The 144,179-nt window shown below is 41.2% G+C and overlaps 5 protein-coding genes across 14 annotated transcripts in view; 1 reads left to right on the forward strand and 4 right to left on the reverse strand.

Annotated features, from left to right (window-relative positions):
- Nucleotides 1–9,155: 9,155 nt before the first annotated feature.
- fsip1.L (fibrous sheath interacting protein 1 L homeolog) lies at nt 9,156–53,853 on the reverse strand. The gene is made up of 11 exons (XM_018231287.2): nt 53,250–53,853; nt 51,831–52,010; nt 42,910–43,099; nt 39,672–39,770; nt 37,926–38,080; nt 35,499–35,592; nt 28,744–28,845; nt 28,521–28,621; nt 23,912–24,019; nt 19,105–19,269; nt 9,156–9,548 (listed from the first exon to the last, which is right to left on the reverse strand). Exons 2-11 carry the CDS (start codon nt 51,993–51,995, stop codon nt 9,348–9,350), a joined length of 1,380 nt encoding a protein of 459 aa, XP_018086776.1. The 5' UTR covers nt 51,996–52,010; nt 53,250–53,853; the 3' UTR covers nt 9,156–9,347.
- Nucleotides 53,854–60,516: 6,663 nt separating this feature from the next.
- On the reverse strand, nt 60,517–86,141 carry LOC108699292 (eukaryotic translation initiation factor 2 subunit 1). Of its 4 annotated transcripts, none has more exons than XM_041573418.1 (9): nt 85,922–86,136; nt 85,230–85,343; nt 81,800–82,041; nt 79,050–79,129; nt 68,533–68,684; nt 67,438–67,544; nt 65,233–65,330; nt 62,846–62,989; nt 60,517–61,085 (listed from the first exon to the last, which is right to left on the reverse strand). In XM_041573418.1, exons 1-9 carry the CDS (start codon nt 85,987–85,989, stop codon nt 61,026–61,028), a joined length of 1,065 nt encoding a protein of 354 aa, XP_041429352.1. In that variant the 5' UTR covers nt 85,990–86,136; the 3' UTR covers nt 60,517–61,025. The 4 variants fall into 4 exon arrangements, with proteins under 4 accessions (XP_041429352.1, XP_041429354.1, XP_018086778.1 ...); XM_041573420.1 differs by having other exon boundaries at nt 85,230–85,383; XM_041573419.1 differs by lacking the exon at nt 60,517–61,085 and adding an exon at nt 61,346–61,479 and having other exon boundaries at nt 85,922–86,141.
- A 1,202-nt stretch (nt 86,142–87,343) lies between these two features.
- On the reverse strand, nt 87,344–100,188 carry eif2s1.L (eukaryotic translation initiation factor 2 subunit alpha L homeolog). Of its 4 annotated transcripts, none has more exons than XM_018231293.2 (8): nt 100,048–100,188; nt 96,945–97,186; nt 94,190–94,269; nt 93,087–93,238; nt 92,819–92,925; nt 90,660–90,757; nt 88,440–88,583; nt 87,344–88,303 (listed from the first exon to the last, which is right to left on the reverse strand). In XM_018231293.2, the coding sequence occupies exons 2-8, from the start codon at nt 97,183–97,185 to the stop codon at nt 88,178–88,180; spliced, it is 948 nt and encodes a 315-aa protein (XP_018086782.1). In that variant the 5' UTR covers nt 97,186; nt 100,048–100,188; the 3' UTR covers nt 87,344–88,177. The 4 variants fall into 4 exon arrangements, with proteins under 4 accessions (XP_018086782.1, XP_018086780.1, XP_018086781.1 ...); XM_018231291.2 differs by lacking the exon at nt 100,048–100,188 and adding an exon at nt 99,759–99,916; XM_018231292.2 differs by lacking the exon at nt 100,048–100,188 and adding an exon at nt 99,738–99,892.
- On the forward strand, nt 100,116–117,491 carry atp6v1d.L (ATPase, H+ transporting, lysosomal 34kDa, V1 subunit D L homeolog). 4 transcript variants are annotated; one of them, XR_005963157.1, is made up of 10 exons: nt 100,116–100,282; nt 104,036–104,153; nt 105,213–105,292; nt 110,974–111,041; nt 112,810–112,854; nt 113,438–113,541; nt 115,940–116,006; nt 116,357–116,435; nt 117,004–117,209; nt 117,273–117,491. XR_005963157.1 is itself a non-coding variant. In XM_041572052.1 (10 exons), the coding sequence occupies exons 1-9, from the start codon at nt 100,116–100,118 to the stop codon at nt 117,146–117,148; spliced, it is 873 nt and encodes a 290-aa protein (XP_041427986.1). In that variant the 3' UTR covers nt 117,149–117,181; nt 117,256–117,491.
- A 5,612-nt stretch (nt 117,492–123,103) lies between these two features.
- The window catches only part of pals1.L (protein associated with LIN7 1, MAGUK family member L homeolog), a gene marked incomplete at its 5' end in the record, with an annotated part of 32,872 nt that continues 11,796 nt past the window's right edge, over nt 123,104–144,179 (reverse strand). Inside the window, 12 exon segments of the mRNA NM_001091798.1 lie at nt 123,104–123,872; nt 125,188–125,298; nt 126,650–126,852; nt 127,611–127,778; nt 128,639–128,710; nt 128,867–128,938; nt 130,600–130,783; nt 132,814–132,891; nt 133,447–133,608; nt 133,712–133,858; nt 134,946–135,023; nt 142,585–142,793. Of these exon segments, the coding sequence (NP_001085267.1) occupies nt 123,696–123,872; nt 125,188–125,298; nt 126,650–126,852; nt 127,611–127,778; nt 128,639–128,710; nt 128,867–128,938; nt 130,600–130,783; nt 132,814–132,891; nt 133,447–133,608; nt 133,712–133,858; nt 134,946–135,023; nt 142,585–142,793 (1,661 nt within the window). The 3' untranslated portion in view covers nt 123,104–123,695.

A 144,179-nucleotide genomic window follows, 5' to 3' on the forward strand; every position in this document is an offset into this window, starting at 1 on the left:
TTGTTGTCATATAAAATATCCTGGATGAACTGAAATCCACATAAAACACTAAAGTAAATGTTGGAAACATGTAGCCTCACCAAATATTTGCATGAATGATACTGTACATATTAAATTTTAATTACAGTAGGCAAATATTTTGGTCTATTGTAGGTGATATGAAAGAGTTAACTTCACCTACTGTGTAAAACTCTTATCTATGCCCTATAGGAAGGATGGGTTCCCATTGGCCCAAGGAAGTTGTGAGTAATCCTTGGTATAAATATGGAAGCCCAGCCATGTTCTTCCTCTTTGGACACCATATTTTGGCATGGGTAGATGCTACTGCTGCAGATCATGAGGCAGGAAGTCTCAGTAAAGGAGAAGTCAGGACATGAAGGTAGGCTGGACACCTTAGTGGGGAGTGAGGGATAGGGATGCAAGGTAGCTCTTGTTATAGGCCACACTAGAAGGGTAAGATAGACATGGTGAGCTATAAAGAGCACTTGTGCTCCACCAAGGAGATTGTAGTATAGGGTAGTTATCCAGTTGACGGACCATAGGACAGTGACCCCCAACCAGTGGCTTGTGAACAACATGTTGCTCGCCAACCCATTGGATGTTGCTCCCAGAAGCCTCAAAGCAAGTGGTTATCTTTGAGTTCCTGGTTTAGAGGCAAGTTTTGGTTGCATAAAAACCAGATGCACTGCCAAACAGAGCCTCCTGTAGTCTGACAGTCTGCATAGGGACTACCAAATGGCCAATCACAGCCCTTATTTTGCATTTAACATGGCTGTGTTGCTCCCCAGTTCTTTCTACATCTGAATGTTGTACATGGGTAAAAAAAAAAAAAAAAAAGGTTGGGGACCCCTGCCATAGAACTTGGTGGTTAGTGTGTAAAATCCTGACCTAAGTCACCTAGGTCAGGCACCTGATGGTGTGAGAAATACCCATGGGAAACTTCTGTGGTGTGATGCCAATAATACTGAAGTACCCTATTTCATTGTCTTTGTTCTATAATAAATCCACAATTAAACCACTTGAGCCCACATGTTCATGTAAAAGTGTGTGTGACAGTAATCGTTTATCTCCACTATTCTGCAGGTTCTGGCTGAGAGAGAGTCCCATGTATCAGTGTTAGTGTCCCTAGTGCTACACTAACATGTCTCATTTAGTCTGCAAAGGGTCCATGAACTCTAGAGGTCCCACTAGTGGGACCAGGTTGATGGGTAAAACAATATACCTGTAGCCTTGTTAAAAGCAGTAGGCCCTTACTAAATGATTTATCATTTTGATAAAAGGACTAGGTACACCCTGACCCCCAGCTGTGGCTCCTAACATCAACAAAACGAAAATGAAACACCATAACTAAACCAGGGAGCAGGGATCATGGGGCAAAGCGCCCTCTGTGACCAACCAGTAGCCCATCCTACTGCTCCCAACCGTTTGCATAACTGGCGCTAACCCCAGCCTCTTGCATTAGTGTCTACTACACACACTAGTGATTCTACAAAGGGTAGACCTGCACTGTAATCATCTTTTCTCCTGGAGCCACACTCACACTAACACCTTGGAGCAGCAGCTGACTCAGGGAAGTACCGCTGACTGACACAGATAACGGTACCTAGGGATGCCACCTGGCCAGTAAAAATAATGCTTGAGCCCAATGTTATTAATAGGGAAAAAAGATAAATATATAGGAAGGCCGGTATTTTTTTCCAGAAAAGGTGTCAACCCTAATGGTACCCCAGAGGAAGGCAAATCCCTTCAGTGCTTGCAGCCAATTAGCACCCTCAGGGGAAAATTCCTTCCTGACCCCTTCTAGGCGATTGGTCATGAGAACCCTGGAGAACCTTCTTTCGAATCCATTTACCTATGGGTGTGAGGGTGGGAAACAAAAATTAATTTACCTGCCTTGGCTTTTTCGCCTCCTTAAGAACCTGCTTTCTCTTTCTTCAGCCCCTCGTCACCTCCCCCAGCCCGTCCCCTTTTTTCCCACCGCCAGGTATCTCCTCTTTTGTCCCTTTGTTATGGTCTGGGGGAGGGAAGGGGGCTGGGGGGCAGCTCCAACAAACTAAACACATGTCATGGGGGAAGGGGTGCCCTGCCTAACATAATCTCAGCCCTATACATGCCACATTCCCCCTAAGGCAGGGGTGTCCAAACTTTTTGCAACGAGGGCCAGATTTAGTGAGGTGAAAATTCAGCCTGACATCCATTCCGATGTAGCTAACTTGTGATCAGGATCATTCACTCCTGGAGATGGACGCGTACACGGCGTTTAGAAGGTGGAGAAGCGGAGTCTGTTTGGACTTATTCTCCGTGCCTCAATTAAACAAGAAATCAAGTAGCCGAAACAGTAATATTTGGGCACAGAATTAGTGAAATGATCTGCCACTTGGTCTATACTGCTGCCTGTGTGCTGAAGGTGTTAGTAATAGACATGTACTGGCACGTAGTGTCGATCCGCTTTCGTATACGTCTTTAGTTCACTGTACTGGCACATCACTACATCTATTGCACTTTCAGCCTTAAAAAAGTCTGCAACAGCGGCGTGTCACTATGTGCCAGTACATGTATATTACTAACACCTTCAGCACACAGGCAGCAGTATAGATCAAGTGACAGATCATTTCACTAATCATGTGCCCAAATATTACTGCTACGCAATTCCTGATTGCACTGTGCTGGGGGGCGACATTATTATTAATTTCATGATGGAGGCTGAGGGCCGGTGTAAATTTGAAAATGGGCCCCAATTTGCCTGCGGGCCTGACTTTGGACATGCCTGCCCTAAGGCATACATTGATAGCACATTGAGAACCAGCCATTATGGATCCATACTTGAGATTCTGTGGGAATTACTTTCTGTTGTTCCACACACACTAATCTGAGCACACAAACAGTGAAGTTGCAGCTTCATTGCGGGCCATCAGAATCATGAGACTTGGCAGTCATTTTGTTTTACATTCCAAAAAATGCAAACATATTCTGCACTAAGCCTAACAGGGGGGATTCCGGAAGCATAAACGAACACGGTTCAGCTAAGGCTAGCCTAATCCCAAAACCCAAAGAAGTGAAACAATTAACCTTTATTGCGGATTAGTTTTGTTACTATTACATGCCATGATGTCTGCAGAAACATTCCATGCCAGCTAGGAACCCTGCCAAATCACTCTGCATTTGGGAAGATGAATGTGTAGAAACCTACCAGCTGCCAACTCTGTATGCCAGACAGTTGGATGGATGTGGTTCCGTTCTCATTGAGAGGGTCCATGACACCAGTTTTTCAGGATTGTACCTATTATTCTGTATTTTTTTTTTCATTTTCACCGTATATAGCTTGTCTTACAGAACAAATAGAGCATTTGTATTGAGGCAGCTAGTCAGATCTATAAGGTGCTCAGTAGCGAATGTGTAGTGGCCAGTAACAACCAATCAAGATCTTTGCCTTCATTTTATTGCAAGTTGCAGTTCAAAACAAAATGCTGCTTTCTGTTGGTAACTGCAATTGGGCAATGTGGCGCCTATGTTTGTAAATGAACCATTGTGTGTATAGAGGTGGTTGGAGTCTAGGTCATACAAATTTTTAAAAATATTTTTGTCTGCAGTCTCTCTTTGTGTTATTCATGGTGGCAGCTTTATCTTGTGCACATCCTTTAGGACCTCGATCCCAAACCAGTGGCTCATAAGCAACATGTTGCTCACTAATCCATTGGATGTTGCTCCCATTGGCCTCAAAGCAGATGTTGATTTTTAATTTCCTGGCTTGGAGGCAAGTTTTAGTTGCATAAAGTCCACGTGGGACTACCCCATAGTCAATCACAGCCTTGTATGGCATCCCCACCATGCTTGTGTTGCTCCCCAACTCTTTTTACATTTGATTGTGGCTCATGGGTAACAAAAGGTTGGTTGCTCAGACAGAAGGCATTTTTTTGTTTAACAAGGTCCCTTTGTTAAGGCTGAGCATCACCTATAGGCAGCACACTAGTGTAAGCCTTCCAGCTACTCAACCATACACTATGAAGACAAAGGCAGGCAAAAGCTTTGGATCTGTTAGCTCTAAACCATTGGCTAATTTTAAATCAAGAACCTTGCTCTTGAGTAAGTTTACAAGTTCTCAGATTTTCCACTTACTGTATATACATTCCTTTATAGGGTGAGTTTTGGTAAACCTTTTGGTAAACCTGGCATATTTGATGGTCTCCATAAGCAGCTACTTATGGAGACCATCAAAATTGTCACCCCAGATCATTACCCATTTAGCTGAACATGAGGCACTTAAGGTCTATTTCAGGATGGTGATATCCTAGATCGGTATCCTAGATCAGTTCTGTCCAACTTGTCAGGGAGAGGGAGCCAGATATTGTCACACTTAGGGGCCGATTCACTCAGCTCGAGTGAAGGATTCGAATGAAAAATACTTCGAATTTCGAAGTATTTTTTGGGTACTTCGACCATCGAATGGGCTTCTTCGACCTTCGACTACGACCTTCGACTTCGATTCGAACGATTCGAACGATTCGAACGAAAAATCGTTCGACTATTCGACCATTCGATAGTCGAAGTACTTTCCCTTTAAAAAAAACTTCGACCCCCTACTTCGGCAGATAAAACCTACCGAAGTCAATGTTAGCCTATGGGGAAGGTCCCCATAGGCTTGCTAACCTTTTTTTAATCGAAGGATTTTCCTTCGATCGTTGGATTAAAATCCTTCGAATCGTTCGATTCGAAGGATTTAATCGTTCGATCGAACGAAAAATCCTTCGATCGATCGATCGCAGGATTAGCGCTAAATCCTTCGACTTCGATATTCGAAGTCGAAGGATTTCAATTCGAGGGTCGAATTTCGAAGTATTTTTAACTTCGAAATTCGACCCTTAGTAAATCGGCCCCCAAGTAGCTTAAATGCCAGAAAAGTGTACATTTAGGGACCTCAACAGGTTTTAGCTGGAGTTTTTTTGGATTCAGGCTTCTAGCAGCTTCAACCTGCTAAAAGCCCAAGCCCGAAAAACGTAACCTTTAATAAATAACCCCCTTAATAAATCTCAACTTTTTAGAGCTTTTAAAAAAAATAGGAAAACCACAATTTTTGTGGTTCATGGAAAGAATTTAAATTTGATTAGCCCAACTATACTTCTAGCAAGAACTTCCATTGTTTACTGAGGTCCTCCTACAAATATGTGGAAAAGGGCACATACTTATTGGTAGGTTCAGTCAACTCCCACATTTAAGTATGTGGAGTGCAAGTCACAAGCCTATCTTATTTACACATTTTCTACTGCTCTTTCTACTTTTCTACCCTTACCATTGCTTCTTTTTTTGTCTCCATCCACCATTTTCTCCTCTTATATGATTCCATAACCAATGTTTTTCCAGTTTGTTTTACTATTTTTCTCTGCTATCTTTACACCTTTATGTGGAATGTAAAACATTCTTCCTCACCCCTTTTTTTCTCTTTTCTCACATTCCCCATTTTCTACCACTTTCCGGTTTCACATACTTTTGCTGCTGTCCCTTCTCTTTTATGCTTTCTTTCTCCCTATTTTTCTTACCCTCTACTTTCTTTTTTTCCACGAACCTTTGTTTCCAAGATCCTTTTGTGATTACTCTTTCTGTTCCCATTTTCATAAGCTTTCCTAGTTTTCCTCTTTATTGCTCTCGTTTTCTTGTCCTATATATCTTCTGCACCTATTTCAAAGCTCTCAACTTCCCAGCAGCCTAAACATCTTCTTGTTTTATTGTTCCATTCTCCCATCTTTTCGACCACCATTCCTCTGCATGTTGTTTTTGCTACTCACAGAGATATTCAGCAAATTCTTCTAAAGCAATTGGCTATTTGACAAGTAGAGGATTGCTATCAACAGAAGTTGACATCAGTTTGTATGTCCCACACAAGCAATTGACAAGCAGCAAACTGCTGTCAACTCCAGTTAATTCTAAGGAAAATTGAGACTTCAAAACAAGCATTCACAAGAAAAAAAATAATATCCATTTATTCCAGCTGGAAAAATAGTCCTTGCTGAAAGGCCTCCATGTCCAAACGTGTGCCAGCTAGGACTGTGAAATAAGAAGTTAACAAACTACAGTAAAATTAACTTAAAAAGGAGACTTTTACTATTCTTCCAATTGATTATTTAAATATGGATTGTGACTGACAAAATATAATTAATTTTTTAAATCTTTGCTTACACATAAAGGTCAGCTTGCTTGTGGACCAAATAATGTTTAACTGATCATTTGGCCCCAGGGTAAACAATTAGTTCAGTTCAGTTTTGTAAGATGCTCAATTGAAGGTCTTGTGTGGCTTATATGGACTTCCAACTTGGTCTGGTGAGGACAAATCATCAGTTAATATCGGCCCATATATGGCTAGTTTTAATATAAAAATGTTTGTTAATAAAATAACCACAAGTGATATTCCTCCTTTTAACTTACTTTTTGGGGCAGATTTATCAGAAATTGTCTCCTTTGGACTGATCAATAAACAAATCCTAAACTATATTCTCACTGTACTTAAGAAGGATCTTAAATGGGTTACTCTTGATTTAAATAAATTATACTCAAATGTATTTAGTAATTTTCTCAAAAACAGCACTCAATGCAGTCTCCAGCCATTTGAGGAGTTAGGCAACATCTTGAACTCTAAAACTCTACAACTTTAAACATAAAAAGACTATTCATGTACCCAAACTTAGACTATCAATTTCCTATTGATTTCAGTGGTATCTCAGTAGATTTGAGCAATAGAGATTACATTTAATATTAATTTTGAGTCCATATTATAAATCTCGAAAATCAGGATTTCGGGAAAACTCAAAAGGCACAACAGCAATCAGCAGGTCATTCTTAGATCAAGAGGAAATTAGATTTTCTCATATTTGCCTTTGTAAGCACAAACCTTTATTCCATGTACCCTTTAGTAAAGCTCAGACAAAAACCTAAAGTTAATATTCTATTTTTTTCATCTGGTTGCTAAACACAGGGAGATTTGTTTTAATTGCAGAATTAAAAATTTAAAAAGCATAAGAAATTAAGAAATAATAATAACATGTTTGCCTGTCTTGCTACCAGGGTCGCTAGCACTACCACCACACAAAATGAACACTTTAACTTTTACATTAGAAGCAAATTGATTAAAAAATGACCATTTAAAAAATATTCAATCACCAAGTTTCCAATATAAATTACATCAACCTTTTAAAATTAATTTATATAAGAACTTGCTTTTTTTTAAAAACAACTTTGTGAAATCATAGTAATCCAAATTACTATGCAAATTGTTATTGCCAAAGCAGAACTACTCCCTAAAATTTGTTTAGTATATCATAGATTACAAGGTCTTTAAAATTCCCGTAAACTGCTCCAATTCCCGTAAACTGCTCCGAATTCCCGCTCCTGTAAATCCCCAGCATAACTTTGTCCAAAGTGACAAATGATTTAAAGTGCCTGTTTAGGAGCATGTAGGGGAAAAGAAGCATTATGTTCGGGAGGCCAATAGTGAAAGCAAAATCTTCTGGTTCTACAATTAATTCTATTTATAACTTGTACTTATAACTTTGTACTTTTTAATGAAAACATATTTCGAATTTTGAAACGTTGATACTATTATAGTGTTTGTTTGAGTGGAGAAGTCTAATAATAATATAATAATTAATATAATTAATCATGAAATGTTCAGTTGCAAAATGAAATACAGAAGGCACAGGACCACTCACACAGCCAACTATTTTCTGTTCACACAGGTTCTAACGCAAGCATTTTTCAGACTAAATATAATATTATCCCTATTGAATGTGCTGCAACAAATCACAATGAATAAATATTTCCCTATTTTGTACCTTTCCAAAAAGGACAGTACCCTTGTGGGAATCTTTTCTAAATACCTTATGACCAGACAAGATTTATAAATGTTATTCAAGTATTATAATAATACTTGCATAACATCAACTGAAGGGCGTATTTCCTGATATTTCCTTGTATGTAGATTAGCCAACACTGACTTTCAACACCATTGAATGGGGCCAAAACTGCAATGTCCCTAAAAGAATATCTTGTTGGGTGTCACCCAGAGACCTTTCAGTTATGTTTGAAAAGTCCAAGAACAAAATTTGGACATGGATGGCCATCAGTGGCTATTGAATCTTCAGAAACCGGAGGGCCCCAAACAATCTGCTCATTGGAAACCCTGCATGAATGGCTAGCTTTAAAGAGCATTTCCATTACAGTCAGTGGCGTAACTATATACTACTGGGCCCACAGAATATTATTTTTCAGGCCCACAAAATGTCTAGAGGTTAATCAGTTTTACTAACATTTATTGAAACTCTATATGAATTAGGGCTCCATTGGCCCCCTATACCTCCAGGGTCTGCTTCCTCTGTAGTTACACCCCTACACTCCCCTGATTACCGTTCTGACGACATTTTGATTATTATTTATTATCAACACATTTATGCAGCGCAGCTTACAATCTAACGTTCACTCACACTAGGGTTAGTTTATCAGGAGCCAATGAACCTGCCTGAATGTGGAATGTGGGAGGACACCTATGCAGAACTGAATGTACTGAATATATCTGGGGGTATTAAAAAAATATTATGGACGAATCACGACTGCTCCCACCCCAGTTAATTGTTAATCTGTAAGGCTGTCTGAAGGCAAGGCAAATACTGGAGATCACAAACGCCATGAAAGTTATTAAAAGACCCAAATTTGAAAAGTCTGAACGGAAAACAACACTGAACGATCTGTTTTGTATTGGGGTAGGACTACATGGATGTTTTCGGTGTGATCCGATGCACTGCAACAAAAAGCTGGCGTCAAATCGCATGCAACGGAAGTAAGGTAAGTAATTGAAATGTCGGATGAAGTTGCAAAGCTACACGACTGTCGGATGCAGACGCAGCATGCAACATCTGCATCCGACAGTCATGTCACGTTGGATCAATGCTGCATCACAGCATTTATCCAACGATGCATTCAATTACCTTATTTCCATCAGATCGCGCTGAAAACGTTCATGTAGTCCTACCCTTATAGTTTTTTGTGGTTTTTACATTTAATAATTTTCAAATTTTTTTGAATTTTAGAGAATTTTTTTTGTAAAAAACTATTCTTTTTGAGAAAAAATACAATTTGTGAAAAAAATTAAATCAAATTGTAGTAAATGGGCACCCTAGTATAATAATGCTACCTCGTAACTTTCAGGATTTTCTTCCATTCCTAGAATAATAACCAAAACTTTATTCTACTTACAAGAGTGGTGGCTTACCCAACAGCATCAGCAACACATTTAATAATCATTGGTCATCAAAGCTAAGTAGTCACTGCACAAAATTAGTCCAATCCTGTATTTAATTTAAAGCCTATGCATATACAGGTGAGTCAGCTGAAAAGCTGTAGCGTGATACAAGGCTCATTGGAGTTATGCTGTTTCTCTCCATATCTTGTAGCTGCTGGTCGATCTCTCGGAGACGCATTTTCTGATCTCTGAGCTCCTTTGTGTTACGCAAAACCTGCTCACCGGGTGCGGAGTCGGAATTTCCATTTTTCTCAAGTAAGACTTCCTGAAACACATACAGGCAAAACCAAAGGTTATAGCCAAGTACTCGGTATAGATTTCTTGCATGGATGAGTTGCACAAGTACATCTCTTCCTCCTGTTTCCCATAAATCTGTACAGTTATTCTAAATATATATCACACAACAGCTGTGTGCCAGGAGAAAAAGAGCACAGTCCTGCTTACATATCAATTCTTGTTTACAAACAGCTACGCCTACAATATTATCATTGAACGTGAGAAGAAACTGCCAGTTCAACCCACCCTGTAGCCTTTCCCACTTTTTGCTTATAATAAAAAAAAAAATCAGAAGTCACATGTAATGTCATGGTTGATACCACAGAATGTTCATATCAGTATTAAAAGGACAACTAAAATAAAAAATAAATAAATTCATCACTTAGAGACACATTTATTAAAAGTCAAAAATATTCTCACATAAACACAGTTTATCTCTGTTGGCTGATACATAAACTGATCTTGAATTTAATTGAATCTGACTGTATTTAACAAATACTTGGATGGGTTAAACATGATGGAGCTCAACTGAAGAACACTTGCAGCTATTTCCTTAAATTTTCGGGAGTCTCCAGCCATTTAATAGCTCAGGTGACATCTCAAATATTTTTCAAATAATATATCTATATAATATACTACTTTCCATTGATTTCTGTGGTATCTTGGTAGATCTAAGATGCAGAGAGACTTATGGTCAATTCATGTTTTCACTCAAAATAGAAAGATTGTAAAAGGGAATCGCATGATGTTTAATGGCAAATCAATCCTAAATCAAGGAGAAAGTCTATCAGCTTACATTATCTTAATAAACTTGTTTTTTTCAACCTCAACTTTTGATAAAATTGCCCCTTGCCCTGTACCCAAAATGGGGATCCTTTCCATGCTTTTTCAACTGCTGCTCTTTTAATGATATTACCTTGCTCTTAATTGCCCACCATCCTATATCTAATACATTACCAAAATATTATTTATAAAAAAAAAACCCTTGGCTCCCCCAAGTGACCTTCACCTTCCACCACAACCCTTTTTTCCCATAAAAAGGATCAAAGAACCAGAGGCCACCTCTATTGACTTGAGGAACTGAACTTTCATTTAAAGCAATGTAGGTGGTTCTTCATGGTGAGGACAATGTCAGATGAAGTTGTGACGGCAGATTCTATTAATGCCTTTAAAGGGGAAGGAAACCTAGTCGGCGCAAACCCCCCACCCCCCCTCCCGTTTGTTACCCACCCTCCCTCCTCCCCCCTGGCCTACCCGTCCCGCTGGGCAAATGCCCCTAACTTGTTACTTACCCTTCTGCGCAGGTCCAGTCCAGGGAGTTCACCGACGACATCTTCTTCCACGCGATTTTCTTCCTGCTGTGAATGGCGTTTCACCAGAACGGATCTACTGCGCATGCGCCAAAAGTCCCGCGCATGCGCAGTAGATCGTACGCAAAATGATCCTACTGCGCATGCGCCGTTCAAAGCAGGAAGAAGATCTCGTGGAAGAAGATGTCATGTCGTCGGTGAACTCCCTGGACTGGACCTGCGCAGAAGGGTAAGTAACAAGTTAGGGGCATTTGCCCAGCGGGACGGGTAGGCCAGGGGGGAGGAGGGAGGGTGGGCAACAAACGGGAGGGGTGGTGGGGGGTTTGCGCCGACTAGGTTTCCTTCCCCTTTAAGAGTGGCTTGGACATCTTCTTAGACAAGCATAATATCCAAGGCTACAGTCATCTCATGAGGTACAGATAGTTTTGTATATGTATATATGTATACCATATATGACCATATGGAGAGGTTGAACTTGATGGACTATAGTGAGGTTTTTTTTAACCTCAGATTTGGGAGCTGACAAGGATGAGGGTCCAGACTTAGATTAGCACCAGGTTCATGGAACCCTAGTCACCCTACATGACTGGATGAAAACTGAAAGACACACAAGGTGTGGATTTTGCAGTGGACAGGCTGGGTAGTATGAGGTGTTGCATAACAAAGATACAGTTGAGGCAGAAGGATTTCATTCTCATTATAGGAAGAAGAAAAAGGCAGAAAGAGCAGCGAGCCTCCCTGGTGAGGTACGCATTACGAGGATTCCATTTCATTGTCAAAGAAGAGGGGGAATTATCAAAATCATCTGCCAGTTTAGACGGAGAGCGAGAACTGGCACGTGGATCAAAGTGATCGATGAATGAAAGGCCTTTTTCCTCCTCTCAGAATTTTCATAATAAACATTAAAAATGCCTGGTATTTTTGGCGGAATGTTTATAGCGCCTTCAGATCTTTAATATGCAAGTCATAAAATGAAAAGGCCACAATAATCTGTTTTCAGTTACTTTGCATGTAACAAGTAGCAGGTTTAACACAACGTGTCATGTAAAATTAGATCCATACTAGGTGCCATGTGCTAAAATTAACTTCCTTAACACTGTCTTTCAGCCGGCTTTGGTTTGGTGCGCAACAAAATGGCCTCTGCCGTGGTTTGAAAGGAAAACCTCATTTAGAATTGTTTATATCTGTATATGTTTATCTGTCTATAAACACAAAATCAATCTCACACAAACATCCGCAAAGCCCCAGCAGCACTTGCTGAAAATTGTGGTTGCAGTTCAGAACATTCTCCTAAACTATTTAAGACATCAGGGCTCATTTAGCAGCAGCAGGGATGCAAAAGATATGTGGCCCTAGATTAAGAATGATTAAGAATTTGTTGGTGTCAAAATTCACACATTCAAATTTTAATCCCCTAATTCAAATGTAAATTCCATGTGAGATTTATTTTTTAAGGAAACAGTTCTAATTCAAATATTTGCCAACTAAAACCTCATTTAAAAGTCAATGGCAGATTCGATTCAAATTTGATTCGATTAAAATTTTCGGGTCAGGATTATTCGATCGAATATTAGACGTTACAATTTTTTCTTAAATAACCCCGCATTCGAGTTGTGAGTATATTGGAATTTATGAAAGTAAAAAATAATTCACATAAATTCTACATTTGATAAATCTGCCCATAAAAGTCTGGCAAGAGGCACAGAGGACAGTTTGTATGGGCACAAGGGAGTGCTGTACATTTTGTGCAAAGTTTTCTTGCTCCTAGCTGAGGTGCTTAATACAGGACATGCCAGGGGAAGTCTATATTAAACCCACCGAGCATCTGCCCATAGATCACCATTATAGAAACATTGAAGGAGTCATTTACAAAGACTCCAGACAGAAGAGCAAACTGTACTTCTGTTCCGGGACTGGCTGTTCTCTCTCTCTGCCATAAGATAGATGATAGGTACAATGCAGCCTGCACACCCAAGCTTGCACATATAAATACTAGGGTAAGTTAGACAATGAGTAGGGAAAGAAAAGGGGACACCTACGTGGCGAACAATGGCGGACTGTATTCCTGCGTGGGGGAGCCACAAGTCCCTGTGCTCCAAACCCTGCTGGAGTCATGGTGCAGGGTGCTTGTTTTTTTTGCATTTTTGTAAATGATTAATCTAATAAAAAATTAAATTGGCTATTCAAAAGCATATTTTAAGAGAAACTTGCTACAAAATGCCATAGTTTATATAGGGCATACTCAGGTCCGGACTGAGAATTAAAATAGGCCCTGGCATTTCAGGTACACAGAGGCCCAATCAGCCCACATAGAGGCCCAAACAGCCCCCACCAGCCCACTAAATACTGACTTTCTATGGCACCTTATAGCAGCCCCTCTGGCATTTGCCAGAACCCACAGATTGCCAATCCGGCCCTGGGCATACAGAAATTACTGATTTACAACTGACTAGTGATGTGCGGATCAGGAAAAACTCAACCAGATCACGACCCTATTCCCCAAAAGCATAACCCTCCCCTGACCCTAACCCCCCACACAGAGCTGGGCCAGGCCCCCTAGGCATTAACCCTCACCCGACCCATTTCTGTGTCTTCTTGCTTATGTTTGTACCTCCGGTTCCAAGACAAGGAATCAATGGTTGCACAAATTTCAATCCAAACCTGTCCAACCTAGGGTCACCCTGGGTTCTGGGTCAGCCCACACATCACTGCTACTGACATTAGAAGTCACCAACAAGTTTGTGACCATGACAAAGCCCAAAAGGCCAATGCTTTTATGCAGTTTACAAATCTCTGAAGTGACTACTAATATTCTTATATTTTCCAGTATTTTTTCTAATGCACATGTTTCAATGAGTGACATCACTAAGAAACTGTTATAACTGATGACATCACTAAGCATCACTTAAAAATATATTTTACAGGTTATTTGGTAGTATTATGCTTTCTTGAAAGCTACCTCAAAGTGAACCCTGAAGAAAATTTTAAAAATTCCTAAAAATAATAGTCAAAATGCTATAACACTATCTCATCCTGAACTCGACCTCTCATAAGTAGAATACATATTTGCACTTGCAAAGAAACTAAATTTTTATATGTGAAAATCGCCATGAACGTATCTAACTGTTGCAATGCATAACCTTGATAAATGATCCAAATTGTCTTTTTTGAGACTGTTTTAAATTCCAAGGCTATTTATGTAACAGGCATACCAATCAGTAAAGGTTTTCTGTTATTTTTAGGGAACAATAATGATTGCATATTGCCAGAGGGTGTTTTTCCCCCTTTAGAGCAGCTGTCACATATTTTGTATTTTGCTAGTGTTGGCAAGCACTAAAACTTCCCCAGCACATTCACAAAAAAGTGTAAAGTATTTGTATATGAGCTTGAGATCCAGACAGCATAGGTTGTAGGTTTCAAGCACTTTTACAATGATTTAATTGTTTCATATTTACATTAAGCAGCAGATATTGTACGTATTGCCCCTTCAAAACATGTATTTGCTGGTGCTCTGCTAGAACTTGGGAAATCAGAGGTGTCTCATGCTCCATGCAGGACTGGTTGGCTGTGATTGGATGTGGGGTGGGTAGTTGAGCAGCTCTGTAAGGGAATGGACTGTGAGTTAAAGGGGTTGTTCGCCTTTAAATTAACTTTTAGTATGACATAGACATTGATATTCTAAGACCATTTGTTGTTGGTCTTGATTTTTACAATTTTTATTATCCTGTCCGTTATTTAGCTTTTTGTTCAGCAACTCTCCAGTTTGGTATTTCAGCAGCTATCTGGTTACTATGGTCTTATTGACCCTAGCAACCAGGCAGTTGTTTGAAGGAGGGATGAGAATATAAATAGGAGAAACAAAAAGGATTGAGTGAAGGCTGCGCTGTTGCACAAGTAATTATATCAGGGAGAGCAGCACCAGAAAATAGTGGATCCACACCTCCACTGTCGGTAATGTCAATCAGCAAGAAAGGTGCGCTATTAACCTTATAAATCCTTAAACACAAGCACCTTAAAAGAAAAGAAACTACACATAGAGTAGTACGTTCAACCCTTCATAGAATTAGCTCTGATGTTAGAACTACTCACAATCACGATCATCAAACAAGGGCGTGCAGGATATTCTTTTTATCAGGGTATATGCAGTGTTGAAGCGTGCGATGTTTCTACAAGAAAGAGACGCTACAGATGGTGAAGAATCGTTAGGAGTCCGGCTTAGACCCTGCGGGTCCTAAGGACTTACCAGACAGCAGTCAAAAGAGAGCGTTGGAAGGCTCGCAGAGGGACCTCTCAATGCCGGCGTGTTTCCCAGGCGTTGTTTAGACTCCGCTCCCTGAGTTCAGACAGCCTCGCTCACACCATGCGTGTCCTCAAACACTGCTGTATCTTCTCGCACAATCAGTCGGCTCGCCTCCGGTGCCGTGCAAAGGTTAAATAAGTAATTCGGAGGGGGATTAATCTATAATAAACTTTTATTTCATTAACACAAAAGGCCCAACGCGTTTCATATCCTACGATACTTCCTCAGGGGCATCCTGAGGTTTATTATAGATTAATCCCCCTCCGAATTACTTATTTAACCTTTGCACGGCACCGGAGGCGAGCCGACTGATTGTGCGAGAAGATACAGCAGTGTTTGAGGACGCGCATGGTGTGAGCGAGGCTGTCTGAACTCAGGGAGCGGAGTCTAAACAACGCCTGGGAAACACGCCGGCATTGAGCGGTCCCTCTGCGAGCCTTCCAACGCTCTCTTTTGACTGCTGTCTGGTAAGTCCTTAGGACCCACAGGGTCTAAGCCGGACTCCTAACGATTCTTCACCATCTGTAGCGTCTCTTTCTTGTAGAAACATTGCACGCTTCAACACTGCATATACCCTGATAAAAAGAATATCCTGCACGCCCTTGTTTGATGATCGTGATTGTGAGTAGTTCTAACATCAGAGCTAATTCTATGAAGGGTTGAACGTACTACTCTATGTGTAGTTTCTTTTCTTTTTAGGTGCTTGTGTTTAAGGATTTATAAGGTTAATAGCGCACCTTTCTTGCTGATTGATAAATAGGAGAAAGTCTGTGTAGAAAGATAAGTAATAAAAAGTAACAATAGCATCGTTTTTTGCTGCAACTCTCAACTCGTAAAATAAAATTGAAAAGGAGAAAAAAATTGGGGACCACACCCACTTTGTATCCACATCCCCATATACAATGCCCATTTTAGAAAAATACCCCCTTTTTTGTACTTGGAATGACAGCACAAAGTGCACCAGAATACAGACAAAGAGGGGTTAATGAAGTGCTCATTGGCTATTTCTGCAGTGATCTTACTGGCAAGTCCATGAACCCCAGACTTGCCAGTAAGATCACTGCAGAAATAGCCAATGAGCACTTCATTAACCCCAGACTTGTCAGTAAGATCACTGCAGAAATGGCCAATGAGCACTTCATTAACCCCAGACTTGCCAGTAAGATCACTGCAGAAATAGCCAATGAGCACTTCATTAACCCCAGACTTGTCAGTAAGATCACTGCAGAAATGGCCAATGAGCACTTCATTAACCCCAGAATGGCCAGTAAGATCACTGCAGAAATAGCCAATGAGCACTTCATTAACCCCAGACTTGTCAGTAAGATCACTGCAGAAATGGCCAACGAGCACTTCATTAACCCCAGACTTGCCAGTAAGATCACTGCAGAAATACCAATGAGCACGCCATGAACCCCAGACTTACCAGTAAGATCACTGCAGAAATGGCCATTGAGCACTTCATTAACCCCAGACTTGCCCGTAAGATCACTGCAAAAATGGCCAATAAGAACTCCATTAACCCCTAATTTGCCAGTAGGGACAGTCACAGTGGCCTACCTGAGCACCAGAGGATCTCTTGGTGGGTACCAGGCCAAGTCCCTTATAAAACCCTAAATCATTTGGAGCTATCTAGATAATTGTTATGATAGTGAGCCCATGGGGTCATGTTCTATGGTGGGCCCTAGGAAACCCAATCTGACCCTGTGTAAACACAAGGGAACATTTGTTTGAAAGTTCAGGTTTGATGCACAGGATAACTAAATTATACATAATTTGCGCAGTGATTTATTTAAGGCCCGACTTCACAAACCACATGCACATCAATCTCGACTGCTAAAACTGGAAGCCTCATGTTATGGCTATGTGGTAAGGACTAATTGCATGTTTGTGTCATTTTTCCAAACACTTGCGTTCTTCACAAAATGACACCCGTGAGCCTGAGATTATTGCTTTAAATATAACTTGGCCTGCATGAATTTGGCATGTTAACATCCTATGAGAAAAAATCCCTATAATTTGTATGCAAGTCCTACATCCGTCATGTCTGCCAATGAAACATCTGCACGGATTAATTTTACATATAGAACTAAATCTAATCCCTTGTGTTTTGCACTTTTTTTTTTTTTACTGCCCGAGCTCCACGTAGTAATTTCAACTGATGTAAAATAAAGTACATTTTCTCAGCTAACGCCTGCTTTTAAATATGTTAACCCATTAAACAGCCTTGCAGTCCAGGGCACAAATTAGCTATGGCTGGCTAAGAGAAAGACCTACTGTATATTCATCAGTAAAACAATAAAGGGATCATCAGGTTGTGATTGTGTGCAAATATTTTAATGCCTAATTAAATTAATTAAAAAAAAAAAAAGTCTTCTTTAGATCTCTGTGTATTTATTGTATGTATGTCTATTGCATATGGCTGGGGGCACCCAAACATTTTCACATCCAGGCAAGCTGTATGAGTCAGCTCTCAACCATAGTGGTCTGCCTTCAGCATAACAACACATTCAGTGCCAGTAACCCTACAGCAGATATTAAAAAGGGGATTATACAGTATACAGGGGATTTTGGTAACCCTCAAACTGGGGTTTTATGCAGGGAGGACATACGTTAATTTCCTATATTTTTGAATTAAGGGCAGGACTACACGGCCACGATCCGTCGCACTGTGCAAAATCGCTGGCGTCACTTCAGATGCAACGGAAATAAGGTAAGTAATTCAATTGTTGCATTGATGCGACATGACTGTCGGATGCAGACGCTGCTCGCTGCGTCTGCATCCGACAGTCGTGTCACGTCGCATCAACAATGCGACACAATCCGGCACTGCCATTACTTACCTTGTTTTCGTCGCATCCGTTGTGACGCCTGAGATTTTGCACAGCGCGTCGGATCGCGTCGGAATCGGCCGTGTAGTCCTGCCCTTACACTTAGGGGCATATTAATCAAAATCCAAATTTTTATTTTAATAAAAAAAAGTTAGACTAGTAGAATCCATGATTGGACCACGAATCGTGGGGAAAATCCCAATTTGTTTTTTCCGGTATCGCTTGATTTGTTCTAGCTTTTTTTCCCGAAAAGCCAGGATTTTTTGTATTTTTACCCTAAAAGTCCAAAATAGTCGGATTTATGGGCTAATTCCAGCTCAGACTACAGAAACTTCCATATAGAATGGGGGACCCCTCCTGTTGACTTATATACAACTAAAGTAGGTCTGAGATGCTGGATTTTCGGATTCGGACATTTCCATCCTCGGGGTATAATACAGAAAATCTCGAAAAATTCTATTTTCCACTAAAAATTTGGATTTTTAGTAAAAAAAAATGACTTTAATAAATAACCCCCTTATTGTTTAGAGCAGACTCTCACACCATTCATTCTAGTAGCTATAGGAAAAAATTCTTGTTAAGGTTCATGTGGTAATTAATGAGGTTGTTAAAGAAACATTTTATAGCCTCATTTTATAGCTTGTTCAAGTAACCAAAAAAATATCTTTAAATAAGATGTCGCTCACAGTTAAAATGTTGAACTTTTAAATATCATAGTAAGAATCGTGGAGATTAGAAACATTGCCTGTTTATAGATTCCACTAAAAAACAGTTGTAGTATATTTGCACTAGATATATGTGGAAACTGCCATATTCCCTGACCAAGTTTGCATTTATTTGTACCGGTATAGACTCAGCACATTATTTGTGTAGTCTAGTAAAATGCGAGGATATTTGCCATGGCTACAGTATTTGTCGTGGGGTGGGAGTGCATTAAAATGTACTTTTCTGTTATTTGAGGGAAAGAACAGAAAGATGGAGAAAGCACAATATGGATACAATACGTCTATATGAAGCACTTATTATTACATAACATGACTAATGTATTATTCTAATCATTCAGAATTAAAAGTTATCAGCAATTAAACCATTAAGATACTGTACCTGAAAAACCTCTTTGAGAATTCTTGAATCACTGAGACTGGTTTCAAGGGACTCCTCACTGCATCTGACCATCTGCAACCGAGAATCAATTTCTGCCAGTTGGTCATATTCATCAGGTTCTGGAGTATAGCCTTCTCCTGGAACTATCCAGCCAGACACATCTCCCTAGAAAAGTAGGATAAAGAAAGCTGGTCAACCATAGTATAGACATATAAGCTAAATGCAAAATGGGATCAATAGACCTACATGAAAAATGGTGTCTAGTCACTCCCTCTATCATTTGACCGAATATTACATACACCACTGTCCACATACTGGAGCTTTTATTAAGCTTAGAAGCAAATAAACAGGAGGTTTCACACAACTAACAGATAAACTCAGGAAAATTTAATTGGTTACAAACACAGCTTCCACCATTATACTTTCCGCACAAGTTCCCCACCATGTACTGTAACCAGAACTTGGTATTGAAAGACCGCTGAGCCCCAGCAATATGTAGATAAACAAATGTTGGGGCAAGGCACTTTAGTGGGTCACGCATAGATCAGACTGGTAGATAGGTAAAAGTAGAAATGTTTATTTATATAAACATCTCACGCCTAAAGCGTTTCGTGTCACTAGGACACTTAGTCAAGCCTATGACTAAGTGTCCTAGCGACACGAACCGCGTTAGGTGTGAGATGTTTACATAAAAATTCTACTTTTACCTATATACCAGTCTGATCTATGCATGACCTACTAGAGTGCCTTGCCCCAACATTTGTTTATCTACATACGGATTGTCCGCTCCCTTGAGCTGAGGGCCTGGAGCGGGAGCACCTGGGCCATCCATTTTATTGGTGAAGTTTTATGCTTAAACATGTTTGGTTTGTAGAGCCGCAGCCATATGACTACATTCCCTGCCTCCTCCTTGAGTCATGGACACTGTACCTTAACAGGCTCTATCCTAGTCCTTCTTCCTCTTGGTCCCTGTCTGGACAAAGTACCGCTGGGACACTGGTCCCTTTCCCCCTCCTCGTTGGAGATCAGTTCTCACCATCTACAGCAAACTGCAAAAAATCTACCCTGTGACTACTTAATGTCTCTAATGCCTCTCCCTAGTACCTCTCTGTCATGGCAGGCCTTAGGCTCTCGAGCCTCATACTATTATTTTTCATATTAGCCAAAGAGGAAGTAATGCCATGTTCTCTCCCTTATACATCTCCCTTATATAACTTTCCCCCCAGGGGTCTTCCCACTATCCAACAGTGCTACATGTTGACTAACTAGAATTAACAGTACTTACATTATTTATCCTACTCCTTTCATACATGGCTGTGTCTAGGATTATTCATATAATGATCTTAAGCAAATATATTGGGTAATAGTATATACTGTTTCAATTTTTCTGAAGCTATTTTTTTCATTTCTTGTGCTTCTTGGGCCTTTAATATTGTCTGTTTAATTTCCAAAGTGAAGAACACAAAATGAGGAGGCCCTTTTCTCTTACAAGAAATTGGTGAAATGTACGGAACAATAAACAGAAATATCCAACAACCATTTAGTTTACAAAAGCTGCAAACCTAACAGCATGGGGGGATAAATTCATCCCCAATTTTCTATTTAACTGGCCAAGAATCTCTCCAGTACTGAGGCACAGGGTGACTGTTTTCAACATTAAAATCGAATGCAATTACAGTGGACCTGATTGTACAAACTTGAAACAAAAACAAAATTTAGCCTATAAGCTGACCAGAAAGTGGATGGGATGGGACCACACTTGCCAACTGATCCAGGTAATTAAAGTTGACAAGACATGTAAGTGACCTAATTGCCATCTTATTGCATGCCACCCAATTGTGTGGTTCTTTTGTGCTGCCCAAATCCAGTCCAAGGCTCCTGCACTAAGCATTCCCTTTCCCCTTGATTCAGTGTTGTAATGTTATTTGTTCCCTCCTGTTTATAGGCAACAAAAAAAAATCTGAATAATTAAGCACAAGCAAAAGGCAAGAGTGGTATCCAGAGGATTATTTAAAGGGCATGTAAAGGCAAAAAAATAAAATTCAATTTTTACTTTCTTCAATGAAAAAGAAACCTATCTCCAATATACTTTAATTAAAAATGTGTACCATTTTTATAAGAAACCGGACTGTATGCAGTGAAATTTTCCCTTTGTTTACTGCTGTGGATAGGAATTGTCAGATGGTCCATAACTGCTGTGCAAGGAAACAATCATACTTATGAACAGCAGGGGGAGCCACCACCTTACTTCCCAGCCATGCAGAACTCAAACAGCTTTGTTTGTTTTCCTGTAGAGCAGTCGGCGACTGTGTAGAGATTTGTATTGCCTTTTATTTTTGCCTTTACATCCCCTTTACTGTTTCCAACTCAGCTGCAGGGACAAAGATCATGGAGCCAGATTTAAACAGATAAACTGGGATTCTATTTGGAGGATTATTTTGCTGCAGCCACTGGTTCTGCAGAGTTGGAGAAAGTTTGTATCAAACAATAAAAAAAAACTATAAAATCCACATTAGATTACATGACAACACAGGACCCAGTGCAGTCTGTATATTCTGATTATTAATCAGTCTTGCTGTATCAGCTTCTGGCAGATATTATTTGACTTGTGCTGTTTTGATAATTTATGATGATCCCTAAGCAGCCCAGACCTCACTGAGCATGTGCACAGTCTTGGTCTTGCAAAGATGTTTAACAAAGTTACAAGATGGTGACCCCCTGTAGCCAACTTTGAAAGCATAAATCATTTGTTTGATTAGGCTTGTGGCACAGTAAGCTCATGTTTATGTTTAGTATACAAAATACAGCATTTCTAGCCTTATTCTATCTTAGAATTGACTTCCCCCTTTAAAGGAAGCAGAAGCTGTGATTGCTGGGGGCCAAGTAGGTGTAGTGGGTCCAATAGGAAACTTACTGACAAGCAGTTTTAGTACATATTTATGAAAAACTTCCTGTTCACAAAGTTTTGGAAGGTCCTAAAATAATGTTCCCTTGGAGTCCAGTAACCTCTAGTTATACCACTGCTGGTATCATAATCATCAGACAACCAATATGGCTGGGACAGCTGCCCGCAGCACTAAGGACATTTCAATATGTAGTTCTCACAAACAACAAAATGTCTCTCCTGCATCCAATTACACATAAAGCACGGCACACAGGAAAAATAATGGGATTATATGCATGTTCAAACGAGATTTATGTTTCAAAGAGATCAAAATTTTGCCCATTCATTTCCACTCCGCACATGACTCAGCGCATATTTCCCTGCAGAATAAAAGAAAATGTCACACTTTATCCAATGATTATATAACACTACTTCTCAAAGGAATAAACACAATCATTTATATGCATTTGTGCATTTCAAGGGTTACGTGCCACGTTTGGAAAAAGGTGCCATTTTTATTTTACAGGGAACATAGTTGTCTGCTGTGGTAAGATTAAAAGTCTGGCTATGGATGGACAAAATGTTATGAAGATACAAACCAATTACTCAGTAGTGTTTGCAATTAACAAGAATGGCAAGCTTCGTTATTGTGGGAAGGGATATAGCAGATAATTTACTGTCCATGTTCGTTCATAAGGTATAGACAGGTGAAGAGAATCCATGAGAAAGAGGCAGAGATAGATAGAAGGTGCCTGTGCAAAGAAGATGAAGAAAGTTGAAGGGCACCATGAAAAAGAGATGAAGATAGGAGAAAAACCCATGAGCGGAAAAAAGACAAATAATAGACAGCTGAAGAAAGGAGGTGGAAATAACACAGCTAGTTTAATCTAGCTTCTTTTAATGGGACAGTTCTGTAAAGGAAAAATATTTCCACAAAATGAATATTTAAGCAAAAGATATTCTATAACATATTAAGTGGCATATTAAAAAATCTTATCAAACTGGAATATATATATTTAAGTAAATATTGCCTTTTATATCTTTTTACATTTATCGCATTTATCATTTAGTTTTCTTTTTTCTTATCTTTTTACCTTTTCGTGGCGGCCAGTGTACTGCCTCAGAGATCACCTGACCAGAAATAATACAGCCCTAACTACAACAGGAAGAAGTGTGGGAGTTAAATACAGAGCTTTGTCCGTTAATTGGCTCATGTGACCTAACATGTACAGTATGGTTTGTTTGTATGCACCGTGAATCCTAGGATATCATAGGATTGTTATGTTTAACTTTGTGGTGCTTGTATTGTATACCAAGAATCCAAAAAGCAGACGGCACTTCTGAAGGTGGGTTTTATTGGAGGTCCTGCTGGAAATACCTTACGCGTTTCGGGAGTTATCCCTTAGTCATAGGTCTTGTATTGTATACATATTTTTAGCACCTAAACCTTTTGTGTAAATATAAATGTGTATATTTGTAAATATATAAACTAGCTTGAAATTGGATGTATTTAGTTTTGTATCCTACTTAATGGAGAAAGTAGGACATTTTTCCTCTAAAAGTTTTTGTTTTTCCAATGTGGAATCTTACGTTTTATCACTTAACAGCATTACTTTAAGCAAAAAAAATGCAAAGACATAACTGATATGTGTTAGTCCCTTTTCATTCCATTCCTCTCCCCACTGGAAAATCTGGTGGGGAACAGGCTACACAGAATGTTGGCCATCATTCTCTTTATGATATCACACAGTCTGGATGCCCAAGCACCGACTCTTGCAGGAAATCTCAGCCATACAATAACTACATCTCACACCCAAGTTATGTGGTATTCTACACAAGGCTTCTGTGATCCAAGAATTTAATTACATTAATTAAGTTGCTTAGAATCTGCAGAAATGTGTTTAAATTCCAATATTTCCTTACGGTAATATCTTCATCGCTGCAGCCTTCCTGAATATCTTCCAGTAGCTGCTCCAATCGTAACTTCTCATCATCCATCAGAAGGATATAGGCCCCGGCATCCTTTGCCAACTGTAAAATGAACATGGACTTAAATATCCTGTTGAATCAAACCATGCCAACTCTGTATGAGCGACGCTCGCTCTCTTTATTTATCACAACTGCCAAATGTAACAAGCTTTTCCATCACATTGAACAGGAAAATATTAACCAGATTAGGTGTCTGCCAACTTAGATTTGGAAGGGGTATGATATAATAGCTTAAAAAAATATTCATAACATAAAAAAAACCCAAAGCACAGTATTTTCCGACTGCCTTTCTATTCACTCTAAAATCCATCTCATCAGTTTTTGGTATGCCTGATGTGAAGAAGGGATCTCTTTAATCTATCTTGGCTGGGTTTATCAAGGCAACGTTTAAGATGTTCGGAAAGAGTGATTTATACAGAGTTCTGTTGGGAAAGTGTTTAGTGAAATTCAGTTTCCCAGTTAAGGAGAAAATCTTCTTCTCAAGAGTCCCAATAAGTCTGATACGTGTAACCCTACAAAGATAAGGCCAAAAGATAAGGCCAGGTAAGCAACTGGTCAAACAAAGAGCCGTATGCCTCTGTTGAGATCATTTTAGCCTTACCATCACTACATATGGGTTGTTGATACCTCCCACTGATCTGTAACCCATACATCAGGCAACCAGGATGCTAAATAACCTACACTTTCTTTCTGCCTCCACTGGGGCAAAGAAGTGGATCAGTGCAATTTAGTCACCCATGTGGGATAAACCAAAGATCAAAGTTTGAGGCTTAAAGGGGTGGTTAATAGTGATGGGCCAATAAATTCGCATGTCACAAATTCGCAGCAAATTTACGCATTTCGCTGGCAGTGAATACATTTGCAAATCTCCCATGAAAATTCGCCTGCATCAAAAAATTTTGGACGCGCGTCTGAAAACTCGCTCACGTCTTGACTTTAGCGCTAGCGGCAAAATTAACAGAAAACTTTTTTTTGGACGCGGTCATCAATTTCGATTTTCACTATTTTTTTCGCTAATTTTTCGTGAAGAAATTGGGAGAAAATGGGAGACATTCACCCATCACTGATGGTTAACCTTCAGTATGTTATATAATGGACAATTATAAGTCTTCCTTATATATTTTTTATAGTTTTTAAATTATTTGCCTTTTTCTTCTGACTCTTTCCAGCTTTTTTGGGGGTCACTGAACCCATCTGAAAAACAAATGCTCTGTAAAGGCTACAAATGTATTGTTATTGCTACTTTTATTACTCATCTTTCTAGTCAGGCCCTCTACTATTCATATTCCAGTCACTTATCCAAATCAATGCATGATTTCTAGGGTACTTTGGACCCTAGCAACCAGATTGCTGAAATCGCAAATTAGAGAGCTGTTATAAAGAATAAAAAATAAAGAGCTAAATAACTCAAAGACCACAAATCATAAGAAATTAAATCTAATTGCAAATGCCTCAGAATATCACTCTCTACGTCATGCTAAAAGTTAACTCAAAGGTGAACAACCCCATTAAATCTAGACATAATATAGATGCAGGCAGTGTCATTCAGAGGCTACTAAAGCTAATAAAGTGCATTAAGAAGGGCATTAACTTAACTTAAGGGATGAAAACACAATTTTGCCTCTTTATAGGTCCCTGGTAAGGCCTTATCTGGAGTATGCAATGCAGCTTTGGACTCCAGTCCTTAAGAAGGATATAAATGGAGAGAGTGCAGAGATGTGCAACTAAACTGATTAGAGGGATGGAAGATTTCAATTATGAGGCTAGATTGTCACGGTTGGGGTTGCTCTCTCAGGAGAAAAGACGCTTATAAGGGGACATGATTACTCTTTACAAGTAAATTAGAGGGCATTATAGACAGATAGCAGGAGATCTATTTTTCCATAAAAAGGAGCACCACAGCAGTGGCCACCCCTTTAGGCTAGAGGAGAAAAACTTTCATTTCATATAGTGATACTGCAAACTACAATTAGTATAGATATTTGTATATATAGTTTATGCAAATGTATGGAGGGGTTGATGTGAGTGTGTGTGTACAGTATATACTGTATGAGCACTGGGTTTAATTTGATAGGGGTTGAACTTGATGGACTTTGGTCTTATTTTAACTCAATTTAACTACTGTACGTAACTATGTAACTCATACAAACTAGCCATGCTTATCTTAAGCATACACAGATAGCCAATTTAGGGACACGTCCAAGACCAGCACTTGCTCATGGATATTGCCATAATGATAACCTACTTGTGGCCTACTCAATTGATACCTAATAGGGGTTTCTCCACTCCCATTACCTCAGGGCTGTATTTTGACAATGGTTTCCTGACCATATGACCATCTGCACAGTTCCAAATGTAATCTGAATATTGGCCCACACCCTTAATGATCATATTAGATCAGCCTGATTTGCTTTTAATGTTCCGATTTTATAGTAAGATCAAACAGAGAACTCAAAGAGAACTCAAAGCACCTGGAATTGCCAAGGTAATTTTTATTGGATTAATTATTATTGGAAATCATTAAGCTAACACACTTCAGAGAGAAAGAAATTCTTTAGAAATTAGAACTTAAAACCAACTTCAAAGCTATCTCGCCAACCTCCGCTATTTTATAACACTTAAGTAAACTGTATCAGCAAAGGTCAGTGATTTATAACACTGTTGTTATTATTGGTGTGGCCCTATGCAATAGGTATTTATGTGATAAGCTTCAAGACATCAGTAATTGGGCAAATAAAAGGGTCTTGAATTAAAGGGGAAATGCACCCGATGTGATGTTTATTACTTTTAACAATGGTCTAAATAGGTTAGTGTCTATCATAGGCAAATCATTTTCTATTCAGAAAGGGATGGTGGTTTTCAGAGTTTAAGAGTGTTCCACAGGCATGGGCTGAGCTAGAACCACATGGTTTGTTTAAGTGCTGACATCATCTGCACCAGCAGAATAGTGATGGGACGAACCTCCTGAAACAGGACAGGACAAAAGGGATTAACCATGGGTGAATAAGGTTTGGCACTAAAATGTGTATCCACTTTGGGTTGGGTTCATTGTCCTGAACAGTGTAGTTTGTGTGTTGCAGTTGGGCACCCAATTTGTGGGATAGTGTTCCCCAGAACCTGTTGTACACTAATGACATTTCTGAAGGGGGAAGGTTGGGCTCAGGCCTTCAAGTCCATTCTCAACCTTGAGCTGGATCAAGGCTGGGTTTAGAATCCCCTTTCTTCTGATCTAAGTGATTCTGTATCAGAAAATTACAGACTTCCTCAACACTATAGCAGAGGCTATACAGGCTTAAATAGCCCCCTGGTCACTGAGTATACCATTGGGTGGTGGGCCCACACAAGATGCAAGGACCTTGATCAAAGGGAAGAAAGATCATAAATAATACTTGGGACTGCTGTTAACTGTTTTTGTGAACTTTAGTTACCCTTTAAATAAGTAATACTTCTTTATTGATGCTGCCCATAATTTCCTTTGACATACCCCTTGTCTATTGATTAAAGTATACAGAAATTCAATTCAGATAAAAGAGATCAATATTTGCCTAAGTCTGTTACAACAGACTGACGTTTATTATAAAAAAAACAAGGGAATTTCCACTAAACACATCAAAATGAATGATGAGAAAAAGAAATGTTAAATATAAAGGGCTATTTGAGATAGTTGGGACAATTAAGCAGCAATTCCTTTCAATATACAGGTATGGGACTTGTTATCCAGAATGCTTGGGGCCTGACTTTTTCTGGATAAAGTATCCTTCTGTAATTTGGATCTTCATACCTTAAAGGAGAACTAAACTCTAAAAATGAATATGGCTAAAAATTGCATATTTTATATAGTGAACTTATTGCACCAGCTTAAAGTTTCAGCTTGTCAATAGCAGCAATGATCCAGGACTTCAAATTAGTCACAGGGGGTCACCATCTTGGAAAGTGTCAGTGACACTCACATGCTCAGTGGGCTCTGACCAGCTGTTGAGAAGTTTAGGGGTCGTCCCAAATTATCAAGCAGAAAATGAGGTTTATCTGTAATATAAGTTGATGCTGCTTTATTATTACAGAGGAAAAGGAAATCATTTTTAAAAATGTGGATTATTTGGCTAAAAAGGAGTCTATGGGAGTTGGTCTTGCCATAATTCGGAGCATTCTGGATAACGAGTTTCCTGTTAATGGATCCCATACATGTACCATGAAAATACTGTAAGTCCTAATGCAAAGTGATGAGTTTGCTCATGGCACAAAAAAGAAATGCATTTGGAAAGGCAGCTCAACTCAAATTTTTAGAGGAAAAAAAATCTAAAATTTTATGAGATATATAATATCCGGAAGCTGCTAAAACCTGACTTTTTCGAGTTATTTTATAGATAAATAAGATAAAATTGTGGATGGGAGTTTGCTCCAACTTGATTTAATAAAATGATGAGATAAATTTGAGTTTTAGTAAATAACCCCCTGAGTGTGCTTTTTAAACCATGCCATGCAAGATAGTACTCCTCAATCCCCCCCCCCCCCATAGTTTAGATGTATATAGATGTATACAAACCTCAATATTCCTTTGAATAAAATCCACTTCTTTCTTTTGCCCTTTACTGTGCCTTGTTTTGCAATCTGATCTGTCACTTGAATCTGCACCAGTCATGTTACCTTTCAAAAAACATGGCATATTGACGGTAAAAATAATCACTATATAAATAAATACATACAGATATATATATATTATTTACAACCTTTATATACACTTTGTTGATACATAGAATTGCTGTTACCTTGCAGAGTCTTGTGATCATCATCCTCTACAGGGTCTTCATTGGGCAACTGAGTAGGAAATACAGGGGAAAATATATTGCACATCTGCACACTGGCTGCGTCTGCAAAACAGTAACATGGGTTATAAAAGATTGCATTTTTTCAACCTTCCACCATAACACTTAGTCATAAAGCTGCCAGGACAAGTCACACTCCAGTGGCAATTCACACATACACTATATGGCTAAAAGTATCTGGACACCTGCCTGTCCAATATCTCATTCTCAAACCAAGTGTTTATATTAACCTCTAGTCTTCTGGGAAGGCTTTCCACTAGATGTTATGAAATGATTGGTGGGCTTTGCTTCCATTTTAGTCAGGTTGAGTAGTTATGTTGGGTGACCAGACCTGCCTCACAGTTTTCATTCCAATTAATCCTGCATGTGTGGGCCAGTCAAGTTCTCCAACTCCTATCTCAGAAAACCCTAATCTTTATAAACCACACTTTCTGGGCAGTGGAATTATCATGCTGAAAAAAGGCCTCCCCAAAACTGATGCCATACAGTAAGAAGCATGAAGTTGTCAAGAATGTCACTGTACACTGTAGCTTTTAGGTTTGCATTAATTAGTCCAGACCATGCAAACAACCCCAAACCACTTTTTCCCCTTTACAAAACTTCCTATCAGCCCCCAACACCAGAACTGTCTGTCTAACTGTGAGATAGAGAAGTATAATTCATTACTCCAGGGAACAGGCTTCCATTTGCTCCATTGCAATACTTGGAACAGTGTAGGGTGACTTTTATGTCCGGTTGTTTGACAATAAAAACTGATGCCTTTATTAACTTTTGTGCTGGTGTTGCTTCCAGAGATACATTTGAACTTGGCAGACAGTCCCATCTGAAGACCTGAGATTTTAAATGGAGTACTGGAAAAGTTTGTCCAACTAGCGTATTCAGAATCTTGTTTATAAAGTGTAGGAACATCTTATGGGTTGTATGGTCTCCTGAATTACATGGACCTTGAAATTCTTCAGTCCCACCAAGATCATAGTTGTCCATCCTGAAGTCATAGCCATAAAATAATTGTGAAGTTTTATTTACTTATAACTCTGTTATTGTGTTTCTTTGGAAAAAGAGATCTAGCACCCTTGGGTAGGACTAGAGTAGGACTAGAGTAGGACTAGAGTAGAGGTTGGGGGTAGGGTTGCCACCTTTGCTGATGGCTAAACCCGAACACGGGGGGGCGGGGCAGATAATATTGGGGGTGGAGCAGTGATGTAGGAACAGGCATGATGAGATCAGAGGTGGGCACAATGATGTTGTTCAAGTTATGACACCAGCACAAGGTCATTGCATCACTTAGATTGAACTGGCTGGATTTCTATCCAGTTTTCACAATGTTTTAAAGTGTTAATGCCCAGTTCAAAACCACACAGATGGCATCCCTATCTCTGTCTATATTCTGCTTGATGATTAAGCCCAATCCTTTAATTACATGTATGAGATCTATTATACAGAAACCAGTTATCCAGAAAGCTCTGAAATACAGCAATGCTTATTTAGAAAAAACACTTATTTTTGATTGATTTGCTTTTTTTTTGTATCTGTAATAATAAGAAAGGTGAGTATTTGAATGCTTTTCATGTACAGTATTGACTAAATTATTGTTCAAGTTTCATAAGGTTGAAAACCGAACAGAAAGTTCAGACCCGAACAGGCCTTACAAACACCAAACTGTTAGGGTCAAAACCGAACAGGTGGCAACCCTAGTTGGGGGGCTTATCCTTAAGGCTAGTTAGGGTAGATTTGAGGAGGGCCCATATTTACTCTTTTAGAACCTTTAACATGAAGGCTGAATAGAGTTTTTGTGGCTAGACACTTATGTGCTGATCTATATATTGTTGGAACCATAAAATAATTGTGAAGTTTTATTTACTAAATGATTGTCTTCCTTATAACTCGGTTATTGTGTTTCTTTGGAAAAAGAGGTCTAGCCCCCTTGGGTAGGACTAGAGTAGAGGTTGGGGGGGCTTATCCTTAAGGCCAGTTGGGGTAGATTTGAGGAGGGCCCATATTTACTCTTGTAGAACCTTTTACATGAAGGTTGAATAGAGTTTTTGTGGCTAGACACTTATGTGCTGATCTATATATTGTTGGAACCATGGCTGAATGGCTGATACAAACTTGACCTCAAAGCACAGCTTTAACCAAAAAAGTCCGCCTATCACTGCTTTAGAAACTCACACACTGAAGTGCTGATTTGTAAAAGTCCTTTGTAGCAGAAACCTGTTGGTAATCATTACTGAATATAATATGAAACAGGTGTATATATATAGAGTTTTAAAGAGATTTAATTCCTTCAAAGCCAGAATTCTTTTCCATTAACTTTGGCATCATTCTATGATGATACCAACTGCTAAATACTGTAATGTCATTGTATAGAGAACATATAGGTTTCTTTAACATGATACTTGTAGAAACGTGTGGTATGTAATGTGGCTCTTGACTCTCCGTTATCATGGATCTCAGCACTGCCTGTCTCTTTTTTTTCTCTCTGTATGTGCATTGAATGACTGAATCTTCAAAGTAAAGAGCGGGAATAGAAACATTGAGTGCCATAAGAGTTTTTCTCACATACAGGATAAAAGCCAAGGGCAATACATCGGATATATTTTTAACAAATGCAGATGTTGGGGGAAAGAATTGGGTTGAAGGTTAGTGTTGAAGTTTTCAATATAAAGCAGCAGTTTGTGGGGAAAGTTAAATAATTGCTCACTTCAAACATGTCTCCGTGTAGAAGGAGTCTGTAAATAAAGCATGCAGAGTAAAGACTAATTTGGCCCGCAGGGCCTTTAAAATAGCAATAATAAGGGAAAACTAAACCAACCGCCAGTCTGGTTTGTATATGATATTTTAGTCTCCAGCACACACTAGCTTACAGCATTGGATCATAGTAGGATCATAGTCTCCTGTACAGTGGCATCTACACAAAGTTCTTCAGCACATGTAGATGATGGTGCCCCATTCCAATTACAATATAGGGAATGTCGAATAGCAGTCAAACTCTCAAAAAAGGTACAGTAACAATATTATGCAATAACAAACTTGCTTTACTTGGGTGCATACAAGAACCTGAATATACATGCAGCAAGATACAGGTTTTCTACACAACGTTGTTATACATCTGGAGTGGTACAGCAAGCACAGGTTGTTGGAAAGGTGACTACATAAATATAAGCCAAGTGGGAAAGGCATATTTTCTTCATGTGGTCATTATTTTGGACATTTCTGCCATACTTATGTGATTAGAGGCACAGAAAGAGGTGCAGTTTGCCATTTGTCTTTAAAGTTAACAAAAATACAGAAATCATTCATTTCCACCTTAATGCAATTCAGTAATTCCCAGCTGAACAGCAAGAACACCATTTCTCATGCCCCACCACCACCACCAACAGGAAAGTCTTTACCTGGACCATCAGCAAAACTTTCTAAGCCCCCATTACTTATATAAAGTATGACTTTCTACATTGCAACCCATTCAGGTTTTGTAGAAATGCTACTCCCGGCACCCTCTGATCAGGATTGCTTCTGCCACCTGAGGCTAAAGGCCCAATGCCTCCTCTCACACTCCCTGCACCTCTCCTGTAAGGGTATTGTCTACTCTAAAAGAACCAATTTTCTGGTTAAAAACTGGAAATTTAGCTCCTAAAGTTACCAGGGGAGGGTAACGACCTCTGTAAAAGTTTCTTCCTGATGTGAGGAAGTGTGGATAGGGTAAAATAGGTATAAAAGTGCAAGATGGAGACCAAGATGGTGACAGTGTTAATTCATTAAATAAGTGGTCCTGTGTCCAACAACCAAAAGGTGCTGAGATTTGCACATGACACACAGGGAGTATAGGGCAGGCAGAGTATGGCACACACAGGGAACATATGGCAGGCAGAGTATGACACACACAGGAAGCATAGAGCAGACAGAGTATGACACACACAGGGAGCATATGGCAAGCACAGTATGGCAAACACAGGGAAAATAGGGCAGGCAGAGTATGGCACACACGGGTAGCATAGAGCAGGCAGAATAGAGCAGAAGACAGGCAAATCTATCAGGACCAATCTAAGATGAATAGTTCATCCTGTGCTACATACAGTGACACAATGCTGGTGCCCCACCAGCAGTTTGAATGATGTGGGCACTTTCAGTCTGTGTCTCAGATGTGAACAGCACAGGCCTTGTGTAAACAATGCAGGGGCCAGTTAATCTCAGTACTGATACCTTTTAAAGCACAAGGTAAGCAGTCACAGCAGCCAGACATTCATGTGGAGACCACTCAAGGGAGAGTCTTGGGCCGCATACACTGGACAGCACTGGCAGAGTTGTTGTCAACAAGAGTTGGAAGGGCTGCAGGTTAGCCATCTATCATTCATCTATAGTAACTGTCTGCTTTAAACAGAATATTGTAACAATAGTGTCCCATATAGTGTACTCACTAGGAAAATACTCTTGGCTGAGGTGTGGCTTTGTTACTTTTGTGTAACACAAAGTATATTACTAGAGACCTCTGTGCTAGGAAAACATACCTCAGCAATTGCAGAAACGCAGTAATCACAAACAGGGTATACACCTATTTTTTGCTGAGAAATAAACCTCAAAAATGTTATTGCGTTAGTGGTTCTTAGAAATACTAACACTGACACGCAGGCTTAGGCAAAATAAATGCAAAATATCAGGAGCCTATACACACAGATGGTGAGTGAGTGAGTGTGATAACGGGCAAATATACAAGGATGTGGTAACAGCAGATGAAGGAATTCTGAAAGAAAAGACTGTGTTTGCTGGTTAAAGGTTGCCACCCTGTGGAGAGCTCATGCATTGAATTCTGGTGCTAACGGCTGATAAACATTAAGGTGGCTGGACTGTTATGAAGAATGTTCAAGATTTAAGACTCATCTTCTCCCAGTAACTACCAAACACTCCATGATTTACAGCAGCCTCTGAGTAAGCAAAATGTAAAATCCCTGGTTTATAGACTATTTCTTCTGTATTTAAGTAGTTATGGAATACCAGCCAAGCAGTCTGGGAATTTCAGGCACACTCAAGCACGCAAACACACAAATACACATTTTTTTGCTGATGTGACCTCACTAGCTAGACTGAAACATACAAGAGCAGCACACTTAGATTGTGAGCTCTATGGGAGGCCTGGTGCTCTATGAATAAAAAAAGATGGAAGCTGAGAAGCACTATTATGTTATTGCCCAAAATGGAAACTCCAGGTTATTCCTGGCATATTCCTAGGTGACTAAATGCCAGCCTGGAGGATAAGTGGCAGCAATTACTAACCACTCTCTCAGAGGTCACCTTATATAATCACCTTAAACATAGCACCTTGATCTAAGATTAGACTGTCCTTCTGGGACCCTAGCATTAATATTTGTGGACCCAGCAAGCAATGAGCCTTTATCCAGAGGTTAATCAGAGGAGTAACACTAGAGAATGCCAACACAACAGTGTCTCCATCTTCTGGTGAGAGGCAGGGAAATTGAGAGCTGACCCACCAGCCCTCTTGCTAATCATATCAGGGTGCCAACATCAACATTACCACTGTAGATGAAGTAGAAGGGGAAAGGTGCCAAATGAAGGAGGGACAAGGGAAAGAAATACAGTAAAAAAACGGAAATTAATTCTGTTCTGAAATTGCATAAAGTGTAGAAGTATTGTTGACACCCCTACAGGACCCTGCATTTTATTGCCTCCGGTATCCCAAATGGAACTCTAGACTTGGCCCTTGCCATATGCAGAATATATACGTATTATCTGTGAGCACCAGAACACACAGATGCTTGTGCGAGCGGACAATAGACACACACTGTCCATCTGTTGAATAAAAATGCTTATATGATTTGGGAGTGGGACAGCCCAGCTGTAGTTCCATGGGAATATGAGGTTCTAGATCCCATCCAACAGAGAAGTTATTAACACAGAGGAAGAGTAACATGATCGTCCCAGGACAGAAGCACAGATCTGTTCACTCTTTCAACGCTTCATTTTATTTAAAAGATGGATGTTTCCTTTTTTTGAAATTTTGCCCACCAACTCCTTTCACATCAATGAGAAAAGTCATGGACAGGCTACTTGCGGTCTTAGAATTGCTGCTCAATCTATAGATATAAGGTTATTGACATAAGGAATATAATTGACGTAGGTGGTAAGTATACCATCTATCTTGCCCTAGTTACAGTATTCTCATTTATAAGAAAATTATACTCTGTTAATAAGTAAACATATGCAACTGAACCATTCAGTGTACCAGGGCTGGGTGCCCTATGAACTCCAGGTATTGTAAAACTATTATCATTTCCAGCAGGCTTCAGCTGTTGGTGAGATGCCTATATATTACCTTCATTCAGAGGACCGAAAACACAAGTATAGGCTAGGAGCAAATGTTATTTCCACTAGGGGGAGAATGCCTTTTTAGATGCAAAATGTCAATTCTATCTATATATGTGGAGGTGCAATAATGCAAAAGAGGCATGCAATGTGCACATAGTAAGCTATGCCCTCAAAAACCTAATGAGTGACTATGAAAATATTAAATGTATTTACACACTGCTTTTATTAACTATACTAAGTCAGTCTATTAGGGAGCTTAGAGAATTGTAATTTAGCAATACTGGGCACAGCTACCAATACTATATATTCTTTCAGCCCATCCAGATATTATGTTTGTGCTTTTCATAAATCCATTACGACACATTCTCTACAGAACTTACCTTCCATTTCATCCAGCTGTGGGGTTAAGGCCAGGAACTTGCTGGTGTTCATGTTTTCTTCATGGCTCCGTGCAGAAGACTGTATTGTTGCACGCTAAGGAATCCAGGGGGTAAAGCCAAAGAGAACAGAACACACATTAAATATGCTCATATAATGCTTAATTAAACCCTCCTAGGAACCTGGCACATAAAAGGGCCACGTGCGGGACCATAAATCTACACTATTTTCAGGAGACCAGTACAATAATGAATGCATGCTGGGAGGATGTCTTGCCTGACTTATACTTTTTATTTCAGATCACTGCCTCTTGGGAGAATAATTTTGGAATAATTTCCTCATAATCTACTATTTCTTACAATCACAAAGAATGCATGGAACCCTAATTTCCAAACTGGGGCCCTTAATTACAAACAGAACACCAAGCACTACAGCCACATATCTAGAAGTCTTTACACCTCTGAACTTACTAAATAAGCAGGTCCAGGCCCTGGCATTTCAAGTACACAAAGACCTAAACATCCCCTACCAGCCCACTAAATAGTGACTATGGCATCACAGAGCAGCCAGATTGCCAGTCCAGACAATCCTTCAAAAGGAAAAATTGGAAAGGCCCCATCTAGAATATGCCGTACAGTTTTGGTCTCCATCACTCAAACAGGACATTATTGTATTAGAGAGGGTACAGAGAAGGGCAACTAAGATGGTAAAAGGTATTGAAAATCTTAGCTATGAGGAAAGACTAGCCAAATTGGGGATGTTCACACTGGAGAAGAGGCGCTTAAGGGGTGATATGATAACTATGTATAAATATATAAGGGGATCATATAATCATCTCTCTAATGCTTTATTTACCAGGAGGTAAATAAACTGGCACAAGGTCACCCATTCTGATTAGAAGAAAAGAGTTTCCGCCTAAATATTGCGAAGGGTTTTTTTACAGTGAGAGCTGTGAAGATGTGGAATTCTCTCCCTGAATCAGTTGTACAGGCTGATACATTAGATAGCTTTAAGAAGGGGTTGGATGGTGTTTAGCAAGTGAAGGAATACAGGGATATGGGAGATAGCTCATAGTACAAGTTGATCCAGTGACTAGTCTGATTGCCATTTTGGAGTCAGGAAGGATTTTTTTCCCTCTCTGAGGCAAACTGGAGAGGCTTCAGATGGGGGTTTTTTTTTTTTTTTGCCTTCCTCTGGATCAACTAGCACAATGATCCCCAACCAGTAGCTCGTGAGCATCATGTTGCTCTCCAACCCCTTGGATGTTGCTCCCAGTGGCCTCAAAGCAGGAGCTTATTTTTGAATTCCAGGCAAGTTTTTATTGTATAAAAACTAGGTGCACTGCCAAACAGAGCCTCAATGCAGGTTGACAATCCACATAGGGGCTATCAAATGGCCAATCACAGCACTTAATTGACCCCCCAAGAACATTTTTCATGCTAGTGTTGCTCCCCAACTCCTTTTACTTCTGAATGTTGCTCACGGGTTCAAAAGGTTGGGGATCCCTGAACTAGCAGTTAGGCAGGTTAAAATAGAGTTAAAAGCTTTAACTTAATGGACGTGTGTCTTTTTTCAACCTAACTTATATGTTACTAAAGACAGTTGTTATTCGTTTAATGTGAGTAATTAGAGTATTTATTATCCATTTGTTTATTGCGCATGAGACCCACAGTAGACGAGACAGCAATGCTTAGCATGTCAGTAATGCCTGGCAAATTACTGAACATCTGAAATCAGTTAAAGTAATGCTAATAGGAGAGAAGGTGAGCCCACATAACCTTTTAGTTCAGTGAAATGAAGTGACTTGATCAGCAAACATTCTGAACACTCGGATCAGGACTAATTCCTATATGTCAGAGACACTCTTTCAAGTAAGTTTGTTTTTTATTCCACTGTAAATCAGTACTGGATGTGAGAAGTGCTACTATAGCTTCTAAAAAAGCATGGGAGGCACATTTGGACTAGGAGTCAATATAGGCCCTGGCATTAATAGTAAATAGAGACCCAAACAGCCCCCACTCGATAGTGACTTCTTATATCTTACAGCAGCCTCTCTGGCATTTGGCAGAAGCCGCAGATTTCAGGTCTGGGCCTTATGGGAAATAAGAGCAACAGACCAACAGGAGCAGCAAAGTATGGCCCTGTGGGAATCTGTGGGCTTGTTTCATTATAGACTTGACCTTCTTGGGTTCTATACTATGTGAGATAATTACATTTAAGCAAAAAGGGTAAACTCTGATATGATTATTTATCCTGTAGGTAAGGTATCTAGATTCAACAGAATGCCAGTGAGAGAGAGAGGTGCCATGTCAAAAACACACCACAATGGGACATGTATCGGCAGGATTCTCAAAGCTACACATTTTAAGTTATGGCTGAGGGACTTCAGGCCTGGAATAATGTATAACGTATACAATTCATTAGCCAACCTGGAGTTCTTCCCACAGCTTTATGCGGATCTCAAGGCCTTGAGCTTTCACCTCCTTCTCCTTGGCCAGCTTTCTCTGTAAGATGTCATCCAAAGCCTGCATCCTTTTTATGGCTCTTTCCATCTTAGGGTCAATGGCTTTATCATCAGCAATATCTGTTTAAATAAAAAAGGATAAAATGTAAACACAGGGGGAAGGGATGTTAAAGAAAGCAGCACGGTGTTGGCATCTCCTAGGTGTGTATCACTGGTATGGAAACATAGACTTAATTCATTTCTGAGCTGGACTTGTTTGTGTATAGCGGAAAGTCACAGCAGGAGACTGGAACAGAATATTTGAGGCTTTTAATTATTTAATCTCCAAACTAACATTCTAAATACAAACATTAGGTGTATGTCATTGAATGAAATATGACTCTACTGAAAAACATCCCAGGATTAGCAGCAAAAAAGGGGGATATGTATGACAGCAGCAGGGATGCACAGACCACATTTATGGGTCAGCAATGATACAAATAAGCTCTGTCATTTCCCCTGAGTAATACCCAAGAAAGACTACCAACAGATCACTTGTATGAGTGTTTAGCATTTAAAGTATTGTATCTTCACATGTATGACTATTATGGAAATGGCAATACTCAGTTGAGATCCCAGCAGTGAGTAAGTAGCATACCTATGGATCCCCAGTCCTAGATCTCAGGCTTATGAGACCTGTTCCTTGCACAATGTAAGTGTGAGGAAGGGTTACCAAAGAATGTGGTGCAATGTTTGCTGCCCCTATAGTTACGCTACTGCTGGGAATTATAGTTCTGTAATATCTAACTGCTCAGTATCTTGACATAGGCCTAGAGCTTGTTCACATTGTCAAGAACACTTGGAAAAAAACAAAAAAAAACAAAGGCAGTGATCAACATTACCTATGAGCTTTGTGCATCTTCATTTACACAACAGAGCACAGGAAATCCTTTTTGTACTTCACATTTACACACTGGGAATAGCACACTTATTTCAATACACTAGCACAGGTATGTGCCTATTTTCCATATCTTCACCCAATAATGTAGCCCTCATTCTGTCAAAATACATTTATTTGTATTAGGGGGAGAAATCACCTAGTCCTAGTGTATTATGATTGTGCCACAGAATGGATTCGATTTCTGTGCATTTCATGGAATTATACATCCCTCTATGTTGTCTGTGTAGCTCAAGGATGTTTTTCATTTGCTCTCTTAGGTAAAGCATTTGCAACAACAATGGAATTAATGGCACTGCAAGTCACAAAGTTATCACAATGACTTTACATCCCTGATCTACAACCATTATCAGTACTAAAATAATTCTAAATACATTACAAAAGGCCCAGATGTGCTTCACTATGTAATTAAGAGGCACAGTTCAATTCTAACCATGTGGGACACACGTGTTTCTATACTGGTTTGATAGAGTGTTACTGAATTATCATTAAAGATTTAAATCCTGCCAAATGCAGTATTAGAAACAGATACATCCTTTCTCTCGTGTATATTTGTCTGAGAGTAAATTGCCTTTTGTGTGAAGAGACATATTAGACATGAGAAAAATCAGTTGCATTCCACTATCTAGGATTTTTCTATTGCACTGGTGGTCAGACAAGAACGTAAGATCTCACTGGTGGTATCGCTTATACTATATGCTGTGCCGACTGCAAGTGTTTAAAGTACCACATGTTTCCATGTTGATTAGGGTATTACAGACTATGATTAATCACCTTGATCATCTTTTGGATCTTCATCATTTTCACATGCATCCTCAAACTCAGCAGATGGCAAGTCTAAAAATTCATCTTCAGACTCATGAGAAAGGAGATCTAAAACCAACAGAGATTTTATGTAATCCAGTTATGCTGAGAAGCCTGAATGTTTTAAAGAATTTGCAGGACAGAAAAGGTTCTATCTGGCAATATATACCTTGTCTCACCCCAAACCTATTAAATCAGGGGTGAAATGTATGCAAACTGTCAAAATATGATCATTTTCAGGTCATAAGAAGAGGCGACAGGTTTTAAAAAATTCACAGTGCATTATAAACTGGGGTTAACTGTTGGGATGCACCGAATCCAGGATTTGGTTCGGTATCCGGCCTTTTTCAGCAGGATTCGGCCGAATCCTTGTGCCTGGCCGCACCGAATCCGAATCCTAATTTGCATGTGCAAATTGTGGGCAGGGTGGGATTTAATGTGACTTTTCATCACAAAACAAGGAAGTAATCCAATTGTTTTCCACATTTTCCTTTCCTGACCCTAATTTGCATATGCAAATTGGGATTCAGATTCAGTTCGGTATTGGGACGAATCTTCCACAAAGGTTTCTGGGATTCGGCCGAATCCAAAATAGTGGATCTGGTGCATCCCTAGTTAACAGTATGATGGAAGTGGTGGATTATGATAGTGGGGCACTAATACCATCCCATTTGTGAGTGATCTTCACTGCTTATTTGCAGTCCACTAGAGGCCTCTTGTATCTAATTGGTAGCTATGGGTAGGCTGCAACATGGCTAACACAGCTTGCATTTTGACCAGTGGCCAGGGTTGGGCATGTGACCAATGGCTGATTATCAATATACAGAGGTACTAGTCGTTGACAGAGCTGTTTATTTTTTTTTAGCCACTGTCAGTACTTGTCCTTGGGCCGCCCCCTCCCAAGCACCTTCATAAATCCCAAAAGTTGGGGGTGGTCAGAGCTTCCCAAATTGTGAAACTAGTCCCTCAAAGGGAGCCTAGAACAGCAGCAGTCGTCCAACCTGAAGGACAGTAAGAGGTGATTATTGACACTCTACTCTGGTGTCCTTATAACTAACAGTAGGTTATACATTATTGCATGTATATAGACACATACATAGTTACATAGTAGTTAAATCTGAAAAAAAGCATACATAGTTTCTTATGGAAAAACATGCATTCTAAGCATATTCCCCCTTTAATACTTTCTCTGTCTGGAACTCCAGTTGCAGAACAACTGGGGTGGGATGGTGGGAGCTGTGCTGAGAATGTAGCTGGAATGCTAAGGAAGGCAGATCAATGGTCTAGTATGTTGATTCCATGTGTTCTCCTCACTTGCACTCTGTTGACTTCTGGCTAGCTCGTTTGCTCCATCAACATAAAATCACTACCATGATAATTCCACTAGGTTGGCCAACAAAATCACCTTCACGCAGATGATACCCAAATTTATATCTTCTTTCCGTGTCTCTCCAAACTTGTACCTCTAACATCAATAATGACCTCATCATTAGATCAGCATTTGATTATATGTCTTCCAACTTTCTCAAATCCGGCCTTTTCAAAACAAAATGAATCATCCTCTTTCCTCATTCCACTCGTCCTTACTGGAACTATACTAAAAGGGCTAATACTTCTTCATTTCTATATTTTCTTTGTACTGCTCTAATGTTAGGAGGTGACTATAATCATTTGCTTCTTGCTTTATGTCTTGCCTAACCTACTACTGATGTTTTGCCTAACCTACTATTGCTCTCTTACCCCCATATGTAATAAAAGGCACTACGTTAGCCCAGGAGCAGTATCTCATAGCAACCAATACGATGTTTGCTTTTAAACAGGTGACCAGTAAATGCTTCCTGCTTATTGGTTGCTATGGGTTACTGCTCCTGGGCAAACTTAGTGCCTTTTATTACATAACCCCATTACAGTCTGACACCAACTTACATACAATATGTCATTGTCATTGTAAAATTATTGCAACTGTCTGACTTCATCCTCCCAAAATAGGCCTCCTGGCAAAATAAAATTTTTAAGGAAGCATCTCTTAGGCAATCAGTAAAAAAAATTAAAAAAAACTTTATTACCAGACTTTTAAAAGCAGCAAACAAACAGGCATCATCTTTTAGACACACCATGTGTTATGACATAAGTAGTCACCTGACATGTTTCATGCCTCGTTCTGGCACTTCGCTAGAGGTCTGGTAATAAAGTTTATTTTTTTTTGTTTACTGATTGCTTCCTTAAAAATCGTATTTTGTGTGGAGTGCCATTCTACTGGATCAGAGACCAGTTCAGGAGGCACCTGCCTTGGCAGAAAGTATGTTCAGAAGGGAAGTCTGGGAATTCAAAGACGAGTCTTTTCTATTGCAAAATTGCTCCTGGCACAATCCCCTACAAACAGCTATTATTGGGGGTATGCTTGGCCAACTTTGGGCAGTTATTCAATAGAGATCTCAGATTTCAATATAGCCCTGGCGTATCAAGTTCATTGAAATCCAAACAGCACTCTACAGGCACAATAAAATGTGTCAGTCTATAAAAACAGGTAGATACCTCAGACAGGTTTAAAAGTCCCTTCAACACCCTAGAGCATTTGTAGGCCTCTGCAACAGCTGCTGCAAATCTTGGCTCCATATTTATATAAACCAGTATCAGAACTAGGGGTAGACAGAAGAGGCATATGCCTGGGGTGCAATGATAGGGGGGCGCTAGGTATCTAACTCTTCTGTCTGCCTACATCTAGTCTGGGCCCTAGTCCCAGCACTACCTGCCTGTCATTTATCCCATAGCTCATTCACACAGATGGGTAGTAGCGAGAAGTTCGACTAGGGTTACCTAGGGTTGCCCAGCCAGCTTGGATTCTGGACAAAAGAAGCAGTTACATATAATTACAGGGTTGGACTGGGCTAGTGGAACACTGGGAAAAAAACCACCTGCAGCCCAGATCCACTCCCACCTGCCAGACACTCTGTGATGCATGATCTCTCTCTGACTGATGCAAGAAAACAGGTATGTGCTGGTTAGTGGGTAGGTGGATAGACGAGAGTTGTGGGAAGCTTGCAAGGGGGCCCTGAATTTTGCAGGGGGGTCTGGGGCCTGGAGATGTTGTGCGTGGAACCCTGATGTGGTAGCCAGTGTGCCCAGATCCCCCCAGTCTGACACAGTATAATTATCTTTTATTCCTCAAGCAGATACAAATTCAGTCATATTTACACTTCTTTGTTACCTATTTCCTTCTGTGGAAACGGGTGATCAAAATTTATCTCATCTCTTCTATGGCATTCATAGTCTTCCGCAGAGTTCTTTGAGAAATGTTTCTGTCCTAAGAGCTGGTCATGATGTTCTATAGGAGTTTTTCTTCCTGCTTCCAAATGTGTTTCACAGGTCTCAAGTCCCAAACATAGTTGTGAAGGCATCTGGGAATATATTTATGATCCAACTTAATTTCATTATCATAATGTTATATTATCTGCCTTTAGGTAATCAGGTTCTGTGTTAGGGGTCCCTGGCAATGCAAATAGGCTAGGGACACCATTTATAGAAGAGAAGGGAAACTATTATGTACTTTAATAACTTAAAAATGAATGGTGATCAGGGATGTCCAACCTTTGACCCGCAGCTGTTCTGGAACATCGTACGTTTTTGATCATCAGCTGCTGGAGGAATTGCAGGTTAAACATCCCTGTTGTTTTAGTGATGTACAGGGTTGTCCCAAAACCTGTGGAAACTGTGGTAGAGATGTCGCGAACTGTTCGCCGGCGAACTTGTTCGCGCGAACATCGGGTGTTCGCGCTCGCCGGAAGTTCGCGAACGTCGCGCGACGTTCGCCATTTTGGGTTCGCCATTGTTGGCGCTTTTTTTTGCCCTCTCACCCCAGACCAGCAGGTACATGGCAGCCAATCAGGAAGCTCTCCCCTGGACCACTCCCCTTCCCTATAAAAACCGAAGCCCTGCAGCGTTTTTTCACTCTGCCTGTGTGTGCTGAAGAGATAGTGTAGGGAGAGAGCTGCTGCCTGTTAGTGATTTCAGGGACAGTTGAAAGTTTGCTGGCTAGTAATCGTTTTGATACTGCTCTGTTATTGGAGGGACAGAAGTCTGCAGGGGTTTGAGGGACATTTAAGCTTAGGTAGCTTTGCTGGCTAGTAATCTACCTTCTACTGCAGTGCTCTGTATGTAGCTGCAGTGGGCAGCTGTCCTGCTTCTGATCTCATCTGCTGACTGCTGCAATAACAGTAGTCCTTGTAAGGACTGCTTTTATTTATTTTTTTGTTGTTTTACTACTACTACTACTACTACTACTATAAGAGCCCAGTGCTATTAGTCTAGCAGTGTTGGGGAGTGGGACTGGTGTGCTAATCTGCTGCTCCTAGTAGTTCAGCAGCACCAACTTTAATTTTTTTTTTTAATATTCATTTTTTTTTTATTTTACTTTTTTTTATTTTACTACCGCTGTAGTAGTGTATAAGTTGACCTTTTAGGCATTATTTGCCCTGTAGGCATTATTTGCACACTGTTTTCTTCAACCCGCCATCGAGCTGTGTGACCTTGTTCACATTCTGTCTAAATATCCATAATATTACCGTCTCCAGAAAAAACACCGGAGTCACTTTTTTCAAGCAGCCATAATATATTTTACGTAATCCGTATCCACCGCTGTAGTAGTGTATACGTTGGCCTTGTAGGCATTATTTGCACACTGTTTTCTTCAACCCGCCATCGAGCTGTGTGACCTTGTTCCCATTCTGTCTAAATATCCATAATATTACCGTCTCCAGAAAAAACACCGGAGTCACTTTTTTCAAGCAGCATTCATATATTTTACGTAATCCGTATCCACCGCTGTAGTAGTGTATACGTTGGCCTTGTAGGCATTATTTGCACACTGTTTTCTTCAACCCGCCATCGAGCTGTGTGACCTTGTTCCCATTCTGTCTAAATATCCATAATATTACCGTCTCCAGAAAAAACACCGGAGTCACTTTTTTCAAGCAGCATTCATATATTTTACGTAATCCGTATCCACCGCTGTAGTAGTGTATACGTTGGCCTTGTAGGCATTATTTGCACACTGTTTTCTTCAACCCGCCATCGAGCTGTGTGACCTTGTTCCCATTCTGTCTAAATATCCATAATATTACCGTCTCCAGAAAAAACACCGGAGTCACTTTTTTCAAGCAGCATTCATATATTTTACGTAATCCGTATCCACCGCTGTAGTAGTGTATACGTTGGCCTTGTAGGCATTATTTGCACAGTGTTTTCTTCAACCCGCCATCGAGCTGTGTGAGCTTGTTCACATTTTGTCTAAATATTGATAATATTATCGTCTCTAGAAAAACCACTTGAGTTACTTTTTTTCAAGCAGCATTCATATATTTTACGTAATCCGTATCCACCGCTGTAGTAGTGTATACGTTGACCTTGTAGGCATTATTTGCACACTGTTTTCTTCAACCCGCCATCGAGCTGTGTGAGCTTGTTCACATTTTGTCTAAATATTGATAATATTATCGTCTCTAGAAAAACCACTTGAGTTACTTTTTTTCAAGCAGCATTCATATATTTTACGTAATCCGTATCCACCGCTGTAGTAGTGTATACGTTGACCTTGTAGGCATTATTTGCACACTGTTTTCTTCAACCCGCCATCGAGCTGTGTGAGCTTGTTCACATTTTGTCTAAATATTGATAATATTATCGTCTCTAGAAAAACCACTTGAGTTACTTTTTTTCAAGCAGCATTCATATATTTTACGTAATCCGTATCCACCGCTGTAGTAGTGTATACGTTGACCTTGTAGGCATTATTTGCACACTGTTTTCTTCAACCCGCCATCGAGCTGTGTGAGCTTGTTCACATTTTGTCTAAATATTGATAATATTATCGTCTCTAGAAAAACCACTTGAGTTACTTTTTTCAAGCAGCATTCATATATTTTACGTAATCCGTATCCACCGCTGTAGTAGTGTATACGTTGACCTTGTAGGCATTATTTGCACAGTGTTTTCTTCAACCCGCCATCGAGCTGTGTGAGCTTGTTCACATTTTGTCTAAATATTGATAATATTATCGTCTCTAGAAAAACCACTTGAGTTACTTTTTTTCAAGCAGCATTCATATATTTTACGTAATCCGTATCCACCGCTGTAGTAGTGTATACGTTGACCTTGTAGGCATTATTTACACACTGTTTTCTTCAACCCGCCATCGAGCTGTGTGAGCTTGTTCACATTTTGTCTAAATATTGATAATATTATCGTCTCTAGAAAAACCACTTGAGTTACTTTTTTTCAAGCAGCATTCATATATTTTACGTAATCCGTATCCACCGCTGTAGTAGTGTATACGTTGACCTTGTAGGCATTATTTGCACACTGTTTTCTTCAACCCGCCATCGAGCTGTGTGACCTTGTTCACATTTTGTCTAAATATTGATAATATTATCGTCTCTAGAAAAACCACTTGAGTTACTTTTTTTCAAGCAGCATTCATATATTTTACGTAATCCGTATCCACCGCTGTAGTAGTGTATACGTTGACTTTGTAGGCATTATTTGCACAGTGTTTTCTTCAACCCGCCATCTAGCTGTGTGTATTATCGTTTCCAGAAAAACCAACTGAGTTTTTGTTGTTGTTGTTGTTTTTTTAAAAATAATGCCAGGCAAAGGCAGGCCGCCACGCAGAGGCCGTGCTAGGGGCCGTGCTGCTATGCAATCCTGTGGCCCTAGCAAATTTCCCAGTTTTAAAAAAGCCAATGACCCTGAACTCCCAAAATGCTGAAGAGGTAGTTGACTGGCTTACACAGCACACCCCATCCTCTACCGTTTCTAACTTTACCACAACATCCTCCTCATCCTCCACTGCTATGGCCACCCCACGTAACACTTCCTCCACCACCGGTGCCCCTTCTTCACTGGGGTCAGAGGAGTTATTTTCCAATGAGTTTCTTGAACTGAGTAATGCGCAACCATTATTGCCAGAAGAAGATGAAGGAGATGAGGACCTTACACCAGATTTAATTCTGGCAGAGAACACGATAGAGATGGACATAATGAGTGATGAGGAGGAGGTCCCCGCTGCTGCTTCCTTCTGTGATGTGTCAGAAGAAATTGATGCATCTGAGGAGAATGATGATGAGGAGATTGATGTTTTGTGGGTGCCTAGTAGAAGAGAGCAAGAGGAGGGTAGTTCAGATGGAGAGACGGAGAGTCAGAGAGGCAGTAGGAGAATAAGACTTAGAAGAAGCAGGGAGGACAGCCCGCAGGGATCAGCAGGGCAACAACATGTATCGGCACCTGTGTTCAGCCGGCCAACGCACCCGCCATTGCCGCCAATACCGCCAACTCCGCCAACTTCTACTGTTACCGCCAGATCGCACACTTCCAAAAAGTCAGCAGTGTGGGATTTTTTTAATGTGTGTGCCTCTGACAAAAGCATTGTAATTTGCAATGAGTGCAGTCAGAAACTGAGCCTTGGTAAGCCCAACAGCCACATAGGTACAACTTCTATGCGAAGGCACATGAGCGGCAAGCACAAAGCACTTTGGGAGCAACACCTCAAAGGCAACAGGCAAACTAAAAGCCACACTCCTTCTGGTCCAGCATCTTACTGCTCTACCTCTGCTCTCCTTGACCCGTCTGAACCACCCTCCACTCCGCCTTCCACCTTGACCACCTGTTCCCATTCCCAGTCATCTGCCACCAGCCAAGTTTCTGTGAAGGCCATGTTTGAGCGTAAGAAGCCAATGTCTGACTGTCACCCCCTTGCCCGGCGTCTGACAGCTGGCTTGTCTGCACTCTTAGCCCGCCAGCTTTTACCATACCAGCTGGTGGACTCTGAGGCCTTCCGCAAATTTGTAGCAATTGGGACACCGCAGTGGAAGGTACCCAGCCGCAATTTTTTTTCTAAAAAGGGAATACCACACCTGTACCAACATGTGCAGAGCCAAGTTACCGCATCTCTGTCACTTAGTGTTGGGCCAAAGGTCCATATGACTACTGACGCATGGTCCTCCAAGCATGGTCAGGGCAGGTATGTCACCTACACTGCCCACTGGGTGAACTTGGTAATGGCTGGGAAGCAGGGAATGGGTAGCTCAACAACAACAGTGGAGTTGGTGTCACCGCCACGGATTGCACGCGGTTCTGCCACCACCTCTACTCCTCCATCGCTCTCTACCTCGTCTTCTTCTTCTTCTTACTCTGCTGCTGGGTCCTCCTTCTCCTCCTCCACACCTGTGCACCCCCAGCTCCCCCTAGGCTATTCGACGTGCCAGGTACGCCGTTGTCACGCTGTCTTGGGGATGACGTGCCTGGAAAGCAAAAACCATACCGGATCTGTACTCCTGTCATCTCTGCAGTCACAGGCCGATCGGTGGCTGACCCCACACCAACTGCAGATCGGAAAAGTGGTGTGTGACAATGGAAGCAATCTGTTGGCAGCGTTGAGACTAGGCAATTTAACACATGTGCCCTGCATGGCACATGTGTTAAATTTAATAGTCCAACGTTTTGTCTCCAAGTACCCAGGATTCCAGGACGTTCTCACCCAGTCCAGAAAGGTGTCGGCCCATTTCAGACGTTCCTACACAGCCATGGCACGCCTTGCTGACATTCAGCAGCGCTACAACATGCCAGTCAGGCGTTTGATTTCTGACAGCCAGACTCGCTGGAATTCAACGCTCCTTATGTTGGAACGTCTGCTGCAACAACAAAGGGCCGTCAACGAGTACCTTTTTGAACTGGGTGGTAGGACTGGATCTGCACAGCTGGGGATTTTTTTCCCCCGTTACTGGGTGCTTATGCGCGATGCCTGCAGGCTCATGCGACCTTTTGAAGAGGTGACAAATATGGTCAGTCGCACCGAAGGCACCATCAGCGACCTAATACCCTTCGCTTTCTTCCTGGAGCGTGCCGTGCGACGAGTGACAGATGAGGCTGTAGACCAGCGTGACGAGGAGCTGGAAGCGCACGATTTCTGGTCGGAATCACCAGAACGAACCCAGGCACCTGCTGCAACGCAGGGAGAGGTGCCAGAAGTGGAGTCAGAGGAGGAAGGTGGCTTTGTGGAGGAGGAGGAGGAGGACCAACAGGAGCAGGCTTCCCAGGGGGCTAGTGGTGACCTTTTGGGGACCCCTGGTCTTGTACGTGGCTGGGGGGAGGAGACCGTGGATGATGCAGTCCTTGATAATGAGGAAGCGGAGATGGATAGCTCTGCATCCAACCTTGTGAGAATGGGGTCTTTCATGCTGTCATGCCTGTTGAAGGACCCCCGTATCAAGAGGCTTAAGGAGAAGGACCTGTACTGGGTCGCAACGCTACTAGACCCTCGGTACAAGCATAAAGTGTCAGAAATGTTACCAACATACCACAAGTCCGAAAAGATGCGGCATTTACAAACCAGCCTGCAAAACATGTTGTACAATGCTTTTAAGGGTGATGTCACTTCAGGAACTCATCAACATTCCAGGGGCAGAGGTGCCAGTAATCCTGCCACGAGCACACCTGCAAGGACAAAGCCCTTTGGCCAGTCTGTAACGTCAGACATGCAAATGTTTTTCTGTCCAAGGCAGCGCCACAACCCTTCTGGATCCACCCTCAAAGAACGCCTCGACCGGCAGGTAGCGGACTACCTGGCATTAACTGCAGATATCGACACTCTGAGGAGCGATGAACCCCTGGACTACTGGGTGCGCAGGCTTGATCTGTGGCCAGAGCTGTCACAATTTGCCATGAACCTCTTGTCTTGCCCAGCCTCAAGTGTGCTCTCAGAAAGGACCTTCAGTGCAGCAGGAGGGATTGTAACTGAGAAGAGAACTCGCCTAGGTCACAAAAGTGTCGATTACCTGACCTTTATTAAAATGAATGAGGGGTGGATCTCGGAGGGTTACTGCACGCCGGAAGACTTGTTCTGACTTCTATGCAGCTGTCCTTCTCTTCAAGCCTCATGACTCCACACACAGCTGTCCTTTAGCGTCCTCCTCCTCCCTCCGCCACCGTTACAAACTAGGGTGCAAACCCTACTGGTTTAATTTTTTCTGGCCTCTGTGCTTCAGTGGCTGCAACCAAAAAAACTGGGCAAACAATGTCTACAAGGTCAACGTATGGCAAAAAATGACTATTTTCAGCATTTATATGGCATATTTTTTCTGGCAACTGTGCTTCAGTGGCTGCGTCCAAAAAAATGCATATTTTCTGCATTTATATGGCATAATTTTTCTGGCAACTGTGCTTCAGTGGCTGCGACCAAAAAAATGCATATTTTCTGCATTTATATGGCATAATTTTTCTGGCCTCTGTGCTTCAGTGGCTGCAACCAAAAAAATTTATATTTTCAGCATTTATATGGCATAATTTTTCTGGCCTCTGTGCTTCAGTGGCTGCAACCAAAAAAATTTATATTTTCAGCATTTATATGGCATAATTTTTCTGGCAACTGTGCTTCAGTGGCTGCGACCAAAAAAATTACTATTTTCAGCATTTATATGGCATATTTTTTCTGGCCTCTGTGCTTCAGTGGCTGCGGCCAAAAAAACTGGGCAAACAATGCCTACAAGGTCAACGACGTTGACCTTGTAGGCATTGTTTGCCCAGTTTTTTTGGCCGCAGCCACTGAAGCACAGAGGCCAGAAAAAATATGCCATATAAATGCTGAAAATAGTAATTTTTTGCCATACGTTGACTCAACGTATATGGCAAAAAATGACTATTTTCAGCATTTATATGGCATATTTTTTCTGGCAACTGTGCTTCAGTGGCTGCGACCAAAAAAATGCATATTTTCTGCATTTATATGGCATAATTTTTCTGGCCTCTGTGCTTCAGTGGCTGCAACCAAAAAAATTTATATTTTCAGCATTTATATGGCATAATTATTCTGGCAACTGTGCTTCAGTGGCTGCGACCAAAAAAATGCATATTTTCTGCATTTATATGGCATAATTTTTCTGGCCTCTGTGCTTCAGTGGCTGCAACCAAAAAAATTTATATTTTCAGCATTTATATGGCATAATTTTTCTGGCAACTGTGCTTCAGTGGCTGCGTCCAAAAAAACTGGGCAAACAATGTCTACAAGGTCAACGTATGGCGAAAAATTACTATTTTCAGCATTTATATGGCATATTTTTTCTGGCAACTGTGCTTCAGTGGCTGCGTCCAAAAAAACTGGGCAAACAATGCCTACAAGGTCAACGTATGGCAGTTGTTTAAAGAGAACAGTAGATTACTAGCCAGCAAAGCTACCTAAGCTAAAATGTCCCTCAAATCCCTGCAGACTTCTGTCCCTCCAATACAGAGCAGTATCAAGCAGATTACTAGCCAGCAAGCTTACTATCATCTGTCCCTGAAATCACTAACAGCTCTCCCCCTACACTATCTCTTCCAAGCACACACAGGCAGATTTTTCAGATACATTTTTGCCCTTGATCCCCCTCTGGCATGCCACTGTCCAGGTCGTTGCACCCTTTAAACAACTTTAAAATCATTTTTCTGGCCAGAAATGTCTTTTCTAGATGTTAAAGTTCGCCTTCCCATTGAAGTCTATGGGGTTCGCGAACCGTTCGCGAACCGCTCGCATTTTTGCGCAAGTTCGCGAATATGTTCGCGAACTTTTTTTCCGACGTTCGCTACATCCCTAAACTGTGGTTATCCACAAACACTGTAGCAGACAGCACCAACAGGAATATCTGTTTGAAAAGCTTTTTTTTTTGCTTTTCTTAGGCATAATGATCAGGACAGTTACAACATTTCAAGCCAAACAATGGCCCTTTATCAAGCTGTGGTTATACCCATTAGTGTGGTACATGTTGGCTGGTGGAAGGCAAAACATACAGCAGCTCCCTACCCTGTTGGCAAAGTAATCACAGCAGCCACTCCCCTATAGAATGTGTGCCTTCGATCAGACCCGTTTGACACGTTATTGGAAGGCGTTGGCTGGAACACAGCTACAGCTATGGTCAGGGATGAATTAGGCTTTCTTTTCCTTACGGTTCCGATAACCATGTTTAAAGAGAACATCATGTGATTATGTAAATCCCTTTAGTTAGTGAAGACATTGACATTCCAAATTTGCAGCCTATGTCCTCCCTTCTAATACTTTGACAAAATGCCACTGAAAAAACATACATATAAGAATTCATCAGAATTTACCTCTGAAAAACCAGGCTCAGGGTTCAATATTTCCAAAGACAAAGAAGTTGAACTACGCTTTGGCTTCTCTGTTGACAAAGAAGTGGAAACCCGACTACCTGGACGGGATCTGGAGGAAGAAGCAGGTCTCGCTATTTCATCTAGGCTCCCCTTTGTAATGTCCATGTCATCGAACGGCAGCTTTAAGACAGAAAATGAAAATGGGATTTTCGCAAATGTTCAATAGATGCATAAATGCAGTTGGATGCTAACAATAATAATAATTTATAATTAATAATAATTTAACAAGCAAGGGTTACAGAGTAAAAAAAAATAGGATTAGACTTGCAAGAGCTTACAATCAATTTTCACTCTATAACCTGAATTATTGAAAAGGGGGTGTTTAAAATATTAGATGTAATAATAAGTCAAATATGTATGCCCAGAAAATATTGCATAGGTACAGTATGGCATTATGTGCCCTCTTTTAAGGAATTTCTCGTATGGCACAAAAGCCCAGTGTAGAAGTGACCCTGGAAATTATATTCAATGCTGGCAGCTATGACCTGGTTCTAGAATATCTGGAAGTTATCAGGGGGTTTCTGGCCTGTTCCCAAGAGCAAGGACAGATTTAACTGGTAACCCTAGTACTACGTGCCACATCCACCTACAGTGACCAGCTCAAAGTGTCCCCTCTTTTCGAAGGACCCAGCCCCGAAACTGACCTACAAATTGCTCGACCAAAAGAAAGAAATCAGGGGCCGCACTGAGGAGAGAAGTTTTGACAGGTAGAGTTTTCCCCAGTCTGCCTTCCTAGCAATAAGGCAATGGGGCGCCCCTAAAAATGTGCTGCTCTAAGCCCGGCCCTTTGTAGACTTCCCACAAATCCAGGCCTGCCCAAGAACTTACAATCTAGAAGCTGAAAGACAAAGATGTCATCAAGGAGACAAGGAACCATTCCTGACATATCTAAAAGCCTATTTTACTTTACATCCCTTGGTAACAAGAAATATATTTTCAGAAATACCAGGGCTGGATCATCATCTTCCTGATGACATGGAGCTAAGCGACATCTTCAAGGCAGTAACAGCTTACCCAGGGCTGAATTCAAGACATATGGCTATGACCCCACTCTGATGCAAAACTCTAATGGAGCTAGGGTTGCCACCTGGCCGGCATTTTACTGGCCTGACCAGTAAAAATGATGGCTGATCCCAATGTTATTAATAGGGGAAAAAGATAGATATATAGGAAGGCCGGTATTTTTCTCCAGAAAAGGTGGCAAACCTAAATGGAGCTCAGGGATATCAGGCAGCAACCCACAAGCTGTTTTAAACTACAAATCCCATCAGCCCCTGAATGACATAGGGAAGCTGAGAGTTGCAGGTTAACAGTAGCCAGACATCCCTGATTTTTAAGCAATTCCACATTGGAACTTACAGCAGGTCTCTTCTCCGGCTCCCTCCGTTCTCTTCTCTCCCAGGCCTTGCTGTTGTTTTCATGAAAGCACTTCCTAGCGTGACATGTTGCTAGGCAACCAATTCATTTGCTGGGCTTGGGCACCATCTACTGCTCATAGAGTGGAATGTGTACCCAAATCAGTTACAAGTATTGTGTCTCTATTGTTGTGCTACAACTCCCAGCCATGTAAATTCCTTGTGGTGGGGGCTGTGGGAGTTGCTGCTCTAACAACAGCTGGACAGTTACCTTTGGAGATGTTATGGTGGGAAAACACTATTGTTATCTAGTTTGTTAAATTATTGTAAGACCCCTGTGGTTAAAAGTAAATAGACCAGGGTCCCAGCGGAAAACACTTGTTATTTGGGAGTCAGTACTAGTACAGCCAAGGGAGAGTCCAGTAAAGCTCAGTAGAGGGGTGTCCTGCCAAAGCCTGGGAGTTTGCACCCAGAACTGCCTCTAACCAGGGGCTGCAGGTCTCACTCAGATCTTCAACTCTAAATTCTCTACAGACCCCGGCCCCTCAGTCTCAATAGGTGGAGGAATTCTGTCAGAAGTATTCATGCAAACTGGTTTTTCCACTATGCAGCTCAGTGCAAGTGAGTGTGGGGGATGGGCATTGGCCTTGCCCACTTACAGCTTTGCCTGTGGTCATTATATCTATCCAAGCCTGGGGAACTATATATATATATTAGAGGGCTGGTATGTGATATTCTGAAACACTTTGCAATTAGTTTTCAGTTTTTATTATTTGGGATTTATGAGTTATTTAGCTTTGTATTCAGCAGTTCTCCAAGTTGCAATGTCAGCAATCTGGTTACTAGGGTCCCATTTACCCTAGCAACCATGCACTGATTTGAATAATAGACTGGAATGTGATTAGGAGACGACTAATATATATTTTATATATATTTTGTAGCTTTGCAGATGATTTGTTTTTGTAATGGGGTCAGTGATCTCCATTTGAAAGCTGGAAAGCGTCAGTAAAAGAAGGCAAATAATTAAATTGAAAAGTTGCATAAAATCGGCCATTCTATAATATACTAAAAGTTATCTTAAAGGATTTGTTCACCTTCAAACAACTAGTTGTTTCAGATAGATCACCAGTAATAAAGAATTTTTCCAATTATTTTCAATTTCTTGTGTGACGGTTTGTCTAATATTGAAGTGTAAAGTGTCATTTTCACCTTCTAAAGGAGCTCTGGGAAGGGGGGTCGCTGACCCTGTAAACTGTTCTAAATTGATACATTTAGTTGATACATTTCTTATCTTTGTCCCTGCTGAAAAAAAGTGTTTGGAAGGTGAACATCCCCTTTAAAGTGCAGGAGTCCAATACCAAGTTGTGTAAAATTAGATTTATTAGCAGGGCAGTTTGTGCTCATATTCAGACAGGCTTTCACATTATCGGCAAACACAGATTTTATACACATTCATTTTTTCAGGCAGATTCATCAACAGCCATGTAAAGCATTCCACTAGCCAAAAATACAACCCCAGTTGCCATAGACACATCTCTTATCAGGGCCTTGCACCACCTTCCAATAGCAATCCGTCATACGCTCTATGCTCCTCTGCCCTACTCCGGATATGAATTTTTCTGATCCCTGCTTCAGGATGTTCGCACTGGGCCTAAAGTGTCACTTACGCCCTATCTTGGCTTACCTCCTCGTTGAGGTCTGGGCTACCCATGCTAGCTATCACCCTCTCTAGCTGAAGTACCTAGCACTTCTTACTAGAGACCCTTGCTCTACCTAATCCTGTCCAGCAGATGTCCAGGAGACATTCAGCAGATGTCCAGGAAACATCTGCTGGACATCTTATATTTAAAAGTTTTAATTTCAAATATCAACATATGGCAAGAATATGCACATAGTAAAACTCAGAGTCTGCAGGTACTGGACAATTCCCAGGCTGCAGTAATATAAAGTCACATTGCTACATAAATTGCATTCCTGAGTTTTTTAGTAGAGTTGCATCAGTAACAACTAGTTGTTTCAGATAGATCACCAGTAATAAAGAATTTTTCCAATTATTTTCAATTTCTTGTGTGACGGTTTGTCTAATATTGAAGTGTAAAGTGTCATTTTCACCTTCTAAAGGAGCTCTGGGAAGGGGGGTCGCTGAATCTGTAAACTGTTCTAAATTGATACATTTAGTTGATACATTTCTTATCTTTGTCCCTGCTGAAAAAAAGTGTTTGGAAGGTGAACATCCCCTTTAAAGTGCAGGAGTCCAATACCAAGTTGTGTAAAATTAGATTTATTAGCAGGGCAGTTTGTGCTCATATTCAGACAGGCTTTCACATTATCGGCAAACACAGATTTTATACACATTCATTTTTTCAGGCAGATTCATCAACAGCCATGTAAAGCATTCCACTAGCCAAAAATACAACCCCAGTTGCCATAGACACATCTCTTATCAGGGCCTTGCACCACCTTCCAATAGCAATCCGGCATACGCTCTATGCTCCTCTGCCCTACTCCGGATATGAATTTTTCTGATCCCTGCTTCAGGATGTTCGCACTGGGCCTAAAGTGTCACTTACGCCCTATCTTGGCTTACCTCCTCGTTGAGGTCTGGGCTACCCATGCTAGCTATCACCCTCTCTAGCTGAAGTACCTAGCACTTCTTACTAGAGACCCTTGCTCTACCTAATCCTGTCCAGCAGATGTCCAGGAGACATTCAGCAGATGTCCAGGAAACATCTGCTGGACATCTTATATTTAAAAGTTTTAATTTCAAATATCAACATATGGCAAGAATATGCACATAGTAAAACTCAGAGTCTGCAGGTACTGGACAATTCCCAGGCTGCAGTAATATAAAGTCACATTGCTACATAAATTGCATTCCTGAGTTTTTTAGTAGAGTTGCATCAGTAGCAGGCAATAAAATTATATATATAAAAAAAAAAAAAAAAGAAAGTAAAAGAAAAGTAAACCATTAAACTAAAGAAACAATTGCCTTTAACACCTGTGAGTACTGTCCTCATTTCTGCACTTACAGTTACAGCATTGGGTCAGGAAAATGTAGGGTATCTGCTGGGTCAGAGTGGGAGAGCATTAGAAAACACCTAGGTTAATGAAATATTCCGGTACGATAAACAAGGGGACCAAACTTTGTGGAAAGATTTCTGTACACCATTTGTGTAGCTAGTTGGTTTCTCAAGAATGAGGACATTGTCTAGCCTCCTTTAAACCTCAGGAAAGTAAAATGGGGGACTTCCAGGCTGAAGCTATGACCTGTTTGGAGGCAGAAAAAATATGCATTATCAATTTCCTAGTGAATTTGTTAATTCCTGGAATCCTCTTGTTGATCAGAGCCTCTCCTGGGTCCTTCTTTAGTGATAGTCCGGTCACATTTGTAATCAGTGTGTAGATTTGTATCCAAAATTGGACCGCCTTTGGACATTCCCACCATATGTTTAAGAACGAACCGTGGTGGCCACAGCTCTGAAAGCATAGAGGGGAGCATGGAGGGTACCATTTTGCCAATTTAGAGGGGACCATGTACCACTGGTGTAGTACTTTCTGGGAAGTTTCTTGGATAGATACAGTATGTTCACCGAGCAGTGTATATCAGACCATTGATCCGCCTCTATACAAATGTGTAAGTCTTTTTCCCATAGTTGAACAAACCTTAACTCCTTGATAGGGGTCAGGTGGATCAAATGATCATATATTGCTGAAATAGCCTTCTCTCGTGTGAGTATTTGCAAGCACATCTTTTCAAAAATAGTCGGGTTAGGAAATTTTTTGTCCGACCATAAGGAAGATATATAGCTTCTGATTTGCAAGTATCTATAGTATTCACTCTGTGGGCATTGTAAGAGTCTTGTAGCTGTTGCCACGATAGTAGTTTGTTGGTTTTGGTCAGAGCATGTATGGTGTGAAGATTGTGCCATTGGATCAGCTGGCAGATCTGGGCAGTCATGTAGTATTTCTTGAAATCTGGAATTCCCAGGCCTCCTTTAGAGCGATGTCTGGCTGCTGTTATAAATGTTAACCTTGCTCTTTTACCGTCCCATAAAAATGTATTCATAGATTTTTGTAAAGAGCTTAACATACCTGTAGGGGGTGAGACTGGGAGGGTCCTGAACAGATATAGTAAATGAGGTAAGGCTGACATTTTTAAGGCATTGACTCTCCCCATCCAGGATAGCTTAAGGTTGCTCCATGAGGTTATAAAATGTTGTATCTTCTAAGAGATTTTATTATAATTAGCATGCGAGATTGATTCATAGTCCCGGTGCAGTTCCACTCCTAGGTATTTTAGTTTTTGGGGTTGCCACTGGAGTTGGAAATTAATTTCGAGCAGTTTTGTCAAACTGGGGGAAAGATTGATGCTTAAGGCCTCCATTTTATTAGCGTTCACTTTGAGTAATGAGATCGTTGCAAAGGATATTTGGGGTTGTGCTCTAATTGAAATTGCAAGGGGTTCGATGGCTAGGGCAAACAGGAGGAGGGACAATGGGCACACCTGCCGTGTGCCCCGGCCTATCGCAAATATAGGTGAAAGGAAGCCCATATGCTGAACCTGTGCTGTTGGATTATCATAGAGAGCCAGAATAACATTGAGAAAGGGCTCTGGGAAACCATAATGCAAGAGAGTTTTACATAAATATAATCATGAGATTGTATCAAAAGCCTTCTCTAGATATAAAGATTGGAGCATAGAGGGTATAGACTTCGTTTTAGCTATGTGTAATATGTTAATTAGTCTGCAATGTTATCTGTTACCTGCCTTTTTGGGATGAATCCTGACTGATCCTTGTGAATTAGTAGGTCCAGGAAGGTGTTAAGTCTTGTGGCCATAATTTTTGCTAGCAATTTAATATCTAAGTTCAAGATTGAAATAAGTCTAAAATTTTTGCAATGGTATGGTCCTTGTCCATGTTGGGAATTACCACAATCTGTGAGGCCAATGTTTCAGGGTCAAATTTGTGTAGTTTCTTGACTTCACAAGGGGGGACCGCTCCAAGTTCACACTCCCTATTTGCTGCTCCAATCGGGTGCTCTGTCCGCAGCGTCCCCACTGCTGAAATTCACTTAGACATTAAGAAAGAAGGACGGCACTCCGGTACATGGAATATGCTTTTATTCCAGGTTCATACAAGGATCCAACGCCCAACGCCTTGGATCCTTGTATGAACCTGGAATAAAAGCATATTCCATGTACCGGAGTGCTGTCCTTCTTTCTTGATGTCTAAGTCAAATTTGTGTAGACCTTGTTGAATATCATTTAACAGTTTATGTAATCATGGAATTAATATGGGTCCAAATGGCTTATAATATTTTCCAGTAAGACCGTCTGGGCCTGGGGATTTTTTTATTTTCAATGTTTTTATTGCCAGTCAGATTTCCTTTGAATCAATGGGAGATCTTAGGGACTCTTTCTGTCTTTGAGAAAGAGAGGGGGTGTCAAGATTATCCAAAAAAGAGTATTTTCTCCGCTTTTAAGGCCTGTGCTTGATAAAGGGATTGATAGTAGGAGCTGAATTCTTCAACTATCTTGACTGGATTAGCTGTTAAAAGGCCCTTACTGTTTCTAATCTGCGTAAAGGGGGATTGTGAAGATTTGTTCGAAAATCTGCGAGCTTGTCAGCTTGATTGGCCTTCTGAAAAAATTTTTGTTTCACCCATTGCAGTTTTCTAACATCCTATTTGGGGTTAGTTTGAGCTGTTCTTCTTTAGTATGCAATTGGAGGGAGAGATCAGTTATTTTTTTATTTTTTGCCTTGATTTGCCTTGCTTTTGTTTGTATAAAAATCCCTCTTATGTAGGCTTTGTGGGCAGACCATAATGTGGGGCTAGTTACATTTAAAGTATCATTAGTTAGAAAATATTGCTTCAATTCGTTTTCTATACCATGCTTTATTTGGGGGTCAGACAACATGCTATCATCAAGCCTCCAGCGGTAAGTAGAGGGTTTATTCACCAGATTGGAGATATGTAAAGTTACTATGGAGTGGTCAGACCAAACACAGGTTCGGATGTTGGACTGAATGATTTGTGGTAGTAACCTTTGGTCTAAAATAAACATATTAATTCTCGAATTAGAGTTATGGGGAGGGGAAAAATATGTGTAGTCTTTGACTTGGGGATGACATTCTCGCCAAACATCCACAAGCCTATTTTTTTCTAGCAATTTTGCAAAGTAATGTGGGTTCCTAGGTCTAATTGTTTGTGAAGTTGCTTTGGTTTGTCTGTCATTAATAGGGTTTACTACTTCATTAAAGTCCCCTCTGAGCATAGTTGGGCCACTACTAAATTCCTCCAAAAGAGGGAAAAATTTGTTGTAGAAGGCCTTTTTGTTGTCATTTGGGCCGTACACCACTGCTAAGGTTACTAAGATATCTTGTATATAACAGTTTAGAATTAAATATCTCCCCTCTAGATCTGTTTTTCTAGATCTCTAAAGGGAAATTAACTTTATTATGGATATATATATATTGCAACCCCTCCATGTTTACTCTCTGAAGAGGCCAGGTAAACTTTCCAGTAAGCATGGTGAAAATATTTTGGAAAGGAAGACCTAGAGAAATAGGTCTCTTGCAAAAAAACAATGTCTGTTTTTATATTGTTATACTGCCTAAAAGCCTTAGATCTTATTAATGGGGAGCTGAACCCCTTTACGTTATGAGTTACACATAAAAATGCCATTTTCTTGTTGAAACAATAGGTAGGAAGTGCAGTAAAATACAGGTAACCAGCTTTTGGGTTTCTGTCCTCTTAGAAGGGATCCCTTCAGCTCTATATGCAGCGCTGCTTATTATTTTAAATGGTTTTAATCTCACTGTTTCAATATGGCATGGTGGTGAATAAAAATTGCTTTTTATTTTACTTTGACATTTAATTATTATCATTTTGCTCATAGATTTTGTTAGACACATGTAGTGTGGGGAGAAGTCCCTTGTGTTCTTTTTGGTTTATAAAATACAGGTACTCTCTTTTAAAATGTGTGTCAGAACAATAACTGTAAAAACATCAACTTGGTACAAAAGGCACTTTGGTTTCAAGTGCCGACATTAGTAAACAGGGCTTACTGATTAACCTGTTAAGGTGACAAGTAGACCTGTTTGTGAGGTGGGCACCGACCGGACGTTCCCAACATTGTGAAAGAGAAGAAAGATATTGTGTCCTCTCTTTTTATACCCTGTGCACTCTACCTCTAGTGGCTGGAGTGTAAACTACAAAAAAAATTACATCTAGTGGCCATTCTAACACATTGCAATTATTCTCATTACTTTTGTTTTAAACACAGATTTATAACATTAACATATTTACTTCACATCACTCCTACACATTTCAGTACAGTAACAGTAACATTCACACCAATTGCTCTGTGTATCCCCTTACACACTTGGCATGAATCAATATACATAAAGTTGCAGTGTTCTGCAAGAAATGGTGTGTGAGTTTTGCATTGTCATTTGCCAATCAAATCATGTAAATATATTTTTTGTAGATTTTGTAGATTTAAGGTATGGAGATCCAAATTATGGAAACGTTTATCTGGAAACCCCAGGTTCCAAGCATTCTGGATAACGGGCCCCATTTCTGTAGCTTGAAATCATTATTTAGGAACAGGAACGTTTTCTTTCCTAACAAAACATCCTGGAATAAAAGTGCATTTGATATACAGAGTATGTTTGTGATCTTCAAAGAACTGAGGAGACTTCCAGAAGAAGAAAATAGTTCTTGAATCTCAGATTTCTGAATGATTGCTTCAAAGTTCTTCTTTATCATCCTCTCTCTATTGTCGCTTCAGCAGTTGTGCAAGCTGTAGTTCTTCTGTAGTCGTGATTACCTTAGGCTTAACACAAGAAGAGCACACATTACCAAAAGGGAACTTGGGAGAGTACTACACCAATTATATGGTGAATAAAGTACCCCCTATTGTAAATTATGAGGATATTATAAGTCACAGAGGAGTTTCATGCTTTTATACAGGTCATGGAACTCCGAGGTTACTTCTAATATCCTCATATTTTCCAACAAGGGGTACTTTATTTATTATAATACTCAAGTTTTAGTGAGTCATGTGACAGAAATGACATCACTACTCACCATTAATAATTGATGACATCACTGTTTATAAAAATATAATTTACAAGATATTCATGGCTTTTGTGTATTGTATGGTTATACAGGCTCTTCTATGTTGGAAGGAGTTATATATCTCGTTGTCAGGCTGGATCAAGTGAAAACTTGTAGGAAGAAAGGGTAAAAGTTTACCAACAGCTGATTACTAAACAATGATGGCTCAGCATGTCTACTCTCCAATGCACCACCACTCAGTCATAAACTGATAAATAATATATGTAAAATAAAACGAGAGGATAAATAGAGGCAGAGAAAAAGCATGGATACCTGTCCGGAAACAGAGGCCAACTCTAACCACCTTTTTTCAGTTAAAACACATGAAAAGGAGCCTCAGCACTTTGCGTTTTGCTGTTGTCACGGCTTCATCAGGGGCATAAGTGATGCCCCTTATGTAGCCACGACAACGGCGAAACATGTAGGGCGGCATAGGTGGATGGTGGTGTGGCTAGCTGCCACTTGTTCCAAACAGAGGCAGGCAGAATTTGTTTGGGGGAACAAATGGAAGGGTGGGAGCAAAAAGAAAAACAAACAATGGAAGTGGCACAGAGCTATTGTTAGCTGTTGAATGTAGCTACTAATGCTTATGGGAAAAAGTGCAAAACCACCGTGTTATGCATTTTTTAGGTATTTGTATTTTTTAGGGATTGTATTTCCAGCACTGCTTTGGAGTGATAAGGCAATTAACATATAACCATAGACCAGAGGCCCACTCTCAGTATTATTATTATTCTTCCTCTCCTCACTCAACCTCTATTCTCCTGGTCTCTATTCTTTACATACTATAATCGATTGTTCCATCTATTTAGCCTCTTTGTTTTCAAAGAAATAGGTAATGGCCATGAAATAGGACAAATCCTTAGCAGCACAAGGACCCCCTGACACCTGGGCCCATCGGGAGTTTTCCTGGTATCCCAATGGGCCAGTCCCACAATTTGTTGTTGTTTCTACTTTATTGATTTACAGTATAAGCATATTTACATTGATTACAAGCCTGCGGATGAGCAGGGTAATTTTTTTTTTATGTCATATAAAGGTGAGGAAGAAGTTGAGTGCCAGCCATGCTGGTAGAAAGTAGGTGCAGAGAAAACTACACAACAGTGTTGGTGACAACACCCCTTCCATAGTGTTGACTCCAGAAGTGAGTCACTGCTAAAATAGTAAATTGTTTCAATAAAGAAGTTCTGATTGGCCAGGGAGTGTTTCTTTTTATTTAACCTTTAACTACAGATTGGTGTTATGCCAACTCTGCATATTATCATATCAACACTGGAAACAGGTGTGGGTGGATAACTTTCTGATCTTGAAGGACCTGTCTGTTTCCACCTGTGTTCTTGAGGGGGTTAAAATCAGTGCTTCTTTTTAACTGTTCTTTTACAATGCCGTGAGAGGCACAAAAACACATTTTTTTATGTTATGGAAGATAGTCACGTCATTCAACCTTTGTTAACATATAATAATGCAAACTGTTACCTCCATTTGGACATTAAATATTCCTTTTTTCTCCTCAATCTTTTCCTTGATAACCTGCATTGCTCGGTTTAAAGCAAAAAGGCCTTCTTCTCTCTTCTGGGTAGTTGTAGATATTGCATAACAAGGGGAAGCAATGAGATTGATCTGAATCACAAATAATTAAATCATTAAGGAAACTTGTTAAATTATAAATGATAAATTATTAAATAATAAATTATTCACAAAAACAACAGAATTGTAACAATGCTCACATGCAAAATGTTTGCATTATATATTGGATCCACACTTTCTGTATATACTACCATCAAAGTCAGTGCATTTGCATGGAGAAGTAGATTCAACATACTGAGGGTGCACTGGCTATGTCAAACTATTTGTCCCTATAGTCTAGGTCAATTTTCTAAGCTTTTTTTGGTTCAGACAGCTGATGATAAGTATGATATGTTGCCTACCAATAACATTTCTCTTCTGTTGTATCCTGCTTTTTGGACTGCACCCAGGTCCTGGATCCAAATTTGATATCATATAAGAACAGCACCCACATCCATCAATGCAACTTACTAGCAGCAATACTGTTTTTGCATAGTACAGGTATGGGGCCTGTTATCCAGAATGCTTGGGACCTGAGGTTTTCCAGATAAGGGATCTTTAAGTAAAATGGATCTTCATACCTTAAGTCTACTAAAAAATCATTTTAGCATTAAATAACCCCAATAGGCTGATTTTGCTTCCAATAAGGATTAATTATATCTTAGTTGGGATTAAGTACAGGCTACTGTTTTATTATTACAGAGAAAAAGGAAATCATTTTTATCTATCAGAGATGGCCTTTCCGTAATTCAGAGCTTTCAGGATAATGGGTTTCCAGATAATGAATCCTAAACTTGTAGTGGTTTGCAACCCTGCCATGCAAAAAAAGTATTATGTCTTTACTCATCTATATTACGGGGTTCCCATTGTCTGGTTTAATGAGATACATGAAAAACAGATCAGGTTTTAGGTCATACTTATGCAGACATATTGGAAATCCAAAAGGGTTCACAAACTTTCAGGCACCACTTGTTGCGCAATTAGTAATAGAGGATTGAATTTTTTTCCACTTGTTTTTCCATTCAGACTGTTCACCAGAAATGTCAATTGGTTTTCGTGTAGTGAATATTTTCAGCAGGAATGGATTCTCTGAGCAATTCCGCATTTCGCCATCTGAAAATATTTCGGGAAAATTTGCTGCAACAAAAAAGTCACAGCAAGAAAAAGAGTCCATTGACTGATGCGTTTGGACAAGGAGTTGCCAAGACAAAAAAGTCGTCAAGACAAACGACTATTGACTTTAATGCATTTGAAAAAAAGTCAGCACAAGAAAAAACACTTATTGACTTTAATGCATTTGGAGTGAGAAAAACGTTGTGCACTTAAACATTTTCACTACTTTCATTTATGTTTTACCGTTTTTCCAAAATTGAAGTTGAAGGTTTAATGTTCCAGTCTCAGTAATTCAGGTGCAAATTCTGAACTGTTACAATTTGCTACATTAGTGATACATTTCTCAGCAGTGTCCTTGGAATATTAACAACGATTGTATCAATTCTAACAGCTAAACTCAGGGATTCTGCTCAGCAGGGACAAAGATAAGAAATCTACATGACTGTGTGCTCTGAAGTGATGCTTTACTGAAATATGCTAGATGTATCTCTTTAATGTAACATGTCTTCACAAACAAAAATAAAAATAAAGTTACAAAATAAAAGACAAAAAAATTTATCAAAAAAATGTACCAATATACCATTTACAGAGTCCCCTTCCCCGAGCTGTATGGTGAAAAATGGAAAGTTAATAGAAATAGAAAATAGAAAATGGAAAGTAACTGAAAAAGTCTTTGTTTCTGGTGAACAATCTGAAGCCAACTGAACTGACGTGTTAATGTGTTAATGTCCCCAGAAAGCAGACCAATTTAAGACTATAAATGGCAATATGAAGCTACAGGTAATCCTAGGACTTGCAACGGCCTCAAGAGTATAATTGGGTAATGGGATAGCCTTTTACTCTTGGTCTTGAGAGTGAAATACATTCAAGACAAACGTAACGAATACATTCAAGACAAACGTAATTACAAATCATTTTCGGTGCAAGAGACCAGAAATAAAAATCCCACACTGTCAAGTTTGCCACAGACTTCAGTCTCAAGAAACACAGTTGGTTTTCTCACCCTAAAATAATTATAAAGCATTTAACTTGCTGCTTCTAAACTCTTATCAAATTCCCAAGTAATCCCACATTTCTCTATACACATCCTTCACATCATTTAGCTACTCATCCTAAATATCTTGTTTGGAAATATTAATAAAAGCACTACTATTGGGTAGTGCCCTTCCCTAGAGACCTCTTACCTTAATTGGCATGTTCTCCGTGGAACAGCTCAGCCCTGCTCTCAGTGCATCTTTTACAGCATCGATGCCTTCATACCTATAGCATGCCACTTCAACATCTTACATATAAAGAAAAACATTGAATTAGACTCCAGGTGGAAAAATAAATTCAGAGACGAGAATCATTATGATTATTAGATTAGAATGAATATCTGGTTAGCCTCGTTCCCCATGGAGCCATACTATGTCTTTAACTCACCAGATCCAGATCTGGTCCAAGTAAGTACTGAATTAAGCATTTGCATACAAATAAATTCCCCTTTCTCTAAACTTTGCTGTATGAACATAGAAGGGTGCATGGCTTACATGGAATGTTGAGTGGGGTTATCCACAAAATGCTCCCTTACTCTGCTGCAGGATTTCAAATAAAACTTCTGTATTTTAAGGTAACATGAATTCTTACCCTGGATGACTTTATATTAATGCTGCAGAACACACCAGACAGTATTTTATATACTGAATATATAAAGATTCAGAGTCTACATATCAGTAATGATTAAAGGAGGAGGAAAGCTATGGAGGCATTTTATAGATAGCTGCAATAGTGCAAGCTAGAATGCTTTATTTATTCTGTAGAATGTTTTACCATAAAGCTCTACAAGCTCTCTGTTTGTTTAGGATAGCAGCTGCAGTATTAGCTTGGTGTGACATCACTTCCTGCCTGAGTCTGTCCCTGCTCATTTATAGCTCTGGGCTCAGATTACAGCAAAGAAGGGGGGGAAGAGGAGCAAACTGAGCATGCTCACGCCCGGGGCAAGGAGGTTTAAGCTGAAGGCAGGAAGTTTGATACAGAAGTCCATGCGTACACAATAGAAGGGAAGAAATGCAGTGTTTATTTTGACAGAGCAGCATTACTTTGAGGGTTTACTGATATATTTAGGTGGACCTTTCTGATAAGGCTTACTTAGTTTTAACCTTTCCTTCTCCTTTAAGGTCTTCAAATCTAGACTACATGTTGTTAGGAGAGTCAGTGACTCATTGTGCCCTGGGCAGCTGTTGAGAACATAATCTTAGGGGTTTTGGCAAGTCATCAAGCAGAAAATGAGGGTCACATGTCCTAGAAGCTGATGCTACAGGGCTAATTATTAGATTCTGATGCAAGATTTTTATTTCTATGTATGCAGCACATTGCGAGTCTATTCCTAAGCTCAGTAACTGACAGCAGCCCAGATGATGTGCAGTGAATCATCATCATCATCATCATTTATTTATATAGCGCCAACCAGTTACACAGTGCTTTACATTAGATAACGAACAGGGAAGAAACGGTAAATAACAAACAAGGGTACTATAAGATTAGAGGGCCTTACAAACTAGAGTTTACAAATAGTGATGTGTGGGCCAATACCCGCGGGACCTGTTGGTTTACCAGCGGGTTTGGAAGGGTTTGGGCCGACATAGCTGTTCCTCTTGCAGGTTGGGTTAAGCTCTTCTGCCTGCTCTCCCCGCCTGCAACCTTAAGACTGCCGGGTTTCCGACTTCTTGCTTGATGTTTTATAGGCTCAGGTTTATAAATGGAGGGGGAAGCCGGGTGCAGGTGGGTGCTGGTCGGGTAGGTGTATGCTTAGGTCGGGTGCGGGTTTTTCTTGACCTGCACATCACTATTTACAAACTAAAGGGTTAGGGTACAATTGAGACGTAAGGATTATAGAAACAAATTTATTTATGATTATAAAAGATACATTGAATAAGTTTACCTAAACAGGTGGGTCTTTAGGGAGTGTTTAAAGGTTTGGAAGGAAGGAGAAAGTCTGACAGCTCGAGGCAGAGAGTTCCAGACAAAGCAGAAGCCCAGAGAGAAGTCTTGTAAATGAGAATGAGCAGAAGTGATGAGAGAAGAGAGGCAAAAATCAGAAGTAGAGAGAAGGTTGAGTGAAGGAGTATATTTCGAGATCAGAGATGAAATATAAGGAGGGGCTTCATTGTTAAGGACTTTTAGTGTTAGCCGATCAGCAGAAAAAGAAGATGGGGAGCTACTGGTGCCACTAACATTTGGAGACACAGATCTTTGCTGCTAAAGGGTTGTGGTCAACTTGGGCTGGTACAGAATCCCAAAACATGATTTAGTTCTCTTTTAAGAAAAGTACATTCACTTTTTATTTTTTATTTTTTTTTTCAAGTCTGCATGTAAAGGTGCAGGTTTGGAAGCACAAACACAGAACTCACCTGCTTGCATTTTCAAAACTGGTGGCACCAGTCGGCAGTTAATGGTGTCAATAAGAACACGCCTTTCTTCTTCCTTTAAGGTCAGGCCATCGAGAACTGAGGGGTCACTGAAACAAAAATAGCCATGTATGATTGAAAGCAACTAATCTGCTATATAAGAAAACATTTCCTGATTGCTTTTATTAGTCCAGAATTAGTGCATTGGCTCAAGGAAAAGATTCTTGCTGCCTCTTATAATCCCTAGATATTCAAAAGTTAGCCATACATGCCCATACTTAATTGAACAGTAATATATTTACTAATAATTACTAATAAATTTAATCAGTCTGGTTGCTAGGGTCCAAATTCCCCTAGCAACCATGCATTGGTCTGAATAGAAGACTGGAATATGAATAGGAGAGGCCTGAATAAAAATATGAGTAATAAAAAGTAGCAATAACGATAAATATGTAGCCTTACAGAGCATTTGTTTTTAGATGTGGTCAGTGACCCCCATTTGAAAACTGGAAAGAGTCCAAAGAAGAAGGCAAATATTTTAAAAACTACAAAAAAATAAAAAATGAAGACCAAATGAAAAGATGCTTAGAATTGGCCATTCCATTACATACTAAAAGTTAATTAAAGGTGAACCATGCCTTTAACCTTTTCGTTCAGGAGACCCAGGTAAACCTCAGAATCAGTTCCGAGACCCAAAAAGTAGGAAAAATGCCTCTTCTACTAAAGAAGATTATGGAAAACCACCATAAAGGTGGCCATAGACAATCAGATTTTATTTCTTGTACGATCGTGATGATAGTGATTGTTCATTTCAATGCAATGATCTAAAACAAACCATTCAGATTTAAATTACAGGATTAAAGTAGGAAAAATAACAAATCAGATGATGTTCTGTAGTCAATTTAGACAGCACAGTCCTGCTTCAAAGACCAGAAAAGTGGCAGGGAGAAACATTTTGGATCCCAATCCATTGGTTGAGCTATCACATAACTACTAAAGCAAAATTATAAGATCCTTTGGAAACATGACTAAGGTATTAAAAGTTAAAATAAAACACAAACAACAAATAAATGGAAGGAGAGGTGGAATATTGCTTACAAGACAGCGTGTTGAAATGCAGCGTAGGCTCCATATCCGGGAGAGTTGTATTTGTCATCAAACACCCATGCAGTTCTTGCACATAGACTTTCTAGTTCCGCATCCTCTGTGTTGCCCAGTACCGTTGCTACTTGACACATTATCCTGAAAATCTAATGAAATACACATTACCTTGTTAAAGATTCCTAATCATTTAGAGTAGCCCCCCTCCTACATGGATGCAATGCATGTTTTTACATACAATCCAAGTTAAAAGACAAATGGAAAACAAAATGTTTTTCTTTATTTAATTTTTTCAAAGGGAATACAAGAAAAGGCGTCTTTAGAGACATTTTGAGTGAATCATTGGCATAATTTTTGCATAATAAGGCATAGTTGGGGTGTATCATTGGCTCGGTTGTAAGCAGGTTCGGACTAGAAATCTTTAGATTCTGGCAAGAGGGGCTGCTGTATAATGCCAGTCACTATTTAGTGGGTTGGTGGGCCTCTGTGTACCTGAAATGCCAGGGTCTATTCTGAAGCTCAGTCCAAGCCTGGTTACCATTATTTTTCCATTAGCAATTTGTTGGCAGCACCCTCTGCCCAGGGGACTAATAGTAATAATCGGGGTCCCTTGGGGGATGGGCCCTACTAATGTAATAGAATGTAAGCCCCATGGTTACTGATGGTGGGTCCTGCTGCAGGAAATGTTCCCCTTGCATATAGCCCCACAAGAAAACATGGTTCTGATAGCACCTTGAATGTGCTTATTCTGCTGAAATAATGGCTACATAATAAAAAGCAAATGCAGCTACTCGTTACACAAAGACCCCAGTAATATGTATAGCAGCATCAGCACACTGTGTTCTCTGTATAAAAATCATGCAACCTGCCAAGCAAGCTGCTTCCCTGTCTGTACTACTATTCCAGATAAATGTGCCTTAATACTGACTGGGGGCAGACATGCTTTTTTTCATTGGCTGTCCATTCCCACATACGTCTGCCTGATTGGTTAGGTGTAGCTGAGGCACTCAACGGTTGCATATTTAACACAGCCAGTAACTCTAATAGACATCAGTATTCTAACGGAGTGAGTTATTCCTTTTTCCCCACAAACTGAATCTCCCCGGACCAGCTTTCTGTGTACATCCCTGACTCTGTGCTTCCGGGTTGTATGAGGTAGAGTGAGAGAGTGCGTATTGTAGGAGACACTCACTTATGATAGGGATTAAGTCTGAAAAAAGGGATACCCTGAAATCTACCACAATATATAGGTTTTGTTATAGGTTCAATTACTTTTGAATTTTATATTCAGATATGGAACCTGTTATCAAGAATGCTCCGGACCTGGGATTTTCCGGAAAACTAATCTTTCTGTAATTTGGATCTTCAAACCTTAAGTCTACTAGAAAACCATGTAAACATTAAATAAACCCAATAGGCTGGTTTTGCTTGCAATAAGGATTAGTATATCTTGTTGGGATCAAGTACAAGGCACTATTTTATTATTACAGTGAAAACATTTTATTTGGTTGAAATGGAGTCTATGAAAGATGGCCTTTCCATAATTCGGAGCTTTCTGGATAACCGGTTTCCAGATAACGGATCCCATACCTGTACCTGATTTCTTTTGGGTCAGTTTACATACGCCAAGTTAACCTTCTCTTTAAACAGACTTGAAGATTCCATAATGTGATGTAAAGGCATGTAGAAGCTTCTGACTACACAATTGTCTTAATCATTAGTTAAATGGAAGTTGCACCAAAAGGTCCAACTGAACAAATCGCACGGGAGATGGAGGCATTAGATACCAAAGTAACAACATATATTTTTCAATATAATTATAGAGCGTTATTCATTAATGTAACCTGAAAGAAAGAAGTCCCTGCTGCTAGCCTGTCATAAATATGCTAGACAGAAGTTTGTAGATCACAATGGAAAAGGGTTCTCTGGTCAGATGAAATAAAATAGACCTTTTTGTCCCTAATGATCATTGCTATGTATGGAGGAAGAAGAGTGAGGCTATTAAGACAGACAGAAACTTGGCCCTAACTTAATCTTACAGGGAGACAATGATCCAAAGCATACCTACAAATTTGTAAAAATATGTGTAGGTATTGAAGTGGCTCTCACAAAACTGAAGCCCAAACTGAAAAATGTGGACAAAACTAGGGATGTAGCGAACGTCGGAAAAAAAGTTTGCGAACATATTCGCGAACTTGCGCAAAAACGCGAGCGGTTCGCGAACGGTTCGCGAACCCCATAGACTTCAATGGGAAGGCGAACTTTAACATCTAGAAAAGACATTTCTGGCCAGAAAAATGATTTTAAAGTTGTTTAAAGGGTGCAACGACCTGGACAGTGGCATGCCAGAGGGGGATCAAGGGCAAAAATGTATCTGAAAAATCTGCCTGTGTGTGCTTGGAAGAGATAGTGTAGGGGGAGAGCTGTTAGTGATTTCAGGGACAGATGATAGTAAGTTTGCTGGCTAGTAATCTGCTTGATACTGCTCTGTATTGGAGGGACAGAAGTCTGCAGGGATTTGAGGGACATTTTAGCTTAGGTAGCTTTGCTGGCTAGTAATCTACTGTTCTCTTTAAACAACTGCCATACGTTGACCTTGTAGGCATTGTTTGCCCAGTTTTTTTGGACGCAGCCACTGAAGCACAGTTGCCAGAAAAAATATGCCATATAAATGCTGAAAATAGTCATTTTTCGCCATACGTTGACCTTGTAGACATTGTTTGCCCAGTTTTTTTGGTTGCAGCCACTGAAGCACAGTTGCCAGAAAAAATATGCCATATAAATGCTGAAAATAGTCATTTTTTGCCATACGTTGACCTTGTAGGCATTGTTTGCCCAGTTTTTTTGGTCGCAGCCACTGAAGCACAGTTGCCAGAAAAAATATGCCATATAAATGCTGAAAATAGTCATTTTTTGCCATATACGTTGAGTCAACGTATGGCAAAAAATGACTATTTTCAGCATTTATATGGCATATTTTTTCTGGCCTCTGTGCTTCAGTGGCTGCGGCCAAAAAAACTGGGCAAACAATGCCTACAAGGTCAACGTCGTTGACCTTGTAGGCATTGTTTGCCCAGTTTTTTTGGCCGCAGCCACTGAAGCACAGAGGCCAGAAAAAATATGCCATATAAATGCTGAAAATAGTCATTTTTTTGGTCGCAGCCACTGAAGCACAGTTGCCAGAAAAATTATGCCATATAAATGCTGAAAATATGCATTTTTTTGGTTGCAGCCACTGAAGCACAGAGGCCAGAAAATTATGCCATATAAATGCTGAAAATATAAATTTTTTTGGTTGCAGCCACTGAAGCACAGAGGCCAGAAAAATTATGCCATATAAATGCTGAAAATATGCATTTTTTTGGTTGCAGCCACTGAAGCACAGAGGCCAGAAAAATTATGCCATATAAATGCAGAAAATATGCATTTTTTTGGACGCAGCCACTGAAGCACAGTTGCCAGAAAAAATATGCCATATAAATGCTGAAAATAGTCATTTTTTGCCATACGTTGACCTTGTAGACATTGTTTGCCCAGTTTTTTTGGTTGCAGCCACTGAAGCACAGAGGCCAGAAAAAATTAAACCAGTAGGGTTTGCACCCTAGTTTGTAACGGTGGCGGAGGGAGGAGGAGGACGCTAAAGGACAGCTGTGTGTGGAGTCATGAGGCTTGAAGAGAAGGACAGCTGCATAGAAGTCAGAACAAGTCTTCCGGCGTGCAGTAACCCTCCGAGATCCACCCCTCATTCATTTTAATAAAGGTCAGGTAATCGACACTTTTGTGACCTAGGCGAGTTCTCTTCTCAGTTACAATCCCTCCTGCTGCACTGAAGGTCCTTTCTGAGAGCACACTTGAGGCTGGGCAAGACAAGAGGTTCATGGCAAATTGTGACAGCTCTGGCCACAGATCAAGCCTGCGCACCCAGTAGTCCAGGGGTTCATCGCTCCTCAGAGTGTCGATATCTGCAGTTAATGCCAGGTAGTCCGCTACCTGCCGGTCGAGGCGTTCTTTGAGGGTGGATCCAGAAGGGTTGTGGCGCTGCCTTGGACAGAAAAACATTTGCATGTCTGACGTTACAGACTGGCCAAAGGGCTTTGTCCTTGCAGGTGTGCTCGTGGCAGGATTACTGGCACCTCTGCCCCTGGAATGTTGATGAGTTCCTGAAGTGACATCACCCTTAAAAGCATTGTACAACATGTTTTGCAGGCTGGTTTGTAAATGCCGCATCTTTTCGGACTTGTGGTATGTTGGTAACATTTCTGACACTTTATGCTTGTACCGAGGGTCTAGTAGCGTTGCGACCCAGTACAGGTCCTTCTCCTTAAGCCTCTTGATACGGGGGTCCTTCAACAGGCATGACAGCATGAAAGACCCCATTCTCACAAGGTTGGATGCAGAGCTATCCATCTCCGCTTCCTCATTATCAAGGACTGCATCATCCACGGTCTCCTCCCCCCAGCCACGTACAAGACCAGGGGTCCCCAAAAGGTCACCACTAGCCCCCTGGGAAGCCTGCTCCTGTTGGTCCTCCTCCTCCTCCTCCACAAAGCCACCTTCCTCCTCTGACTCCACTTCTGGCACCTCTCCCTGCGTTGCAGCAGGTGCCTGGGTTCGTTCTGGTGATTCCGACCAGAAATCGTGCGCTTCCAGCTCCTCGTCACGCTGGTCTACAGCCTCATCTGTCACTCGTCGCACGGCACGCTCCAGGAAGAAAGCGAAGGGTATTAGGTCGCTGATGGTGCCTTCGGTGCGACTGACCATATTTGTCACCTCTTCAAAAGGTCGCATGAGCCTGCAGGCATCGCGCATAAGCACCCAGTAACGGGGGAAAAAAATCCCCAGCTGTGCAGATCCAGTCCTACCACCCAGTTCAAAAAGGTACTCGTTGACGGCCCTTTGTTGTTGCAGCAGACGTTCCAACATAAGGAGCGTTGAATTCCAGCGAGTCTGGCTGTCAGAAATCAAACGCCTGACTGGCATGTTGTAGCGCTGCTGAATGTCAGCAAGGCGTGCCATGGCTGTGTAGGAACGTCTGAAATGGGCCGACACCTTTCTGGACTGGGTGAGAACGTCCTGGAATCCTGGGTACTTGGAGACAAAACGTTGGACTATTAAATTTAACACATGTGCCATGCAGGGCACATGTGTTAAATTGCCTAGTCTCAACGCTGCCAACAGATTGCTTCCATTGTCACACACCACTTTTCCGATCTGCAGTTGGTGTGGGGTCAGCCACCGATCGGCCTGTGACTGCAGAGATGACAGGAGTACAGATCCGGTATGGTTTTTGCTTTCCAGGCACGTCATCCCCAAGACAGCGTGACAACGGCGTACCTGGCACGTCGAATAGCCTAGGGGGAGCTGGGGGTGCACAGGTGTGGAGGAGGAGAAGGAGGACCCAGCAGCAGAGTAAGAAGAAGAAGAAGACGAGGTAGAGAGCGATGGAGGAGTAGAGGTGGTGGCAGAACCGCGTGCAATCCGTGGCGGTGACACCAACTCCACTGTTGTTGTTGAGCTACCCATTCCCTGCTTCCCAGCCATTACCAAGTTCACCCAGTGGGCAGTGTAGGTGACATACCTGCCCTGACCATGCTTGGAGGACCATGCGTCAGTAGTCATATGGACCTTTGGCCCAACACTAAGTGACAGAGATGCGGTAACTTGGCTCTGCACATGTTGGTACAGGTGTGGTATTCCCTTTTTAGAAAAAAATTGCGGCTGGGTACCTTCCACTGCGGTGTCCCAATTGCTACAAATTTGCGGAAGGCCTCAGAGTCCACCAGCTGGTATGGTAAAAGCTGGCGGGCTAAGAGTGCAGACAAGCCAGCTGTCAGACGCCGGGCAAGGGGGTGACAGTCAGACATTGGCTTCTTACGCTCAAACATGGCCTTCACAGAAACTTGGCTGGTGGCAGATGACTGGGAATGGGAACAGGTGGTCAAGGTGGAAGGCGGAGTGGAGGGTGGTTCAGACGGGTCAAGGAGAGCAGAGGTAGAGCAGTAAGATGCTGGACCAGAAGGAGTGTGGCTTTTAGTTTGCCTGTTGCCTTTGAGGTGTTGCTCCCAAAGTGCTTTGTGCTTGCCGCTCATGTGCCTTCGCATAGAAGTTGTACCTATGTGGCTGTTGGGCTTACCAAGGCTCAGTTTCTGACTGCACTCATTGCAAATTACAATGCTTTTGTCAGAGGCACACACATTAAAAAAATCCCACACTGCTGACTTTTTGGAAGTGTGCGATCTGGCGGTAACAGTAGAAGTTGGCGGCATTGGCGGCAATGGCGGGTGCGTTGGCCGGCTGAACACAGGTGCCGATACATGTTGTTGCCCTACTGATCTCTGCGGGCTGTCCTCCCTGCTTCTTCTAAGTCTTATTCTCCTACTGCCTCTCTGACTCTCCGTCTCTCCATCTGAACTACCCTCCTCTTGCTCTCTTCTACTAGGCACCCACAAAACATCAATCTCCTCATCATCATTCTCCTCAGATGCATCAATTTCTTCTGACACATCACAGAAGGAAGCAGCAGCGGGGACCTCCTCCTCATCACTCATTATGTCCATCTCTATCGTGTTCTCTGCCAGAATTAAATCTGGTGTAAGGTCCTCATCTCCTTCATCTTCTTCTGGCAATAATGGTTGCGCATTACTCAGTTCAAGAAACTCATGGGAAAATAACTCCTCTGACCCCAGTGAAGAAGGGGCACCAGTGGTGGAGGAAGTGTTACGTGGGGTGGCCATAGCAGTGGAGGATGAGGAGGATGTTGTGGTAAAGTTAGAAACGGTAGAGGATGGGGTGTGCTGTGTAAGCCAGTCAACTACCTCTTCAGCATTTTGGGAGTTCAGGGTCATTGGCTTTTTAAAACTGGGCAATTTGCTAGGGCCACAGGATTGCATAGCAGCACGGCCCCTAGCACGGCCTCTGCGTGGCGGCCTGCCTTTGCCTGGCATTATTTTTAAAAAAACAACAACAACAACAAAAACTCAGTTGGTTTTTCTGGAAACGATAATACACACAGCTAGATGGCGGGTTGAAGAAAACAGTGTGCAAATAATGCCTACAAGGTCAACGTATACACTACTACAGCGGTGGATACGGATTACGTAAAATATATGAATGCTGCTTGAAAAAAAGTAACTCAAGTGGTTTTTCTAGAGACGATAATATTATCAATATTTAGACAAAATGTGAACAAGCTCACACAGCTAGATGGCGGGTTGAAGAAAACAGTGTGCAAATAATGCCTACAAGGTCAACGTATACACTACTACAGCGGTGGATACGGATTACGTAAAATATATGAATGCTGCTTGAAAAAAAGTAACTCAAGTGGTTTTTCTAGAGACGATAATATTATCAATATTTAGACAAAATGTGAACAAGCTCACACAGCTAGATGGCGGGTTGAAGAAAACAGTGTGCAAATAATGCCTACAAGGTCAACGTATACACTACTACAGCGGTGGATACGGATTACGTAAAATATATTATGGCTGCTTGAAAAAAGTCACTCCGGTGTTTTTTCTGGAGACGGTAATATTATGGATATTTAGACAGAATGTGAACAAGGTCACACAGCTAGATGGCGGGTTGAAGAAAACACTGTGCAAATAATGCCTACAGGGCAAATAATGCCTAAAAGGTCAACTTATACACTACTACAGCGGTAGTAAAATAAAAAAAAGTAAAATAAAAAAAAAATGAATATTAAAAAAAAAAAATTAAAGTTGGTGCTGCTGAACTACTAGGAGCAGCAGATTAGCACACCAGTCCCACTCCCCAACACTGCTAGACTAATAGCACTGGGCTCTTATAGTAGTAGTAGTAGTAGTAGTAAAACAACAAAAAAATAAATAAAAGCAGTCCTTACAAGGACTACTGTTATTGCAGCAGTCAGCAGATGAGATCAGAAGCAGGACAGCTGCCCACTGCAGCTACATACAGAGCACTGCAGTAGAAGGTAGATTACTAGCCAGCAAAGCTACCTAAGCTAAAATGTCCCTCAAACCCCTGCAGACTTCTGTCCCTCCAATAACAGAGCAGTATCAAAACGATTACTAGCCAGCAAACTTTCAACTGTCCCTGAAATCACTAACAGGCAGCAGCTCTCTCCCTACACTATCTCTTCAGCACACACAGGCAGAGTGAAAAAACGCTGCAGGGCTTCGGTTTTTATAGGGAAGGGGAGTGGTCCAGGGGAGAGCTTCCTGATTGGCTGCCATGTACCTGCTGGTCTGGGGTGAGAGGGCAAAAAAAAGCGCCAACAATGGCGAACCCAAAATGGCGAACGTCGCGCGACGTTCGCGAACTTCCGGCGAGCGCGAACACCCGATGTTCGCGCGAACACCCGATGTTCGCGCGAACAAGTTCGCCGGCGAACAGTTCGCGACATCTCTAGACAAAACTGAAAAAGTGGCCATGCATCTATTGTTTCAGTCCCTCACCGCCTATCCATGGGGAAACGAGGGTTATTATAGCACCCCACCGCTGTGGTATCCAGATAGTATTCTCCATGGCTTTCCAATAAGTCTTAAAGGGTTTGTTCATCTTTGAGTTAGCTTTTAGTATGATGTAGAGAGTGATATTCTGAGACAATTTGCAATTGGTTTTCATTTTTTATTATTTGTGGTTCAAATAAGAGACTGGAATTTGAGTAAGATAAGGCCTATGAGAAATATGAGTTATAAAAAGTAACAATAACATTCAATTTGAAGCCTTACAAGCCATTTGTTTATAGATGGGGTCAGTGACCCCCCATTTGAAAACTGGAAAGAGTTAGAATAAGGCAAATAATTCAAAAACTATAAGAATGAAAAAATTAAGGCTGTTGAAGAGTTGCTTAGAATTAGCCATTCTATAACATCCTAAAAGTTAACTTAAAGGTGAACCACCCCTTTTAAGAATATTAAACTATGGCTAAGGCAAACCAGACAGAACTAGATTCAATGGTGCAGAAGGTCCTGGGAGTCAAAAAAGAATGACAATATTAGGATGTGTTCTATGCCTTTCACTGCTGATTCTTACACCATGGTCTGTAATAGTAAATCTTTGAATTACAATGCTGTACTAACCTTATACCCAGAACTGATAACATTAAAACCAATTTCCATATCAACTGATCCAAGAAGTTACTCAAAGCGTAGCTGTTTAAAAGAAACATTTACCAACACAGACACTTATTACCGGTACTATTGATCCCTGGACTCAAATTGAACTTTTGGAAATTTTGGAGCAACTGCAACTGAAAGACTATGGGGCAAATTCACTAAGCGCTGAAGCGCCGAACGCTAGCGTTAATTCGCTAGCGTTTGGCATTTTCGTTACTGCGCAAATTCACTAACGAACGCTGGCGTAGTTTCGCTAGTGTTACTTCGCACCCTTACGCCTGGCGAATTTTCGCTAGCGACGTAACTATGCAAATTCACTAACTTGCGCAGTGTACTGAACGCTACCTTTTACGCTAGACTTCCTTCGCCACCTCAGACCTGTCGAAGCGCAATAGAGTAGATAGGGATTGTTTAAAAAAAAGTCAAAATTTTTTCTAAGTCCCAAAAAACGCTGGCGTGTTTTCTACATTATGGGTGATAGGCTGAAAAAAAAAAAATTTTTTGGGGCTCCCCTCCTTCCCCCCTACATTTCCTGACTCATGGCAACTTACCTAGACAGTGGGCACATGTGTAGGGCAAAATAAAATTTTTATTTGATGATTTGAAGGTTTTCTAGGCATTTGTAGTGCTGATATGTATTCCTCCATTGAAATTTGAATTTGGCGCCGTATTCAAATTAGCCTTCACTAGCGTAACTTCGCTTTACATAGCGAATCAACGCTAGCGCAACTTCGCAACCTTACGCTACCCCTGAGCGCAACTTCGGATTTTAGTGAATTTGCGGAGCACTGGCGAAACTACGCCTGGCGAACTGCGGCGAAGTGCGGCGAAGTTGCGCCTGGCGCAACTTCGAATCTTAGTGAATTTGCCCCAATCTCTCTGGTATCTCCCACTCATTACCAATAAGGGGAGAAGATCTTAACCAATCAAAGCCCTTCCAGGTATTGAAGTCAAACCAGTAAGTCACAGTGACATTTTAATGGAGTCCACTAAAAGTGTAACAACTTGGCAAGTGGCTGACGCCGGCATTTAAACTGTTACAAATAGTGAAATGCTGGATCTGTTGGTGATGCCAATGGAAATTACAGTTGAAGGAGATGGACATTTTGAAGCTGCTACGTAAAATTATCTAAATTATTGAGGGTGAAGGGACATGACGGTGAATACTGATGAAACTCTACAAAAAAATCTGGCCCCATGAAATGGCTCAAGGTACAGGCACATCAAAAAGTTTTAGTGGCGGATTGTCGGCCTACATTTGTCCTCAAGCTGAGAATCCACTGCGTGTGGCACCAGCCTAAGATATCGATTAGAGGGGCTGAATACTTTAGCAGGGAGCTGTAATGACAAAGTGGAAATAATCACCATCCAATATAATATTCTAAATGAAGCCATTTTATTCAATCAACTTACAGTTTTAGATTTTTTGTACTTATCTTCACATTTCTTTACTTGTTCTGGTGTAACCCGTCTTTTAGACAAGTAAATATAACCTAGAACAATATGCAGTACATACATTAATGTTTCACAAGGGGAATGCTCCCTATAACAGTACAAATAATAAAAGTGGAAAGGTCTTGATGGCTGCTAATTCCAGCCTTTAACAAGCTATCCGGTTTATCTTACTTCCAACTGAACACCCCCTCACCCCCACAGACCTGTGTTGTTCACTTGTGAGGAGCATGGTTGGAAAAAAACACCCATTGACTTCAATGCATTTTGCGAATTTTTCAGCATAGTGAAATGGGACAGATTCGCCATTACTATTGCTCACCAATACAATACAATGAAAACATCAGGCCTGGATTTGTGGGCAGGCCACAAAGGCCAGGGCGGCAAAAATCTGGGGGGCTGGTGATGTCATTGCCCCGCCCCTCACCATTATCATCCCACCTATTTACATCACGCCCCCACTGGTCAGTAAGATTATTTTTAAAAGATGGCAACCCTAGGTTGGGGTCATGACATTTGGGGGCATAAAACCTGAACTGATGTTGTGAAGCAAATAGCCCTAAGAAAACCCATACTGTTTAGGTGTTAAAGAAAAACTATACCCCCATAATGAATTCTTGAGCAACAGATAGTTTATATCATATTAAGTGGCATATTAAAGAATCTTATCAAACTGGAATATATATTTAAGAAATATTGCCGTTTTACATCTCTTGCCTTGAACCACGATTTTGTGATGGTCTGTGATGCTGCCTTAGAGATCACCTGACCAGAAATACTGCAGCTCTAACTGTAACAGGAAGACGTGTGGAAGCAAAAGACACAACTCTGTCTGTTAATTGGCTCATGTGACCTAATAAGTATGGTTTGTTTGTGTGCACTGTGAATTATACAATCCCAGGCGACGGCCCTTATTTTTTAAAATGCCAATTTTCTATTTAAGATTTGCCAATGGCACATACTACTAAAAAGTACATCATTATGAAAATGGTTTATTTACATGAAGCAGGGTTTTACATATGAGCTGTTTTTGCAATTTACAGTTTTTTTATAGAGACCTACATTGTTTGAGGGGTATAGTAACCCTAGGCCTGTCAATGGGGAGAGGCAGGGGGCACAACAAGGAAGATTGGAGCCTGATAGCTTATTAAATGGACAGGAATACATATCGATTGTGGAAAGTGTCACTAACCCTTTATTAACTTCTGTTTTTTGGCTTCTGGGGTCAGTGACCCCCTACAATGAGATTGCATCACAGCAACAATAACGGATGAATGAATGGAAAACAGCCTAGGACATTGCCGTTCCTCATAAATATCATAAATCGTAATAAAGTATATTTTCTGTTCTTTTTGTCAGAACATGATAGAGCAGACCTATTCTATTTCTAGGTTTGGGTAAATGGCACACACTGCCTACAAAATGCCAGCCAAGGCTGATCTGTACAATACCACAAGAAGGAATGAAATCCCCTGCCATTAGCCTTAGGACATAAAGCTCAGTAATGCTTATTAGTGATGAGCGAATCTGTCCTGAATCTGCCACTTTGATAGCAAATTCGTGAAACTGGGAAAATTTCAAGAAATGGCAGAAAGTTTACGAAATGCATTGAAGCCAATGGTGCGAAAATTTTTACTTTTACAATTTTTCTTGCTCCAAATGCATTAAAGCCAATGGGCATTTTTTTCTTATGGGCATTTTTTTCTCTGCAAATTTTTCAGCAGTGAGATTTCGGCAACAGTTTTGCGACAAAATTCGCACATGGCAAATTTCGGAAATTTGGACACAAATCCATCGCTGGCGAATGAATTCACTCATAACTAATGCCAATTTGTTTCTTTTTTTTTATTTATTAAAGGGGTTGTTCACCTTTGAGCTAACTCTTAGTATGATGTAGAGAGGGATATTCTGAGACAATTTGCAATTGGTTTTCATTTTTTATAATTTGTGGTTTTGGAGTTATTTAGCTTTTATTCAGCTGCTCTCCAGTTTGTGATGTCAGCAATCTGGTTGCTAGGGTCCAAATTCCCCTAGCAACCATGCATTGATTTGAAAAATAGACTGGAATATGAATGGGAGAGGCCTGAATATAAAGATGAATTATACAAAATTATACAAAGTAGGAATAACAATACATTTGTAGCCTTACAGAACATTTGTTTTAAGCTGGGGTCAGTGACCCCCTTTTGAAAGCTTGAACGAGTCAGAAGAAGAAGGAAAATAATTTAAAAACTATAAAAAATAAACACTGAAACCAATTGAAAAGTTGCTTAGCATTGACCATTCTATAACATACTAAAATGTAACTTAAAGGTGAACCACCCCTTAAATTATAATAAATATAATAATAACGGCAATCATTATATTCAATTAAGCCTTTATATCAATTGCTCGATTTTTTTCCTTTGCCCTCTAGAACGTTTGTTTTCCTCTGCATTCAGGGCTATAAGAGGCAGAAGGCAGCGCTCCCTGCCCATGTCTCCTTATCAAGCAGAAGAGGGACAGAGAAATACAACCGGAACTAAGATTTATGGATAATCAGAAAATGCCAGAATTACATAAAACTGCAAGCTCTATGGGGAAAATGGAATACGAACAAGTAAAAATGAACCATTTTAGTTTCTGGCAATAAATTTGAAAAAGAAGGCGGTAAGTAAGAATTGAACACATTCGATTGACTCAACATGTTGGTATGTTATCACATGAATTACCTGTGTCCTGATCAACCTTGATCACCTTGAGGCACACTTTCCTGTGCAGCTTGAGAATCCTCTTAACTGAGCGGATGCGCTTGCTGGAGAGTTCCTTGAGATAGATCATACCTTTAATGCCATTGTATTCCAACAGCATAACGTAGGCTCCATATTCAAAGATGGCCAGGACCTTCACCATGACCACATCATCCACGATGGGCCGCTGTTTTCTGTAGAATCTGCCATTTAGCCCGGGCTTTCTGCACACAAAAGCAATTTTAAACACAATGCTCATAAGCAACAGGTTTAAACCGATACAGCAGAGCCTACATTTTGCATCCCTGCATTTTACAATTTCCCGGAATTGATGCGGGTCCCATTGAGGCTAGCTGCTTTTTTTCTTTCTAAAAATTCTGTACCTTTTCTGAAATGATCAAGTTTATCTTCACTATCCCTCTCTCAGCATCTGTTTCTCTTCATTCTCTCTTCATGCAGGAGTTGAGTGTCAGATAAGCATTGACAATTAGATCCAATATAAGCTTATAGGGGTCCTTTTGCCTAGAAGATGTATTAGATCTCACTCTATTAAAATTGCCAGACATCATGTCTCTCTACATGCAGAATTTTTGCAAAAGCCAGTTATTTTTTTTTAGATTTTGTTTGTACTGGAATCAGTTATTTGAGTGAGTTCTAATTCATCTGCTAAAAGATAGAAACAGATGCTAAGAGAGGGATAATGAACATGAACTTGATCATTTCAGAAAGAATGAAGAAAAGTGAATTGATTGCATTTAGAAAGTTTCTTATTTCAGTATGATGAAATTTATATTCAATTTTCATTTTCACAATAGTTCCCCTTTAATGTTTTCCCGGAATGTATGCCATTTTGACGCGGACCCCTGGGAAATGTAAAATCGGGGCATTACTGTATCTAAAATTACATTATATCCACGCTCTTGTTTTCCAGGAACAGTTCGGTAAGGAAGGGAGTCTTTTAGCGGCTGTCTACATTGTTACTAATGATCTATTATTTGATCCATTTCTTACAGAGTCAGCTACAGCCCTTACTGAGTATGCTCTGCGAGCTTTAAGAATGTCAGTCAGCGAGTATCTGTTACAGCCCATACATGTGTTGCATTCATTTCACAGAGATCTCCTCTTCCACAGAGACCCCTAACTGGGAGCCCTCCTGTCCCCTCTGATGGCAACCCTGTCTGATGCTGCTGAGAAATGTATTGACTATTATAGCAGTGTGTAACAGATTTCAACAGCAACCTGGCGTTCTGAGCTGCTAATGGGAATCAGAAAAAAAAATTAAAATACAGCAATGAAATATAAAAAAAATACAGCTGAAAAAATGGTTAATTCTGGAGTCTAATCAAAAACAATTGAACTAAAAAAAAGGAAGGTGAACTTCCCCTTTAATGTCTAACAATAAAAAGTTTTTGTATTTTAGATCCCTTTTGTTACCAAGATGCCCAGTGTTGGACTGTGGTGTCCAGGGCCCACTGGGGCTCCCCCACCCCAGTTGCAAGCTCCAGTTCCTCCAAACATTAAAACCACTGGAAAAGGGAATATACATTGGGAAGTTATAGTGGACATACAGTATGTGTACAACAGAAACTGGACTGACTTTGCTGTTAGGCGCTACTAGAGTCCTGTGTCTCTGCAATATGAGAGAGCAGGTAGACTGGCGGGGGGACAGACTTTGTTGTAACTCGTTGAATACTTGGAAAGTTTATTGGCAGGGAATTTAACATAACCTTACTATAGATGCTTGCTGGATCACTGACCTGCTGTGGAGCCCCAGCTCAATAGGCAGTTTCTCAATGGACTCCCTTGGGTTTCCTCTTCCCTGAAAAGTGCCCACTTTGCTCTTCAGAGTCCTGGGAATGACCTTCTTTTCTTCCGCACCCTTTGATGCCATAGGGGTTTTCTTGTAACCTGACGCATACATTTCTTTCCTATGTCTCTGCCTCCAGCTAGTCTTCTCTTCCTCCACTCTCAGGGGGCGGGGATCCTGCACAGCAACTCCCAGCTGCCCTAGAGCTGAGTAATGCTGCTCCAACTTGTGACAGACATCTGCTACGCCTACTGTGTATTTACATATTACAACCTTCTAATTCTGCTCAATTCGATAATGAGATCTTTGCAGCTGTAGGCTTGCTGCCTCAGAGTAGAGATCACCTGACCAGAAATACTGCAGCTCTAACAGTAACAGGAAGAAGTGTGGGAGCAAAAGATGGAACTTTGTCCATTAATTAGCTCATGTGACCTAACATGTATAGTTTGTGTGCACCGTGAATCCTAGGAACCCAGGGGGCAACCCTTAGTTCTTAAAAATGGGAATTTTCTATTTAGGATTACCCAGTGGCACATACTACTAAAAAAGTATATTATTATGAAAATAGTTTATGTATATGAAGCAGGGTTTTACATATGAGCTGTTTTATGCAATATCTTTTTATAGAGACCTACATTATTCAGGGTTTATAGTTTTCCTTTAAGTTTTTCCTCCATTTTACAAATTTTTTTTGTGGTCCCACCCATATATTACGCCTAATACATTTCAATGATTGTACATTTTCCTGGATTTTACAACATTTTCTTCTAGTCCCTGAAAAAAATAAAATGGGGGTATGGGGCAAATTTTCTAAAGGGCGAAGTGACTAATGCGGCAGAAAATTTGCCAACTTTTAGGTTAGGCTAGGTTTACTAGCGGTCGCCGGTGTAACTTTGCTAGAGAACGAGATAGACTCTAGTTGTACTTTGCTCCCGAACGCCTGGCGAATTTGCGCTCTGGCGAATGGACGTAACTACGCAAATTCACTAAGATGCAGATTTTACTGAACGTTACCTCTTGTGCCAGACTTGCCGTCGCCAGCTCAGACCAGGCGAAGTGCAATAGAGTAGATAGAACTTCCTAAAAAAACTGTGGAAAATTTTTCTAAGACCCAAAAAACGCTGGCATCTTTTCCTTTTTCAGGGTGATAGGCTGAAAAATAGCGTAATTTTTTTTTCTGATTGTATGTTACACTTGATAAAGGGCACAGAAGCCCGAAACATGTCGAGTACTGGTGGTCGGCATTGAATAAAGTAGCCACAGCATTTATGCTTATTAAGTGCTCTCCTCATTTCTCTTATACTAAAAGCATAAATATCAGGAAAGTGGTGACCTGTAAGAGGAAGTTGCACTAGTATCCTGCACCGAATAGGCAGAGCGTTTTTGGACACCTTCAGTATTATAGAGAAGATACCATCTATAGTATACAGTACATTGGACAGGCACAGAGATCTGTGGTGACTCCATAAATACAATGCTGTATATATAAGGGAAGCAGTCTCCTAATATGCACATCATACAAACACATACAGTATGTTAGGGAGTGATGATGGACAATGGTTAGGGCAGAGACAGCAAATCTGTGGCTGAGCAAATATTACTGACCTGCAACTTTCAGTCTGCCCTGAGAGCTTTGGCTGTTGAAGTGCGCTGGCAACTGCAGAGTCACGGGTTGGAATTCCATGGTATACGGAAGTGTTGAGTTGTCCTTTCTGAAGCCTGTGTGTGTAGGGGTAAATACACATTGGGGCACATTTACCTAGGGTCGAATATCGAGGGTTAATTAAGTAAAATCCTTCGACTTCGATATTCCTACGATCGAAGGAATAATCCTTCGATCAAACGATTAAATCCTTCGAATCGAACGATTCCAAGGATTTTAATTCATCGATCGAAGGATATTCCTTCGATCAGGAAATTGTTAGGAAGCCTATGGGGACCTTCCCCATAGGCTAACATTGGCCTCGGTAGGTTTTAATTTTCCTCTATTCCTTCACTCGAACTAAGTAAATGGGCCCCTATATAGTGTACTACAACATAGATTAAGAAGAAAGATCTTGTTGATCTAGCTGGAGGGCAGATGATTCAAGCAGTATGGAGGGCCAGGCAAGTGTAAATAAGATAGTGATAGAAAGGTGCTATGCTGAAATACAGCCACCAGATAGGGAAGAAAATAAGAGATTTGCCTGCGGATCTGCAAGAAAGCAAAGGAAATCAATACCTAAAGGCACTGGAGGGATCTCATCCTCTCTCTGTGACCCCCAACATCTTTGGTATACCAGGAAATAGAGCCTTACTTGGATGCTTCTCTGTATCTGGTCTTCTTTGGTGGGCAAGTAGAGGAGCCCGGGCCCCTGGATGCCATTCTGTTCAAATAATGCTGACAGATTGGCTGGTGCACAGGAGTATGGGAACTCTGAGGTGCTGAGCAATTGGTTAGATCCTTAGCAGGGCAGGACAAGTACCTATTACAGTGCAGTGGAGGAGAAGAGAATGTGTTCACTGGTGCAACACTGTAATGCATGAACTCCTCCCAGAGCAGCCCTTGCTTTTTGGGGAGGGGGCTGGCACCAATAATCACTCCAAAAGACACACTGGACCTTGTACTGTAGTGGATAAGGGGGGTTGCAGGCTGGTACAGATACTGTACGTATTGGGGGCTGGGGAAACAGACCGGTACTGTATCCAGGACCTGTATGAAACCATTGGATCTGTGTGCACTAGTACAGGGAACACAGAAGAAACGACTTTAAAAGATTAAATTATAAGGGTATTGGGATAGTAACACAGGAGCCATAAAGGCTGATGGGAACTAAATTCTAATACAAAAATATGGAGGGGATATACTTTATGCAGTATTACAGAATACATTTTGGGATGTGGTTGGAAGGAGTACATGTTTTTCCTGTTATCCATTTTGGTTTATTCCTGGAACCAAGTCTATGTGTGTTTTGATTCCAGCCATGGTAGGATTTCTGGAGAACCGAAGCTTAGAGACAGAAACGAAACTTATAAGGTATGTGCTAGAATTGTTTACAAAGGTGATAAGAGAACTAGCCCCACAGTTTCTGAACTGGGCCAGCTAAATTTATCACTGAATGCATAACAGCTGAAATTGTGATTAATAATTCAAACAATGCGTTTCATGCCTATTGGGGGCAGGGTGCCCTGCATTCCCTCAGGTAGATACACAAGGTGGTTGGTTGAGCAATGTAGGTCTGGCTATCCTGTGCCCAATTAGAACCATTAATGTACTAAATCATATGTTACCTGTGCTAGAGTGGGGCCCATATATTGGAATACCCCTAAAGGCTAAATCTCACCCCTATTTTAGAGAGGTTGCAAGATTCCAGCTATAGAGCAGTTCCATGCTTACTGGGGTTTTGTGTAGTGCTGGGTTATCTGATCAGCCAGGGAATCTAATCCACGTGAAAAAGAATTCACTGTCTCCTCAAGTGTGTGCAAAACAGAGGAAACCCCAGTTTCTATGGTATCGTCACTCACCATTCATATAGTTACGAGCCGGGTGCTAACCAAATTCATAAATATCAGTCCAGTGAAAGCACTCACGGCATTGACTCTTCAGCTATATATCAAAAGGCTTTTATTAGTGCATGGTGCATATCTATATCTCTCTATCTCTCAATATCTATCTCTCAATCGCTCTCTATATCAATCTCTATTTATTTGCTAGAGGATAAATCACAAAAGGCCAGAAATAAATTTCTTGGATTTTATTGGTTTCTCACAGAAAGCTCTGTAGTAGAACACATGTTGGGAATGATAATAAAAAATAGTTAACATTTTTAATCAGTATTTTGCATTGTTTTCTGGAGTCCAGCAACAAATCTCTTTGCTGTGAAAGCTCAGCAAATGCCCCAGAGACCTATTGCACAAGAAAAATGTAAAAGGCAAGTTGAGGGTTGGCATATGAGCAATGGTAACCCAGCTGCCTCCCCACCAGCACTGGCTGAGCTATAACTCACAGAAATAAATGCTGGAGGGCGTAATTCCCTCTGGAAATCTACACGCTGGATATCTCTTACACTGCAAACATCTCAGAAGTGTATTTTCACTTGAGACTAAACTAACAGGTATAAATGAAGCAGCAGTTCTATATCTGAACCCACTGTGATATAGTAATGCCGACTAAGTGTATATATAGAAAGGTTTTGCTAACAATACGCAGTAGGGCTCTGGTCTAGTTCAGTCCCACGTGAGAATGAACTCACTGACCTAATAAAATAGCTATTCTAATAAAGATATGATTAGCCGGGCCAACTTTCCCCACTAACCAGAGAGTTGTATGGATCTAATGTGCTGGCAGCTGTTTGGATTCATGTTGTGTTTCCCAAGTTTCTGTGCAGCCTTGTAAGAAGCACACTGGCCCATGTTTTCACACGATTGTTGGATTAATTTCGAGATGTGTTGCATATACAGACGGAATTGCAGAGGTTAGTGGAAGATATTCAGAGCAAATGAAAATGGCATGGAAGTCAGTTTTTTTGTGACTTGAATTTTTTCTCCAAAAACAAAACTGGTGTTCATCGTTTTTAATCTTCAGTTTTCGCCTCCATCTCCTCAGCATCGTCGTCTCCATCGACCTCTGCGTTCTCTTTCTCCAGTCGCTCCAGCTGCCGTGCCAGCTCTGTTTCATCTGTATCTGTGACCACCTTAGGCTGAAACAAAAGCGATTCAAGTTTAGGAAAAGCAAGTCCACCGAACATGCCACCTACTGCTTACTGAATGAGACCTAGTCGTGGGCACTGCCAACTTCCTGTATGATGTATACTGGTGAGGAATTGTGTCTTTTACCTCCATCTGGACGTTAAATACTCCTCTCTTCTCTTCAATTCTCTCTTTAATGACGGACATTGCTTGATTGAGCACAGAAAGGCCCTCTGTCCTCTCCAGGGTAGTAGTGGTCATCACGTACCGAGGAGGTGCAATCAGATTTATCTACAATAATAATAAAGCCGTCAGTCAAAAGCATAAAAGATTTCCACTTTCCGCTGAGAGGCCATGTGGGTGTTGCAGCCTATAAGTAAGTGCCCCAGTAGGTACGAAACGCGTTAAGCGTGTCCTAATATATGATTTGAACTTTTAATTATAATTTTTGGTCTTTACTTTCGGAGAAAACTCAACTTTTTGCTGCTTCAGAATTTTACACCGATGGACTGGGGTGAACTGTGAGTAATTTTCTCCCCTTATTATTTGCTTATTTTCTTTTGGATTAACAATGGTACGGTTATTGGCATTGCACACCATATTTCTAATGTTTGATACATGTGGCTGTTGCACCCACCCACACTTGCCCCTTTAATGGTGGTCTTATGCCTTTAAAATGGACGTGGGTCCAAGAAATTGCTCCCCTATAAAAGCCGCAGCATCGGTGAGACCAATGTTTTGGTCGGCAGACACTTTTCCTAAGAAAATAAATTATTTTTGCTATGGTGAATACATAGGACCACCCTACTTAGTGTTCCCCTTGATACAGTATGGTGGCTTGCAAATGTTATTTTGATTTTGTAACAAAAAAAACTGTTTAAAAATACATGCACTAGCCCAAATACTAAATTACTAATGAAACAGGGCTACCAGGGACTGTGCATTGGATTACAAAAAGGCCATCTCCTACAGACTCCATTTTAATCAAATAATTACATTTCTTTTTAAAAAAAAGTTCTCTGCAACAAAACAGTAGTTTGTACTTGATCCCAACTAAGATAAAATGTATCCTTATTTGAGGCAAAACAATTCTGTTGGGTTTAATGGTCAAATGATTTTTTAGTAGACTAAGGTGGTTATTTACTAAACTCTGAATCCAAAAATCACGAAAAATCTATGATTTTTTTTTTATATAAAATCTGACTTAAAAAATCACGATTTTTTCGGAATTTATTAAACCCAGAGGATGAAAAAGTCACGATTAGACACTTTGAATTGAAACTGTTTCTTACATCATTATGGCATTAAAAACTTTGTTTTAAAATATATTTTAGAATTCACTTAAAAATTTTAATATATTTATGAATTTGGTTGCACTTTGGTGCCAACTTATAAGACAGTGTAGTTCGACTAGGGAATAGTCCAAATTCGATTCAAATATCGAAATTTATCATGTACGGTCTCTTTATAAATTCTACTTTGACCATTCGCCATCTAAAACCTGCCGAATTGCTGTTTTAGCCTATAGAGGACTTCCTAGAACCTATTCGGAGTCAATTGGTGGACTTTGAAAAATCGAAGGTGTTTTTTCGGAAAAAATTTGATTCTAATTTGATCGAACGCGCTATTACTTCAATTTGTACGATTCTAATTCAGCCAAAAAAAAAACAACTTTGACTTCATTTTGGTTGGTCTTTTTTTTTTTCGAGTTTTTCAAATTCGAAATTCGACCCTTGTTAAATATGCCCCTAAGTATAAGGAGTTTATTATGAAATTCATGCCACTTATGCACTGTTTTATTCATAAAATATTATGTATGATTGGGATTTTTAGTGGGTTGAATAACAATGTTTTTTTTATCACTTGATAAGTAATTTGGTCATATTCCTTATTTCCAGGATATGTAACTTTTAAAATGTTCCTATAGAGGACTGCTATTATTTGAGTCATCTGGGTTTGTAAACTGAAGGGCTAAAGAAGTTTGAGTAAACATGTAGCAAGGTTTGAATATAAAAGGCCACATGGCTAGAACTGTAATATGTATGAAATAAAATTCAGAGGTATTTAAGGGATATGACCAACACTAGCCACACCTCCTCTGATGAAGCGCCCAATAGCGTGAAACGCATCAGAAGGGAGTGGCTGACATAAGGTAGGCAGACACTGCATTGTGGTATGTTATGCTAAAATGCTATGTTTGGATATATTAATGTGAATTTTACTATAGATGAATTGCACAAATAAATGTTTTAAGTAAGACATGTCTTTAATTTATATGTAACATGTGGAATTGGTACCGTGCACAGTTATTACTGGAGGATAGCATACACCCTAAAATGTAATTGTTCCCCTCTACAGAACTCTTACCTTAATTGGCATGTTCTCCGTGGAACAGCTCAGCCCTGCTCTCAATGCATCTTTTACAGCATCGATGCCTTCATACCCATAGCATGCCACTTCGATATCTATCAAAACAGGCAAAATAGTTACACAATGGAACATCTAAAGAGCCAGTTGACTTATTTGGTTCCATAAAGATCTATGCATCCATGGCCAGTGGGTGCCCCTTGTTTTGACCCACCATTGAGTCTACATTTAGGAAGTTCAAGTGCACCTCAGGGGACAAAAGAGACACTCAAGCATTAAAGGAAATGTAGCATCAAAAAAATGATAGTGTATTTAAATAATGAAAATATAATTTACGGTTGTGCTGTCCTGGTAAAACTGGTGCGTTTGTTTCAAATACTCTACTATAGTTTATGTAAACAAGCTGCTGTGTAGCCACGGGGGCAGCCATTTAAAGCCGAAAAAGGAGAAAAGGCACAGGATACACAGCAGATAACAGATAAGCTCTGTAGTATACAATGGGATTCTTCAGAACTTATCTGTTATCTACTGTGTATCCTGTGCTTGAATGACTGCACCATGGCTATACATCAGCTTGTTTATATAAACTATAGTAGAGTTTCTGAAACAAACACACCAGTTTTACTAGTGCAGGGCAACAGTAGATTATATTGTCACTTATAAAACACAAATTTTTGGTGTTACTGTTCCTTTAAAAAAAACAAAAAAAAAAACCTGGCACTGCTGTTTGGAGAAGGAGTTGCCATTTTTATCCAGCAAAGCACATATCTGACAGCATACACAGCACACAATTGGGGTATTGCATGTAATATTTCACAGGTGTAGATTCTCTTCGCAGTATACCTTTAAGCTCCAAAGAGGGAACATAGAAATCCCATAGCGTAAAACTATTATTAAACATATTTTAAAAAATGTGTATTGCACTCACATTTGTTAGGAAGTCAGTTACATAAAATTATAAGTGTCTGTGCAGGTTGCCGATGAATTAAAAAGAGGATTGTTTGCCCGCCAAGATCTCTCCTCGCGCGTTCCCTGCAGCTTGTTGTGACATCACTTCCGCTTGACGAGTTTTGCCGAACCAATCAGCTTCCTCAGAGGCATGTTGGGTATTCTATGTGTTTCCCTTAAAAAGACGATCTCCTCCGGTTGCCATAACATGGCCGGCAAACAACCCTCCTTTTAGTTCATCGGCAACCTGCACAGACACTTATAATTTAATGTGAATGACTTCCTAACATGCCTCTGAGGAAGTCTATTAGTTCGGCGAAATGCTTCAGGCACAAGTGACGTCACAACAAGCTGCGGGGAACTCCATGAGGAGGGAGCTTGGCCGGCAAACAACCCTCCTTTTAGTTCATCAGCAACAAGCACAGACACTTATAATTTTATGTGACTGACTTCCTAACATATGTGAGTGCAATACACATTTTTTAAAATATTTTTACCAATAAATAGTTTTACGCTATGGGATTTCTATGTTCCCTCTTTGGAGCTTAAAGGTATACTGCTAGGAGAATCTACCCTTGTGTAATATGACATCCAATTGCGGTCTTGTAAGTAGGCATTTCTGCCAAACTGGTGGAGGCTGCTATAATTATCCAGTGGTGTGACACTCAAGGGGAAAGGAAGGCGTCACCGAGAAACCACATATTACAGGAGTTCTGATTGAACACATGGTGTTAATTAAATTTAACTGGAACATACTACACTATATATTGTTTCTGGTCTCTCTCTGTTTTGTGGCTTTTTTTGAACAGCTGGGAGACTGTGAAAGGATTGGCAGGAAGAGTAAACACTAAGGGCAGGGGCACACGGGAAAATTTGCCTCTTCTTCAGGTCAACAATCTCTCTGAAATGCCTTCCCCCTGCTATAATGAGAAAACACCAGCAGAATGGCACTCGCGGCACTTCGTTATCCGAAGTCGTCCGAAGTTGCCTCACGAGGAAACTTTGGGCAACTTCGGAACTCGAAGCTCCATGATTGCATTGCCGCAGCGATTTTTCATTTTAGCAGACGGGAAGGCAGTTAGGGGTGATTGTCGCCCCGAAGAAGAGGCGATTAGTCGCCAGGCGACTAAATCTTCCCAAATCTGCCCGTGTGCCCCTGCCCTAAAGGACCAACTAACTTTTCTTCTTTCCTTTTTATACACAGCACGCACCTGCTCGGATTTTCACTGCTTGTGGGGTCAGGCGCCTGTTAATGTTGTCAATAAGAACACGTCTCTCATCTTCAATCAAGTCCAGCCCGTCCAGAACATCGGGGTCACTGAAATGAAAACGTTGTGTGACTGGCGGGGATTGATCAGAGGAAGTAGAACGACAAAGCTCTCCGACAGGAAACTATCCACACAAACTGTACTAGAGCAGCCATACGGCCAACAATTAAAGCAATAAAATATAAATATATAGAGAATGAATCGGGCTTACGAGACTGCGTTTTTAAATGCATCGTAGGCTCCATATCCCGGCTTCTTGTACTTTTCATCAAACACCCAAGCTGTCCTCTGGTATAGACTCTCCAGCTGTTCATCCTTTGTGTATTCCAAAACCTCCGCCACGTGCCGCAGAATACTGTACACCTTAGGTCAAACAAAAGGCTTCTTGTTAAACAAAATAAATTACTGCTAATGCTTTTAACTGTAAAGCACTTCTACAGAACAAAAATTCAGGGGATACCTATGCTTCCAGTTCTAGAAAGCTGCTACAGGAAGGACCTGCACACGTTATATTATGGAGTTGGTGTTCTTTGTTAATACAGGTATGGGAACTTTAATCCAGAATGCTCGGGACCTGGAATTTCCCAGATAATGGATCTTTCTGTAATTGGGATCTACTAGAAAATCATGTAAACATTAAATAAACCAAATAGGCTGGTTTTGCTTCCATTAAGGATTAAAGTACCAGTAACAGCAAAAATTTTCTAAAAAAAAAAAAAAATTCATTAGTATGCTATGAAAAAAAAGAAGCCAACACATATTAAAATTTAAATTTATTAAGAAATAACAACACGGCGACAATCTATCGTGCGCCACTCGATTTCTCCTCCCTGGCTATCTCCTATAAGGAAGGCAGGGAGGAGAAATCGAGCGCCGCACAATGGATCGCCTTTTCTGCAGAGGAGCACAAGCGGTGTTTCGGTAAGTTATTTCTTAATAAAGACATAGCAACTTTAAAGTTTAATAAGTGTTGGTGTCTTTTTCTCGTAGCACACAAACTACAAGCTACTGTTTTACTATTACAGAGAAAAAGGAAATCATTTTTAAAAATATGGATTATTTGGATAAAATGGAGTCTATGGGAGACGGCCTTTCCGTAATTTGGAGCTTTCTGGATAATGGGTTTCCGGATAACGGGTCCCATAGCTGTACATTTATTTAAATATTTTAATTGCAGGACAAACAGGGCTAGGAAGTTCTTGCATAGACTTTTGCATGTTCATAGTCTTATGAAGGCTACTTGTTTGGATACATTACTAGATGTGTTGCTACCTCTGCCCCTAATTTATTCCTTTAGACAACCAAGAAACTTACAGTTTTAGATTTGGTGAATTTATCTTCACATTTTAGGGCTTCCTCTGGTGAAACTCTTCTTTTAGATAAATCTATATATCCTGAAAAAAGGCAAACAAGGTGAATGAGTGTAAGCGACAAATGGCAATTACAGTTTTTTGTTTTACCTTTAATTTATTATGTTTTTATCTTCCAGTCTCTGAAACCCAATGATACCTTAAGCTGTAGTTCACCATCACTCTTACGGCCACCTGATGCTAAAAATTAGTGTTGTTTCAACATGCTGGGCCTGGGCTCACAATTCTCCAATAGGCAGGAGTACAGACTTATCAAGGGTCGAATTGAAAATTCGAATTTTTGAAATTTTTTACGCTCAAAACTGTCAAATTCAACTAGGGAGTTATTCAAGTTCGATTTGAGTTTTTTAAAAGAAAAATCGAATTCAAATTTGATTAGAGATTTATCATACTCTGGCCCTATAAGAACTTCGAATTTGACTATTCGCCACCTAAAACCTGCTGAATTGCTGTTTAAGTCAATGGGAGACGTCCAGGGATCAATTTGGAGTTGTTGGCAGCCTTTCTGACATTCAAGTTTTTTCTGAGAATGAAGAGATTCTCATCACTTCCTGTAGTTTCTGATCATTAGGGCTTTAGCACACAGGCAGGTTCGGGGAGATTTAGTCGCCTGACGACTAATCTCCTCTTCTTCGGGGCGACAATCTCCCCGAACTGCCTTCCCCCTGGCTTCCGCCTGCTAAAAGGAAAAATTGCCTGCGGTGATGCACTCGCGGTGCTTAGATTTCCGTAGCCGCCTGAAGTTTCCTCGTGAGGCCACTTCGAAAATCGAAGCTCCGCGAGTGCATTACCACAGGCGATTTTTAATTTTAGCATGGGGAAGGCAGTTCGGGGAGATAGTCGCCCCGAAGAAGAGGCGATTAGTCGTCAGGCGACTAAATCTCCCCCAATCTGCCTGTGTGCTAAAGCCCTAATGATCAGAAACAACAGGAAGTGATGAGAATCTCTTCATTCTCAGCTTGTCAATAGCAGCAATGATCCAGGACTTCAAACTTGTCACAGGGGGTCACCATCTTGGAAAGTGTCTGTGACACTCACATGCTCAGTGGGCTCTGAGCAGCTGTTGAGAAGCTAAGCTTAGGAGTCGTCACTAATTATCCAGCAGAAAATAAGGTTGGCCTGTAATTTAAACTGATGCTACAGGGCTGATTATTAAATTCTGATACTAATTGCACTGGTTTCTGTGCTGCCATGTAGTAATTATCTGTATTAATTACTAATCAGCCTTATACGTTGACATTTGTATTCTATGCGTTCTGTATATTTTGAGTCAGTCCCTAAGCTGACAGCAGCACAGAGCATGTTCAGTGAATCAGCAGAAAAGAAGATGGGGAGCTACTGGGGCATCTTTGGAGACACAGATCTTCCCTGCTAAAGGGCTGTGGTTGCCTTGGGCTGGTAAAAACATCATGTACAACATTTCTAGCCTACTTCTTTAGTTTAACTTTCCTTGTCCCTTAAAGGAGAAATCAACCTGTGGGGAAAAAACCCCATACCCCCCACCCCAGGTAGACCCCCCCCAGACAGATGCCCCATACTTACCCTTTGGCGCAGATTCTTCCAGCGAAGTTCCACGTGTTCCATCTTCCGGCTCCTAGGTAAGCTGACAGAGTTCGGCAATTTCCGTGTAATTCCGCGCATGCGCAGTTGTCACAAACCGGCAAACTGCTCCAACTGCGCATGTGCAGAAATATTGATCTCGCAGTCAGCTTACAGAGGACGAAGAAGATGGATGTGTGGAACTTCGCTGGAAGAATCTGAGCCGAGGGGTAAGTATGGGGTACTTCCCTGGGGGAAAACATAATAATATGCTTTTTTAGTAGTATGTGCCATTGGGTAATCATAAATAGAAAATTGCCATTTTAAAAAATTAGGGCCGGCCCCTGGGATCATATGATTCACGGAGCACACCAACAACCTATACTGGTTAGGTCACATGAGCCAATTAACAGACAGAGTTCTGTCTTTTTCTTCCCCACTTCTTCCTGTTACAGTTAGAGCTGCAGTATTTCTGGTCAAGTGATCTCTGAGGCAGCAAACAGACCATCACGAAATGGTGGTTCAAGGCAAGAGATGTAAATGGGCAATATTTACTTAAATATATATTCCAGTTTGGTAAGATTCTTTAATATGCCACTTAATATGATATAAACTGTTGCTCAATTATTCATTTTGGGGGTATAGTTTTCCTTTAAATGATGTTGTGTCACATCCCTTTAAAGGAGAAGGAAAGGTTAAAATTAAGTAAGCTTAATCAAATAGGTCTATATAAATACACCAGTTAACCTTCAAAGTAATGCTGCTCTGAGTCCTCTGTCAAAAGAAACACCACATTTCTTTCCTTCTATCGTGTACACATGGGCTTCTGTATCAGACTTCCTTCTTTCAGCTTAAACCTCAAGGGCTAGGGCTTGAGCATGCTCAGTTTACTCCTCCCCTCCCTGCTGTAATCTGAGCTCAGAGCTATGAGTGAGCAGGGAGAGACTCAGGCAGGAAGTGATGTCAAAGCAAACTAATATGGCAGTTGCTATCCAAAAAAAACAGTGCGTAGAGCTGTTTTCTCAGGTATGGAAAAGCATTCTAAAGAATAAAAATCGTGTTATAGGTTGCACTGTTGTGGATAATCTATTTGCAATAAACTGCCTTGGTAGCTTTACTTTTCCTTTAAGGAGCAGTACCTGCTAATTGAGACTACTTACCTTTATCTTTATCCACCCTGATCACCACGACACACTCGTTCCTGCCGATCCTAATAAGTTTGTTGATAGATCGGATACGCCTTCTCGACAGCTCGCTGAGCAGGATCATACCCTCGATGTTGTTATATTCCAAGAGGCTGACGTAAGCCCCCATCTCAGCTATGGACCGGACATTCACCATGACCACGTCGTCCACCTCAGGGAACTTGTGTTGGTAAAATCTACAGCTTAAGGCAGGCATCCTGCAAAGAGAAACGCTACACATTTACACCCAGCCCCATACAGCTTGCAATCTAAACTTGGCACCTTAAAGCTTCCAACTCGTCCCTTCCATACAGTCAGCAGCTTACTGGCACATATATGGAGCTGCCTTTTCATATGGTTCTTTCTCAACCTGATTTGTATCAACCAGATTTGGTCAAGCCTGTGTATGTGGCTCCACTGGGAAAAGATTCAGGCATTGAATCTCAGAAGCAGGTTTCTCAGTCCACTGTAGCCATATGGTACCCTTACCGGGCAGTTTATGGACTTCAATAATAAATATGAAGTTTAGGGTCTCCAAGAGGGTGATAACTCATCACATCAAGGAAGAGGCCTCAGCACGGGGAGCGGACAATCCAAAAAATCCAGCAAGAAACGCGTAAGTCAGCCCAGCATACCCACCGATAGATTCCCCCCTGTTTGTTTGTTTTAATAAAGCAGACAATTCCACACGAACGCTTGTGTCCTCACATGGTGTCCTGGATCAGCGCCTAGTACGCGAGAGTATCGTTTGTTCTGCATTTATTGCCGGCATGGAGTAGCTGGCGTCTCGCAAAGGCAGTGGCTGGGAAGGCACAGCATTACCGGGTGAGCTCCGATGCGATCCACATCATTTTCACTTATTTAACTATATGTATTGTTATTGCTACTTGGTATTCCTCATCTTTCTATTCAGCCCCTCTCCTATTCATATTCCAGTCTCTTATTTAAATCAATGCATGGTTGCTAGGGGAACTTGCACCCTAGCAACCAGATTGCTTAAAATGCAAATTGAAGAGTTGTTGAATAAACAGCTAAATAACTCAAAAACCTTGAATAATAAAAAATGAAAACCCAATTGCAAAGTGTCTCAGAATATCACTCTCTACATTATACTAAAAGTTATCTCAAAGGTGAACAACCCCTTTAACTATCCCAATATGTATATATTTCTTATTGCCTTTAATCTCCATTAAACTACAAAAGGAAATGGTGCATCCAACATATATGAGCACTACTGAAATAAATGCAATTTCAAAAATAGAATGTAAATTGGGAGGACATGCTCACAGTCCACCCCAGTCCAAGGGTGCGCATACATAACAACAAAGCCAAAAAATGGGATTCCCTGCAAAAATTGATCAAGCAGCAAGTAAAAAAAAAATACAAAGTTTACTAGGACATGGCCTCACGCTTTTTGTGCCTGTTGAGGCACTTACTCATATGAGTCAATGCCCCAACAGGCACAAAATGCATTAGGCCATGTCCTAATAAACTTTTTTTTTTTTTTTTACTTTCTGCTTGATCAATTTTTGGAGGAACTCACATTTTTGGCTTTGTTGTAATCTCCATTAGCCCATTAGTTCTATACTTCAGGCTTATACACATCAAAGCTTGGCCTCCTTATTTTTTCTTAGCAGTGTATGTGGATCTGAATAGTCACATGGAAGACTTATTGTATCTAATCTCCACGTAACTCCAAAGAGGACAATTATTGGCACAATTGGTCAGACAGGACAGAACCTTTTTGGAACCAAACAGAAAGTCGTATTTATGTGACGCGCAGTGGCGTAACTAGATATTACTGGGCCCCACAGCAAATTATTTTTCAGGCCCACAAAATGTTTAGAGGTTGACTTGTTTCTCCAATATATATTAAAATTGTATATGAATTTGGTCTCATGGGGCCCATATACCTCCTGGGCCCCCCTGCAGCCGCAGGGTCTGCTTCCTCTATAGTTACGCCCCTGGTGATGCGAACATGACCACAAACCAGGAGAACTCACCCCACGTAACTATCACTCCAGAAGTGCAACTCCCAGCATCCACCAACTGATAAACGTTTAGTAACAGCAGGCCAGTTGGACATCTCCAATGTATATAGTGAAATTATCTTACACTTGTAAACCATTATACCCGCAGTGGCTCCTGGCGTACAAAGGGACAGGTGCAAATGCCCTACCTTTAAAGGGGTTGTTCACCTTTAAATTAGCTTTTAGTGTAACATAGAGAGTGATATTCTGAGACAATTTGCAATTGCTTTTTATCAAGCAGCTCCCCAGTTTCAGCAATCTGGTTGCTAAGGTCCTAATTCCCATAGTAACCATGTATTGATTTGAATAAGAGACTGGAAAATGAATAGGAGAAGCCTGAAGTGATCAGTTATAAAAAGTAGCAATAACAATACATTTGTAGCCTTACAGAAACAGAGATCAATTCCATAATGAGTGTATAGAGGCTACTTGATTACAATTACATTTTCTTTCATTAGAGAAAAGACAGCTTTTTGGGCGGAGCTCCCCTCTGACAAAGGCCCCGGCAGTCAGATGCTTCTAGACAGTTAGAAGGCGAGACTTGTGATATAAATAAGTGGCATGTTTATATATAAAGGAGGGCGGTGCCATTGACACGTGTTGGATGAATTTGGGGGAATAACCATGTAACTATAGCAGAACAACAACTCCCAGTGTCCCCCGCCAGCCTCAGTACATAGTTATAACAGGGGCATCCCGCGGCTCTAGGGCCCCACCAGGAGCAGCAAATATGACTTACTTCAGTAAGTCGGAGCCTTACTTGGCTAATGTTCCCTACGACCGGCTCCTTCAGCTTACGCCGCACTATTTCTTCAGCATGCGTTCCGGCAAAGAACAAAGAGCATGCGCGACCTCCAGAACGACAGCACGGCTCCGGAAGCGGAAGCTAGCGTTACTTCGTTTACGGCGTACTGAAGTTTTAGGGCGCCATATTAGAGATGGCATAATTATCGCCTTAAAATATTGTTCATTGTAACTCATACAATATAAGGATGGGGATAAGGATAAAACACACCGCAGCAGGCACAGAAACCCATACAATTACTCACAATTTAATATGCCGAAGAAAACGCTACTTGTGCGGAGGCGCAGCAATTCTCAGTCAGCTGGAAATCACATGACGATAGCTGTTCAGGTGACACACCTCCCCCCCCGCCTGGATCACGTGACGGTCTGTCGATCGCTTTGGTTCCGCAGTAGAAGCCCGAGTGTCAGTGACGGGAGAAGCGAATCGCTGGGCAAGATGTCGGGCAAAGACAGGATCGAGGTGTTTCCCTCTAGGATGTAAGTACAGCTAAATGTACTCCGTCATCGGGGGCTTCTGACGTGGGATGCTGGGATCTGTAGTTGTGCAACAGCTGGAGCCCAATTTTTTTCTCTTGGTGTTTATCTCTCCCCTGTCTCCTTGGGGTTAGGGGCAAATGGCACTCAGTGCTACTACTAATAGTGGGTGGGATTCCTATAGATAATACTCAAAAGCCATGAATATCTTGTAAATCATATCCTTATAAACGGTGAGTAGTGATGTCATTCCTGTCACATGACTCACTGAAACGTGTGTATTATAATAAATAAAGTAGCCCTAGTCGTAAAATATGAGGATATTAGAAGTTACCTGGTCATGAAACTCCTCGGTAATTTATATTGTCCTTATAATTTACAAGAGAGGCTACTTTATTTACTATATAAATACATACATACATACATAAAGAAGTAAATTTTGAAAGAAAAACCCTGGTGTGCATCAGCATTCTATTGTTATATAAGCCGTCCTGTTTTGCACCCAGGTGAAAGCTCTTTTGAAGTGTGTGCTCAAGCCTTTAGACATACATACATACATATATATATATATATATATATATATATATATATATATATATATATATATATATAATTCCTGAAGGAAGGAGGTTTGAGAGGGTTTATATATTTCCCTTGAGTTCATCAGGGATTTCCAACCTGGGCCTCTGCCATTATATTGCAACTCCCTGTACCCTCCCCAGCCAAAGCCCATCAATGGGATAGTGGGAGTTGCAGTTGAACCACAGCCAGGACACCCTCCTCTTATTGGGGTATATGACAAATCAGGGTGTCCTGGCTGTGGTTCAACTGCAACTCCCACTATCCCATTGATGGGCTTTGGCTGGGGAGGGTACAGGGAGTTGCAATATAATGGCAAACACTTTTTTCAATTCAGTTGTTTTCAGATTGTTCCCCAGAAATTAAGCCTTTTTTCAATTACTTTCCATTATTTATTTTTCACTGTTTTTCCAAAATCTAAATTTAAAGTTGAATGTCCCTGTCTCTGAGATCAGTAATTCAGGTGCAGATTCTAAACTGCTACAATTCTGCAACATTTAGTTGATCCATTTCTCAGCAGTATCTCTGGATTATTAGCAACTATTGTATCAGTTCTAACAGCTGCCTGTAATCCTACCCAGAGATTCTGCTCAAAAGGGACAAAGATAAGAAATGTATCAACTAAATGTATCCATTTAGAACAGTTTAAAGGGTCGGCGGCCCCCCTCCTAGGGCTGCTTCAGAAGGTGAAAAAAGACACTTCAATATTAGAAAAACAGTCACACATAGAAAATAGAAAGTCATTGGAAAAAGTAATTATTTCTGGTGATCTGTCTGAAAACATCTATTTGAACGTGAACCACCCCTTTAATAACATTAGGATGAAGCATCATTATTACTGGCCAGGCTGGTAAAATACTGACCTAATCCCCCCCCCATGGCCTTGGGCTCCCTTTCTATATGAAGCACAAGAGTTGGGTTGTACCATTCCTGCCAGTCAGCCCTTGTTAGTCTGTGAAACATATGCCTGGCACATACCAATTGTGTGAAGCTCATTCTATTCTTCTTGTCACTCACATTATTCACTGTACCCCCCGCTGTGACTGCCTGAAACATGTAGCTCCCTAATATCAGGGAGAGAGGTTGTGACTGCACACACTATTTAGGAAATACCCTGTCTGACTGTGTATCACTCACTTCCCTTTATACAGTTATTGCACATTTCCCGTGGGTTGTAAATGTAACTGCAAAATTCGTGTCTCTCTGGCCTGTGCTCATCTCTGCACTGCTGGTTGTGACTGTTGAAAGAGGACTCTGGTTTTAATGCATACTAACTCGGATTAGCTGCTATATAGTCACATAGCTATAGTTGTGTAGGAATGATATGTACTGTTATCAAAGCGAGAGAGAGACTGCAGCACTTTAGGGGTGACTAGCTAGATATATGTACCCCCACTCTGTACACTGCTCCCCTAACAGGAATGCAGTCCCAGGGCTCAGTGTAAACAAGCGGTGTGTTTAGGCAACACTGCCCGGCAGCCAATCAGGATTTAACCGGTCCCTAGGGTTGGTTCCAGCGAGGAGGGGATGGAGGGAACCTATTGTCACATTGGGACAAGGGGAAAGTGTTTGTTGGACTGGTTCTCCCACCCTGCGCTGCTGCACAAGGGCAACTAAAGATTTCTCCACAGGCTGCAATAGAAATATATGATAAGACAAAGGGCTGGACACTAATGAATCCTGAGCATTTTTTGTGCCCCAGGATTTGCACGCGTGGGCTGCCATAAGAGCACTGGAGCTAATGACCATGGCACTGTGTGCACTTTATACGCCTGCGCTTTATACTGCCGCACTCTATACCCCTGCGCTCTATACACCCCTGCCCCTGCGCTTTATACCCCTGCGCTTTATACCCCTGCGCTTTATACCCCTGCGCTTTATACCCCTGCGTTTTATGCCCCTGCGCTTTATGCCCCTGCGCTTTATACCGCTGCACTCTATACCCCCCTGCGCTCTATACACTCCTGCCCCTTTGCTTTATGCCCCTTTGCTTTATGCCCCTGCACTTTATGCCCCTGCACTTTATGCCCCTGCACTTTATGCCCCTGCACTTTATGCCCCTGCACTTTATGCCCCTGCACTTTATACCCCTGCACTTTATACCCCTGCACTTTATACCCCTGCACTTTATACCCCTGCACCTTAGCAGCTCTGCTCTGTGCTTCAGCGAGATGGTGATTGGACAGAATAGGAAATTCTTAGGCTGGGGTGGGACACTGTCGCCTTATATTGACTTTAACATTATTTGTTTCTTTTTCTCACCTCTCCTGCTTGCACACCCCCCTTACACCTGACCCTCCCACCACTCTTTTTTACCAACCTACTTCCCCGCCAGCTCTGCATCTTCGGGCCCTTTTTAGATCCTTTGCAGTGGGTGGGTCATGTCAAAATCTCCCATCCAGTCCCCTGTGGTAATGAGACCAGCGGGCAGCTTGTCACCCTTGGCCCAGGCCTTTGTAGATGCCCACAAATCTGTTCTGTCCAAAGGATCTGTGTAATAAACCCTTATGGCTCAGCACAGATCTGGGGGGATGTGTGGCCATTACGCTCCCCCCACCCCAAAGTAGTTGGATCTCCTCGGGGGTCAGTTGATTCCACTTTCGTTGAAAGCCTGACTTTGGCTGGAGGGATCTGGATAAAGGGACCCCCCACAGCCTTGCGACTAAGGGGATATGAAAACCCATTGGTCCCTGCTGCCCTTTTGTCCGGGGGGTCGAGGATAGAGGAATCCGCCCCAATCTCTTGGGTGCAGGTGGGTCTGAAGAAAACTCCTTGTGGCCGGGTGACACCAGTTTTTGGGACTCTCCGTTTTCTAAGGCACCCTATGTTTTTATGCACTTTGCGTGAATTTGAATCATTTTGCTTAGGCTTCAATTAAAAAACAAAACCAAAACAACGACCTGAGCGCCGTTGGAGCCCACATCATCCGGGAAAAAAATCAGGGAGGGTGTTAATCTGGGAGTGAGTAAAGCATTAAATTGGCAAAGCAAACATCTGATTCTCCCTTAGTCTCCTACACGCTCCCCTACTGAGTCTCCATCTGATGCTTAGAAAGCCATTCATTTAACTGCGGCCCATGTGACTCATGTGATATACCTACACACAGCGGGATGAGTCCCTGGGTGCCAATATCCTACTGATAATTCTTTCATTTCTCTATTTGCTCCTCTCTCCCAGGGCCCAGACCATCATGAAGGCGCGGCTGAAAGGAGCACAGACAGGCCGCAACCTTCTCAAGAAGAAATCCGATGCCTTAACCATGCGCTTCCGGCAAATCCTAAAGAAAATCATTGAGGTGTGTCTGACCGTCTGTTTGTCTGTCTGACGCCTATAGAATAGGGCAATGTCTTATACACCCAATGGTCGGTATCTTGCCCGAGCAATATTCACGGTGGTGTATATTTGTGCCCTGCTCAATGTGAAAACTATCTGCTACCTGCCAGAGGTCTGATAGTAGCAACTGCCCCATAAACACTACTGGGGCTCCCTGGTCTTTACTGTCCCATTTGCCTACATTAGCCAGTATACAGGGAGAGTCCCATTGATCTAATGGGATTATAACACACAAGGAGGCCAATGGAAGAAATTGAGAAAACCACCAGTACCTAAGTTAAAGGGACCGTTCACCTTTAAATTAACTTTAAGTATGATGTAGAGAGCGATATTCTGAGATAATTTGCAATTGGTTTTCATTATGTATTATTTGTGATTTTTGAGTTATTTAGCTTTTTATTCAGCAGCTCTCCAGTTTGCAATTTTAGCCATGTTATTGCTAGGGTCAAAAATGACCATAGCAACCACACATTGACTTGAATAAGAGACTGGACTATGAATAGGAGAGGACCTGAATAGAAAGAGGAGTAATAAAAATTAGCAATAACAATACATTTGTAGCCTTACAGAGCATTTTTTTTAGATGGGGTCAGTGACCCCCATAGAAGGAATCAGAAGAAGGCAAATAATTCAAAAACTATAAGAAATAAAAATGAAGTTTCTAGGAATAGGACCGTGTATATCATACTAAAAGTTAACTTAAAGGTGAACCACCCCTTTTCACTCTCTCTGGCATTCCTGATTCCATTCTCTGTTTGGGTAAATTGGCATTCCAGAGGGAAATCAAATGTTTTTTGGCCAATGTGGTATATATGTGTCTGGGACGTAGGAGCTGCCACACTGGTGCATTTGTTGCAGTGTTAGTATGGTTGCCATGTTGTTTCTTGCAAAGGACAATGAGATTTGTCCCCACACAGACTCAGTAGTTCCATATATTCTAATGGTCGGAGCATTGTGTGCTTGGCATGTGCATGTACAGTGGCATTTTAGCCAATCTAACAGCCCAATGTCTCCTCTGCAGACCAAGATGCTCATGGGAGAAGTAATGAGAGAAGCGGCTTTCTCACTGGCTGAAGCCAAGTTCACTGCCGGAGATTTCAGGTAAGGGTTGGAGGTGCCATACTGATATCCATTGCTGCACCTCTAGGGCCCCCGATACTGTTCTTTCTGGGGTTCTGCAGCAGCTTCAGTCTCCGTGGCAATGAAACCCAGTTATTAGTAAAGACAACAGATTACAGAATGGGGGGTTGAATGCAAAAAGCTTCTGCTTCTTAAAGGGGAAGTTCACCTCTAGTATGTTACATATCCATATGGAATATCCAGGGCCATGGGATACATTCAGTATGGCAGCTTTCTGTATTCTCACTACAATATTGCTTATTGGCATCCGGATGCTCTGCCACAGCTGCTGCATTAATATGAGGCACAGAAATATTCATTCACTGGAAGACTTATCATGCTCTGAGGTAGGAAACTACAGTCCCTGCAACCCTTATTCTTACATAGGGATTAGGAAACTATAGGACAGTGCCACCGGTTGGCCATGGATTGCAAAAGCCTGTGATGAATCCTTTCCATTAATAAGAATTAGTAAGGTTTAGAATGCTGCCATCTGTTGGTTATGTCGTGCAATCACAGGAATTGGGAAAGTGTGCTACACTGCCATCTGTTGGTTATTTAGGGTAATAACAAGAATTGGGAAAGTGTGCTACACTGCCATCTGTTGGTTATTTCGTGCAATAACAGGGATTGGGAAAGTGCGCTACACTGCCATCTGTTGGTTATTTCGTGCAATAACAGGGATTGGGAAAGTGCGCTACACTGCCATCTTTTGGTTATTTCGTGCAATAACAGGGATTGGGAAAGTGCGCTACACTGCCATCTGTTGGTTATTTCGTGCAATAACAGCAAATGGGAAAGTGTGCTACACTGCCATCTGTTGGTTATTTCGTGCAATAACAGGTATTGGGAAAGTGCGCTACACTGCCATCTGTTGGTTATTTCGTGCAATAACAGCAAATGGGAAAGTGTGCTAAACTGCCATCTGTTGGTTATTTCGTGCAATCACAGGAATTGGGGAAAGTGCGCTACACTGCCATCTGTTGGTTATTTCGTGCAATAACAGCAATTGGGAAAGTGCGCTACACTGCCATCTGTTGGTTATTTCGTGCAATAACAGCAATTGGGAAAGTGCGCTACACTGCCGTCTGTTGGTTATTTCGTGCAATAACAGCAAATGGGAAAGTGTGCTAAACTGCCATCTGTTGGTTATTTCGTGCAATCACAGGAATTGGGGAAAGTGCGCTACACTGCCATCTGTTGGTTATTTCGTGCAATAACAGCAATTGGGAAAGTGCGCTACACTGCCATCTGTTGGTTATTTCGTGCAATAACAGCAATTGGGAAAGTGCGCTAAACTGCCATCTGTTGGTTATTTCGTGCAATAACAGCAAATGGGAAAGTGCGCTACACTGCCATCTGTTGGTTATTTCGTGCAATAACAGCAAATGGGAAAGTGCGCTACACTGCCATCTGTTGGTTATTTCGTGCAATAACAGGTATTGGGAAAGTGCGCTACACTGCCATCTGTTGGTTATTTCGTGCAATAACAGCAATTGGGAAAGTGCGCTACACTGCCATCTGTTGGTTATTTCGTGCAATAACAGCAAATGGGAAAGTGCGCTACACTGCCATCTGTTGGTTATGTTGTGCAAAGGCCTGGTATGAATCCTTATCCATAGATAGGAATTAAGAAGCTGCAAGACACTGCCACCTGTTGGTTATTTAGTGCGAATCCAAAAGACACTGCCATCTGCGTAGAACTATAGGTTCCATGCAGGATGCTGCCACTTTGCAAAGTGATCTGTCTAAACTGGAAAACTGGGCAGCTAACTGGAAAATGAGGTTCAATGTTGATAAATGCAGGTTATGCACTTTGGCAAAAATAATATAAATGCAAGTTATACACTTAATGGCAATGTGTTGGGAGTTTCCTTAAATGAAAAGGATCTAGGGGTCTTTGTAGATAACACTTTGTCTAATTCTGGGCAGTGTCATTCTGTGGCAACTAAAGCAAATAAAGTTTTGTCTTGCATAAAAAAAGGGCATTAACTCAAGGGATGAAAACATAATTATGTCTCTTTATAGGTCCCTGGTGAGGCCTCATCTGGAGTATGCAGTTCAGTTTTGGACTCCAGTCCTTAAGAGGGATATAAATGAGCTGGAGAGAGTGCAGAGACTAAGTGCAACTAAACTGGTTAGAGGGACGGAAGACTTAAATTATGAGGGGAGACTGTCAAGGTTGGGGTTGTTTTCTCTGGAAAAAAGGAGCTTGTGAGGGGACATGATTACACTTTACAAGTACATTAGAGGACATTATAGACAAATAGCAGGGGACCTTTTTACCCATAAAGTGGATCACCGTACCAGAGGCCACCCCTTTAGACTAGAAGAAAAGAACTTTTATTTGAAGCAACGTAGGGGGTTCTTCACAGTCAGGACAGTGAGGTTGTGGAATGCACTGCCGGGTGATGTTGTGATGGCTGATTCAGTTAATGACTATAAGAGTGGCTTGGATGATTTTTTGGACAGACATAATATTAAAGGCTATTGTGATACTAAACTCTATAGTTAATATAGGTATGGGTATATAGAATTTTAATTAAAAGTAGGGAGGGGACAGATTTGGGTCCTATATCTGACGACCAATGGGAGGGGGTGCTCCGTACCCCTAAAATAGTATCCCACTCTGATAGACATGGATTGATCCAATTATACCTAGTGCACAGAGCATACTACACGGTTCAGAGACTATATGCTATGCAAGCAGTGCCATCCCCCCTTTGCCCCAGATGTAAGGGGGAAATAGCCACTTTAGTACATACATTATGGGGCTGCCCTGTTGTATTGAAGTATTGGGAAGAGGTGGCTTTATGCTTAGATAACATTATCCCGGACTGGGGTGAAGGCAACGCCAGAAATTGCCTGTTTGCACTCGACATCAATGAGTCACTAGATTTACATACCAAACTTTTTATTATCAAAGCACTGTTTCAAGCAAGACGCCTGCTTACACTTCACTGGAAGGACTTGCATGCACCCTCCCTGCAGGAATGGAGGAAAGCCATGAATGACTTGGCTGATTTTGAGCGGGTTATTTTGGACAGAAGAGGGCAAATGCTGAAATATATACAAATATGGAGACATTGGAATGGTTCACTACACCTAAATGCTACTTGAGGGGGGAAGGGTAAGGTGACCTGTGGGGATAAAATGTTGTGCCGTTAATGTGCACTTGCCTGTATGTACAATCACTGAAATGCAATGCTCACGTGCTGGAGATATATTTTGCTGTTTCTCTGTTTCAATAAAATCTTTCTTTGAGCAAAAAAAAAAGTAGGGAGGGGTGTGTGTATGGATGCTGGGTTTTCATTTGGAGGGGTTGAACTTGATGGACTTTGTCTTTTTTACAACCCAATTTAACTATGTAACTATGTAACTATGTAACTATGTTGGTTATGTAGTGCATAGACATGAATTTAAAAAGTGCCATCTGTTGGTTATTTCGTGCAATAACAGCAATTGGGAAAGTGCGCTACACTGCCATCTGTTGGTTATGTCGTGCAATAACAGCAATTGGGAAGGTGCGCTACACTGCCATCTGTTGGTTATTTCGTGCAATAACAGCAATTGGGAAAGTGCGCTACACTGCCATCTGTTGGTTATGTCGTGCAATAACAGCAATTGGGAAGGTGCGCTACACTGCCATCTGTTGGTTATGTCGTGCAAAGGCCTGGTATGAATCCTTATCCATAGATAGGAATTAAGAAGCTGCAAGACACTGCCACCTGTTGGTTATTTAGTGCAATGGCCTGGCAGAAATCCTTTGCTGTAGATACGAATTAAGAATCCAAAAGACACTGCCATCTGTTGGTTATGTACTGCATAGACAGGAATTGGAAAAGTGCCATCTGTTGGCCATGCAGTATAAAGGCCTGACAGGAAACCTTATCCATAGATGGGCATTGAGAATCTAAGAGACACTGCCACCTGTTGGTTATTTAGTGCAAAGACAGGAATTGGGAAAGTGCTCTACACTGCCATCTGTTGGTTATTTAGTGCAAGGGCCTGGCATGAATCCATTGCGGTAGATAGACATTACGAATCTAAGAGATACTGCAATCTGTTAGTTATGTAGTGCAAAGGCCTGGCAGGAATCCTTTCCATTAATAAGAATTAGGAAGCTTTAAAATTCTGCCATCTGTTGGTTATGTCGTGCAAATACCTTACATGAATCCTTATCCATAGATAGGAATTAGGAAGCTGCAAGACACTGCCATCTGTTAGTTATTTGGTGCAAAGGTCTGGTATATAAATTCTTTGCGGTAGAGCATGGGAGTGTCTCTCAATGTTGATCTACCCGCAAAGGATTTATAACAGGTCCTTTGCACTAAATAGCCAACAGGTGGTCTTGCAGCTTCCGAATTGCTATCTATGGATCAGGACTCCTGCCAGGCCTTTGCACTTCATAACCAATAAGCATTCAGAATCTAAGAGACACTGCCATCTGTTGGTTATGTCGTGCAATGACAGGAATAGGGGAAAGTGCGCTACACTGCCATCTGTTGGTTTTTTCGTGCAATGAGAGGAATTGGGAAAGTGCGCTACACTGCCATCTGTTGGTTATTTAGGGTAATAACAAGAATTTGGAAAGTGTGCTACACTGCCATCTGTTGGTTATTTAGGGTAATAACAAGAATTTGGAAAGTGTGCTACACTGCCATCTGTTGGTTATTTCGGGCAATAACAGGAATTGGGAAAGTGCGCTACACTGCCATCTGTTGGTTATTTAGGGTAATAAGAATTGGGAAAGTGCGCTACACTGCCATCTGTTGGTTATTTAGGGTAATAAGAATTGGGAAAGTGCGCTACACTGCCATCTGTTGGTTATTTCGTGCAATGACAGGAATTGGGAAAGTGTGCTACACTGCCATCTGTTGGTTATTTAGGGTAATAACAAGAATTTGGAAAGTGTGCTACACTGCCATCTGTTGGTTATTTAGGGTAATAAGAATTTGGAAAGTGCGCTACACTGCCATCTGTTGGTTATTTCGTGCAATAACAGGAATTGGAAAAGTGCGCAACACTACCATCTGTTGGTTATTTAGGGTAATAACAAGAATTGGGAAAGTGCGCTACACTGCCATCTGTTGGTTATTTAGGGTAATAACAAGAATTGGGAAAGTGCGCTACACTGCCATCTGTTGGTTATGTCGTGCAAAGGCCTGGCAGGAATCCTTATCCATAGATATGACTATGGAAGCTAAGAGACTGCCATCTGTTGGTAATGTAGTGTAAAGGTCTGGCATGAAGCTTTAAAATGCTGCCTTCTGTTGGTTATGTCGTGCAAATGCCTTGCATGAATCCTTATCCATAGATACGAATTAGGAAGGTGCAAGACACTGCCACCTGTTGGTTATTTAGTGCAAAGGCCTGGCAGGAATCCTTTGAGGTAGGTACAGGGCAGCGTCTCTTAGATTCTTGAGGAATTGGGAAGCTGCAAGACTCTGACACCTGTTGGCCATCTCATGCAAAGGCCTGGCAGGAACCCTTATCTATTGCAATTAGGAAGCTGCAAAATCTGATTTCTAAAGGAAATAGAAAAGCTGCTTTGCTGTCCCTGGAGCTTTATCCCAGGACCCCCCATTGCTTAAGTTAAAGTGCAGATTGTGTTGGACACAGAGGACAATAAGTGACCGTCATGTTCCTTCCTCTCCCCCCAGCACGACTGTTATACAGAATGTGAATAAATCTCAGGTGAAAGTGCGGGCAAAGAAAGACAATGTAGCAGGTAAGACTCCATGTTTTGCTTTTAAAGGAACAGTTCAGTGTGAATATAAAAACTGGGTAAATAGATAGGCTGTGCAAAATAAATATTTCTGATATAGTTAGTTAGACACAAATGTAATGTATAAAGACTGGAGTGACTGGATGTGTAACATAATAGCCAGAACACTACTTCCTGCTTTTCAGCTCTCTAACTCTGAGTTAGTCAGCGACTTGAAGGGGGGCCACATGGTACATTTCTGTTCAGTGAATTTGTAATTGATCCTCAGCATTCAGCTCAGATTCAAAAGCAACAGTTATGACCCATGTGACTCCCCTCAAGTCACTGATTGGTTACTGCCTGGTAACCAGGGTAACCAATCAGAGGAAAGCAAGAGAGTTGAAAAGCAGGAAGTAGTGTTTTGGCTATTATGTTAGACATCCAGTCACTCCAGCCTTTATACATTACATTTTTGGTCAACTTACTATATTAGAAACATTTTTTATTTTGCACAGCCTATCTATTTACACAGTTTTTATTTTATAATGAACGGTTCCTTTAACCTCTGTGCAATGACTGCTTGAGTAGTACAGCATCACGTAACCACAAGGGGGCACTGCAGTTTCAGTGCTCAGCAAATGGGCTTTTAGGTGGGGGCTCAGGTCTGAGTGATTGGTGCATCAGTACTGGCCAGGCAAACCACTAAAAGCCCCACAAATAAACTGAGACGATCCCCATGTATTATATACTGGATTCATGAGCTCACCCACTGGCCACAGTAACACGGGGGTGCTGGAGGGATCCAATTAGCAGCCGGGAGGATGATTAACCCTTTCATGTAATGGCACAGTGCGTAGAAGTCAGAACAATGGAGAATGGTGCTTTTATATAGATTAAGGGGCCCTGCAGATTCTGCTTTGCACCATAACTACAAATATCCCTGTCCCAGTTCTGGACCAAGGGGATGGGGGGTCTTGAAACTACTGCCTAAATGTCAGTATAAATATGTTTTATGTAACAGAGCACATAGTAATTATAAGGAAGGGCCACATCCATAGGGAACATGCAGCTTCCTGGGAGCCAATCAGTATGGCAGCTTTCTCTGCTCTCAGTGTAACTGATTGTAACTAATTCTATAATCCCCAGACCCTTGGCAATGGCCAGGGACCCACAGCAGCTGCATTGATATTAAACCTTCCCATAATTACAGGGGACAGAGGCATATAGATTTATTAGTGCAAATCCTATGCAAGCTGCAGAACACTGCCATCTGCTGGCCAATCCTCACAACTGAAATGAAATCTTATTCATAGTCAAGAAGTCAGAAACTGTAAGGCCGTGTACAGGTATGGGATCCTTCTCCCAAAAGCATTTTATCTAGAAAGCTCCAAATTACAAGAAGGCCATCTCCCATAGACTTCATTTTAATCAAATAATTTAAAAAAAAAATGAATAATTTTTTCTCTGTAATAATAAAACAGGACCTTGTATTTGTTCCCAACTAAGATATAATTAATCCTCTTCGGTGGCAAATACAATCCTGTGGGGTTTATTTTTGTTTAACTGATTTTTAGCAGATTGAAAAAAAAATATGGAGATCCAAATTACAGAAAGACTCCTTATCCAGAAAACCCAAAGACCCGAGCATTCTGGTTTACAGGTCCCATACTTTTATTCCAGATGAGCTGCCAGGAAGGACCCCCTCGTTTATTCTGTTTGAATCCTTGTGATATCAGTGGGGGGCTGGTGGGTGTTGGAATTTATTTCTTCCATGTTGTTGTCTCCCCCACAGGTGTGACCTTGCCAGTGTTTGAGCATTACCAGGAGGGAGGCGACAGTGAGTATCTGCTAATGGGGCTCTCCACTATCTATCTATCTATCTATCTATCTATCTATCTATCTATCTATCTATCTATCTATCTATCTATCATCTATCTATCTATCTATCTATCTATCTATCTATCTATCTATCTATCTATCTATCATATATCTCTCCCTCCTTCCCTCTATCTATCTATCTATCCAGGGTCGGACTGGGGGGCCCGGGGCCCACCGGGGCTACTGCCCCAGGGCCCCCCTCTGGCCCGACTGCCGCGCCGGCGTGTACGCCGCGTCTCTGCGCCGGCGTGTGCGCTGTGTGCCTGCGCATGCGCGCGGAGCCGAGTTTATACAGAGTGCGCACTAAATGTTTTTGGCCGCGACCTCCGATAAAGGGGGTCGCGGCATTAACAGGCAGATATGGGTACGGATCTGGGCCGGCGGGGCCCACAAGAGCCGGGGCCCACCGGGTTTTTTCCCGGTGTCCCGCCGGCCCAGTCCGACACTGTATCTATCTATCTATCTATCTATCTATCATCTATCTATCTATCTAATCTAGCCCAATGTCTGCTCACCTCTCCCTTCCTTGCCCTCTCTCCCAGGCTACGAGCTGACAGGATTGGCTAGAGGTGGGGAACAGTTGGCCAAGCTGAAGAGGAATTATGCCAAGGCTGTGGAGCTGCTGGTGGAACTGGCATCACTGCAGGTAGGAGCACAACTGTCATACAAATACTCCAGAATCCATGACACTGGGACGTGAAACATCAATTTGTAAAAGCTGCTGCCTCGCTGATGGATTATTATTTATTCCAAATATAAAATACCCATACAAATATATTTAAAGGGCATGTAAAGGCAAAAAAATAAAATCCCATTTTTACTTTCTTTAATGAAAAAGAAACCTATCTCCAATATACTTTAATTAAAAAATGTGTACTGTTTTATAAGAAACCTGACTGTATGCAGTGAAATTCTCCCTTCATTTACTGCTGTGGATAGGAATTGTCAGACGGTCCCTAACTGCTCTGCAGGGAAACAATCATACTTATGAACAGCAGGGGGAGCCCCCACCTTACGTCCCAGACATGCAGAACTCAAGCAGCTTTGTTTGTTTCCCTGTAGAGCAGTAGGCGACTGTGTAGAGATTTGTATTGTATTTTATTTTTACATCCCCTTTACTGTTTCCAACTCCAGCTGCAGGGGACAAAGATCATGGAGCCAGATTTAAACAGATAAACTGGGATTCTATTTGGAGGATTATTTTGCTGCAGCCACTGGTTCTGCAGAGTTGGAGAAAGTTTGTATTAAACAATACAAAAACTATAAAATCCACATTAGATTACTTGACAACACAGGACCCAGTGCAGTCTGTATATTCTGATTATTAATCAGTCTTGCTGTATCGGCTCCTGGCAGATATTATTTGACTTGTGCTGTTTTGATAATTGATGACAATCATTAAGCAGCCCAGACCACACTGAGCATGTGCACAGTCTTGGTCTTGCAAAGATGTTTATCAAAGTTACAAGATGGTGGCCCCCGGTGGCCAACTTTGAAAACATAAATCATTTATTTGATTAGACTTGTGGTGCAGTAAGTTCATGTTTATGTTTCGTATACAAAATACAGCATTTCTAGCCTTATTCTATCTTAAGAATCAATAAAACGAAAGATCCGACTGCTCCAGCTCCCCGATACTCCCCTCGTCCAGGTGCTCAGTCGACAGTGTCCCCACTGTAAGTATAACAAAAACTCCACAGACAGACGGCACTTCTGGATAGATTTATTTGGAAAGGCTACTGTGTACCGCCTAACGCGTTTCGGGATTGTGTCCCTTAATCATAGGCTAATTGTCCATCTGAAACAGCTGTAGTTTTATACAGAAAGAGCTAATGACCCCTAGGATGTAACATCCAATTTTAAATTTATTCATTTTACAAACAGGTTTTAAAAATATTTAAATAAAGGTGTCATTTTAATAAAAGCCCACTAGGGGTCATTATCTCTTTCTGTATAAAACTACAGCTGTTTCAGATGGACATTTAGCCTATGATTAAGGGACACAATCCCGGAACGCGTTAGGCGGTACACAGCAGCCTTTCCAAATAAATCTATCCAGAAGTGCCGTCTGTCTGTGGAGTTTTTGTTATTCTATCTTAGACTTTACTTCCCCTTTAAGAAGATTAATATGTTTTGTATGTGTATGTTAAATTTGGAATAAATAAAGTGTGGTTTACTTAAAGGGATACTGTCATGGGAAAAAAATTTTTTTTCAAAATGAATCAGTTAATAGTGCTGCTCCAGCAAAATTCTGCACTGAAATCCATTTCTCAAAAGAGCAAACAGTTTTTTTTATATTCAATTTTGAAATCTGACATGGGGCTAGACATTTTGTCAATTTCCCAGCTGCCCCAAGTCACGTGACTTGTGCTCTGATAAACTTCAATCACTCTTTACTGCTGTACTGCAAGTTGGAGTGATATCACCCCCTCCCTATTCCCCCCCAGCAGCCAAACAAAAGAACAATGGAAAGGTAACCAGATAACAGCTCCCTAACACAAGATAACAGCTGCCTGGTAGATCTAAGAACAACACTCAATAGCAAAAACCCATGTCCCACTGAGACACATTCAGTTACATTGAGAAGGAAAAACAGCAGCCTGCCAAAAAGCATTTCTCTCCTAAAGTGAAGGCACAAGTCACATGACCAGGGGCAGCTGGGAAATTGACAAAATGTCTAGCCCCATGTCAGATTTCAAAATTGAATATAAAGGAATCTGTTTGCTCTTTTGAGAAATGGATTTTAGTGCAGAATTCTGCTGGAGCAGCACTATTAACTGATGCATTTTGGAAAAAAAATTTTTTTCCCATGACAGTATCCCTTTAACATATTCCCAGTAGTGAGACCCCCTTCATAAGGAATTCTCTGTTATACGGACTCTTTTTTTTTTTTTTTCTTAAAGTATCCTAACCCTACTTGGGGGAGCTCCGGGGTATACTTTCCCTAAAATACTGGGTAGCTATTATATTAATGTTACACTTCTATGTTCAGCTTTGGGATATCCTTTTCTCTCTCTGATGGATTCTTCTGTGCTCTGTTACAGACCTCATTCGTGACACTAGATGAAGCCATTAAAATCACTAACCGGCGTGTCAATGCCATAGAACATGGTAAGAGATGTTCAAGTTCCCATTGCTTATATCATGGATGTTCTGCCTGTCTGTCTGTCTGTCTGGGCATTCATGATACTAGCAGTATAAAACTGCTCATATTGTGACTTCTATAAATAATAATAATGTGAACTGCAAAAGTGTTTGGAGCGCACTTAAGCACTATTGCATTGCTCTACTAGTGGGTGTATATGCCCTTTAACCCCAATAGGGCCTTTGCTATGTCACATGACTATAGGGCTACCAATGGGCAAGCTGTATATTTGGCAGCTGTAAAACACGATGTGCAGGAGGGGGTGGCATGTTTGGGGCAGGTTTTGGGGCAGGCTAACACCTTGTCTCTGTTTCAGTGATTATACCCAAGATAGAGCGCACCTTGTCCTACATTATCACTGAACTGGATGAGCGCGAGAGGGAGGAGTTCTACAGGTACATGTTGTGCTCAGTCGCACTGTGATTGGTTAGAAGTTTGTTCTGCAGAATGCTTTACCATAAACAGCTCTAGAAACTTTTTGTGTAGGATAGCAGCTGCCATATTAGCCTGGTGTGACATCATTTCCTGCTCAGGGCTCCGATTACAGCAAGGAGGGGAAGGGGGAAAAGGGAGGGGGAGAGGAGCAAACTGAGCATGCTCAAGCCCTGCCCTGGAGGTTTTTGCTGAAAACAGGAAGTCTGATACAGAAGCCCATGTGTGCACAATAAAAGGAAAGAAATGCAGTGTTTCTTTTGACAGAGGACACATAGTAGCATTACTTTGAGGGTTTACTGGTGTATTTATATAGATCTTTCTGATAAAGCTTACTTAATTTTAGCCTTTCCTTCTTCTTTAATAGTTTATTGCAGTTGCACTAGTCCAGTAATCCATAGCAACCAAAAATATCCTTTACATATTTGTAGTCATGAGAACTTGGGTGCCCACACAGTAAGGTCACACTGGGGCAGAGAACTCCTTTGCCAATTGGCTGTATAATGACCGTGTCTTTGGCGCCCCCTCCAGGCTGAAAAAGATCCAGGAAAAGAAGAAGATCATTAAGGATAAGGCAGAGAAGGAACGAGCCAAATGGGCGAACGCAAATGAGGGAGGCTCCGAACCAGTCAATCTCCTCGCAGAGGACAGAGATGAAGACCTGTTGTTTGATTAAGCCCTCGATTCAGCGAATGACGGATTAGATGGAATATATATATATATATATATATATATATATATATATATATATATATATATATATATATATATATATATATATATATATATATATATATATAGAGGGTTTCATTTCAAACTGTCGCCGTAGGAAATACTCTATACCCACAATGCATCAGTGTGTCACTGGCTCTGGAGACTCAAGTTAAACAAATATTTAAGTGAAATGAGACAAAATTGTGCATTTTCCCAGTTTCTGAATCATTGTAACTTATTGGTGTGATTGTCCTGCCCTGTAACAGCCCTGCGCTCTCATTAGATGCAATAAAGTGTCATGTGGATTCCCTGAGTTATTCTCTTGTACATGGGCAGAATGGGTCCCAGAGGGGAGCCAATAGCAGCACAGGATATTGCCTTTAAAATCCTCTTTGGGTTCCTCCCCCTTGCAGCAGCCTCACCAGTGAGAAGCCCGAATGCATAGCCCGCCCATCACTGGGGGGGGGTGGAGCTTGCGGTGCAGGAGGTTTCTTTTGTAGATGATTTCTGTACAGATAATCTACTGGCCCTGAAGAAATCCTGAAATCGCTGCAGGAGCCGCTAGAGATACTTATATTAACTCTTCCAGCCTATAGAACCCCTTTAAAGCTGCTTCCAGCCTAGCAACAGTATTTTCCCTGCTCACTTCAATATTATTAAAGTCAAATGGTGAAACAAAAGGAATATGAATCGTGTTGTCTTGAGGATCTTGCAAACAGCAGCAGCAGCCCGACATGCTTTATACAGAGACACCAACCTCACCACATCTCCTGCCTGGACCATACCACTTGCTCCACCCGAGCGGGAGGTGGAATTCTACATAGCGGTTCAACTCTCTGTCCCACAAGCAGGATCAGTTGCCCCTTACCTGAGAGCAGAGAAAGACGCAGATTAAAGAGACAGCGGCTGAACAACAGTGATTTTATTTGCAATCTAAAATAGAATCTTCCATTTGTACATGGGGGTGCAGCGTGTGACATTCATACACAGGTACGGCCCATACAAAACTATTGGGTTTCAACACAAAAATAGATCTGTACAAGGCTTTTGTAGGATGGGGGATCAGCACAGGGACATGTCTGTGAGGGACGCTGGGTAAGTAGCAGTGTCAATAGGAATCTCTCCCCACCCCATATAAATGGTAACGTGCCCAGTATAAAAGTGCTTGATTTAGAGACTAGAGTGTAAGTTAAAGAGGAAATAGTTCAGCACCTAATTAGTGTTACAACAGTATACAGATCTGATATCCCCTATTGGACACTGGATGTAAGGGATGGCCCCTCCTCCTTAGTGGCTCCTCCCCCTCTCAATAGGAATTCCTGTATAGTAGGACTTGATCAGGCCAGTGCAGTTGTGGCTTCCAAGGTGGGGGCATATGTGCTGCAGGTGAGAGCAAGAGAAAGTAACCAGCCCAATGCAGTGCAATCAAGATGACTGAAAGATCAGTGGGAAACCCCTGCTGCCCCCCCAGTGGCTGATAAAGAATGGTACGTCTGATGGTGGAGTGACAGATATTTATTTAGAAAGCACCAAATAAATCAGCAGGGGAGTTGCCTACATTTAATGCTGGGGATGTTGAAGACAGAAATGGGATCCAGGCCAACATTTGCCCCATTCGATCATCATAAGACGTTGGCTGTGACCATTATTATTCCATTATATACAAGGCAGTCAATAAGCTTCCACCGCTCCCCTTTGGACCTGAGGCTGCCCCACCCCCCATGCTTTTCACTGATCCCCCAATGTGTTTTCTCCACCTTCTTTCTGAACAGAGAGATTTTGGTTTTCCTTTGGATCTGCAGCAGTTTGTCACATTCCCTTTATTCTCTGTCCCTATGGACATGTATTCAGCCTGCTGGTTTCTCTCCAGGGTTTGAGAAATAATGTAAAATAAGGCATGAGTATGGCAGCAAGTCTAGTAACTCACAGCAACCAATCAGGTGTTCATACTGGTGACCAGTTTATTCTACCCAATGACTCCTATGGGGAACTAGACCTGGAGCAAATGTGTTATTTACAGCGTTTAGAGCTACTGGGCATAATGTCTCCTGGTCAATCAGGACGATCAGAAGATCTCAAACTTTTATCTACCTGCTACCCCACTGTTACTATAGGCATCATCTCTCCCTACTATACCTGCTATCCCACAGTCACACTCCCTTCCCAGAGACTATTATCCACTGTTACTATAGACACCATCTCTCCCTACTATACCTGCTATCCCACAGTCACACTCCCTTCCCAGAGACTATTATCCCACTGTTACTATAGGCACCATCTCTCCCTACTATACCTGCTATCCCACAGTCACACTCCCTTCCCAGAGACTATTATCCCACTGTTACTATAGACACCATCTCTCCCTACTATACCTGCTATCCCACAGTCACACTCCCTTCCCAGAGACTATTATCCCACTGTTACTATAGGGACCATCTCTCCCTACTATACCTGCTATCCCACAGTCACACTCCCTTCCCAGAGACTATTATCCCACTGTTACTATAGGCACCATCTCTCCCTACTATACCTGCTATCCCACAGTCACACTCCCTTCCCAGAGACTATTATCCCACTGTTACTATAGACACCATCTCTCCCTACTATACCTGCTATCCCACAGTCACACTCCCTTCCCAGAGACTATTATCCACTGTTACTATAGACACCATCTCTCCCTACTATACCTGCTATCCCACAGTCTCACTCCCTTCCCAGAGACTATTATGCCCACAGCCCGTGCTTACATGACAGCTCTACAGGTTACAGTAGCTCAGGCAGGAATCTGGGGGTTTAGTCCATAGTACAGAAGAAATGAGGGAAATATCCAAATATTGTCCTTATTGTATGTATTAGACATATCCACTGGCAACTGCTATTAGTCCATTGGACCTTATTAGAAAGGTAACCCCCTCTCCTGCAATCAAAATCCCTGGCTCCCCCTGTATACAATCCCTAGGAAGTACATGTGTGTAGAGCAGAGTGCAGTGTGTTGCATAAAGCTGCAGTGCAGGGGGATTGGTGCAGCACAGATATTCATATAAATAATAAGCGGTGCCCACATAATACTGAATCACATATAATATAAAGAGAGAAGCCCTCGGCACCTCCAGGCCTGCTCTCACCTTTATAACATATAAAGAATCCAGTGTCTGAGAAGTGAGAGTAAACGTAGAGTTGAAATTCGTGACACTCAGCGTGCAATATGGCAGCACAGAACTGCAACTCACACACCATTCAGCCAACAAGGGGGGGCCTCACTGCTGCTGTCACCTTTCACATAGAAAAACAAAATCATATATTTCCACCAATACACACAGAAACTGGGAAGAATCCATCCATGTTAAACATAAGGGTTAGTTAGATGTTGTGCTAGGCTATTCTATGGCCAATGATAGGAGATTATGCATGCGCCGACTTTATATTAACCAACATAGCAGCTTTACCCAGCCAACCAATATGGAGGCTCTACCTTATACATACAAACATGCTCATCATTTCTTGGGTGCAACTAAAACTCCCAGCATCCCTCAGTCAGCTGACTTGCACAGGGTCGATGCAGTTCTGTGATAGGTGGAGGCTCAGACATTGCCCGTCTCTGGCAGGGGGATGTTGGGATTTGTAGTTGTGCTGTAGGCTGTGTGTTATTGTTAGTCCCCCTTTGTTCATCACTACAGAGCAAATGAGATGTGGTACACAGAGTCATGCGGCTTCTAGTGTTAGTCCATTACAGACCAGGGCAGCTGAAGATATTCAATGTTGCACCTTTAAGACTACGTAGTGATAAATATTTGGGAATGTAGTTCAGCGAGAGTACTGGTACATGTCAGAGTTAATCAGATATTGGCTGTCAATATATATCAGGGGTCCCCAACCTTTTTTTACTCGTGAGCCACATTTAAATTTAAAAAAGAATTGGAGAGCAACAGAAGCATCAAAAGTCCATGGGGATGTCAAATAAGAGCTGCTACTGGCTATTTGGTAGCCCCTATGTGGACTGGCAGCCTACATGAGCCTCAGTTTGGCAGTGCACCTGGTTTTATACAACCAAAACTTGCCTCCAAACCTGGAATTGAAAAATAAGCACCTGCTTTGAGGCCACTGGGAGCAACATCCAAGGGGTTGGAGAGCAACATGTCGCTTGCGAGCTACTGGTTGGGTAATACCCCCCCCCCAAAACCTTCTACTTAATAATGAGCCACAGGCGGTAATTGTAATGCTGAGAGCAAATGCTCGGGGACCCACAGCAAAGCATCACAGGACGGTTTTTCAGCTCTCCCCACAACCACAAATAAGCAAATAATGCAGCCTGCAAACCCAAATATACAAAGCAACATGGCTTTTGCCTTTATTTGGAGCTGTGCTGCTATTCTGGGTCTCACAGAGAAGGTTAGTAGCCAGCTACCCCCCCCCATCCAGCTCGACTGACTCCCCACATTGCAGAGAGAGCTCCCAATAAAGGCTAAAGCAGGGATCCCCCAACCTTAAGAACCCGTGAGCAAAATTCAGAAGTAAAGAGTTGGGGAGCAACGCAAGCATGAAAAATGTTCTTGGGGTGCAAAATAAGGGCTGTGATTGGCCATTTATTAGCCCCTATGTGGATTGTCAACCTACATTGAGACTCTGTTTGGCAGTGCACCTGGTTTTATACAACCAAAACTTGCCTCCAAGCCTGGAATTCAAAAATAAGCACCTGCTTTGAGACCACTGGAGCAACATCCAAGGGGTTAGAGCGCAAAGTTACTCACGAGCCACTGGTTGGGGATCACTGGGCTAAAGCCAGCAGATATGGAAGATAGAACAGTCGCAATGTTATTGTTTGTGAGCACCAAGTGGGCTGCTACATCACTGGGGCACATTTATAAACACTAGGCAAATTTGCACCCGGGCAGTAACCCATAGCAACCAATAGGTTGGCCAAATGCCCGGCCGAACCGAATCCGCATCCTAATTTGTATTCGCAAGTGAGGGGCGGGAAATCTCGTGACTTTTTGTCACAAAACAAGGAAGTAAAAAATGTTTTCATATGCAAATTAGGCTTCAGATTCGGTTCAGTATTCGGCTGAATCTTTCGCAAAGGATTCGGGGGTGCGGCCGAATCCAAAATAGTGGATTTGGTGCATCCCTAGCAAAATCTGATGAGTTTGCCATAGGCCCGGGAGCAAATATCCCCAGTTTTATAAATAATTCAAGGTGCTTGAAGAGACCAGCAAATACCTTTAAAGTGACCAACTGCTACTCAAACAAAAACTGCTGTACGTCTCTCGGGCTCTTTACATCTATGGGCAGGAACATTTCATTTCTAAATTCTAAAAGGGTTGTTATTAAATGAGGTAAGCAAAGCACCCCAACTATTAACCGATCGAGTATGTGAGTGATAAGACGGAGATAGATTCTTAGCTTACCATGTCAGCAATATATTCAGGGGTTGGGAATAATCAGTAGCATCACATGGCAATGGGTTTCAGGGGGTGCCTGACCTGAGTAACTCCAGCTACAGTGTTGTCTGTTAGGGATTCTGGGAGTTGTAGTTGTAAAATCAATTCAGACCTCCTGGTTGGCTCGTGAGAGCTACATGTTGCTATGTAACAGTGTAACGTGGGGTAGGTTCCTTTAAATGAACCCATTAAAAACAATACAAAAATAAGCACTCATATCACGGTGTCATACAGGAGCCGCTGGTATCAAGTGCCATCGCTAGAAAATGGAATGTGTTTCAGTCGCAGATTCACGAGCAGGAAACATTGCAACCAAATAAAAAATGGCGGCAGAGCAAGAATGTCCCAGGATCTCGGTTTGCTGTGCGCATCCAGTTACAGTTCAGTACATGGGATTGTTCTGTGCATGGGAAGATCCAGGCCTTGCAGTCCAAGTGCAATGAGCTACAGAGAGATGTGCTGGTTTCTCATATACAGTATAGGAGTTAATAGGATTGATTTATTTCACAGATTTTTTTCTTTCTATGGTTACACTGGAAGCCGGCGGGTAGAAACGAGCACTTTGCTTACGAGATCAGTGTGTGTAAAAAGAACAACAAAAACAATCCAGTGTGTGCCGTCAGGTAGTAACATGTGCTCGGTGTGTATAGTGAGGAGCAACAGCCGCTTGTTTCCCTGGGGAATAAAAAAAAACTTCTGCAGGGTTTATAGTCCTCCCGGCAGCAGAGGGCGCTGTACAGAGCGTGGACACCGCTAAATCCTAGTGTTTTCAGCTTAAGTTGACAAACTACATTGAATTTGATTGGTGTTTATCTTATAAAGAGCAACTAAAACAATCATCATCAAGCAGAAACGAGTCTCGCTGGTTCAGTTAAGGTCCTTCTCCTTCTCACTAAGCTTTGGGTAATGCCACCGGCTGGGGTACTGTGGGATGCACCATCTGTATGTACCAACCAGCACTGGATTCCACTGGAGAAGGATAATGGCGCTCTCCTGCACCTCTGTATTCAGCAAGTGCTTTGAGCCCCCCTCCCCCGTGATTGCCTACAAACGGCTAGCACCCTCCTCTGTTCACCGCAGCCACGAAGAAGGGACCCACTGAGGCTCCGTGTCCAGTTTGTTGATCAGCCGAATCAGTTCCTGATAAGCCTTGTCTAAGTCTGTATTTACAATTGCTGTATCGAAGTAATGGCCGTTGTTCTGCTCCATTTCTCTGGCTTTCTCAATGATCTCTCTCAGCTCTTCTGGCTGCAACAGAAATGTTTGGGATTCAGCAATACTGATATATGATTGGGCAGTAGAGGGCAGTCATTGCTAATTTACCTACAGGACCACAAGGGGGGATACTTAGGCTAGCCCATTGGCCACGATTGATGTAGCTAGCTCTGGGCAGAAGCCAATGAGAGTTGCAGAATGAAATCTAAATGAGTCAAAAGCAAGCATTTGATTGGTTGCGCTGGATTCTTGAATGTTGCCTGTTACATCTTGCAGCCTTTAGTCTGTCTCAGCTTCATTTATGTAACAGGAACAGCCTCCCTAACCTCCCCCAAATATCATTATAATACACAAAAGCCATGACTATCTTGTAAATTATATAGTGAATAAAGTACCCCCTCTTGTAAAATATAAGGATATTATTAGTTACTGAGGAGTTTCATGACCATATAAAAACACGAGGCCGAAGGCCGAGTGTTTTTATACAGGTCATGGAACTCCGAGGTAACTTCTAATATCCTCATATTTTACAACTGGGGGTACTTTATTTATTATAATACACAAATTTTAGTAAGTCATGTGACAGAAATGACATCACTACTCACCGTTTATAACTGATGACATCACTACTCACCGTTTATAAGGATATAATTTACAGGATATTCATGGCTTTTGTGTATTATATCCTTATAATACACAAAAACCATGAATATCTTGTAAATTATATCCTTATAATACACAAAACCATGGTTATCTTGTAAATGAGATCCTTATAATACATAAAAGCCATGAATATCTTGTAAATTATATCCTTATAAACTGTGAGTTCTGATGTCATCAGTTATAAATGGTGAGTTCTGATGTCATATCTGTCACATGACTCACTGAAATTTGTGTATTATAATAAATAAAGTACCCCCAGTTGCAAATTATGAGGATATCAGAAGTTACCTCGGAGTTCCATGACCTGTATGACGGCCTCGTGTTTTTATATGGTCATGAAACTCCTCGGTAACTTATAATATCCTTATAATTTACAAGAGGGGGTACTTTATTTACTATATAAACAGTGACTAGTGATGTCATCAGTTATAAACTGAGTAGCGATGTAATTTCTGTCACATGACTGACTGAAACTTGTGTTTTATAATAAATAAAGTACCCCTTAAAAAATATGAAGATATAAGAAGTAACCTTGGAGTTCCATGACCTGTATAAAAGCACTGCGCCTTCAGCCTCGTGTTTTTATATGGTCATGGAACTCCTCTGTGACTTAATATCCTTATATTTAACAATATTACAATACTTTGTCTCTGTCACTCTCTATAGTGAATAAAGTAGCACTTACCTTGGGATTCCTGCCATCCTTGGCCAATAATGCCCTCAGCCTTTCTTGAGAAGGTGGCGCAATGAATATAATATATGGCTTTAAATCAGAATTACGGAGCATTTTTAGGGACTGTGAAGAAATAAAAAAATGATAGCAGGTTTTAGTTATATATATTTCTATTAAAGCACAAATATATCCACCCATATTAAGTTAAAATTGTTCAGAATGCTCTGGGAGGACTTCTACATTAAAATTTACAACCTTCAAGTTAACTTTTAGTATGTTATAGAATAGCTAGTTCTAAGCAATTTTTCAATAGGTTTTCATTTTTTCTTTTTTTTATAGTTTCTGAATTATTTGCCTTATTCATCGGACTCTTTCCAGCTTTCAAATGGGGGTCACTGACCCCATCTAAAAACAAACTGCTCTCTAAGGCTACACATTTATTGTTATTGTTACTTTTTATTACTCCTCTTTCTATTCAGGCCTCTCTTATTCATAATCCAGTCTCTTATTCCAATTGGTGCACAGTTGGTAGTATTTATGTGTGGGCCGGCCCGGCACCCGCGGGTCGGGCCGACCTTGCACTCTTCCTCACAGGTCAAATGCCGGCTTCCCACTTCCGGGTTTGTCTTTTATAGACGCTGCACCTGCTCGCCCTGCCCTTTTGTGATGTCACCGGCAGGGCGGGTTGGTGTGGGTCTATAAATGCAACCTGAAAGTCGGATGCGGGCGGGTGTGAGCCAAGGGAGGGCGGGTTAGGGTCGGGTGTGGGTTGAGGAAATCCCTACCCGCACATCACTAGTTGCTAGGGTAATTTGGACCCTTAAAAATACAAGGGGGGTTGTGGGAGCACTCCAGGCTCCCACTACCCCCCTTGCATTTTTAATTTGGACCCTAGTTACTATATTTGTGAATTGCAAACTGGAGAGCTGCTGAAGAAAAAGCTAAATAACTTAAAAACCACAGATAATAAAAAATGAAAAGCAACTGCAAATTGTCTCAGAATATCATTCTCTACATCATACTAAAAGTTAATTTAAAGGTGAAATGGCACGGATACTGTGATCATATAGAGTCTATAGAGGATTCCTGTTCTACTTTATACACAAGAGGAATGCATTCGTGCACAGTATACAAATACACAAAATTAAGCCCAATGGGACACAAATTTGGCCAAAACACCATACAGTTTACACTGGCCACTGAATTCAAGATGGAGCCCCAGAAGCTGTCATTTGGCCAATGGAACGGAGTTCCCAGAGCAACAGTTGTGATAGGAGAAAATAAAAAGCAGCATGGATTCCATCTGGCACTCATACAAGTACCTCTGCTACATACTGGCCCACACAGCAAACAGTTGGATCAGTGCAATATTTCTGCTTGTGCAGCCCCAGTGTGTATGAGACCAGCTTAAACTTTTATTTTTCCTTTGTCCTTCAGATTCGGATTTCTTACAAGATTTAGCGCCGCTCCTTACCTGCGTGTGCAGACACAAGAGGCAGATTTTGCCGGAGTTGATGACTTGCCGTACAGAGTCCACGCTGGTGCCATATAGGTTTTTCTCAAACTCCCCAGACTCAATGAACTTCCCAGAAGAAATGTCCGCATCAAAAGTCTGCCGCGACACAAAGTGATAGTCACGCCCTGACACTTCATTCTCCCTCCTGCTCCGAGTGGTATCTGGGCAATGAGAAAATTCCTTATATGTAGCAATGTTTTTTAGCGACATCGGTGTGCATTTAAAGAGACATACAGCCATCGGCAGTTACTTTCAGTGTGCGGTGAGCTCCAGTCAGGGTTATACAGGCCAAGATACAATTATCATGGAAAACAGTGCAATACTGTTAATATTCAGTGCAGTCACCAAAGTCTTACAGCACTAATCAGTGTGTGTCTTGAACCATAGAAAGTCTATGCACAGATTTTTCTTCTGTGTTCTAAGTGCTATAGTGATTTCTACAAAATGCTATCTCAAAAATAAAACTAATTATATCAAACAAGGTGCGTGTAGTGCTTGCTTCAAAATAATTTCTATGGTTCAAGACACAGATTACCGGTAGTGCTATAACACTTTGGTGACTGCAATGAATATTAACAGTATTGCACTAGGTTCTGTTATTAGTTTTTTTCCCATAGCCTGTGGCCCTGATCTATAATTGTATCTTGAGTTGATGATCCAGTGGAGGAACGGTGAAAAAGATCGGCAAAGGAAAAGTGTTTAATTTTCCTTTAAATCTTGCAAATTCTGTTTGTTTTTGCAATTGTAACCCTGTTATAGGGTTCTACAGGCAGCACCAGTGTTGCACAGGAGGCCATAGCAAACAAGGCAACAAAATTAATTAGCAGTTGAGAATTATGATAAAGGAAGCTGCCCCCTGCAGGTGATGGCTGTGATAGGGTACAAAGTTTAATGGGCCAGACCAATGGCAAACACTTACGAGGTACGGCGGCAGCAAATCTGTCTGGTTCGTTTGCCATGAGTCTTTGCCGTAGCTCATTCTGCCCACAACTCTGGGGCCCAATGAGAATGATTGGCCGCTTTCTGTTCGCCGGCTGATGATAAAGGGACATCTCCTCGTACGTCAGGATTTCTTCATTATCATAATCTTGCAGGAAGAAGAAGAGGAAGTCAGTCAAAAAAAAAAAAATCCTGCCAACAGGAGACTAAACAAGCTGTTTTACTGGCCTATCAGCAATAACATTACATGCTGCATTTACAGGCCACACTTTCATAACTGCTCATAAGTCTGGAATGGTTATGTAAAGCCATGAGAAAGGTAGTGGTGGGTTTGAACCACCTGTCCTGCGCATGACCGTATAAATATCAGGAGTAGCTAAAGAAATATCTGACGTTAAATGCAGAATCTCCATTTAGCGGGAATCTGCCTCGATTGTCATTTCGTCTGCCAATAGCAGGTAATATTATGACAAGTGGCAAGTCAGCTGTTTGGGATCAGTTATCCGGAAACCCATTATCCAGAAAGCTCCGAATTACGGAATGGCCGTCTCCCACAGACTCCATTTTATCCAAATAAATCAAATTTCTTTAAAATTATTTCCTTTTTCTCTATAATAATAAAACGGTAGCTTGTTCTTGGTCCCAACTAAGGTCTAATTAATCCTTATTGGAAGCAAAAGCAGTCTATTGGGTTTATTTAATGTTTACATGATTTTCTAGTAGACTTAAGGTGGCAATAGACGTAGAATCGTTTGGCGATGTCGCCAAATGAGCGGATCTCTCCCCGATATGCCCACATTGAGCCGGCTCAGATGTGGCCGCGATCCGACAGGATTTTATAACCTGCCCAGTCAAGATCTGCCCCAATTTTTGTCCAGATATCTGGGAAGCCCGTCGGATGGCCCAACACAAAGATCCATTATCCAGGAAAAAAAACCCAGGTCTCGAGCATTCTGCATAACAGGTCCCATACCTGTATATTGCTGTACGCTTTCATGCCGCACTTACCATCATTTTTATTGGCGTTGTACAGAACCTTCTTCCTTTTCTTCTTATTTTTCTTTGCACACCACAATTTCCCTGCAAAGATCACAACAGAAATAGGGTGAGCTGCATGAATCTGACCAATGGGAAATAAACACGTGTGCAGGAAGGGAGTGCTGTCTTGATTTCAAACGACGTACTCATTCCCAGTGTTCCAAACCAGCATGCACAACAGTTTTTATGGGAATTTACCCGATTTTTCTGGTTCTTTGTCTTCTTCTATCGTTTGTTTCATAGCTTCTCTCTGCTGCTGGAAGCTCTTTCCTTTAGAGAAGGGACACAATGGTGGAAACATGTCAGTGTATGAAAGAAAATTCTGGTTGAACGTTTCATTACTTTAGTCTTCTCCTATTTTACTGAAAGCAATTTTAGATAGTGATATTCTGAGACAATTTGCGGTTGGTCTTCATTTTTTATACAGTAGAACCACTCATTTTACATTTTTTCAGGGAACCAGAAAAGAATGGTGTAAAATCCAGGAAAATGTAAAATCAGGGAAATGTATTATGCAGAATTTATAGGTGGGACCACAAAACAACAATATAAAATGAGGGAAAACTTAAAATCAGGGGATGTAAAAGTGAGGCTCCATTGTATTTAGTTTTTTTTTTATTTAGCCATCGGTTCAACAGCTAGCTGGTTGCTAGGGTCGAACTCATTCTAGTAACCAGGCAGTGGTCTGAATATATTCCAGCCTCTCAAGGAAAGAAAAACTATCACTAACAAGCCTCAGAGAGCAGTACTTGTTTTGGCTGTGGAAAGCGGGAAAGAGGTGGAAGAGGCAAAAGTAATAAAATAGAAAAAACTTGGGTACGCAGAATCCACTATTTCGGATTCGGCCGAACCCCTGAATCCTTCGCGTAAGATTTGGCCTAAAACCGAACCAAAACCATTTTTTACTTTCTTGTTTTGTGACAAAAAGTCACACGATTTTCCTCCACACCCCTAATTTGCAAATGCAAATTAGGATTTCGGATACCGAATCCTGGATTTGGTGCATCCCTAAAAAAACAGGACACAATAAGGGTCAGGGCACACGCTCAGATTCGGGGAGATTAGTCGCCCGGTGACAAATCACCTCTTCTTCGGGGCAACTAACCTCCCCGAACTACCTTCCGCCGGCTAGAATGTAAATCGCCAGCGGGATGGCACGCAGAGCGCTTTGTTTTCTGAAGTCGCCCAAAGTTTCCTCATGAGGCAACTTTGGAAAAAGAAAGGTTCCGAGTGCCATCACGCCGGTGATTTACTTTCTAGATGGTGGGAGGCAGTTCGGGGTGATTAGTCTCCCAAAGAAGAGGAGATTTGTCACCGGGCGACTAATCTCCCCGAATCTGAGCGTGTGCCCTGACCCTTAAGCAATTCTATAATGACTTGATGTCATGAAGGATTAACTTCTTCTATTCTCTTGCTTTTCAGACACATTTTATAAATCCATTGCTACATAGTACACCACCTATGAGATTTCCCACTGTAGCCAATGAATGATTCTGCCTGGGCGGTGCCAAACATAAAACACATTATATTGCTCTATAACATGGCAGCAGCAGATAAAGGCAACAATAGAAGCAGGAAACGGTTATTCAGATCAGGAAGAGAAATAGGAAATGACTTTATTATGCTGACGAACGGGACACTACATTGTGCAGAGTACAGGTGAATAGGGTTTACTTAGATGATATGTGCCCTTTAAAAGTTCCCGTTGAACTAATTAGGGAAATAAAATTGAACAGTTAAGCCACTTATCACTTTCACAATTCTTATCAGGGGCTGGCCATCTGCCTGCAGCTAATTATAGGCACTTGCCTACTAATCTAAACAGTTATATTAACGCTGTCTCAGTACTGAGCTATAGAAGTGGGAACAGTCACTTCACATCCCTTCATTCAACCTGGTGTAAAATAAATCCCCGGCTATTAAATATTCACCAGGTACAAGTCCTGCCAAAGGCTGGTTGTCTTCATCACCATCCCGATAAGCCTGCCACCAGTTGGGGTCCTCCTGACTAATAACATGGAGGATGTCTCCTTTCTGGAAGGATAGGCCTAGCTCTCTGCATGGCACATAAGGGTCGTCAGATGGGTCGTAGTCAAAGTGAGCCTTTACATGTACCTGAGGAGAGAACCAGGAGAAGGTTTAATGGAAGAGGAGAAAAAAAACAAAAGGGGACCCTTTCTACCCCATCAATCTCTACTCCATGCAAGGCACTTGCTGCCCCTTTCCTGCTGCAGTCTAATAACTAAGAAGTGCTTCAAACAATAACTTTATTTTATCAGAAACCATACAGAATTTTTAAAGGAGAAGGAAAGTCACAATCACTGGAGGTGTCAAAAGTCAGGGCACCCCCAGTGATTGTATTCACTTACCAGATTCCCTGGGCTGGTTCTCTGTTAGCAGAAAACTGCACTGACCCAGGGTTCTTCTCAGAGAGCACCACAGAGCAATCCTCTTCTTTTGCTTCTTCTTTCTTCAAAAAAAAAAAAAAAAAATCTGGCTTTTTTTGTTAAAGCTCAGCTTTTCACTCTACTGCACATGCTCACCTGTGCGAAGAAAGATGAAACAGCCGGAGGACTGCTCCATGGTGCCTTGGGTTGGTGCTGTTCTGTGGATAGGAGGACTGGCCTAGGGTATTTGGAAAAAGAATACAATCACTAGGGGATGCCTAACTTTTGGCACCCTCCCCCCAGTGATAGTTGACTTTACTTCTCATTTAAATCATTTATGCTTAGAATGCTCCCTATTCCAGAGAAAAAAAGCTCATATTAAAGGGAAACTCCACACAAACATAACTTAAGCTTTTTAAAAAGTAAATATAATTTCAAGCAACTTTGCAATATACAATTAAAAAAGTCAATTAAAAAATATGCAGACTTTTCATGATTTTTAATGGTTTGGAACAGTTCCCTAAGCCTAACCCCCTTTACTAATGTTGATCTGTCTGACTACTTTGCTGAGCTGGCTGACTACTGTTACTTTGCATCAGCAGCCATCTGTCTGCATCCTCCAAACCCCACAATTCCCTGCACATGATAAGAAATGGAACATCACAGTGCAATGCATTGTGGGTTATGTAGTTCCTGCATGCTGTCTGTAAGCTGTGGAGAAGTTGTTACAATTTATAACATCAGTGTTTAGTCCCTCCTTCCCTGCCAGGTCTATTTATCAAATTTTGGTTTGGAAGCCAGAGTTTCCCCTTTTATTGGCCTGATAGTTCCCCTTTAAAGGAGACGGAAAGTCTGTTTGCACTTAGGGGTGCCAAATATTAGGCACCCCTAAGTGATTGTATTGACTTACATGAAACCCCGGGCCGGTGCTCCTATCGGCAGAAAACTGCACCGGCCTAGGGTTTTACCAGTGAGCACCATGGAGAGAGCTTCTTCCTGCGTCCTCTTTCTTCGCGGGGTTGCGCATGCGCAGTAAAACAAAAATCCGAACTTTAACTAAAAAGTCAGCTATTTAGTTCTACTGCGCATGTGTTTGCCTGGGAAGTCTAAGGAAAGAAGAAGACGGTGCTCGCTAGAAAAACTTCGGGCCGGTGCAGTTTTCTGCCGATAGGAGCACCGGTCCAGGGTTTTAGGTAAGTCAATACAATCACTTGGGGGTGCCTAACATTTGGCAACAACCCCAAGTGCAAACAGACTTTCCTTCTCTTTTAAGATACTGGTAACCAGAATATCTGTAAACACCTAAATGGAAAGCAACCATTTTGGCCTAACATAAGGGTCACTGTGGTGCCAGATTAGTTAGGAAAAACAAAACCTATGCTTGATAACTATATAAAAGTCAACCATCTGTACCGATTGGCTAAAAACACATAAATATGTGTAAAGTAGTTGGGTACTTGCTTGAAGTGCGCTTTTGGGTTGGATCCAGGCACATGTGCTGTATAGTACTTTTAGGAATGAATTAGTGAATTTCATACATTACGCATGGGCCTTGCCTAGTGGGTGCAGGGGAGACTTGGTAATTACATGAAAAATAGCAGGTCTAAAAATACAGGCCTGTGCTCTTCAAGTATGTACCCCAGGCTGGGCAATTTTTAAGGCAGGTACATACCAGTGTTGCCCATAAGTTTAGCAATTGTCTTATTAATGGGCTTGGAGACATTTGCTTATACCTGCCAGGCATCACAAAGTACTTACCACAGATTCTTTAGTGGACAGTGACTTGGACTGTTGGCTGGGAATCAGCAGAAATGACAAGTTGCCATGCATATCAGCCTAAAAGAGGAATGGGAAGAATTGACACTGGAAACCTTAAAAAATACAATGTTGTATATTGCTCTTACACAGACAAAGACACTAGAAATGAAACCTTTTAAACATCGGTCTTAACATGGTCTATGCTTGCAGTTTATAATTTTGGGGCCAAACATCTGCTTATTAGAATTACAGCAGTGTCAAGAGGTTTTGTATTATCAGAGTGGAGTGGCCGAGCCCTGATTGACCACCATTTCATGATTCCCTCGGACGCTTTACATTCCATGAACTGAGCAGGAGGAATTTAAGGGGGGCTATCAGACTAAGTGGATTCACATTGTTGCAGCACATTAGCACCAGCCAAAAGCCCAGACACAAAGCCTGACCAGTATTCTAGTCACAATGGCTGCCAAAGTGACTTCTGTGTGCAAAGTAGAATGAGAGCCAAATTTAATACGCTCCTTCCTCCACTGCATTGCCGACAGCACAAAATGCATGAAAACTTTTTGGTTCAGACTTGTAATAGAGCAAGGAAAGTGCATAGTCGAGCAATATTGACACTCATCATCTACTTACCAGCAGTTCAAACACCTCGTTCACATCTTTCCCTCGGATCTCGGTGCCATTTATTTGAAGGATTTCATCCCCTTCGTGTAACAAGCCGCTCTTTTCCGCTGCCCCACCCTTGACTATCCGGCTGATAATGACAGAATCCCCATCATTCCGCACAGTGGCCCCCTACAGGGAAGGAAACTGTTAAGACTCACCAAGACACAACGATTGCTTCCAGGTGCTTTGCCCAGACATGTATATGGTTATCAATTAACCACAGCTTACTTACCAATGGGATATCTCTGGCTTTGTCTATTCGGACAATTTTTACGGTCTCGTCTCCATATAGCCCAATGTTCTCGTAAAAGCAATCTTCTGATGAGGGCTCAGGCATCATCTCCTGCTCCGCAACCTTGTCATGGGCCAGAAGAAGAGCCTAACAAATTGGAAGACACATTGCACAAACATGAGCCGGGAAATGGAATTTAGGAATTCTAAACATGGCAGAAATCTGCTCCCTTTGACCCAATTCTAACAGTGCACAGAGGCTTATTAGTGTTGTACATCAATCTTTTTCCTTTCAACAAATCCCAATCATTATGTAAGATACATGGAAAGTGCCTTCTCCCTGTCGGCTACACCCAACTAACTCATCGCTGAAGTATTTAGATAAGTCTGGACGCATTAAGTTATAATGCATACAATAAAATAATGAATGTGATGTTATAATCACTTTTAGTGTGCACAAGGCAGTGTATTTCCTTGTGCCGGTATGCCGTTGACAGTGGTACAGGTATGGGACCTGTTATCCAGAATTCTCGGGACCTGGGGTCTTCCGGATAATGGAATTTCTTTCATTTGGATCTTGATACCCTAAATCTACTAGACTATCATGTAAACATTAAATAAACCCAATAGACTGGTTTTGCTTCCAATAAGGATTCATTATATTTTAGTTTGGATCAAGTACAGCTACTGTTTTATTATTACAGAGAAAAAGGAAATCACTGTTTGAACATTTAGATTATTTGAATAAAATGAAGTCTATGGGAGACAACCTTTCTGTAATTAAGAGCTTTCTGGATAACGGGCTAGCGGATAACGGTTCCCATACCTGTATAGCATTGGCTATTGCCATTAGCAGGCGTATCAATCGCAAGACCTGCCCAGCAGCAGAGCAATAACGACTTGCATGTATTGTGTTCCAGACACTAATATGCCTATGAGTGCATGTGGGATCCCACAAAACGCGTTAGGAAGAGGATTTGTCTGGTAAATAGATTTGCTTTTAACTTTACTGCTGCCTGCTGATCCGTAGAGGGTTCTGTATTGGCTATGAAATTTTTTCAGACACTAAGGTCAAGCAACTCTGGTCAGGGAAAACCCTGTGATAATCACATGTCCCCGGCTGCACAGAGTTTACCTATATAATCCTATGGTGCACGGGGTGAGTGAGTGAAGGTTTATAGGGCTGCTGCTATGTTAAAACTGGGTCCCACCACACACATTTCTCAGTACTTTACCTGAATGTGAGGGGTGTTTAGCAAGACACTAAGCTCCTGACTTTCCTTCTGATGGCTGGACTTTAACACTTGCTGTACCTAACAAGTGGACAAACAAGAGCAAGGCGTTATTCATTGCAGGCCAAGTATTATAATAAATGCAACAGCAAGATAAAATGTTATTTTTCATGTGTCTCTCTCTTCAATCATTCCACATAACCCAATCAGCCCCTCATTAACCTGCATTAAGAAAGCTCTACATCAGGAGAGCCCGTACTTTACTAATGTCAGGTCTACTTTTAGTGACGTTGTCCCATTATGATCTACCTCCATAAAAGCATTGTTTTCCATGGAAAATATTACTTAAATATTATATTGATTTATGAGACAATTGATATTGCTATATATATAACAAACAACTATTTCTTATGTAACCTTAACATAATAAATATCTGAATTGAAAGCATGAAACAGGAAGGTGATATAGACAAGATGTTTGTTGACAGTGTCTTGAGATCGACTGATCACCAGCTAAAGGTCTACTGGTAGATCACAATCTATCTTTTGGGCACCCCTGCTCTACATGTATGTATAACTATTACTCTTTACCAGCATGTAAAGCATCAGGCAAGGCAATTTGACACTACGGCTACTTCTTTTCCTCCACTGGTATTGTGATGTTATACACAACAAGGCTTCTCCATTTATTACTTCTGTTCCTAGGCGGCATGTAGAGAGCAGGAGTATTCCCCTGCTGAACATTTCCCATTCATCACTTGCTTGCTACTATCATTCCACATTGGCTGATTTACTAACAGTTCTATGCTTTGCCTCTTCTCTGCACAACTGCCCATAAGTGAAACCTTGATCCTCACAATCCTCAATCTCACCAGCAGAGAAGCAATGCCTGGTATGTTTTTGTGCTCCAGCACTATATGTAGAACTACCCCCCAAGTCCAATGAAATATTAACCCTTACAGAAATCAGATGCTGACACACACACACAGCAGGAATGACTTACCTTGCCCAGATCATTACAACTGCCCTTCTTCCCCCATATTGTCGCTCCTCTACACTTGTCAAACATAAACCTCACTTCTACTTCCAACCCTTTGCCTCATGTGGATTTCTGCGGCCATGTGGCCCATGGACACTTTTTATGGGAGTTTACAGGGGTATAACTACAGGGGAAGCAGACCCAGTGGCTGCAGGGAGGCCCAAGAGGTACAAGGGGCACCATGAAGTCATAATTAACTTACAATTTCAATATATATATTGGTAAAACAGGACACCACAACATGATAAGCACCAATTTAAGGGAGTTTACAGGGGTGTAACTACAGAGAATGCATACGGTACCCTGTGGCTGTATAGAGGCCAAGAGGTACAGGGGCACCATGAAGTCCTAATTAACTTGCAGTTACAATATATAAGTGTAAAACAGGACAACACAATATGATAAGCACCACTTTATGGGAGTTTACAGGGGTGTAACTACAGGGGAAGCAGACCCTGTGGCTGCAGGAGGGGCAAGAGGTACAGGGGCAACACGGGGTCCTAATTAACTTGCAATTTTAATACATATTGGTAAAACAGGACAACACAACATGATAAGCACCAATTTAGGGGGGTTTACAGGGGTGTCACTACAGGAGAAGCAGACCCTGTGGCTGCAGGGAAGCCCAAGAGGTAAAGGGGGCCCATGAAGTCCTAGTTTTGCAATAACAATATATTTTGGTACAACAGAATAACGCGACATGATAAGCACCGATATTGCAGACTAAAGTGCCTCCGTTTCTTTGCCTCGTTTCTATGTTCTTTCTGGAAGTACTATCACACTGTGAATGGTGTGTTTTATGAAACTGCAGTAAAAGAATCATCTTGGGTCCTACTGTACTAGTTTGATAAAACAGGACAACCGCTGGATATTTTGGAGGCCCTAAAATGAATTTGCTGTGGGGTCCAGTAACATCTTAAGTTACATCAATGGAGGGGGGGTTTATTTGCTGCAATATGTAAAATATCTGTAATAATCCACGTTTCCCCGAGACCTTATTCTGCCTTTGACATCAAAAAGTACTGTACAGAACTTGTCAGTAACAAAATATATTTTCACAAGGGATGCACCGAATACAGGATACGGTTCAGGATTCGGATACACTCAAATCCCTCTGGCCAGCCCAACCAAATCCTAATTTGCATATACATTCGGTATTTGCCCGAATTTTTCGCGAAGGATTCAGGGGTTCGGCTGAATCCAAAATAGTGGATTTGGTGCATCCCTAATTTTCACCGTCACTAAGGGCTCTTACTGACGAGCGGTTGAAGCTGCGCTCCCCTGCGTTCTGTTTTTCTGCGTTCAGCCGCAGGGGAGTGCAGGAATAGACGCATTACATTTTTTCCAATGGGGCTGTACTCACACAGGTGCGTGTAGGCGCCGAACGCAGGTTGAGACTTTTTCCTGCGTTCGGCGCCTACACGCGCCTATGTGAGTACAGCCCCATTGGAAAAAACGTAATGCGTCTATTCCTGCACTCCCCTGCGGCTAAACGCAGAAAAATGGAACGCAGGGGAGCGCAGCTTCAACCGCTCGTCAGTAAGAGCCCTAAGGCAAGAGGAAATAATGATTGAGCAGTTCAGTGTGGAGATACTCAGTGGGTTCACTCCCTGCCCCACCCCATGATGTTAATTGCTAACTCTTTATTATGTGCATGTGACGTATCTGATTAGTCAGAAAGTTCATGCCGTTTCCAAAAGAGTACAAGACACACACACATCCACAGACACAGTAATTATTTTATTCTCAACTGTAAAACTTTTATGGGAGAAAAATGCAGACAAACTAAATAAAAATGTTATCATTGCGGAATAGAGGCTGGAAAAGGATTGCTGATTATATAAACCCTCCTGCTAGACAAACTCAAATTCTGGAAGAGAAAGGGCGTGCCCAAGAAGCATTGATGGCCGACTCACAGGCAGCTGCTGACTGTCACATGCACATGGCACTGAGAGGGAATACAGTAGAGGGGTCCTTTATTGAATTTATCAAGGGTTCCCAGGTGACAATGACGTTCTCTCTTTACTGCATGTCGGCCCATTACACTTAGAGGCACATTTATCAAAGGTCACATTTCAAATTCATGTGAGTTTTTAAAAACTCCCCTAAACTCCCATTTTTTTTAAAAATATAATTTTTCAAACTAGGATGAATTAAATCGAAAAAAAAACTCAAACATCATGAAGGCTGTAAACAATTCAACATTAATTCCTGGACGTCTCCCACTGACAAACAGCAATTCGGCAGGTTTTAGGTGGCAATTAGTCTAATTCTTAAAGGAGAACTAAACCCTAGAAATGAATATGGTTACAAATGGCATATTTTATATACTGACCTTACTGCACCAGACTAAAGTTTCAGCTTGTCAATAGCAGCAATGATCCAGGACTTCAAACTTGTCACAGGGGGTCACCATCTTGGAAAGTGTCTGTGACACTCACATGCTCAGTGGGCGCTGAGCAGCTGTTGAGAAGCTAAGCTTAGGGCTCGTCACTAATTATCCAGCAGAAAATGAGGTTCCCCTGTAATATAAGCTGATGCTACATGGCTGATTATTAAATTCTGATGCTAATTGCACTATTTTCTGTGCTGCCACGTAGTAATTATCTGTATTAATTACTAATCAGCCTTATATTGTGACATTTCTATTCTATGTGTACTGTATATTGTGAGTGGATCCCTAAGCTCAGTAAGTGACAGCAGCACAGAGCATGTGCAGTGGATCGGCAGAAAAGAAGATGGGGAGCTACTGGGGCATCTTTGGAGACACAGATCTTTACTGCTAAAGGACTGTGATTGCCTTGGGCTGGTAAAGAAGCACAAAACAATGTACAAAATTTCTACCCTACGTCTTTAGTTAAGCTTTAGTTCTCCTTTAAAGGGTTAGAATATGATAAATCTTGGAAATCAAATTAGATTTTTTCTTTTTCTTTTTTAAAAAAGCTTGTCTTGGAATTGAATAACTCCCTAGTTGAATTCGACAGTTTTGACCATAAAAAAATGTGAAAATTCTAATTTTCAATTCGACCCTTGATAAATCTGCCCCCTAGTGAGTTAGTGGCAGCTCAGCTAAACTCATGCAAGTGAGAGATGAATCAGGAGATGGGCCTCCGCATCCTAGGAGTTGACTAATGGAAATATTAAAATCCCAATGTATAAATTATTTAATTTGCTTTATTTTCCCTCACAACTGACTCAGCCCATACATTTAACATATCCTAAGCAGTCTTTGTCTAGCTGTCAAAAACCAGCAGCCAGAGTGGGACATTGATGGACAGTGAAAGGGCAGAGCATCACTGGAGCCATGGCCAAACAATCTGTAAACATCCCTCTCCAATGCAAGGACAATGAGTTTTCTAAAAGGATAAGTAAACCTTTGAAATAAGTGAATGTAAAATGGATGAGAGGGCTATTCTAAGCACTTCTTTTGCAATGTACATTATATTATTATCATTATATATTTTTCTTTAATTCAAAGATATTAAGGGATACATGTACGGTTCATATAAATGAATTTTGTTACAACAGTGCCACCTGTTGGTCAGTTACTGACCAGTCTGACCACCAAGTAGTCAAGGAAGTTGTCAGGAGAAAGAAAGAGGCTGCTCTGATGTTCTTCTGCTTAGGAAAAAATAAAAAAAAAAAAAAAAACTTTCCTAAGCAGAACTTCCTTGACTACTTGGTGGTCAGAAACAATTCATTTATATTATTTATATTTATAACAGTACATGTATCCTTTAATAGCTTTGAATTAAAGAAAAATAAACAATGAATGTACAATACAAGAGTGCTTAGAATAGCCGCCTCCTAAATTTTACATTCTCTTATTTTAAAGGTTTACTTATCCTTTAAAGGGGATGTTCACCTTTGAGTTAACTTTTAGTATGATGTACAGAGTGATATTCTGAGACAATTTGCAATTGGGTTTCATATTTTAATGATTTCTGATGCTCGAGTTATTATTCAGCAGCTCTCTAGTTCGCCTTATCAGCAATCTAGTTGCTAGGGTCCACATTACCCTAGCAACATGCACCGATTTGAATAACAGACTGGAGTATGAATAGGAGAGAGACTGAATAGAAAGATGTGTAATAAAAAGTAGCAATAACTATAAATGTGTAGCCTTACAGAGCATTTGGTTTTGTTTAGATGGGGTCAGTGACCCATATTTGAAAGCTGGAAAGAGTCAGAAGAAGGAAAATATTTCAAAATTATAAAAGAGAAAAAAAATTAAGGCCTATTGAAAGGTTGCTTAGCATCAGCCATTCTATAACTTGCTAAAAGTTAACTTAAAGGTGAAACACCCCTTTAAAGCCATCCATATATATTCCATAAGTCTATGCAAGTGTAGGGATTACACAGTTATAAGCACATTTCTGCTGGAAAATCTGAAGATAAATTGGACCTTTCATATACAGAAATCCAGCTTTGTATACAGCCATAGTAAAGCCCTTTAAGATCTGCAGAAAGCTCATCCCATTAGTAAACTATGAAAATTGTCATTTCTCAGGGCATATTGGGACAGCGATCAACAATGATCCCGTGCACAATGGCAAATAGCCACATTTACAATGAAGGTTCGTCTTAAATTTAAATTCCTTTTAACTAGTAAAAGGCACCAGATATCCCTCTGCTCTGCCTCTTTGCCAGAGCACAGGCGTTAAGTGGGAGCTTTGTATATACATTCTCATTTGACAGGCTCTCACTCTCACATTCCAGCTTATCAAACAGAATGTAGAACTGCTCTTTGAAGCATTAAATGTGGCCTTTCCTCCCCTGTCGGCCATGTTTACCTACTGGCCTCAACCCATTTACATCTGGTTATGCCATAAATGTCTTCCACTTCCCCATGCTTATCATGGCAATATAAAAGGGTAGTTCACCTTTAAAGGAGAAGTAGGTAGAAATGTTGTACATGATGTTTTGAGCTTCTGTACCAGCCCGAGGCAACCACAGCTTTTTAGCAGTAAAGATCTGTGTCTCCAAAGATGCCCCAGTAGCTCCCCATCTTCTTTTCTGCTGATTCACTGCACATGCTCTGTGCTGCTGTCACTTACTGAGCTTTGGGACCCACTCACAATATACAGTACACATAGAATAGAAATGTCACAATATAAGGCTGATTAGTAATTAATACAGATAATTACTACGTGGTAGCACAGAAACCAGTGCAATTAGCATCAGAATTTAATTATCAGCCCTGTAGCATCAGCTTATATTACAGGGGAACCTCTTTTTCTGCTGGATAATTAGTGACGACCCCTAAGCTTAGCTTCTCAACAGCTGCTCAGAGCCCACTGAGCATGTGAGTGTCACAGACACTTTCCAAGATGGTGACCCCCTGTGACAAGTTTGAAGTCCTGGATCATTGCTGCTATTGACAATCTGAAACTTTAGGCTGGTGCAATAAGTTCAGTATATAAAATATGGCTTTTTTAGCCATATTCGTTTTAAGGGTTTAGTTCTCCTTTTAACTAACTTTTAGTATGTCATAGAATGGACAAGCAACTTTTCAATTGGTCTTCATTATTTATTTTCTATAGTTTTTTTTTTTAATTACAGGCATGGGACCTGTTATCCAGTGCCCTGGGATTTTTTGGATCTTTCTGTAATATGGATCTTCATACCTTAAGTCTACTATAAAATCATGTAAACATTAAATAAACCCAATAGACTGGTTTTGCTTCCAATAAGGATCAATTATATCTTAGATTGGATCAAGAACAATGTACTGTTTTATTATAACAGACAAAAAGGAAATCATTTTTAAAAATCTGGATTATTTGGATACAATGGAGTATATGGGAGACTGCCTTTTCATTATTTGGAGCTTTCTGGATAATGGATTTCTGGATAACAGATCCCATACCTGTATTTGCCTTCTTCAATCTGCCTCTTTCCAGCTTCCATATGGGGGGGGTCGACGACCAGTCTATAAAACACATGCTCTGTAATAGTTATGTGCGGGCTAACCCTAAACCCGTGGGTTTACCTGCAAGTTGGGCAGGATCGGGCTGACTCCTGCACAAAAACTAGTGACCTAGCGACCTAGTACCGACAGCTTCGGGCACCAGAATTTATAGACTTCCACCTGACCCCGCCCCTTTTGTGGCATCACTGCAGGGCGGTTCCGGTGTGGGTCTATAAAAAGAGGGCAGGAGCAGGCCCGGGCCGGGTGTGGTTCAGGAGGGGGCGGGTTAGGGTCGGGGGCGGGTTAGGGTCGGGTGCGGGTCGACCCGCACATCACTACTCTGTAAGGCTACAAATGTATTGTTTTTGCTACTTTTTATTACTCCTCTTTCTATTCAGGTTCTCTCCTATTCATATTCCGGTCTCTTATTTCAATTGGTGCATGGTTGCTAGGGTAATTTGGAACCTAGTTACCAGATTGCAGAATTGCAAAATGAAGAGCTGTTGAATAAAAAGCAAAACAACTCAAAAAACACAAATAAAAATGACAACCAATTGCGAATTGTCTCAGAATATTAAAGTTAACTCAAAGGTAAACAATCCCTTTAAAGGATATCTGGAGACACAGCAGTAACACGATTGCTTTACATGAAACTACTGTTGCTCTGTAGTGTAGAAAGATGAACCACTGACCTCTTGTGTTAGATCTTGTGCGTTAGGAACGAGCGGGTACGGGGGGCTGACTTTGTTCATGTGCACGGCCACAGCATTGTGGATCTTGAAGGCGTTCTGAAAGTCCACATTTTGCACCAGTTGGAAAAGTAAGCCAATATCTTCCTGGCTCTGAGAGTCTACCAAGGTGTGCTGGATATCCTTGAGCGACGATAACAAGTCTTCAATCTCTGAAATGGGAAAAATGAACATCATTTAACATTTGAAGCCACCATAGCTTGTCAACACCCTGAAAATATTTGCATTTTATGATTACAAATAAAACATTTGCTGCACATTTAAACTGGACAGAAAAGAGAAACTCACCATACAAAGAGTCAGTCGCAAGTTTATGGAATCTCTCCTCAATACATTTTATTATTGACTTTATTATTATTATTGGAAAAACGCATCAGTTAATAGTGCTGCTCCAGCAGAATTCTGCACTGAAATCCGTTTCCCAAAAGAGCAAACAGATTTTTTTTTTATAATCAATTTTGAAATCTGACATGGGGCTAGACATATTGTCAGTTTCCCAGCTGCCCCCAGTCACGTGACTTGTGTTTTGATAAACTTCAGTCGCTCTTTACTGCTGTACTGCAAGTTGGAGTGATATCACCGCCTGCCTCCATCCCCCCCAGCAGCCTAACAACAGAACAATGGGAAGGTAACCAGATAGCAGCTCCCTAGAGCTGGCTATAGATGCAAAGATTTGATCGTTTGATTCCTCGAACTATCAGACTTATTGGACTTCCCCATCTCCCGACCTGCCACTAACCTTTCAGATCAAATAAAGTAGTAAAAGAACAGATCAGCCGATGTTCTGCCCCTGACAGCAATGGTACGAAAGTTATGTCCGACAAACGCTAGTGACAGTCTCCCACTGAAAATCGTCCGATCAGCAATACACGCAGAGATATTATCGGCAGCCGACAGAAATTTTCTAACCTGTCTGATCAACTGAACGACTGATCGGCATGGCACAACAGATGTCGGAACACTCAACACACAATCCAAAAATTGTACGAATCGAGGATTCGTACGGTCGGATCTTTGCGTCTATGGCCAGCTTAACACAAGATAACAGCTGCCTGGTAGATCTAAGAACAGCACTCAATAGTAAAACCCAGGTCCCACTGAGACACATCAGTTACATTGAGTTGGAGAAACAACACCCTGCCAGAAAGCAGTTCCATCCTAAAGTGCAGGCTCTTTCTGAAAGCACATGACCAGGCAAAATGACCTGAGATGGCTGCCTATAATATTACAACTAAAAAAATACACTAGCTGGTTCAGGAATGAAATTTTATATTGTAGAGTGAATTATTTGTAGTGTAAACAGTGTAATTTAGAAATCATAAAAATCATGACAGCTCTGATGTACATATGTCCAGTCATCTTACAGTTATTGAAAGCCAATTCTTCAGCGGAACACAAGGAAATCTAAGGCTAGCTCTGATCTACAAAACCCAGTCATCTCACAGCTAAGGCAATGCAACTCACAAGGAGCTTCTAGTGTAGTTCTCATATACACAGACCATCTCACGGTTGTGCAAAACCTATGCTCTATTTTTTTG

Source organism: Xenopus laevis, chromosome 8L (assembly GCF_017654675.1).
Source record: "Xenopus laevis strain J_2021 chromosome 8L, Xenopus_laevis_v10.1, whole genome shotgun sequence".
Classification (NCBI taxonomy): Eukaryota; Metazoa; Chordata; class Amphibia; order Anura; family Pipidae; genus Xenopus; species Xenopus laevis.

Coding starts and splice junctions, on each gene's coding strand:
- fsip1.L (XM_018231287.2), bottom strand. CDS start 51,995: ATGGACATTACAAAGGGGAGCCTAGATGAAATAGCGAGACCTGCTTCT. Junction 24,020..28,520: donor TTATTCAAAGGAATATTGAG/GTTTGTATACAT, acceptor TTCATTTTACAG/TTGGCAAAGGATGCCGGGGC. Junction 9,549..19,104: donor TTCTCAAAGAGGTTTTTCAG/GTACAGTATCTT, acceptor TATGTGTTTCAG/GAAGTCTTACTTGAGAAAAA.
- LOC108699292 (XM_041573418.1), bottom strand. CDS start 85,989: ATGGCATCCAGGGGCCCGGGCTCCTCTACTTGCCCACCAAAGAAGACC. Junction 62,990..65,232: donor CGGAGAACATGCCAATTAAG/GTAAGAGGTCTC, acceptor TTTGTGATTCAG/ATCAATCTCATTGCTTCCCC. Junction 61,086..62,845: donor TATTTAATGTCCAAATGGAG/GTAACAGTTTGC, acceptor TCTTGTGTTAAG/CCTAAGGTAATCACGACTAC.
- eif2s1.L (XM_041573421.1), bottom strand. Junction 92,926..93,086: donor GCATTTAAAAACGCAGTCTC/GTAAGCCCGATT, acceptor TTTTCATTTCAG/TGACCCCGATGTTCTGGACG. Junction 88,584..90,659: donor CGGAGAACATGCCAATTAAG/GTAAGAGTTCTG, acceptor TTATTATTGTAG/ATAAATCTGATTGCACCTCC.
- atp6v1d.L (XM_041572052.1), top strand. CDS start 100,116: ATGACGATAGCTGTTCAGGTGACACACCTCCCCCCCCGCCTGGATCAC. Junction 112,855..113,437: donor TTACCAGGAGGGAGGCGACA/GTGAGTATCTGC, acceptor CCTCTCTCCCAG/GCTACGAGCTGACAGGATTG. Junction 113,542..115,939: donor TGGAACTGGCATCACTGCAG/GTAGGAGCACAA, acceptor GCTCTGTTACAG/ACCTCATTCGTGACACTAGA.